Genomic DNA, 144,179 nt, shown 5'->3' with positions numbered 1-144,179 from the left:
GCAGGGCATTAGCAAGCCACTATGTAGGGCAAGCTGTAATCATCTCTGGCAACGGTAAAAGCAAAATGAGAAATGACACTTTCCAACTCAGCAAAGAAAGGGGGAGAGAAAAGAACTGAAAAGGAGGGAAAATGGAGGGGAGTGGGATCCCAGGTTGCCCCCCCTACAACCACTTGCCCCCTTTGCCGGCGGGCACAGCTGTCACTTCAGACTAGGCTTGGGGAGGAGGAAACCTCAGAGGCCCCCAGCTCCTCCGTCTTCCTTCTCACTTTCTTTCCTTTGCTAACACAGTTGCTGCTCTCGCAAGCTTCCCTTTTCCCTGCTTGCACTTCTACACAACTGTCCTCCTCTGATCTCGGGCTGTTGTAACGTGGCCTCCTATGGTAGGCAAACAAAGGCACCGGCACCACAATAATATATATATAACACAACGATAGCAGAATGGCAGCCTCTTATTTCGTGGCGGCTGCTCTTTGCGGCCCAGAGCAACTCCGCAAATGGTGTCAGGCTGATATCTTTCCAGGTCAAGCCAGGGGAGCTTGTGTTGGGATGTGAATAGATGCAAGATGACGACATATTTATCCTTTTCCCCCTAAGATTTGTAAATTCAGCAGATGGAAGCTCAGATAGGCCAGTTTTAGCCTAAGTAATCTAGGACAGTGTTTTTCAACCTTTTTTGGGCAAAGGCACACTTCTTTCATGAAACAAATCACGAGACACACCACCATTAGAAAATGTTAAAAAAATTAACTCTGTGCCTATATTGACTATATATAAAGTAATTCTCCCACGGCACACCAGGCAACATCTCGCGGCACACTAGTGTGCCGCGGAACAGTGGTTGAAAAACACTGATCTAGGATGCTTTGAGGCAGACTGGCTTTTCCTGCTATTTCCCGTTTCTCCTCCTTTAAATAATAATCACACAAAGAGTCTTGTAAAAGGTAAAAGTAACATTTACTCAGAATACTTGTTGAGGAGGAACAGATACAGCAGCTTTGTTCAGGCAAGCTTAAAATGGTACTTCAGTTACAAAGACAATTTTAAGTCTAGCTAAAATGTAGCCTGAGCACAGAGCTCAGACTTAGCAGATGTTCTCACATTGCTGGCAGAGCAGAAGAGGTGGGGAAATGAAGAGGTTGTGCCCTTGCAGGTAAGAGAATAGACAGCTACTCCCTCTCCTGATCAGGGCGCAATGGGAGTGTCTCTCTCAGAGTTCTCTCTAGCAAACTTACAGGGAAACTCTGTGAACTGCATCTCCTATCATGTGCCTCTTTAGCTGTTATGTACAGTGGTACCTCAGGTTAAGAACTTAATTCATTCTGGAGGTCCGTTCTTAACCTGAAACTGTTCTTAACCTGAGGTACCTCTTTAGCTAATGGGGCCTCCCGCTGCTGCTGTGCAATTTCTGTTCTCATCCTGAAGCAAAGTTCTTAACCCGAGGTACTGTTTCTGGGTTAGCGGAGTCTGTAACCTGAAGCATCTGTAACCCGAGGTACCACTGTACTGAGCTGAATCCTAGAACAATAGGATCCAGAATGCAGCCGTCTGATAGATCCGCAGGAGCCACCAAATCCAGCTTCAGGTGGAAGTGAATCAGCACCCTGATTGGCCTGCAGGAGCAGCCAATCAGGCTTCTGGAGGAAGTGAATCCCCAACCTGATTGGCTTACAGGAGCAGCCTGTAATTAGCCAATCATGCAGGGCCCATTGTGTAAATAATGTATATATAGCTAGACGTTTTGGGGAAAGTTTCATTCATTGCTACTATGAGCTGAATAAAGAGCATGAAATTCACTCTCTGAGTATATTTCACTAGCAAAACATGAACTGCTGGATTGACCGCACATTAAATACCCCACATCTTGTTTTTCTCAGAAGCAGGGGGGTGGGATGCCAGCTATGACCTCATCTCTTTTCAGGATGTCGGGTTAGCGAGGTTCAATTCCTCTGTGTTGTGTTTGGATCCAGCCCAGTGTTTGGATCCAGGGCTGAATCAAGACTTTGGGAGGCCCTGAGCACTGAAAATGCTATAACATCCCCTTCCATATGTAATTCAAAATCAAAACAATACTGAACTGTGAAATAAAATTTTAAAAACCTCAGATTTGTTGCAATACATGACAGGATCCTTGCATTGTTTTGATCTGCGTTAGTAGGACAACCCCTGGCTTGGAGGGGGATAGATAATAGAGCAGAATAATGGGGGGGGAGATTGGGTAGAGTATGTTTGGCTAGGATAGGGCATGGCTGCCAAGTTCTCCCTTTTTTAAAGGGAAATTCATTCATGCTGAATAGGCTTCCTCGCGAGAAAAGGGAAAACTTTCTGGATGTAAAGCTATGGGATAGGGTAAGGAAGTCTAACAAAGTTATGATTTCCCCCTGGTGGCTATTTAAATGCTTAAAAAATAATAATCAAAAATCACTTTTTAAAAAACCTCTCTTTTTTATGCCCCTGCTTTTCTGGTGCCCTCTGTACATGCTTAGCCTGCCTATTGGGCAATCCAGCCCTGCTTGGCACAGTAGCCCAGGACATACAAAAGAGAGAGGGTCTCTTGGGTTTGTGACAGACTGGTTGGTCCACTGGCTTTTTGCATGGCTGTTTCTTGAAAACTGCCCAAGCACCACTGCTGACCTGAGAAACCCCATTCACAGGTGACCTGAGAAACCCCATTCACACAGAAGCCCTGGTTCAGGGGGGTATATTCTGAATGAAACATACCAAGACGCAGAGGCCACTTGCTTCAGCTTGAACCCATCCCCACAATGAGAGGTCCCAGGTCCTGACTATTTGCTGGCTTAATCTTTACCTTTGCAGTGTCCAGGCAAAACACCTCCACATGTAGGTCCTAGTCCCGACTAGGAATCCGAGCTCCCACAAGGTCCTAGTGCCTGTTATCTATTGCTTCCCACTTCCACCTTAAGGATTTCCAAAGGCATTTGGAGCAGAGATCTGTAGAAATCGGCCTGCAATTTTGCAAAGTAGCTGAAGATTAATGGAATCTGGCAGGATAATGGTGCTATTCATATAAAGCATCATTTAATTTCATGGCACCAGACTGGCATGCGTAGATTTCTCACCCTCTTCACTTTTGTTCCAAAGAGGGCCATTTGAAAAAAATTCAACACTAGGTTTGACATTTATGGGTTAATAAATAGCAGCCGTATAATTCTGCATCCAGGTTGAATCCCACATAACTGTAATTATCAGTGAAATATGAGCACTATTTATAAGCAACCTGAGACTCTCTCCAAAATGATGTTTACTTTTGTCCCTGAAAAAGAATGGGAACGCCAGAATGTAGAGAGAGCAAATAGTGCCAATGAAAGTCAAATAATTTATCATCAGAAAATCGTCAAGCAATCAAATATACTAACATTATGACGGTGATCTCCCAACATCACTTTCCTCCTAGCTCACTTAAATTCTAGGACTTTATTTGAAGAAGCTTTAGAAGTTGATGGGTGAGAGCCTGGCCTACAACTTCTGGTGTCCTTCCAGAGCCCTTCAGTTTATATACCAAGTTAACTTTCAGGAATATCTTATATGACCTTTACTGCATTTAACTTCACGAATCAGTGAGAGGGTGGTCACATCTGCATGATGGATTAAGAGCCATTCCCTTTCTCCCAGAGCTAGGAAATCTCCAGCGGGGGTTTCTTCGGCCAAAACTAAAATGCACAAAATTATTTGGGAAAAACTGAATGGAAATTGAACTGCTGCAGGTCCAGAATATCAGTGTGTCCTATTGAAGGCAGCTACATACAGAAAGGGGGATGCAGGTGGCGCTGCGGTATAAACCACAGAGCCTAGGGCTTGCCAATCAGAAGGTCGGCAGTTCGAATCCCTGCGATGGGGTGAGCTCCCGTTGTTCGGTCGCAGCTCCTGCCCACCTAGCAGTTCAAAAGCATGTCAGAGTGCAAGTAGATAAACAGGTACCGCTCTGGTGGGAAGGTAAACAGCGTTTCTGTGCGCTGCTCTGGCTCACCAGAAGCGGCTTAGTCATGCTGGCCACATGATCCGGAAGCTGTCTGTGGACAAACGTCGGCTCCCTCGGCCTATAGAGCGAGATGAGCGCCGCAACTCTAGAGTCATTCGCGACTGGACCTAACAGTCAAGGGTACCTTTACTTTTACCTTTACATCCAGAAAGGACAGGACTCTTGCATGTTTAATAGTTCCTTCCCTGATGAGTCACACCAAATAAAATCCATTTTCCTACCCAACCATTAAAGGCAGAGGAGCTACACCTGGCTACCCTCATCCTATTACTCCCATTTTACAGATGGCAAGCTAAGGCTGGAAGACAGCAACTTGCCTCCAGGCACGAAATTCTAAATCAGTGACTCCTGAACTTTTCCGAGTGCCCCTCTGATGGGTGACCTTTGTTTCGAAAAGCGTGGTCAAAATTAAAGGGTTCAGGAACTCAGACCAGGCCAAATTTCATGAAATCATACATGGGCTTTGCTAAAACAAAACTCTACAAGAGAGGAAAAACTCCAAATAATTACACAGATTAATATAGCTCAGATGGTAAGACAACAAGAAGCACTAATTTATCTAGATGCTGACCTCCTGGCAATCCAGCTTTTATGGGAACTTAGACCATGGGCGTTCGAACACCTCTCCCACCCAATTATCTTGTGACACTGGCCTTGAAGCCTTAACGGGAGGCAACTGGATGTAAGCTCATTGTTTTTGAGGCTAGAACCCAATCCCATAAACCAGTCTTAAAGAGGCAATATCACCCCAGCCACCTCATAAATTCATCCCTGGTGCCCTATACCTCTAAAAGCATTATTCAAAATAGCAGTTTGCACAACCCATGAAGGAAGAGAACAGCGCAATGCAATTCAAAACAGTAACGATTAATTGCACATTTATTCAAAATCCAATTAAAACTATTCTGTTTAATTAATCCAACAAAACTGATGAACTGGATCCAGCGATACCAGCTTTTCAGATAGTCATTTACACTGCCAGTGCCCCCTGCCACCCCCTTGCCTCTTAGTGTACCACTATGTAATCCTACTATCTCCCAGCGGGCACTACCTCCCACTTTGGGAACCACTCTTCTAAATAAACCATGATTCAGTAACAGAGGGAAGGACAGAAGCAGGGTTGCCAGACCTCTAGGACTGACATGAAGTTTCCAGGTTTGACCCATTCCAGGACTTGAATCTCCAGGTGGGTGAGAGAGGAGGAGGAGGAGGAGGAGGAGGAGGAGGAAGAGGCTGTGCTTGCAGCTTGCAAGCTACAGCCCAGCAGCAGCTGATTGCAAATTATAACAGACACCCTGGCAGATCTGCTCTCCTCTGTCCCCCTTCCCAATTAACCTCCTTCTCCAAGGACCACTTCCATTGGATCACCAGGGGACACTCCTAGATCTCAGGTTTGGGCCCAGAAATCTCAGGGTCTGTGATGCTCCTGGCCGACGACACATGTCGGAAGTGGCATTTCAAAGTTCCCATCAACCTCTCGATCAACTTTCCTTTTATTAGGCATTGGATGAAGCCCATGCATTTTGCAATAGCTGCTTCTAAGCTCAGCATATTTTTGCTTTCACAGTTTCGTTTTTGTGACTGCTTGTTGCTAGTGATAGTGTCTATAGAAAAATAAAATTCACACCTTTTCTGGTCTGGAAAGCTGGCTCCAAATCAAATTCACCTCCAGGTGAATTATGTCCAGCGATGGTTCCTGGAGCTTTAAGAAATTTGTGGTGAAGAGAGATAGAGCTGATGCTCCCTTTCCAAACCCAGGAATCTGGGCACCCTCTGTCCTACCTAACAGCAGAGGGCAGCACTGTGCAGAAATGAACAGGTAGTCTGCCTTGGCCAACCAGGCGTGTTCCAGATGTTTTGCACTACGACTCCCATCGTCCCCAGCCAGCATAACTGTCAGAATATCATGCAATAAACAACAGTGGCCAACCAGGTGCCCCAGAGGGGACAGAGGTGGTTAGTTTACAGGCCCAATTCAAAATGCTGGTTTTGACCTATAAAACCTTAAATGGCTCAGAATTGCAATACCTCAAGGACCACCTCTCTCCATATGAACCTCCCCAGACCATGAAATCATCCTCCAAGACCCTTCTTCATGTCTGGAGGGTGGCAACATGTAAACGGGCCTTCTCTGCAGTGGCTCCCCGTTTTGGAATGTTCTCCCCAGGGAGGTTCTCCTGGCACCTTCCTTATGGAACTTTAGGCATATGGCAAAAAAGTTCCTCTTTTAACCAGACCTTTGGCTGATAGACATGCAATGCCCTTTTAAGTGTGTTGTGGGAGGGCGGTTATTAGTTCGTTTTTGTTCTTATTTTTATTATAAACTCTCTTGCATTTTTCATGTTGTGATTTCATGTTGTGAACCACCCTGAGATCTACAGATGAAGGGTGGTATACCTGGCTGTAGCCATCAAGTAAATAAATAAAAAATACTAAACTTAAAGTAGAAAAAAACTAGCCTATCAAAGCTCGGAGCTTGCCCCTTTCTACACATCGCTGCTACTGCTGCATGAACTGCGCTTCTCTCTCTCTCTCAAATTATTGTTTAGATCTCACTATAAATACATTGCCATATGTTAATCATGACAGTGGTGATTATGATTATTCTTCCTGCGCCTTTGCCACTGTGTACAGCTCATATATATATGTAAGATTCCCTTCCTCCTGACCTTTCTCACTCAACTTGAATGAGGAGATATATCCGTTCTGAAGATATATCTGTGCAGGTTTTTTCCCCCACCTCTCAATTTGTTTCCATTTAAAAATTAGCTAATTGCTAATAAAAGAATAATAATAATAATTGACCTTTAAAAAGATAGTACCGAGTTATTGGCTTCAAACGTTAACTTTGGTGCGGGAGGATAGAGATGGGGAAAGAAAAGAAAGGTTCCCTGCCTTGCTCTTGGTACTTCTGGGTGTCTTTGACAGAATAGCCGTAGCACTTGCAGCTTCACTCAGGTGCTCTCAGGGCGGTGAGTGGAGTTGGGGGAGGAGGTGGGAGGTGCTTTGGTCCAAACCTGGGAACCAGGAGTTCTCTTTCCTTCTGTGCAACAGATGTCTTGGGAGACCCCGGAGACAGAAGTCGCTTGGCTCTACTCAAGCATCATTTTCACCCACTGTAAAATGGGGTCTTTGCGAAAGAGGTTGCCAAGTCGGAATGCATTTCTTGTAAAAGTTCTAGGGAAGAATGGATTTTAAAATACCGTAATGAAAAGTTACAGGGAAGTAACTCAGGCCACATTGACACTGCACATTTAAATACCTTCCAACATGACGCGGAGGAAAATTGGGACACACGTCTTTCGGGGCCATGCTCCCACTTTTCTTTCTTGTTGGAATTGTCTGAATTTCTGCCTTCAATGTTTCGCATTTTAAAAACTCCCATCAATCACTCTTCTCAAGAAACTCTGAATCATATCTATGGGAAGAGACTAGGAAGTCCTCTTATAGTCTTCTTGTCCAGGAGGGTCCAATATTCAGTTTGGGTGGATGGTGTTAGGCCAAAAATTAAGCTGCCAACTTAATATTTGGTTCACTACATGGGTGTTGTCGTTTAGTCGTGTCCGACTCTTCGTAACCCCATGAACCATAGCAGGCCAGGCACTCCTGTCTTCCACTGCCTCCCTCCCGCAGTTTGGTCAAACTCATGTTCGTAGCTTCGAGAACACTGTCCAACCATCTTGTCTTCTGCCGTCCCCTTCTCCTTCTGCCCTCAATCTTTCCCAACATCAGGGCCTTTTTCAGGGAGTCTTCTCTTCCTGTGGCCAAAGTTTTGCGTATAGTTTGCTGGGGATAGAGAGGAGGCTGATTGGTCTATAACTCGCTGGATTCGATGTGGGACTGTTTTTGTATCTTGGGATGATTATCGCCACTGCCCACCCTTTGGGGAAGAGACGTGTAGAGTCAATGAGAGAGAAAAGTTTCGCCAGCAGTGGAGCCCACCACCCAGCGTTGGTCTTCAAGAACTCTGCTGGGATATATAGTTGTGTAGGGTTTACTCCTAGCCTTTTCTTCTCCTAAAGATCTCCTGCAAGGCAGCAGAGGTTTAGGATCAGAATAGTCCTTTTCCTGGATGTGCTACCTTCCCAGGTGGACAAGCACCATCTGCCCCTCACTTCCCAGTCAGATGGGTAGGGTATTACAGTTGTACCTTGGAAGTCAAATGGAATCCATTCCGAAAGTCCGTTTGACTGCCAAAATGTTTGAAAACTGAAGTGCATCTTCTGATTGGCTGCAGGAAGCTCCTGCAGCCAATCGGAAGCTGTGGAAGCCCCATTGGACGTTTGGCTTCCAAAAGTCTTTCGAAAACTGGAACACTCACTTCCGGGTTTCGATTGTCCGGGAGCTGACTTGTTCGGGAGCCAAGGCATTCGAGATCCAAGGTATGACTGTATTATCATTATCATTAAATAAAACACATTTAATAAAAGAGCAGGGAACATCCACCCAAAACAGGCAACACTCCCACAACCAAACAATAAAAAGCACCTCAATTAAGAAATATACATTGGGAGGAGCAGACTGCTCAGCAGGTGCCAAGGGGGCTATCTTGAGGGTGCCACATTGAGCACCCTAGATGTAGATAATTAGTTTCATCCAAAAATCTCTCACAACTAAACAAAAACAAAAAAGTAGTAATGTTTTGAATGAGCCTGTCAAAAAGGTGTTTAAACCTAGTTTGTTGCAGAGGATGGATCAAATATTACAACCGGCCCATTGAGTGCTTAATAGTCTGGATTATTTTGCACTTGGGTTCCAGTGACTCAGACAGAATGATGTCACAAGAGACGGAAAAGAAGATTTCGTGCTGACAGCCTTCCTGGTATAGAAATCTGTGCAAAGGTCTCTGAAATGCACTGTGCTTTGGGCTCCTGGAAATGCTGTTTGGATCTCTCTCCCGAAACCCCCCTTGTGTCTCCCTGTTTGACAGAAGAGGGACGTCTCTGATGAGGGTGCCTGGGGATGGCAGCTGTTCTGGAAGCCGCTAGTCCACAGGTGGGCAACTGAACAGAATAATAGCCCTGGATAGGGAAATCAGTCCTCAGAGGGGAGAAATAATGGAGTGTGGACCACTATCATAATTAACGCTAATGATCTCTGAGGAGTCAGTGCATATATAAAACATGATGTTGTTCCTGAGCTCTAAAACACTCCAAGCAGTGGAGACGTTGGTCCCGCAGAGGAGAGTTCAGTACTGCAGCATTCAGGAGGGATGCAAGCGATCTATTCTCAGATCAATAGGTTGAGAAATGCATTCCTCCTCTGGAGGGACTTCCAGGGCTGTTATGCTGATAAACAGCCATCGTTTTGAGGGGGGGGGCACTCCTTGCATGGATTGCTGTGGAATTGCTCTCTAGGGAGAGAGAAAAGTCTAAAAGTCAACAGATTGGGAGCTGAAATGAGTGCACCTCCCAGAGTGATCAGACTCTCCAAAATGGGATGACTGTGAGGGAGTCTGCTGTGACCCAGCCTCCTTCTGCATTGATTTAGGGTGGCCATGGCAGTTCTCTGCATACCTTATGCTGCTCACAGCTTGGTGGGTTCCCCCCACCCCTCTTTTCCAGTGTTGGCACAGCAACGGAAGATGAGAATTAACAAATACAATAAGAAACCACATCTGGAAACCAAGCTTTATGAGGAATAGTTGAAGGAGCTGGGTATGTTTATCCTGGAGAAGGGAAGACTGAGAGGTGATAGAATGTTGTTGTTGTTTAGTCATTTAGTCGTGTCCGACTCTTCGTGACCCCATGGGCCAGAGCACGCCAGGCACTCCTGTCTTCCATTGCCTCCCGCAGTTTGGTCAAACTCATGTTGGTAGCTTCGATAACACTGTCCAACCACCTCGTCCTCTGTCGTCCCCTTCTCCTTGTGCCCTCCATCTTTCCCAACATCAGGGTCTTTTCCAGGGAGTCTTCTCTTCTCGTGAGGTGGCCAAAGTATTAGAGCCTCAGCTTCAGGAACTGTCCTTCCAGTGAGCACTGAGGGATGATTTCCTTCAGAATGGAGAGATTTAATTTAAGATGGATAGTTGATGGAATATCCATCTTCAAATATCTGAAGGCTGCTACATGGAAGATGGAGCAAGCTTGCTTTCTCCTGCTCTGGAGGACAGGACCTGAACCAATGGATTCAAATGACAAGAAAGGAGATTCCAAGTAAACATCAGGAAGAACTTTCTGATGGTAAGAGCTGTTTGACAGAGGAATGGGCTTCCTTGGAAGATGGTGGACTTTCCTTCATTGGAGGTTTCCAAACAGAGACTGGAGAGTCATCGGTCAGAGATTCCTGTTTTGCAGCAGTTGGACTCGGTGAACCTTGGTTCCCTCTCTACAATTCTATGAACAGTAACAAATCTTCTCCCCACCTGGAAATACACATATAGAAAAACTTAAAAGTAATTGGGTTAATAAATCAAATCACTTTGTCAAACACAAGTGTCATACCATCAATCCCCATCTTGGTAGCCTATATGCTTGTTCCTTTGCTGCCACGTAGGAAATAAATTTGTACCAATCTGAATAAAAAATGTCTGTCCATTTTATGAGTTGTTAGTTTATCCAGCAACATCAAAGTTGTGGTAGCCAGTTCTCAAACATCTCTGTATTCAACATTTTCCAATATTTGGGCGATGGTTAGCCTTGCTGCAGTCATTAAGTTGGTGATTAGACCCTTTGTGTGATGAAGTGAGACTCTTACGTACGATTTAGGGCAGACTGTCCCATACATATGAGTTTTGTGCAGCATCTATCCACACAGTGCCATCAGGGCCGTCTCGAGCAGGTCTCGAGCGCCACCGGGACTGCACCTAGAGCCGGGCCTGAGTGTCATGCTCATCAAAACACCATCCTGTATCTCCTATATCTTGCCATTTCTGCAGGGATTTTGTTACTTATCAAATTTTCCAGGGAAACAATAAATCTGGGTTAAATGGGAATATGAGACACTGTTTTGATGAGCAGCACAGAGTACAAGATAAACTGCCATGTGGAGGAGCCTTGGGTGTTCTGCTTTTACAGTGGGTGAGCCTCTCTTTGAAATGTTGGCTGGCCTCAGTCCAGTTTAAAGATGGAGGAGGAGGAGGGAAACCTGCAGGGTTCTTGAAGTTGCCCATCAACAGTCACAAAGATTGAGCAAACACACAGCTCACCTGGTCACTGTCTTCTGCACTAGGATGGGATATATTGCATTTCTGTTTAAATTAAGGTAATGTCTGTCAGCAGGAAACCACTCCTGCTGGTTGAGAGGGGGAGAAGGTTGAGGTTCAGAGTGAATCATGCAGTCATAGAACTGCAGAGCTGGAAGGTAACCCGAGGGCCATCTAGTCCAACCCCCTGCAAGCAGGAATCTCAATTCCATGACTTCCAAGCTCTACTTAAAACCTTCCAAGGAAGGAGAATCCACCACCTCTCGTGGGAGACTGTTCCACTGCTGGACTGTCAGAAAGTTCTTCCTGGTGTTCTCCTTTCTTTCTTTTTTCTACTATCCTATAAATATTCAACAATGTGTTTTCAGTACAGTTGGAATCCCTTTTGGATTGATTATTGGACTGCCTTGAGGACCCCTCTCCAACATGCAAACTTGCAAAAGGATATTGTGGAGTTGGAAAGAGTTCAGCAAAGGGCAACCCATCTGATCAAAGGAAAAGAGCGGCTCACCTATGAGGAAAGGTTGCCACACTTGGGACTTCTTGGTTTAGAGAAAAGACGCGTTAAAGGAGACATGCTAGAGGTTTATAAGATTATGCATGGCATGGAGAAAGTAGAAGGTTCACGGCAGATAAAAGAAAGGGCTTCTTCATGGAGCACATAGTTAAACGGTGCAACTTGCTCCCACAGGAGACAAGAATAGCCACCCACCTAGATGGCTTTAAAAGATTAGACAAATTTATGGAGGAGAGGGGTACCGATGGCTCTGCTCTGCCTCAACTGTTGGGGGCAGTGATACCTTTTATCATATGTGGTGGAACTGTAATGTAACTTTAAAAATCTGGGAAATGATATATAATGAAATGAAAAAAATGTTCAAAAATAACTTTTATTTTTTTTAAAAAAACCCAGAAGCTTTTCTATTAGGAATTATAGGTACCGGGATTCCAAAAGATCAGAGGAAATTGTTTATGTATGCTACAACGACCACCCAGATGTTACTAGTCCAGAGTTGGAAGGACGAGACAGCCCAGACCAGAGAAGAATGGCAAACCAAATTAATGGACTATGCTGAAAAATTAACAGGGAAGCTCAGGAATCAAGGAGACAAGAAATTAAAACGGGTGTGTGTTTATAATGTACATACAAAATCATTGTGAACAGGTTAAAACATTAGCAGGATTTTAAATACACTTGTAATGTAATTGATTATATAGATAACTTAGGATGATGAAAAATTGGAGAAGTATTGATACAGTATATGCAGTTGAAAATAGAATCAAAAGGATCCATGGAGGGGATGGGGGGAAGTCAAGAGATTTAGAGTAATCTTGTTATTTGAATTTCGTACTGTTTTTTGGTGTTATGTTTATTCTTTTGTTATCTCTTTTTAATTTTTGTGATCTCTTTTTATTCCTTTTGAAAATCAAATAAAAAGATTTATTGAAGAAGAAGAAGAAGAAGAAGAAGAAGAAGAAGAAGAAGAAGAAGAAGAAGAAGAAGAAGAAGAAGAAGAAGAAGAAGAAGAAGAACTACTGTTGGGGGCAGTAGTGCTTCTGAACACCAGATCTTGGAACCCACAGGAGGGGAGAGCAGTCCTGCACCCGGGTCTTTCTTGTGGAGGCATCTGGCTGGCCACTGTGAGAACAGGATGCTGGACATAGGTCTGATCCAGCAGGCTCTTCTTATATTCTTAAAAGCACTTCCAGGGCCACTAGAAAGGCAGGAGTTACCACTTCAGGCCTTTCATCATGGCCCCCTGTGAAAGGTTGCCTCAAAGGGCACAGGACCCACAGCCCATCTGGCTCTTGAAACCACTCCTCTCCCCTGTTGCTGTGCTGGCAGAGAGGGGCCTGTCTTGGCCTTGGCAGGTGGGAAATGTAGGACGCACACCCAGTCTAAGGCCACATGGCATTCTTGCAAGGAAACATGGCAGGCTAGATTGAAACTGCCATAAAAACAGAGGCAGTTGGCTATGTAACAGAAGGAGTGCCACAAAACCACAAGAGCCTGTGGATGTTTCAGAGGACAGCAAAAAATATCCTCCAGCAGCTGGAAAGGTGAGCATGACAAATACAGACTAGATTGGAACTGCCATTCAAGCATAGATGTGATCATTGGCAATGTAAGTGAAGGAATGCCACAAAACTAAGAGGGTTAGCCGCCCGGTGCTCTTTTCTGGGGGGACTCACAGGTACACAGAACCAGCACCGTTTTTCCTAGAAGAAAAGCACTGGAGTTAGCAAATGCTGTTGTTGTTGTTTAGTTGTTTAGTCGTGTCCGACTCTTCGTGACCCCATGGACCAGAGCACGCCAGGCACTCCTGTCTTGCACTGCCTCCCGTAGTTTGGTCAGACTCATGTTTGTAGCTTCGAGAACACTGTCCAACCATCTCATCCTCTGTCGTCCCCTTCTCCTTGTGCCCTCCATCCTTTAGAGGCAGCAAAATGACCCTCGGAGCCTATTGAGATCAAGAAGAAGGCACCTTCTTCCCTGTCCTCTTTTCGGCTCCTTTGAAACACATTCCTGTCTAGACAAGATGCCTAGAAAGTCGAGAGGATTTTAATCTGTTTTAGTATTCTAACTTCCGTACGTTATAAAGTAGAGCTGGTTTCTTTAAAATTGATTTCACCGCTTTTAGGTTTTCTCCTTTTTTGCAGTCAAGTGGTGTATAAATTTTATAAAATAAATGAGGTTCATAGAAGCAGCCACCCTCTCTCCGTCAACTATAGAGGAGGCTGAGAAAGATTTGGGGGGGGGGCGGTATCCCAGGGTGAGTGGGACCCAGGTGGCGCTGTGGTTAAACCACTGAGCCTAGGGCTTGCTGATCAGAAGGTCGGCGGTTCAAATCCCTGTGACGGAGTGAGCTCCCGTTGCTTGGTCCCAGCTCCTGCCAACCTAGCAGTTCGAAAGCACGTCAAAATGCAAGTAGATAAATAGGTACTGCTACAGCGGGAAGGTAAACTGCGTTTCCATGTGCTGCTCTGGTTTGCCAGAAGCGGCTTTGTCATGCTGGCCACATGACCTGGAAGCTATACGCCGGCTCCCTCGGCCAATAATGCGAGATGAGCGCGCAACCCCAGAGTCGGTCACGACTGGACCTAATGGTCAGGGGTCCCTTTACCCTTTACCTTTATCCCAGGGTGACCCCTTGCAAAATCCCCACACACACACACACACAGCGCTTTCGCTCCTGCTTTGCGCGCCCTGGCTGCAACGCTTCCCGCGTACCAAGCGCACTGTCGCGTCCTGTAGCACTCTTCTCAATTTGTCACTTCTCTTTTAAAGTTTTTCTGCAAATCGGCTTCCTGCCTCTTCCCCCCCCCACCCTCCTTCTCTCTCACCCCGCCTCCCGTCTCTCTCCGCGATGCCTCATCCGCGCCCCTCCGCCGGGCGTCCCCAGCGCGGCTGACTCCGCTCCTCTTCCAGCAACAGCCTCGCGTCGGATCCGAGCAGCAACAAGCGCCAAGGATGCGCTCCGGGATCGCCCTCTGGGCAGGCAGCCCGGCTCGCGAAGACAATTGACAAAGAAGACACCAGAGCCGGTAAGATCCGCTTCGCTTCCGATTCTGCTTCAGGTTTTGTTTCTCTTTCAATACCTCGCACCGAAGTAAAACTGGCTGGGAAACTCGGTCCCAACGGATCACGGACTCTCTTCCTGGCGCACGTGGTTCAGGACTGGCAAGATAATCTTTGGCCACTCTCGCTTGCTCAGTCCTAGGCACCCTGGTTTGCATACTCCGGAGTAAGCCCAGCAGCGCCGTTCAGGGAGGAGGCAGTGGCGGAGAGTTATTGGTCTTTATTTCATTTATCTCATGAAATTTATAGACCGCTTGATTCTTTTTTAAAAAAAAACTCAACGTAGTTTACAAAAAGAAGAAAGCAATAAAATCATAGGCAAAAGCAGTTAAAAACAACTATTAAAAATTCTAAGTCAGTGATAAAAAGCACATGCCAGTATGCTACCGTACATGGCTGGACAGGCTAGTCTAAACAAAAAGCAAATGTTTTTAGCAGGTGCCGAAAATGGTACGGTCAATAGGCAGGGAGTTCCAAAGGGCCGTTGCTACATTAAAATATTGATTTCTTACCAATGTGGAAGGAATATTATGTGGTGCCAGTAAGAGGGCCAGTTCTGCAGATCAAAGCTGTGGAGAAACACCCACAGCCCTAGTTATTACTCCCAATTTGAACTTTGGCTACAAGCAATAGCAGATTTCCTCTTCCCTTCCCCAAACCCAGAAATCACCTCCAAGTCACTGAAATTGCCTCCATCAGCTGGAAAATTTGGCCTTCACATTTCAAGCAGGCACAGTGGGAAAGATCTCACTACAGAAGAGGAGAAAGGGGGGGGGAGTCCCAGAGTTTCCCCTAGCTTTAGGCAGAAATCCTCCATTTTCCTGAGAGTAAACCCCATTGGATTTAATAGGATTTACTTCTGAATAGGCATGATGAGCCTTGCACCGCAAGTCCCTGTTCTCTGCTGTAACTAAGCATACCTATATCTAACTGAAAGTAGGGTTCCCTCCATTGTAAAAGCTGGTGCAAGAGCTTATTGTTTATCTGTTTTTCAAAATGATCGCTTAATGTAACAAAATCTCTGGATGGTTTACATCCTCCTTCCATTTTCCTCCCTTTCCTCCCTTGTCTCCCCTGATTGTAAGGTCTTTGGGGCAGGGATCTGCCCTGTTGCACTTCATAAAAGAGGCAGATTGATGACAATTCATCTTTCTACCATCACCATCATTGGTGCAACAGCAACTCTCTCCTAAACTGAAATAATCTTCATGAGTCAGACTCAACGGGACTTGTACATGCATGACTCAATTCGTCTATACAAGGTGTTTTTTTAATTCATTCATTCATTTATTTATACATAATATTTCTGTTCCACTCTTCTTGTGACCCTGCACCACTCAGAGCGGCTTACAACAATTTAAAATTTCAACACAATTGAAAATATTAAAATACATGTAATAACAACCTTAAAAATTAATTTGTTAAAAATCAGCAATGGCCTACATCAGAGGTTTTCAACCTTTTTGGGTCCACAGCTCTTTTAACCAACTACATTCTTTCTGCAGCACCCCTGTGGGGCTCAGGAGCCCAGTTAAGTCACCCCTTGCCTGCAGAGCTGGCGACCCCTCACCCCCTTTTCAAACACCCTCCCTTTTGGAGTGTTCCCTCAGCAGCAGCTGCCTCCTCCTTGGGAGTCCTCTGGGCAGCCGCAGCTGCTGCCCCTGGTCTCTGAGCTGCCCCCCCCCGTGCCCGAAAGAGAGGTGCCTCCTCACACTGCCCTACAGGAGCCTGGGAAGCACCCCCTGGCCAGCCCCAGAGGCACCATTCTCCTGGGGCGCTTGTAGCCAGGGCAGCTGCAACAAACAGCTGTGCAAGCCTTTGGGAAGCAGAGACGTGAAAGGGGACCAGAGGAGGAAGGGAAGGAAAGAGGGCCAGTGGCCAGTGTTACCCGCGGCACCCCTGGCCATCATTCAAGGCACCCCAGGGTGCCACAGCACACTGGTTGAAAACCACTAGCCCAGATCACAGGGAAAAAAATGCCTGCATATGTAAGTCGTAGCAGGCAAAAGTCTGCCATAATGAAAGATGCATTTTCTGGCTGGAGAAAGAAAGCCACTGAAAAGTGGGCTAGTGTGGAAATGCCAGGACATCATTTGGAACCCTAATTTTTGATGTGTAGTGACTGTGCACCGGTCCTATAAGGAGCGGTTGAAAGAGCTGACTGTGTTTAAGCCCAGAGAAGAGAAGAATCAGGGGAGACATGATTTCCTCCCCAAAGACCACGGGAAATGTAGTTTACCACTCACAGCTCTGCAGTTCCCAGCACCCTCACAAACAGCTGTTCTCAGGATTATTTGTGGGAAGTCATGTGCTTCAAATGTGTGGTGTGTCTATCACGATGGTGATCTTTAAATGTCTGTGTGATAGGGTTGTCACGCAGGAGACAGGCCAAGCGTGTTATCTGCTGTTTCAGAGGGCCAAAGAATGGAAATTGAAGATTTTGGCTAAAGGTTAGGAGAGGCTTCCTGCTGCTAAGAGATCCTGGGCAGCGGGAGCAGCCAGCCTCCAGAGGCATCCTGCTCTCCTTGGCTGGAGGCATTTGAGCAGAGGGCTAGACTAGGTCATCTGCCAGGGTTACTGTTATTGCAAGATCCTGCCTTGAGCAAAAGGGCTGGGCTGCCAGGGTCTCTTCCAACTCTGACAATCTATGACTCTGCATTTGTTCCTTGGCAAGGAGAAATTCCCCCTGTGTCTGCTCAGGGGCACTTGGTGCATTCTGGAGTTGAATGCTGGCACTGAGCACAGGCACTGGGGGACCTGAGCCGTGGCACAAATTAACCTCTTCCTTTGGCACTTCGGCAACCTGGCAGAAAACAAGCAAGGATATCTTGCCACTCCAGATGCTTCAAAAGGAACAGCAACTGCAAGGAAGAGGAAGAGAAGGAGCAAAAGGAGGTGGGAGAGAAGCAAATTTGACAAGTGGCCCCTAGAGATTGTATGCATACGAGCTTGGAGAGTTTGAATTGCTTCATATCATATGGCTGTCCTTTTCAGGCTTTCTGGGCCAGACACCTTTCTTTTTCAAGAGATTCCTGAATGTTGCAGTTCATTCTTGAGCATGTTCCAGGGCAGAAGCTGTCAGAAAGCAGATTTTGAGTCTACCGGGTAGATCACTGGGCGATCTGCAGTAGATCGGCAAGCCTTTCTGATTCCAAACATGTTAACAAAATTGAATAATATTGCACATAGACAAATAATTGCCTGTTTTTCAGCCCCCTGTAAAATAGGAGCATTACCTGGTTGTCTTTGGCAAGATCTTTGTTCAACTCTGCTGCCTGCTTTGAGGTTAGCAACCCTTATAATTTAAGAATTCAGATGTTGATCTGTTCTTGTCTATACAGACCAGCCAATGCTGGATTTACGTACAGTGGTACCTCTACTCACGAATTTAATGCGTTCCAAACGCACATTCGTAAGTTGAAAAAAATTGTAAGTCGAATCCCATAGGAATGCATTGGGGGGAAAATTCGTAAGTAGAAGCAACCCTATCTAAAAATTCGTAAGTAGAAAAAATCCTATCTAAACCGCATCCAAGATGGCGGATGGAGCTCCGTTTGTAAGTAGAAACATTCGTAAGTAGAGTTATTCGTACGTAGAGGTACCACTGTATAAGCTAAACAAACTATAGCTTAGGGCCCCACTCTTTTGGGGGGGGCAAAAAATTTAAAGGGAAAAAAATAACTGGATGTACATTTCTAAAATATAAGATAAAATACATATTTTGTTATGTGCAAATGGCTTTAGATACCTATTAGGTCCATAAATTACCATATAGCATATATTCAACACACAAAAACAGTGACAATTTGTTGTTGACAAAGGACAGCTGGACATATAAAGGGCCCCATGACCTTCAGTAGCTTAGGGCCTCCTCAAACCTAAATTCGGCCCTGAGACCAGCCCATTGTGTGGCTCATTCTGGTCCCTGATACTGAGCCAGCATTTTGTATCTGACTCTTGTCTGGTAGACCATGAGAGTTCTAGGAAAAAGGAAGGAAGAAGTTCCCACCGCAAGCTTGAGGTCTGTCCACCACAGTTGCAGGTGCCTCTTGGTCCTCACCATCCCCACCACAAATGCAGCACAGTTCCTGCAACGTGCCCATTGCTTCATGTTGCACAGAGAAAACCAGGAGTGGTGGGCAAGTTGCCTTTCAAGGAAGCTCTGCCACCATTCCTGAGTTTCTCATTGATCCTCTTCCCTGGTGCACTCCTTGAAACCTTTCTTCTTTTTTTAAATTTTAAAAAATAAACTTTATTGAAATAAAAATAAAAATACACTATCATAAACACATACACTCTCAAGAAACAATGGTATAAATAATATAGAAATAATAACATACAAAATCATATATAATGAAATAATAATGGAAATATAATATAAGATTTAATCTCATACAACATCAAACTTAATTCAAACTTAAATACTAATAATACTTATAATCATAAAGAAATTAAAGATAGAAGAGAAAGAAAAAAAAGTAACAAGAATCCTACATTCAAATACTCATTCATACTCATAATATAGAACACATAAGGAAAGGGGGGAGGAGAGAGAAAAAAGAGGGGGGGAAACAAAACATTTCTTTGGTGATCCCTCATAACCGAGTAACAATGAGTCCATAAGTGGCTGTGGAGACCAATTCTGGATCCACACGTCCTTCCACAGTGGGGACAGATGTTTCCGGGTGGGAGTTGATCACGGTGTGGATTTGCCAAGCGTGCCTTCCTCTTAGCACGTTTCTCCCTTGCGCCCTGAGTTCGAGTGTCTTCAAAGCCCATGACACCTTTGGGAAAGAATGTTCTTTGAAAACCATTGGCATGCAGCACCCTGGGTCTGGTCTACATGGACAACAGAGAGCCCAAGGTTAGAATTAATGGAGGTGGTAGCATGGACTGTGCCACCTCAGGCTGCAAGTGGGAAATCAGGCTGTTGGAAATGATTTGCTATAGTACAAAAACAACAAGTAGAAAATTAGCAGCAGGAAAAGGCAGAAGTAGAAGCTGATGTTTTCTCTTTATAGTGAGTTTTTGTTTTTGTTTTATGTAGCATTCAGAAATGACATTTCCCACCCACCGTCTACAGCGATGCAGTTCATTCCATCGTCTCTGCTTTCGCACCTGTGAATGCAGGCTGGGCCTAAATGGTTGTGATCAGAATGGGGTGCACAGACTTCAGGCTTGCGGGATCTATATTTTGCTAGAATCCTAAAGTCCATCAACCATCGCCAGGGTTGGGTGGGTGCAGGGCAGTTGGTGATGGCAAATACGGCGGCTCAAGTGAAGGAGGTAATACTCAACATATCCTTATTTGAGTTCCTAGCACCAATTTCAGAATCAGGACTGAGATTACAGAACGGAGACCCGCTCCCCCCCCCAAGCATTCTTGGGGCACTTGCCACATGGCCTATGTCTTCAGGCAACTCCAGCTATTTAATGAGCACAATTATCTCACACTTACCAGTGCTCCCTGTCCATTTCCTTACTGCAAAAAAGTCTGATCTTTTAGGGGAGCGGGTTTGTTTCGCAAGACCTCCCGATCAATTATAATTGTGCAACCTGACTTTGTCTGTGTGTGATGGACCCCCACCCCAAAAGCAACATCAGTCTGGAAAAACCCTTTGTTTCAGGAGCCTTATTTGGGACTCGGGGAGGAAAGAGTTTTGTTGCCACGGTTGCCATTGGCAAACACTTCTGAATCATATACTATTGTAGATCTACCTTCTGACTGACTCTGCCTTCCAGCATCCTGCAAGTAGGATCGTAGATCATAGAATCATAGAACTGTAGAGCTGGAAGGGACCCTGAGGATCGCAACCCCCAGAAATGCAGGAATATGCAGCTGTCCCATGTGGGGATCAATCCTGCAACCTTGGCATTATGAGCACCACACTCTAACCAACTGAGCTATGTAGCATCATCCCCATGCTGTAAGCTGGGGAACTGGTACTTTGCCAAAGGCCACCTAGGAAAGATTAGGGTTGGTCCTCTTCATTAGTCATGTTTCTTAATGCTGTTTTGAGATATTTTTGGTGGTGTTTTAAAGGTAAAGGGACCCCTGACCATTAGGTCCAGTCGTGGACAACTCTGGGGTTGCAGTGCTCATCTCGCTTTACTGGCTGAGGGATCCGGCGTACAGCTTCCGGGTCATGTGGCCAGCATGACTAAGCCGCTTCTGGTGAACCAGAGCAGCAAACGGAAACGCCATTTACCTTCCCACCGGAGTGGTACCTATTTATCTACTTGCACTTTGACATGCTTTCGAACTGCCAGGTGGGCAGGAGCAGGGACCGAGCAATGGGAGCTCGCCCCATCATGGGGATTTGAACCACCGACCTTCTGATCAGCAAGCCCTAGGCTCTGTGGTTTAACCCACAGCGCCACCCGCGTCCCAGTGGTGGTGTTTTAGATGGTCTTAAATTGCATTTCCATGTAGGTTTGACATACAAAGATGCAAATCTGGCTTACCCCAAGCCAGATTGTCAGTCACTGACCATTTGTGTAAGAGCATGAATTAGAGTCGGCTGGATCAGGCCAGTGGCCCATCTAGGTCAGCATCCTCAACCAGGTGCCTATAGGAAACCCAATACTGTAGCAGGATCCTTTCCCTTCCTGTGGTTTCCAGCATCTGGTATTCAGAAGCATTGCTGCCTCTGACTGTGGAGGCAGAGCTTAACCATCCTGGATCTAGCGGCCACCCATCGCCCTCTGCAGATCTCCAGGGTTTCAAGCAGAGGGTCTCTCGCAGCCCTGTCACCAGAGGCAGATTTAGGAGAGCGCAAACGGTTTGGTCGCACTGGGCGCAGAGCCTTGGTACTGCCTCAGGGAGCGCCACTACTATTATTTAGAATGGAGAGCAAGAGACAGATTTTTGGCATTACACGGGGTGGCCCTGAAATTGCAGGCCCCAAGTGATGTCCCTGGGAATTGAACCCAGGACCTTCTGCATGTGAAGAAGATGCTCTAACCCCCTGAGCTACGCACCTTCCCTTGCATGTGGCTTGGGAAGAGGTTTTCTTGAAAAGTGGCATACACTTTTATTGTTGTTGTTGTTTAGTCGTTTAGTCGTGTCCGACTCTTCGTGACCCCATGGACCAGAGCACGCCAGGCACTCCTGTCTTCCACTGCCTCCCGCAGTTTGGTCAAACTCATGTTCGTAGCTTCGAGAACACTGTCCAACCATCTCGTCCTCTGTCGTCCCCTTCATGGATCAATGCCTTGTCGTGGCGAAGGGGCTTGAATAACTCAGAGTAGCTATGAGCTATGCCATGCAGGGCCACCCAAGATGGACAGGTCATAGTGGAGAGTTTTGACTAAACGTGATCCACCTGGAGAAGGAACTGGCAAGCCACTCCAGTATCCCTGCCAAGAAAACTCCATGGACAAAGACAACACTTTTATTAAAGTAATAGAAATAAATGAGATCATGAATGGGGCAAGGTGAACTGGGGAAATGATGTTTTGATCCTCAGACACACATCGGGGGGGACGGGACTTTTTTTTCCCCTCGCTGTGCTTCCCTTTCGGGAAAGGATGTGTGACACAGCCTTTGGCCTATAAATAGTCCCTTTGCGTGTTACTCATTCACAATCTCATCTTCTTCCTCTTCTCTGTTTCTTTCTTCTGGCCTCCCACACACTGTTCTCTCCTTCCCACAGTTTGCCGCGCTCTTTCTCTGGCTGCAGGCCCCGCCGTGATTATTTTGCTAGCAAAACTCTCACTGCTGCTTCCTCCCCAGCGACGATGTTTCACCCACGTGTTTCCTCTCCCTTTCGCTTCCCTTGATCACAGACAAAAAAGGAAAAGGACGGTGCCGGCTGGCCTGCGGGGAAGAGTGGGGGGAGACAAAGCCTTGCTAGTTAGCCTCTGGATGCATTGTGCACAGAGAGTCCCTACACATGCTCAGAGGCACTCTACTCTCCACAGTTGCTTCATGCTTTTCAAGGCTGCACCCTGGGCTTGGGAATAGGTTCTGGGGCTGAACCCTCACAAGCAAGACAGTTAGCAAGTCAGAGTTTGCGCATCACAGTTAGAGTGCCGGGCTTGGACCTGGGAGAGTCCAGAGTTCGAATCCCCCACTCGGGCCTGAAGCTCACTGGGTGACCTGGGAAGTCAGTCAACTGCCTGTCTCTCAGCCTAATTTACATTGCGAGGCTGTTGTGCAGATTAAATTAGGAGGGGGAACAACCATGTACACAACTTGGGCTCCTCGGAGAAAAGGGGGGGCATAAATGCAACAAACAAACAAACAAACAAATCACAATAAAGAAGACACTATTAATAAGTCTCTAAAACTAGCCACCAAATCTTTCAATTTGGGGAATCTGTTGATTTTGGCTTCTCTCGGTTTCACACTTTCCCGTTATCCACATTTCAGCATCGGTTAGTGATTTCCTTTCTTACTTTTTTTTTTAAGTCCTCATGAAAATTCATCATCATCTTAGTGCAAATTTCTCTTAATATGTGCATTTTTGCAAGGAATTCCCCTGAATAGAATGCATTTTGGGATGTTATTTTTTGCATCTCTATGCATGCCTTACCCCAGGCATCCCCAAACTTCGGCCCTCCAGATGTTTTGGACTACAATTCCCATCATCCCTGACCACTGGTCCTGTTAGCTAGGGATCATGGGAGTTGTAGGCCAAAACATCTGGAGGGCCGCAGTTTGGGGATGCCTGCCTTACCCTAACATGCATATTTTTTGCACACTTTGATTGGCTGGAGAAACACATTGCAAAAAATAAAAGTGGAGAAGTGCAAAATTCGATGGAGATTTGCTTGTTGTGCAATTCGGTAGATCTGAATGGGGGGCTAATGGGAGCTGTATTCCCAAAATATCTGCAGGGCACCAGGTTGGGGAAGGTTGCTTTTGCCTGCTGGGCAGCCTCCCCAGGGGTAGTTCCAATCTTTATTACCAAATTTCTCAGCATGCCGTGCTTGAATCCTGCTGGATTATTATGATGTTGACTGTCTGGCCCCGAAGCGCCCTCTCCGATTGCATGGAGCCCGGACAGCCCCATGGTTTTCCACGGATCTGAGGGCAATGAAACAATCGCTGAGACGGCTAGAGCGCCAGTGGCGGATAACTCATTCTGAAGCTGACCGGACATGGGTTAGAGCTCAGTGTCGAGCCTACCAAGTGGCGGTAGCGACGGCGAAGAAGACTTTCTTCACCGCCTTTATTGCATCTGCAGAAAACAGCAGCAGGAGACTCTTTCAGGTGGTTCGCAATTTAGCGGAACCACCTGCTCCATCGGGGCCCAGCACGGGCCCCATGATCTCCTGCAATGATTTTGCAAAGTTTTTTGCAGATAAAGTCGCTCAGATTCGGGAAGAGGTAAACTCCACCGTGGGAGCAGGGCCGGGGCGAGGGAGTGCTAGTCCTGTCTAGTCACATTGTGTGGGATCAATTTCAATCTGTTACCTCCGAGGATGTGGACAGGCTGATTGGACGAGTGAAACCAACCACCTGTCTCCTTGACCCTTGCCCATCCTGGCTTATAATAGCTAGCTGGGAAGGGCTGGGCGATGGGCTTTGCGGAGTGGTGAATGCTTCTCTCTGTGAGGGAGCCTTCCCACACCTGCTGAAAGAGGCGGTTATTAAACCGCTTCTTAAAAAAAACATTTTTAGATGCGGCCAATATGGCCAACTATCGCCCAGTCTCAAATCTTCCATTCTTGGGCAAGATGATTGAGCGAGTGGTTGCTGAACAACTCCAGGCACGCCTGGAAGAAGTGGACCATTTGGATCCCTTCCAGTTGGGATTCAGGCCTCATTATGGGACTGAAACTGCCTTGGTCACACTGGTCGATGATCTCCAGCGGGCTAGGGACAAAGGTGAGAGCTGTTTCCTAGTTCTGCTGGATCTCTCAGCAGCTGTTGACACCATCAACCATAACACCCTTCTGGACTGTCTAGAGGGATTGGGAGCTGGGGGCACTGTCATACAGTGGTTCCGCTCCTTCCTCCTGGGCCGTGTTCAGAAAGTGGGGGGGGGTGAGTGCTCAGACCCCTGGGCTCTCACTTGTGGGTTGCCTCAGAGTTCTGTCCTCTCCCCCATGCTTTTTAACATCTATATGCAGCCGCTGGGAGAGATCATCAGGGGGTTTGGGCTGGGTGTTCACCAGTATGCGGATGATACCCAGCTCTACCTCTCTTTCAAATCAGAACCAGTGAAGGCGGTGAAGGTCCTGTGTGAGTGCCTGGAGGCGGTTGGAGGATGGATGGCGGCTAACAGATTGAGGTTGAATCCTGCCAAGTACTGTTTGTGGGGGACAGGAGACGGGCAGGTGTGGAGGACTCCCTGGTCCTGAAAAGGGTAACTGTGCCCCTGAAGGGCGGGGTATAAATTATTATTATTATTATTATTATTATTATTATTATTATTTTACTTAACAACCCAATAGTGCAGCAAGAGAACAATAAATAATAAAAGAAATAAATGGGTTGGCATCCATCTGTCTGAGGAGACAATGCCTTCGGGGATGAATTTAAACCATTGAAAGGTTGCAGAGCCTGCTGTGGCTGTAGAAACCGATATGGGAGAGACATGTTTTGTTGCAGCCGAGGCAGATGAAGGCATCCGGTTGAGTTGATGCAGATGCATGACAGAGTTTCTTCTCTCTGCGATTCCTCCCAGCGGCCATTCCTCCTCCGGCCACTGCTATGGATGCATGAACTGACTGACTGTCTCTGGGCACAGCGGTCATCTGCAAGAGATTCCCACATGGCAAGGTTGATGTCACCAATCTTCATGTCAGATCTGCAAATATTTATGTAACCCAGAGTTGGCCTACCAATGGGCCTGGTGCTGGAAACCAGCTCGTAATAATAATAATAATAATAATAATAATTATTATTATTATTATTATTATTATTATTTTATTAATTTTAATAATGAGTTTGACCAAACTGCGGGAGGCAGTGCAAGACAGGAGTGCCTGGCGTGCTATGGTCCATGGGGTCACGAAGAGTCGGACACGACTAAACGACTAAACAACAAAATAATAATTTAAAAAAATTTATACCCAGCCCATCTGGCTGGGTTTCCCCAGCATGTCCTTGGGGATCCTGCCATCTTCCATTCTGTGGACATGTCCAAGGTCCAAGTCTTCACAGACATTGCTGAGACAGGAGTGAAAAAGTGGGGACACACCAATATAAATAAAGACGCCCATATTTCCCGAGCTGGTGTGGATGGTGAATGTTGAGCGTCTAAGTCTGAAGCATAATAACGTCCCATCAGATGACACAAATGCATTCTGGATCCTCCTCCCCTCTGGAGACACACAGTTTATGTGTGATTTCCCCCCCACACACACACAAAATAGCCAAAGTCTGTAAGTTCTTATACCACACAGAGACACGTTTTCCCATTCTGGGCTATTGAAATCCTAGCTGCAGCCAACACCCATGTCAAAAGCAAATTCTTAGGTGTTGAATTTATTGTTGCATTTTTACTGCCAGAGAACGGGAGAGGTGATTGTGGGATTTCATGCCTTGGGTCCCCAAACGACTTGGGTGGCCTTGAGTCCTATATACCCTGACATTTGGGGTAGTGGGCGCACCAATTGCTGTTGCCCTTTAGGCAGCAACATGCTTTTACATGGTTTCCCATTGCTGGGCTACCGAAATCCTGGCTGCAGCTAACATCCACGTCAAAAGCTCTTTAGAGTGGGGAGCTCTCATGTTGTGTCCATGTCTTCAGCTGTACAGGTGGTTGACTTAGTTTAGAATATTTCTTGATATACTTGAGACCAGAATAATGAATCTTGCTGGTTTTGATGATAAGGCTCCTTTGCAAAAATACCCCTTTGCTTCGCTTTCTGCTGCCTCAAAGCCCATAACAAGACGTTCCATCAGGATAACGGATGGACAGCAACTCTGCGTCCCCAGACCATGTAAACAAGTTGTATAGCTCCCAGCCTTTTGCTGTTTTATTAGTTGTGGGGAACTTTGGCATTGACCTCTGTTGGGAAGACTCAGGTTTATTAAAGTGCCTTCTCTCTGCTGCTCCTTTCATTATTATTTTTTAAGCTCAGTTCTGCTGATGGAATGCTCACAGGCATAGATACATGTGGGGGGGCACGCCTAAGAGTTTGTCTGTGGGGACATTCCCACTGCTTAGAGGCTGCTCCCCACCCCCTCCAGCTCAGGTCAATAGTTTTAATGGAGGTGAACATTTTTTGAGACTAGCTTTTCTGTTTGCCAATATCTTCGCGGGCTTTCAGAGTTATAATGGGTCACTCTCAAAGGTGTGTAATTGGTACCAATGAGTTGTTTAAAAAGGGGGTGGGGTGGAGTGGGGAGAAAGCATGTCTCTCCACTTCTTTCTCTCCTCTTTGATTCCCTGCAAAAGTCACTTGGGGTTTTGCACCTTTTCACTAGAGCAGGGTCGGCAACCTGTGGCCCTAGGGCAGGCATAGGCAAACTCGGCCCTCCAGATGTTTTGGGACTACAATTCCCATCATCCTTGACCACTGCTCCTGTTAGCTAGGGATCATGAGAGTTGTAGTCCCAAAATATCTGGAGGGCCGAGTTTGCCTATGCCTGTCCTAGGAGTATAGACAGCCCCATGGAGAAATTTCAACCGCCCTTGGAAAATAATCCATACAAACCTCTGGAAGGAGCAGTGCATCTCTGCGGCAGAGGAAGAGGGGGGAAACAGAGAGTGAATGGGAGTGGCCCCACCCACTTCTGGCTTTGGCCCCACCCACAGTTAGCATGCAGCTCCTGGCAGATGTCCAGCAACCTCTATTGTAAAGACAAAAGTCAACTTCATTGCTCAGCCAACTGTTGTCTCTAGCCTCTCTCCTCCTCCTCCTCCTCCTCCTCCTCCTCCTCCTCCTCCTCCTCCTCCTCCTCCTCCTCCTCATCCTCCTCCTTTGGATCTCAGGGCAGTTCACAACATAAAGTTACAATATAAAAAGCACAAAATATGTGGTGAAAATAAGAACAAAGACAAACCAATAACCCCCTCCCGCAGACCTATTTAAAAGGCCATAGAATGCTAATCAGCTGGACACCTGGTTGAAGAGAAACTTTTTCACCTGGCGCCTAAAGATATGTAATGAAGGCGCCAAGTGAGCATCCCTGGGAGAGCATCCTGCAAACAGGGAGCCACCACAGAAAAGGCCAATTCCTAGGCTGCCACTCTCCAGACCGCTCATGGGGGAGGCGCTCAAAAGGGCTGCAGGGGATGATTGCAGGGTCAGTTCCTATAGGGAGAGGCGGTCCTTGAGGTATTGCTCTCCTGAACTCTTCAGGGCTTTGAAGGTCAAAACCAGCACTTTGAATTGGGCCCAGGAACTAATCGGCAGCCAATGCAGTCGGGCCAGAATTGGCATTATGTGCTTAAACCCTCTTGCCCTGGCTGCTGAATTCTGCACCACCTGAAGTTTCCGAACCGTCTTCAGAGGCAACCCTATGTATAACGCATTGCAGGAATCTATAGGTTGCCCCTGCAAGTTCTCCCCACCCCAGCACTGAGGGCTCAAGGTAAGACAGTTGGCAACCTTATTCAAGTTTCATGCTGCTGTAAAAGGACGCAGGCGAGGTGTGATAGACTCAGCAGGAAGAAAATATGCACAACCAATTCTAATCAGGTCCCTTTGCTGCCTGCCGCACAGCGGAAGAGGAACGTATCAACTATCACCAGAAGATTATGGAAAATGTCAGTCCAAGGCTCTAATCCTCCAGCCAATTCCTCTGAAAGCAGCCTGCCGACTTTGCTGGAACTACTCCAGAGTAAAGCGTCTGGAGACACACACCCGCCCCGGCCCTAAATGTTTGACATGCTTTTGTTGCAAAGGTTAAATATACACAGCATTGTCTAAAGATTAGGAAGAAGTGGCTTTTGTAAACTGTTGTTCTCGCAAAGGGCTGGCCTCAGGAAGCAGAGATGCCTTGCGTCCTTCTCCCTGAAGCCCCGTTCACACAAAGCAGCCTCTGTCGTTTGGCAAGGAAAAGTTGTTGCATTTCAAAGCAAACGGGGTGAAGATGTTTAAGGGGCCATCCAGCCAGGACCGTTAGTGAGCATTGGGGTCTTTTTTGGGAGATGTTCAGCCTCAGAACGTTAAGGTTGCGCACGCGGCATCTCTTGCAATCCATGTCTGCTTCGCAGCTTCCCCTCCCCATAAATACAAATATTCAGAACGCATAGGTTTCAATTTTTTATTTACTTCGTTTATAAAATTTATACAGTGGTACCTCTGGTTACGAGGGACCCAGGTGGCGCTGTGGGTTAAACCACTGAGCCTAGGGCTTGCTGATCAAAAGGTCGGCAGTTCAAATCCCTGTGACGGGGTGAGCTCCCGTTGCTTGGTCCCAGCTCCTGCCAACCTAGCAGTTCGAAAGCACGTCAAAATGCAAGTAGATAAATAGGAACCACTACAGCGGGAAGGTAAACAGTGTTTCCATGTGCTGCTCTGGTTTGCCAGAAGTGGCTTTGTCATGCTGGCCACATGACCTGGAAGCTATACGCCAGCTCTCTTGGCCAATAATGCGAGATGAGCGCGCAACCCCAGAGTCGGTCACGACTGGACCTAATGGTCAGGGGTCCCTTTACCTTTACCTTTACCTCTGGTTACGAACTTAATTCATTCCAGAGGTCCGTTCTTAAGCTGAAACAGTTCTTATCCTGAGGCGCTCTTTCACTAATGGGGCTTCCCGCTGTGCGCACACCTCTGACACACAATTTCCGTTCGCATCCTGGGGCAGAGTTCGCGACCAGGAGCAGCTACTTCTGGGTTAGCGGAGCTCATAGCCTGAAGCGTTCGTAACCAGAGGTACCACTGTATTCCGCTTGATTGTAAGAAAAGGGAAAAACCTCAAAGTGGTTTACGAAAAGAAGAAAACAATAAAATCAAGCAATTTAAACAGTGAAAAATATCAAAACACGCAACAAACTGCAAACACACCAGCATTCCAGATATCTGGGTAGGCTTGTCTAAACAAAAAAATGCTTTTAGCAGCTTCCGGAAAAAGCACAGTGAATAATAATATTATTATTATTATTATTATTATTATTTATACCCTACCCTCCCCAGCCAAGGCCGGGCTCAGAGCGGCTAACACCAAATATAAAACAACTAGTTAAAATACAACTCAACAACAAGACTAAATACATTAAAAAAAATAATGCAGCCTCATTGTTGTTGTTGTTTAGTCGTTTAGTCGTGTCCGACTGTTTAGTCGTTTAGTCGTGTCCGCCTCATACAAAAGGGAAAAAGAAAGGGAAAATGGGGGAGGGGATCAGGTTGGCTCCAGGCCAAATGCCAGGCGGAACAACTCTGTCTTACAGGCCCTGCGGAAAGAAATCAGGTCCCGCAGGACAATGGTCTCAGGAGTCAGAGCATTCCACCAGGTCGGGGCCAGTGCTGAGAAGGCCCTGGTTCTAGTTGAGTCTAATCTGATTTCCTTTGGGCCCGGGACCTCTAAGGTGTTACTATTTATGGACCTTAAGGTCCTCCGCGGGGCATACTGGGAGAGACGGTCCCGTAAGTATGAGGGTCATAGGCCGTAAAGTGAAGGCACCTATTTGATGTCAATAGGCACTTTCGTTGTATTGCAGTTTGGTTACAAGTTGCTTTGGGTTGCCTTGGGCAAGATAAAGCGACTAGCAAATTTAATAAATAAATAGATAATTCCGTACTAGGGCTGCCTGATCTTGTGCCGACTTAAGCTTGCTTCTTGGTGGTGCAGCCACTCCCACATACTTCCTGTTAGTGCCGTTTCGGTGGAAACGAGTGAAGGTTTAGCATGTAGATTATATCTTTTATGCTTTAAAAACAACAACAGGTGATGGAGCAGAAGGTTCCCTGGGTCCCCGTGGGACTCTGGCACTAGGAGAGCTGGCTTCCTCACTGTTGCCGCTGGATTGGTTGGCATTTACGGAGCTGGCTAGAGGTTGCGTGGCAATCTGTCAGGATTTCTGGAGCTGCAATGCCTGCCTTGCAGGGGGTTGGACTAGATGTCCTTTGGGGATCCCTTCCAAATTGACAATCCTATGATTCTACAGAAAACAGGAGGGGGTGGGTGCCTTTTGCAACACTCAATTGACACAATAAGAGTGCATCCGTGGCGGATTCGTCCTGGACCATCCTCACATCTTTCTGCTCCCACATCATTGTCATCTGGAGGGGAGTGCGTGCTCTATAGCTCAACAAAACAACAACAACAGGACATTTGCAGTATTAAATGTTGCACGATTTCAGCAGGACATGCACTGATTGGAAACCAAGCAGTAGGGCCACCCCAAAGCTTTTGCAGGTGCAAATAATATTGAAAGGGGGTTCGTTTATTACTGCCCTGAGCAAACAAAAACAAAAAACAGATGAACAATGAAAAGGACTTCCAGTGGGGCCCTTTCTCAGGTTAAGCCCCACTAAATTTGCTGAAGCTCACTTAGAGGGAAAATGCAGAATATTGCAGCAGACCTTTTCCTTTGCCTTTACAGATGATGATCTTAATCTGCCACATTTCGCAGCCTGGATATCTCCCCCGCTCTCTCTCTCTAAAAAAAGTGTTCACGTCAATGGCCTGCCTGTCACCCATTCTCATTTTCGGACGCCAGTGTGAATGTGTCAGTTTACAAAGCGTTTCTCCGACACGAGGCTTGCCACTTCCCAAATAAGGGAAGTGTGAAAAGCTAACGTGGAAAGTTTGAAGCATCCTCTGGTTCTCATGCTGTAAATGAGCGGGTTTTGTTTCCTTCTGCTTCATATTTTGTAACCTTTTCTCCGTGAGGCATTAACATATGAAAAAAGATGGTTAAATATTTGTTTGTAAGGCAGAAGGAACCCCTAGGCTCCCGTGATCTTCTTGATCTCAAATTAAACTGTAGGTTAGGGAAACAATGCTTCTGTCACAAAATACTGTTTTGTGTTTTGGAGGGGTCAGTTTGGATGATACCTGAGGGTCCCTTCCAGGCCTGCTGCTGAGACAGCCAAACCAGTTCTTTTATTAAGGGAATGGGGTTGCACAAGATGACGCTCACAGTCCCTTCCAACTCTACAATTCTATGATTCTGTGAATGGCTTTGGCAGACAGAGACCTGCCTTGCTCTGTGTCAGACTCATTTGCCGTGCCGAAAGGACCTCCCCCGGGTGGAAGCCTGGACAGTGTGGATGGAGGTCCTGGGCTGCCCAAATGACTAGATACCCTTCTCAGCCTCGTTGATGGGTCCAAATAATAATAATAATAATAATAATTTATTATTTATACCCCGCCCATCTGGCCGGGTTCCCCCAGCCACTCTGGGCGGCTTCCAAAAAAACAGAAATTCTAAAATACAGAAATCCATCAAACATTAAAAGCTTCCCTAAACAGGGCTGCCTTGAGATGCCTTCTAAAGTTCTGGTAATTGTTGTTCTCTTTGACCTCTAGTGGGAGGGCATTCCACAGGGTGGGTGCCACTACCGAGAAGGCCCTCTGCCTGGTTCCCTGTAACTTGGCTTCTCGTAATGAGGGAACCGCCAGAAGGCCCTCGGAGCTGGACCTCAGTGTCCGGGCAGAACGATGGGGGTGGAGACGCTCCTTCAGGTATACCGGACCGAGGCCGTTTAGGGCTTTAAAGGTCAACACCAACACTTTGAATTGTGCTCGGAAACGTACTGGGAGCCAATGTAGGTCTTTTAGGACCGGTGTTATGTGATCTCGGCGGCCGCTCCCAGTCACCAGTCTAGCTGCCGCATTCTGGATTAGTTGTAGTTTCCGGGTCACCTTCAAAGGTAGCCCCACGTAGAGCGCATTGCAGTAGTCCAAGCGGGAGATAACTAGAGCATGCACCACTCTGGAGAGACAGTCACTGGGCAGGTAGGGACTCAGCCTGCGTACCAGATGGAGCTGATAAACAGCTGCCCTGGACACGGAGTTGACCTGTGCCTCCATGGACAGCTGTGAGTCTAAAATGACTCCCAGGCTGCGCACCTGGTCTTTCAGGGGCACAGTTACCCCATTCAGGACCAGGGAGTCCTCCACACCCGCCCGCCTCCTGTCCCCCACAAACAGTACTTCTGTCTTGTCAGGATTCAATCTCAATCTGTTAGCCGCCATCCATCCTCCAACCGCCTCCAAGCACTCACACAGGACCTTCACCGCCTTCACTGGTTCTGATTTAAAAGAGAGGTAGAGCTGGGTATCATCAGCATACTGATGGACACCCAGCCCAAACCCCCTGATGATCTCTCCCAGCGGCTGCATATAGATGTTAAAAAGCATGGGGGAGAGGACAGAACCCTGAGGCACCCCACAAGTGAGCGCCCAGGGGTCTGAACACTCATCCCCCACCACCACTTTCTGAACACGGCCCAGGAGGAAGGAGCGGAACCACTGCATGACAGTGCCCCCAGCTCCCAAGCCCTCTAGACGGTCCAGAAGGATGTTATGGTCGATGGTGTCAAAAGCCGCTGAGAGATCCAGCAGAACAAGGAAACAGCTCTTACCTTTGTCCCTAGCCCGCCGGAGATCATCGACCAGTGCGACCAAGGCAGTTTCAGTCCCATGATGAGGCCTGAATCCTGACTGGAAGGGATCCAAATGGTCCGCTTCTTCCAGGCGTGCCTGGAGTTGTTCCGCAACCACTCGCTCAATCACCTTGCCCAAGAATGGAAGATTTGAGACTGGGCGATAGTTGGCCATATTGGCCGGATCTAAAGATGGTTTTTTAAGAAGCGGTTTAATAACCGCCTCTTTCAGCGGGTCTGGGAAGGCTCCCTCATGGAGAGAAGCATTTACCAACCCGCAAAGCCCATCGCCCAGCCCTTCCTGGCTAGCTTTTATAAGCCAGGATGGGCAAGGATCAAGGAGACAGGTGGTTGGTTTCATTCGTCTAAGCAGCCTGTCCACATCCTCGGAGGTAACAGATTGAAACTGATCCCACAAAACTTGACTAGACAGGACTCTAGCACTCCCCCGCCCCGGCCCTGCTCCCACGGTGGAGTCTACCTCTTCCCGAATCTGAGCGACTTTATCTGCAAAAAACTTTGCAAAATCATTGCAGGAGATCATGTGGCCCGTACTGGGCCCGGATGGAGCAGGTGGTTCCGCTAAATTGCGAACCACCTGGAAGAGTCTCCTGCTGCTGTTTTCTGCAGATGCGATGGAGACGGTGAAGAAGGTCCTCTTCGCCGTCGCCATTGCCACTTGGTAGGCTCGAAGTTGAGCTCTAGCCCGTGTCCGGTCTGATTCAAAATGAGTTTTCCGCCACCGGCGCTCTAGCCGTCTCAACGACTGTTTCATTGCCCTCAGCGCCGGGGAAAACCACGGGGCTGTCCGGGCTCCATGCAATCTGAGAGGGCGCTTCGGAGCCAGACAGTCAATAGCGCTGGTTAACTCCGCATTCCAGCGGGCCACCAGGGAATCAGCTGAAAGGCCATCGACATGGGATAAAACATCCCCTACCACTCTTTGGAAGCCAATTGGATCCATTAAGTAGCGGGGGCGGACCATCTGAATCGGTCCCACCTCCCTGCAGAGGGGAAGGGTTGCGGAGAAGTCCAGATGCACCAGAAAGTGATCTGACCATGGCACTTCTTTTGTTTCGCTTTTACTTAATGTCAGATCACCAACATCCATAGAGGTAAACACCAAGTCCAAGGCATGTCCGCGGCTATGAGTTGGGCCAGACTTATTCAGGGACAGCCCCATGGTGGCCATGCTTTCCACGAAGTCCCGAGCGGCTCCTTGTAAGGTCGTGTCGGCATGGATGTTAAAATCCCCTAAGACAACCAAGCTAGGTGTCTCCAGGAGCACATCCGACACGACCTGAAGCAGCTCGGGCAGGGAATCCTTGGTGCAGCGGGGAGGTCGGTACACCAAAAGGAATCCTGTACTGCCTCTATTGCCCAACTTCCAGAACATGCACTCAGAGAACTGGGTCTTCCCAATAGGACGCCTGGTGCAAACTAATGACTTCCTAAAAATCACTGCAACCCCCCCTCCCCGCCCAGATGGCCTGGGTTGCTGTGCATAAGAGAAACCTGGTGGGCAAGCAGCGCCAAGAACGGGCCCATCGGCTTCCTCCAACCAGGTCTCTGTCACACATGCCAGGTCAAATCCTCCATCCACAATCAGGTCGTGAATGGCGGTGGTCTTATTCATCATCGACCTGGCATTGCACAGCAGCACCTTCAGGTCATGTGGGTATCCCTTGCCTATTCCAATATCCGTCCGGTCAGGACCAGACCTGGAGGCAGGGATAGTCCTCAGACAACGACTAAGTCTGCCTCCTCGGTAATGACATGGTCTGGTCTTAGCGTAACTCCTCCTCCTACCCGTGACCACTGAGATCGGTTGTTCCAGTGCACACCCCCCTGTGGGATCTGCCCCAGCCATTTTGCTTGCTGGGACCCCCTCCCGGGCAGCCCTGACCCCTCCCCTTAAAAACAAAATAAAACCTCTGTAAAAAACAGCAAAGAACTCAACAAAAGAAGAACACAAAAAAGACAATAAAACAATAAAACCAAAAACAATAAAAATTACAAATACACTAAAATTTAACAGATTCCCACACCCAACTAAAAATCCCTCCCACCTACCACCCCAAACACAATAAAACAATAAAACCAAAAACAATAAAAATTACAAATACACTAAAATTTAACAGATTCCCACCCCCAACTAAAAATCCCTCCCACCTACCACCCCAAAGAAGATAAAAACATAAAAAATTCTTTTAAAAGCATTTTAAAAAGAACTCTGTGCTGTTTCAAGTTCCCCTGGGCAGCACCAGCAGCAGAGCGGCGGCAGCAGTCCTTTATGAGGCCTTCCAGGCCCCGCCCTAGACCAGGTGGAAGGAGGCAGGGACAGGGCCTGTGGGCACTCACAGCAGGAGAGAGTCCTGGGCAGCACCAGCAGCAGAGCAGCGGCAGCAGTCCTTTATGAGGCCTTCCAGGCCCCGCCCTAGACCAGGTAGAAGGAGGCAGGGACAGGGCCTGTGGGCACTCACAGCAGGAGAGAGTCCTGGGCAGCACCAGCAGCAGAGCAGCGGCAGCAGTCCTTTATGAGGCCTTCCAGGCCCCGCCCTAGACCAGGTGGAAGGAGGCAGGGACAGGGCCTGTGGGCACTCACAGCAGGAGAGAGTCCTGGGCAGCACCAGCAGCAGAGCAGCGGCAGCAGTCCTTTATGAGGCCTTCCAGGCCCCGCCCTAGACCAGGTGGAAGGAGGCAGGGACAGGGCCTGTGGGCACTCACAGCAGGAGAGAGTCCTGGGCAGCACCAGCAGCAGAGCAGCGGCAGCAGTCCTTTATGAGGCCTTCCAGGCCCCGCCCTAGACCAGGTGGAAGGAGGCAGGGACAGGGCCTGTGGGCACTCACAGCAGGAGAGAGTCCTGGGCAGCACCAGCAGCAGAGCAGCGGCAGCAGTCCTTTATGAGGCCTTCCAGGCCCCGCCCTAGACCAGGTGGAGAGAGGTAGGGACAGGGCCTGTGGGCACTCACAGCAGGAAGAGTCCTGGGCAGCACCAGCAGCAGAGCAGCGGCAGCAGTCCTTTATGAGGCCTTCCAGGCCCCGCCCTAGACCAGGTGGAAGGAGGCAGGGACAGGGCCTGTGGGCACTCACAGCAGGAGAGAGTCCTGGGCAGCACCAGCAGCAGAGCAGCGGCAGCAGTCCTTTATGAGGCCTTCCAGGCCCCGCCCTAGACCAGGTGGAAGGAGGCAGGGACAGGGCCTGTGGGCACTCACAGCAGGAGAGAGTCCTGGGCAGCACCAGCAGCAGAGCAGCGGCAGCAGTCCTTTATGAGGCCTTCCAGGCCCCGCCCTAGACCAGGTGGAGAGAGGTAGGGACAGGGCCTGTGGGCACTCACAGCAGGAAGAGTCCTGGGCAGCACCAGCAGCAGAGCAGCGGCAGCAGTCCTTTATGAGGCCTTCCAGGCCCCGCCCTAGACCAGGTGGAGAGAGGTAGGGACAGGGCCTGTGGGCACTCACAGCAGGAAGAGTCCTGGGCAGCAGGAAGAGTCCTGGGCAGTCCAAAGGAAAGCAGAACATGATGTTTGGCACCAGCTGGGCTGCAGGAGTGGCCGGAAGGAGGCATGCAAGGCGCCTCCCAACCGCCTTAGGGACTCCACTCTGGTTTTGTGGAGAATTTACTCCTGAGCCTTTTCTTCTCCCAAAGATGTTCCATGAGGCAGTGGAGGTTTAGGACCAGAGGTTTCCTTCTCCTAGATGGGCTCCCTTCATAGCTGCCAAGTTTTCCCTTTTCTCACGAGGAAGCCTATTCAGCATAAGGGAATTTCCCTTAAAAAAAGGGAGAACTTGGCAGCTATGGCTCCCTTCCCAGGTGGATGAGAACACCTGCCCCTTACTTCCCCCTTTACAGCAGTGGGTAATACAGCAGTTGCTAATTCCCTCTATAGAGTGGGTGAGGGGTGCAGACCGCACTGTGGTCTAAATCTCTTGGGATCAGAAGGTCGGCGGTTCGAATCCCCGTGACGAAGTGAGCTCCCATTGCTCAGTCCCAGCTCCTGCCAACCTAGCAGTTCAAAAGCACACAAGTGCAAGTAGATAAATAGGTACTGCTGCAGTGGGAAGGTAAACCATCACGGTATTCTGTTGCACCAGAAGTGGTTTAGTCCTACTGGCCACATGACCCGGAAAGCTGTCTGTGGACAAACATCAACTCCCTCGGCTTGAAAGCGAGATGAGCGCCACAACCCCATAGTCATCTTTGAGTGGACTTAACTGTCCAGGGGTCCTTTGCCTGTCCAGGGGTCCTTTGCCTTTACCTTTTTTACCAAGTAATAGTAATAACAGTTGTATTAATAGTAGCAATAGTAGTTGATTTTTCAATGGTTTTATGGCTTGGCCCTCCTCCCATAGACTTCAAGTATCACTTTCCTGTGAATTTTCAACCCTCTTTCCCCCATATCAGGCAGTCGCCTGTTCTATCTTTCCGTCCACATACTGAGTTATCCATTATTTCTGCCAGCCTTGCTGTGGTAGGAGAGGAATCTGAATGAAGCCATCTCAGTTAGAGAAACCCAGTGGCGGTTGCATAAAACAAGGGAATCAAAATCCAAATGTCCGGAAGAAAGCAAAATAACTAGGTATTAAAGCAACTAGGCTATTCGCTGCTGGCAAACAGCGGGGAGATATTGGCAGGGATAGAGCTGCATGCTAAATATGCCAGGGAGGCTGAGAGGGAACCTTCTGCCTCTTGCTCAGTCACCCAGCTGGGTGGGGAGAGGAGGACACAGAGGTTGGGGTGCAACTCAGCCTGAGTAAGTAAGTAAGGGCTAACAGATTCCCCCCCCAAGCCAGAAAAGCAGAGTTCCCCCCAATAGAATATTAAAAGCCAAATATCATCCTGTGCTGAGGCTTAGTATGAGCAGCTGGCCAGAGACGCTTCCTTGCATCATATGCAATGAAATCCAATGTGATCGGCTTCTTTACTCCCTGCTTTTTGCACCGTTATTATTATTGTGATGCAGCAGCTAAAAAAGCCAATGCAATTCTGGGCTGCATCAATAGGAGTATAGCATCTAGATCGAGGGAAGTAATAGTACCACTGTATTCTGCTCTGGTCAGACCTCACCTGCAGTACTGTGTCCAGTTCTGGGCACCACAGTTCAAGAAGGATACTGACAAGCTGGAACGTGTCCAGAAGAGGGCAACCCAAATGGTCAAAGGCCTGGAAACGATGCCTTATGAGGAACGGCTTAGGGAGCTGGGTATGTTTAGCCTGGAGAAGAGAAGGTTAAGGGGTGATATGATAGCCATGTTCAAATATATGAAAGGATGTCATATGGAGGAGGGAGAAATATTGTTTTCTGCTGCTCCAGAGAAGCGGACACGGAGCAATGGATTCAAACTTCAAGAAAGAAGATTCCACCTAAACATTAGGAAGAACTTCCTGACAGTAAGAGCTGTTTGGCAGTGGAATTTGCTACCAAGGAGTGTGGTGGAGTCTCTTTCTTTGGAGGTCTTTAAGCAGAGGCTTGACAGGCATATGTCAAGAATGCTTTGATGGTGTTTCCTGCTTGGCAGGGGGTTGGACTGAATGGCCCTTGTGGTCTCTTCCAACTCTATGATTCTATGATTGTTATTCTTTTTAGAAGACATCTGAAGGCAGCCCTGTTTAGGGAGGCTTTTAATGTTCAAGAAATTAGTATATTTTAATGTTTCTGTTGGAAGCCGCCCACAGTGGCTGGGGAAACCCAGCCAGATGGGCGGGATATAAATTATTATTATTATTATTATTATTATTATTATTATTATTATTATTATTATTAACCCCAGTCCTGCTGATAACTTCATCCAGTGCCATTATGGCTGTACTTTGCTGACATGCAGCCAACCGGATCCCAGGAGTGGGATTGGACAGAGGAGTGTTGGTGCAGCTGCAAAGCTTGAAACACACATATGTGTCTGGTTCTGATCAGCATCAGATGTGGGTCACCATACGGCCGCAATGATAAGATATGGAGGAGCACCTCGCCACATTCTCTATGCTTCCTCCAGTTTCCCCTTGAGTGAAGGGTGGGGAGCGCTCGTACTTCCTCAGAGCCCCAGGAGAGCAGCTGGGACAATTGCAACAGAAATTCACCAGAACTGCTGTTCAGCCATCCCAGGTCCTCAATACATACTACTCAGGATTGCGCCCCTGGGAGATCACGCAGAGGTTTGACTTCACCCCCAGAGGCGCACTCCATTACCTCTCGAGACAGACAGATGCCAAACAAGCAACTAAGTGCCTACCTCCCCTGCTCCAAAAAGCCCCTAACATGGTAACTTTTCCTCCTAGGACAGTTTCTCCTCCAGGCCCCAGATAATTTGGGCCCTTTAAAATCCATCTGGAATACTGGTCATCTTCACCTTTCAGGGCTTTTCCGATTTTGGCTGCTTTAACAAGGCTGCCTTTTTATCCGAGAGGAAGTCTTCTGTGTTCTCCTGAAAGCAGATCCATTTATTTATGCTTGCCATTTTTATCCTACCTTTCCTCCAAGGAGTCCACAATGGCTTACAAGGTTTCCCTCCACCTCTGATTTCATCTTCACAAGAACCCTGCTCCAAGTTCACCTAGTGAGCTTCACAACTGAGTGGGAATTTGAACCCAGAGCTCCCTGGTATTGAACTGACACCGCGACACCACAGATAGGCTTGGATTGGCCAGCATGGCGTAGTTGTTAGTGTGTCAGACCAGGGTTCAAATCCCCCACATGGCCACGAAGCTCTCACCGGGTGACCTTGGGGGTCAGTCACTGCCTTTCAGCCTAACCTACCTCACAGGGTTCTGTGTATTCAGGGAGGAGGAGGAGGAGGAGGAGGAGGAGGAGGAGGAGGAGGAGGAGGAGGAGGAGGAGAGGAGGAGGAGAACCATGCAAGCCACGTTTCACTCCTTGAATAAAAAGATGGGATAGAAATGCTTCATGGCAGAGTGTGGACTTGATTTATTATATTTCTATGTGCTTTTCATTCAAATGAATTGCACAGCAGCTTACAAAAAATAAATAAAAATAACATCATAGAATTGTAGAACTGGAAGTGACCTTGAGGGTCATCTAGTCCAACCCCCTGCAAGGCAGGAATATGCAGTTGTCCCAGGCAGGGATCGAACCTGCAACCTTGGCGTTATCAGCTTCATGCTCTTAGCAATTCATAAATATGGCATAAAGCATATGGACTAATTAACAAATCGTCAGTAAAACAATTACAATCTAAAAACGCTATTAACAAAGCAACTAAAAAAAAAAAGCCAAACAGCACAATTACAACAAAAGCCACATTATCACATTAACAAAGCACTACGGCATTCATAATCTATAAAACAATATTAACAACATCAACAAAACAGCAGCCAAAAAATTAACTAAGCACTGTTGAATTTTGCACACTCCCCACATTCCCATGACTCATAATCTTTCACTCTGTTCAGCTCATTAAAATGCACATACACAAAATGACCGTGGCAGCAGCATAGCTGCCAAGTTATCCCCTTTTTTAAGGGATTTTCCCTTATGCTGAATAGGCTTCCTCGCGAGAAAAGGGAAAACTTGGCAGCTATGGGCAGCAGCTCTATTCTGAAGGTGGGGCAGCGCAGGTGGAAGCAACTGCACCACCACCACCCAGTGGCAAACAGAGTCTCTCTCCCCTCATAGTTCTCCCTCTGGAAACAGTTGCCTTATGAAGGCTCCTAGGGCTGGAGGGTCAGCCAAGGCAGGTGGAAAAAGCCATTGCCTGATGGCCAGCATAAAGTCTTGCTCCCCTCGCCCAGATCTCCCAGATTGCAATCAGATACCCTAACCATTGTACCGCGCTTTCCCACACTGGCGTGTCTCCAACTGACAATTCTCACCTTGTTACTGATCACAGTAACTGGATTTATGTATTAGCTAAACAAGCTATAGCTTAGGGCCCCACTCTCTTGGGGGCACCAACAAAATTAAAGGGGGAAAAAAGACCCTGATGTACATTTCCAAAATATAAGATAAAAAACAAATAAAATAAAACCTACAGCGTGTATTTCACTATTAATATACTTCTTCTTAATTATATTTCAGTTCAACATTTACTTTGATAAAATACATATATTGTTATGTGCAAATGGCTTTAGATACCTATTAGGTCCATATATTACCATATAGCATATATTCAACACAAAAAACAGGGACAATTTGTCGTTGACAAAGGACAGCTGGACATATAAAGGGCCCCATTACCTTCAGTTGCTTAGGGCCTCATCACACCTTAATCTGGCCCTGATCTCAGGCAGAGGAATTGGGGTGAAAGATGGTCGTGAAAGAAGCCTTGGTTGAAAAGTAGAAGGACCCCAAAGTGTTAACCCAGTTACTGCAGAAGTGTGTCCACATGACACTTCTTGTTTGCGTTTTATGCTTGAAGTTTCAGTGCCTCTGCCCATCTTCTCTTCCACAATGACTTCATTAGCAGCAAGCTGCTAATTAAATTCCATATTTATGATTGGAAAATAAAACCATTGGACCCTTTGAAAATAGATTTTTACGACTCTGAGCTGTGGCAGCTGACTCAGCAATTAAGGATGTGGAAAGCTGGAAACTTAAAGGCTTCCATGAGGAAGATAAACAGAATGAGAAATGACAGGTGGATAGGCTTGTCGGAAATCCCACCTCATTTCTGGGCTGTGTTAATTTTTCAGCCAAAAACAAAAACACAAAACCATCGTGTTGTGTGTGAGCTTTCCTCAACACCCTGTGTGGCTCAAGACATCAATACCAGCTGCTTCTACGGAGGGCTTTTAGGGGTACCGTAGGTGTATTATTGCTATTCTAAGACAAAAAAACCCCTACAGAACTTGATATTGGACAGGACATTCAGCCTGTTGAGAATCTTGCACTGTTTGCAGGGAAAGGGCAAGTTTCTAGACCTCATGATTGCAACAATATGCAAACAATAATAATAATAATAATAATAATTTATTATTTATACCCCGCCCATCTGGCCGGGTTCCCCCAGCCACTCTGGGCGGCTTCCAAAAAAAACAGAAATTCTAAAATACAGAAATCCATCAAACATTAAAAGCTTCCCTAAACAGGGCTGCCTTGAGATGCCTTCTAAAGGTCTGGTAATTGTTCTCTTTGACCTCTAGTGGGAGGGCATTCCACAGGGTGGGTGCCACTACCGAGAAGGCCCTCTGCCTGGTTCCCTGTAACTTGGCTTCTCGTAATGAGGGAACCGCCAGAAGGCCCTCGGAGCTGGACCTCAGTGTCCGGGCAGAACGATGGGGGTGGAGACGCTCCTTCAGGTATACCGGACCGAGGCCGTTTAGGGCTTTAAAGGTCAACACCAACACTTTGAATTGTGCTCGGAAACGTACTGGGAGCCAATGTAGGTCTTTTAGGACCGGTGTTATGTGATCTCGGCGGCCGCTCCCAGTCACCAGTCTAGCTGCCGCATTCTGGATTAGTTGTAGTTTCCGGGTCACCTTCAAAGGTAGCCCCACGTAGAGCGCATTGCAGTAGTCCAAGCGAGAGATAACTAGACCATGCACCACTCTGGAGAGACAGTCAGTGGGCAGGTAGGGACTCAGCCTGCGTACCAGATGGAGCTGATAAACAGCTGCCCTGGACACGGAGTTGACCTGTGCCTCCATGGACAGCTGTGAGTCTAAAATGACTCCCAGGCTGCGCACCTGGTCTTTCAGGGGCACAGTTACCCCATTCAGAACCAGGGAGTCCTCCACACCCGCCCGCCTCCTGTCCCCCACAAACAGTACTTCTGTCTTGTCAGGATTCAATCTCAATCTGTTAGCCGCCATCCATCCTCCAACCGCCTCCAAGCACTCACACAGGACCTTCACCGCCTTCACTGGTTCTGATTTAAAAGAGAGGTAGAGCTGGGTATCATCAGCATACTGATGGACACCCAGCCCAAACCCCCTGATGATCTCTCCCAGTGGCTGCATATAGATGTTAAAAAGCATGGGGGAGAGGACAGAACCCTGAGGCACCCCACAAGTGAGCGCCCAGGGGTCTGAACACTCATCCCCCACCACCACTTTCTGAACACGGCCCAGGAGGAAGGAGCGGAACCACTGCATGACAGTGCCCCCAGCTCCCAAGCCCTCTAGACGGTCCAGAAGGATGTTATGGTCGATGGTGTCAAAAGCCGCTGAGAGATCCAGCAGAACAAGGAAACAGCTCTTACCTTTGTCCCTAGCCCGCCGGAGATCATCGACCAGTGCGACCAAGGCAGTTTCAGTCCCATGATGAGGCCTGAATCCTGACTGGAAGGGATCCAAATGGTCCGCTTCTTCCAGGCGTGGAAGTGTGTGGGTGATATCTGCTGTAATCTCAGAAGATGGATAAGATTTCGGGAGGTTGTAGGCAGGGCCTCAGTATCCTCCTTCATTGTGTACTCTTCCTCCTGATTAGCAAAGCCAAAATAATTATGTAAAACTATTATCAGTATCTGGAGTCAGCAATACTGTAAAAAAAAAACCCCACTGGTGTCAGTGAAGTTACTTCTTCATTCAATGAAACCTAAACAGTGCAGGCCTAGTGATCCTACCAACTCCTCTCAGTAGCTCTTGCCCCAATGAGGCAGTTGCGAGGACTGAAGGTCCCTGTCTTCCCACAGCTACATAAGTCCCCTCCTCTCCAGGGTTTCTTTCCAAGCAATCGGAGACTGTGTCTGTGTACAACCAATCTCTCTTCTGCTCTTTTCATGTCTCTGTTGATTCTGGGAGACCAGTGGGGAGGAGAGGCGGTCACAGCAGGAAGGGAAGATTCCCTGGCTTCTCCAGCAGTTTGCCTCCACTCTGCTTCTTGTCCCTCTTCCCACCAGCCTTTGCTTCTGCCTCTGAATCTGGACTGCTCTCTGCCCCAGCCTCTTCCAGCTCAACCCTGTTGCCTCTTCAGCTTATTATTATTATTATTAATTACTTATACCCCACCCATCTGGCTGGGTTTCCCTAGCCACTCTGGGCAGTTCCCAACAGAATATTAAAAACATGATAAAACATTAAAAACTTCCCTAAAGAGAGCTGCCTTCAGATGTCTTCTAAAAGTCAGATAGTTGTTTATTTCCTTGACATCTGATGGGAGGCACTTCCACAGGATGGGCGCCACTACCGAGAAGGCCTGGTTCCCTGTAACCTCATTTCTCACAGTGAGGGAACCGCCAGAAGGCCCTCGGAGCTGGACCTTAAGTGTCCGGGCAGAACGATGGGGGTGGACACGCTCCTTCAGGTATACTGGGCCGAAGCCATTTAGGGCTTTAAAGGTCAGCACCAACACTTTGAATTGTGCTTGGAAACGTACTGGGAGCCAATGTACGTCTTTCAGGACTGGTGTTATATGGTCCTGGCAGCCATTCCCAGTCACCAGTCTAGCTGCCGCATTCTGCATTAGAATCATAGAATCATAGAGTTGGAAGAGACCACAAGGGCCATCCAGTCCAACCCCCTGCCAAGCAGGAAACACCATCAAAGCATTCCTGACAGATGGCTGTCAAGCCTCTGCTTAAAGACCTCCAAAGAAAGAGACTCCACCACACTCCGTGGCAGAAAATTCCACTGTCGAACAGCTCTTACTGTCAGGAAGTTCTTCCTAATGTTTAGGTGGAATCTTCTTTCTTGTAGTTTGAATCCATTGCTCCGTGTCCGCTTCTCTGGAGCAGCAGAAAACAACCTTTCACCCTCCTCTATATGACATCCTTTAATATATTTGAACATGATTAGTTGTAGTTTCCGGGTCACCTTCAAAAGTAGCCCCACTTAGAGTGCATTGCAGTAGTCCAAGCGGGAGATAACTAGAGCATGCACCACTGTAGTAAGACAGTCTGTGGGCAGGTAGGGTCTCAGCCTGCGTACCAGATGGAGCTGATAGACAGCTGCCCTGGACACAGCTTCCGACACCTCCTCCTCCCAGTCTTCTCTCTCTGATCACTCTTCGTCATCCCACCACCAATCCCCTGACTCTGAGCCTTCTTCCCCCTGGGGGTTCCTTTGGGGGTTCCCCAGATGGTTCCCCCCTCCACTCTCTGCATCCGGCCAGTCCATGGCAGCCGTATACAAATGCAGAATCAATTATGCAAAATAAGAGGGAAATGTGGACGTCGGCTTGATTTGTAGGAACTGAGCTTTCCATAGCACCAGTAGCATAGTGGTAAATTCAGAAGCGCAGAGTTCCTTCACAGCCACCGTGAAGCCACACATCCCCCTAAGATTATACAAGAATCATAATAAGGGATGCATTGCAGTGATCGATGCAGATCGATCTTCTACTATTTTCTATGCATTTCCATGGGCAAATGATTTTGGTGTGCTCCAATATCTTATCTCAGGGTGACTTAGGTTGTCTTTTCCTTGAAGTTCCATTGCATGTAAGAGAACCTGCACTTTGTGAACTGAAGCACTTTGTGTTCCTAAATGCTTAGCTTCAGACCATATTGTGGACTCCCCTCACTTGGAGGTTTTTGAATGGAGGTTGGATGGACGTCAGTCATGCAATGCTTTAGCTGAGATTCCTGCATTGCAAGGAGTTGGACTAGAGGACCCTTGGGGGTCCCTTCACCATTCTATATAGTACAACTCCTTGACCTTCTTCCTTTGTGACTTCTCCAGAGTGATCCTAGGAGCCCATCCTCAGTGGCTGGCTCCACTCACGCCTTCTCAGTGGCTAAAAGGCTCTCCTTACAGTCTGATTGGGCAGTTCGGGGACTCTGGAGATGGGGACTCTGCTGCAGAAATAGCACTGGGTCTTCAATCCCTTCACCCTCCACCCACAATCCTGAACCACAACACCTCTGCTTAGCACAGAATTTGGATTATTTTTGCACAGTTTTGGGGGTACAGTGGTACCTCAGGTTAAGAACTTAATTCGTTCTGGAGGTCTGTTCTTAATTTGAAACTGTTCTTAACCTGAGGCACCACTTTAGCTAATAGGGCCTCCCACTGCTGCTACGCCGCCGCCGCACAATTTCTGTTCTCATCCTGAAGCAAAGTTCTTAACTCAAGGTACTATTTCTGGGAGTCTGTAACCTGAAGCGTCTGTAACCCGAGGTACCACTGTAGTTTGTTTCATTATAACACCGAACCCATGCTCGCAATTTCTCATTATGGAGGATAGGATGGTTCTTCTTTGTCCCTGACTACAATTCTACGATTCTGTGAATATGGCTAAAATGGAGGCAAAGCTTATGAGTTTCATGAAGGGCACTCCAAATGATCAAGCACCAATTCCTGAACATTTAGACAGTGATACGTTGCTTTCTTGCTGTCTCAGTGGGGATGGGTGAATTTGTCAATTTCCATTCTCTCATATTCTCATTTTTTCCCAAACCTAAAATTATCCACATTTCTGCAGCAATTTGCCATGGGGAAAAAATCCTGGCAAACATTCACGAGTGTTTTTGTGTGACTTTCTCCTAATAAACACAATTTTGCACGCCGTTTTGACTAAGATACACATTTTTGCAATGCAGCTTTCCCTAAACTAATGCAGTTTTTTATGCTCCTTTCATTAATGTGTGTACGATTTCCCCTAATTTCTGTAGACAGCTCCTGGAAAACTGCATTCAGAGAAATGTGGATTTCAAATGATGTCCGTGCTTCAGTTTGTGTGTTGCTTTAGTAGTTTTGAAACAGATAGTTTTGCCTTTAAATGCAAACTGAATCAAATTCCTCCCCCATCGCACCCCTCTGGCAAATATCAGGGGAGGGGGTGTGCAGTTGATGGTCTGGGGGGTCAATCTTCCAGGTGCTGCTCCCCTCCCCTATTAACCCCCCCCCTTCTAGGTGGCAAGGACATTTTCTGGCTCCCAGATAAAACTTCCTTTCTGGTTTTCCCCTTATAAGAGGAACCACGCTGCATTGCTGCGAGCTTCTCTCTGCCTCTGAACAGAGAAGGGGGAAGCAATGCTGGCCCCTGCCCCCCCCCCCCACGTTCTAAATATAGGCACCAGGTTTGCAAAGGCCAGCAATGGGTGGGTGGCTGGTTCCGGAAGCACGTTGCACCGTTCCACAGCAGCAACGCTTTCAGGGGTGCAAGCCGATCAAAGGGAAGGAGCCTAGCTCTGCGAGGCCAAGATGGTGGGACAAAACAAGAGCGGCTCTGCTGCTGAGCAGCGGAACAAGGTGCTGGTTTGAAAAGCTCCGAAAGCAAAGCCTTTCTCTTGGACTGCTCTCCGGCAACAAGAAGTGTCTCCCTGCAAGGTTCTAAGGTAGGCCCTTACATTGACTCAGCTCCTAAGTGGGTTTCTGCAGAATCTCTGGAACTTTAGAAAAGGAGTCTGGCTGCCTCTTCTCCCTGCCCTTCCAGGCGCTGCTGGACTCCAACTCCCAGCAGCCTCAGCATGGCCAATGGTCAAGGCTGATGAGAGAACACCCAGCCTCCCTTCCTTGTCTCTGCAAGACCTACAGGTGTGCAGCATCTACAGGAATGCCTTGTGACGCATTCGCTGACTTATTTTGTGGCACTGCCTTGGAGGGCCCTCCTCTGTTATCTGAAGTTAGGAGGGTGGTGACCACGGAGGGAGAACCTCTCCCATTATGGTGCCCCATCCATGCAATGTCCTCCCCGGAGTAGGAGGGATGCGGGAGGAAATTTGAGCCAGTTCTCAGTTCAAACCGAATTTAGCAAATTCACTTCTCAAAGCAATATGGGAACTGAAGCACAACTGTCCCTCAAAATTCGCACTCATCCGAAATTTGCTGTGCTGTTCTCCAGCCAAAGGATGTTTACAAAAATCAGGGGGAGGTGTGCAAGTATATATATGCATTATATTAGGAGAATGCATTATATTCGGAGAAATTGCTTTTAAAAATGTGTGTACTAGTGATCCCCAAAAAGTGTTCATTTGGGTAAATTTGCACTAAAATGCTGAAGAATTTTCATGATAACGTTTTCTTCTTCAATTTTTTTTAAAGAAGTAAACCACTTTGAGAAGTTGGGAATAAATAACCCAGAGAAGGACCCTCTGGGTGTATGAAGTTTATACTCTGTATGCACAATTGTGCTTTTTAAAGGTTCTTTCCACAATGTTGCTGAATGTACACAGGAGATGGAGCCAGCGGGCATTATCCTGCTCTCTAACCGCCCCCCTCCAAGAAAAATCCATGCATACACACACACATTCAGTCCAACCCAATATAGTACTGTGGTACCTCAGGTTACAAACACTTCGGGTCACAGACTCCACTAACCCGGAAGTAGTACCTCGGTTTAAGAACTCTGCCCCAGGATGAGAACAGAAATCGTGTGGCGGCAGCAGGAGGCCCCATTAGCTAAAGTGGTACCTCAGGTTAAGAACAGTTTCAGGTTAAGAATGGACCTCCGGAACGAATTAAGTTTGTAACCAGAGGTACCACTGTACCCGCACATTATAGTGTCAATTAAGGATTTAATTTGGTCTGCAAAGTGACCCCCAGAATTGCACTTCCTGGACTAACAGGTGGATTAGAACACACACACACAGGCTATGTATGCAACATGCATTTAGAGTGCATTTAAAGCAGATGGCTCCCCTCCAAAGAATTGTGGGAACTGTAGTTTACTCCCACAGAGCTACAATTCCCAACACAACAAAATACAGTTCTCAGGCAGATCTTAATACAGCAAAGACCCTTATTAAACAGAGGATTATAGATAAAGAAAGACAGAAGGATTTGAGTAAAGTACCTCACTTTCTAATTGAGGAGGAAAGGAGATACTTGGCCCGCCCAGCCAGATATTTATTCCACCTGGAAATACCCTCTCATAGAAGAGCATTCACTTTGGCCCGTAACCGCATAATGCCTTCAGCAGTTCTCCAAGGGAAGTACAAATGGATCCCTTTATGTGAGAGATGCTGCCTGTGCGGATCAGGAGAAGTGGAATCTATTGGCCATATACTTCTGCGATGCTGCTTCTACGAGGAGGTGCGAGGCGAGCTTATCCACACTATACTGGCAGAGCTACCTGGACGCTCGGATAATTTCTATACAGAGTGGCTTCTCTCCGACGCTAACTCTAATGTGTCAGCGAAGGTTGCCAAATTCTGTGCTAGAGTCATAAAAATTCGGTCTAATCTAACTAGCAGTGTTCAAATATCTTCAGAACATCTTCAGGAATAGCTAAAGAGGATCCAGTGATATTAATTGCTGTAGTCTACTTCCCTAAGTAGTAACACTCCTTTTAATCAGTTTTCTTTTAAACAATTGTTAAAACCTATATTTATTGCCTATTTTTAGATTATTACTGTTTTTCTTTTATTGTTTTATGTATTGCATATTTATGTGTGCTGGTCAAGAACCGTAATCAATCAATCAATCAATCCAGTTCTCAGGATTCTTTGGGTGGGGAGTAACACATCTTAAATGTCATCCTTCGGTTTCACACCTCTTTTAATTTTGAAGTACAATCCTCAGCTCAAAAGTTGCAATCATTTTTTTGCAAATTTCAGGATGAAATTGTGTGCCAAAAATGTAAAATTCTGTGTGGATTTTTTTTTTTAAAAAAATGAAATTCTCTGAATGGTGCAGAAATGGGGATGGGGTGGACTTAGGAAGAAACTCTTGAAAATGACACAGACCCCAGATAGGCGGATCCATCCCACTTTCTGTGCTGCCCTCCCACAAAACCAAGGTTGGGCGCAAATCAGCCCCAAAGATGAACCTGACCATCCTGACATTTGACCCAAAGTCAGGACAGAGAAACAAACCAAGCGCTGCAGCTGCTTGCCTTTTTTTGACTGTCTTTTCAGCAACAGGGCCGGGAAAGTGGCAACAGAGGATACGCTGGAGGCCAATGCAGTGTTCAAAACAGAAAAGAAAAGAAAAAAGTCCAGCTACTTGGAAGCGTTTGCCTTCTGTTGCCTCTGTAATCATTGTCCTCCCCCCCACCCTCATCATTATGCGTAACAACACGGAGAGTGTGTAGATTAAAGCCTTTATTAAATGGCAAGCTTTCATCTCCTTGCTCGCGACTTCTGAAATCCCTTTAAATAGATGCACTAAATTCCCGTGGTAAATTATTAAAATTATTGCGCCATTACTTTGATTTGCATGCTCATAGCTAACACTAATCCTGAGGATGCCAAGATCCATCTCAGGACCCTCATTCTCTTTTTATTTCCGCCCTTGGTTTTTTGTGGCTTTGGTTGTTGGTTTGCTTTTTGCTTGTTTGTGTTTTCTCTTGTTGGATTCCTCCTCCCTTGGCCCACCCCATCCCCAGGTTCTGATTCCCGATTCTTTCCGTTTCCCCCATCCTTTTACATTTGGATGCTCAAAGCTACTTGCTTCAAGCAGGATGAATCTCAGGGGGGGCAAGAATGTGCCTCAAAGCAGCATCATATATATGTCCATCCCTTGGGAACCTCCCCCTGGCCCCACCTCTCCATGCCACACTGAAGGGCTTTTGCTTGGTTGGCATCTGTCCTTGGACTATGTTAGCGCATCTTCCTTGAATGGATGGAGGCAGGGCCGGCTCTACATAGACCCCCGGTGGCGCAGTGCACCACGGCGGGGGGCTGGTAAGCTGGGCGCCGGCCTGGAAAGGAGGGCGCCGCGCGGCGAAGCCGGGCGGAAACCAATTGCGCCCTACGAGGGCGGGGCGGGTGGCGGAGCGATCTCTGCCCCTCATCACCAGGGCGCGCGATCTGCTCAAGACGCCCCTGGATGGAGGATGGAGAGATGCATGTGCAGAAACCTCTGGCTTCCATGTGGCTGGAATGCAGCTCACTGCGCAGAGGAAACTGCACACAGGTGAGCATCACATCCAAAACTCTGCTCACTTATGCTTAAGGGTGGCATCCATTGGGAATAGTGCACCTTTGCGGTGATGTCAAACCATTGGAAGGTTGCAGCACCTGCTGTGGCTGTAGAGGCTGATATGGGAGGGGAGAGACATGTTTTGTTGCAGCTGGGGCAGATGCACCACAGCATTTCTTCTCTCCACACTCCTCCCAGCGATCATTCCTCCCAGTACGTTTCCGAGCACAATTCAAAGTGTTGGTGCTGACCTAGAAAGCCCTAAATGGCCTCAGTCCAGTATACCTGAAGGAGCGTCTCCACCTCCATCATTCTGCCCGGACACTGAGGTCCAGCTCCGAGGGCCTTCTGGCGGTTCCCTCCCTGCGAGAAGTGAGGTTACAGGGAACCAGGCACAGCGTCTTCTCGGTGGTGGCACCCGCCCTGTGGAATGCCCTCCCATCCGATGTCAAGGAAATAAACAACTATCTGACTTTTAGAAGACATCTGAAGGCAGCCCTGTTTAGGGAAGTTTTTAATGTTTGATGTTTTATTGTGCTTTTAATTCTGTTGGGAGCCACCCAGAGTGGCTAGGGAAACCCAGCCAGATGGGTGGGGTATAAATTATTATTATTATTATTATTATTATTATTATTATTATTATTATTATTATTATTCCTCTGGTCACTGCTATGGATGCACAGCCTCACTGTCTATCTCCAGGCATGCAGTCATCTGCAAGAAATTCCTATGTGGCAGGGCTGATTCACATCATGGCTGCAGAAATCTTTGTAACACAGAGTTGGTCTGCCAACTGCCTGGTGCCAGAAGCCAGCTCCCCATAGAGCACGTTCTTGGGGATCCTGCCATCTTCCATTCTGTGGACATGACCAAGCCAGTGTAGACGTCACTGAGACAGGAGTGTGAACATGCTAGCAATGAGGGCTTGGGGGAGCACATCTTTTTTTTTGAGACTTTGTCTTTCCATGTGATGCCCAAAATCTTCCTGACGCAGCGCACACGGAAGTCATTGAGGCATCACTCCTGGTGGTTGTAAGTTGTCCATGACTCCCTACCATAAAGCAGTGCACTCAACACACAAGCCTGGTAGACCTTCATCATGGTATGGGTGGGTCATTAGCATCATCACATTCTCCCAGACCTTTTTGGAGAGGCGAGCCATTGCCATAGCTGCCTTGCAAATCCACTTGTCCAGCTCAGCATCGATGGAGAGGTGGACAAAATTGTCTACCACCTCAACCATAGCCAGTGATGACTTGAGGAGTGTAGGCAGCTTCCTGACCCAGGACGAGCCTCTGTAGAGCTTCCTTGGGGTGCGCTTTCCAGGCCACCTCATCTTCAAGCAACATCTCTCGGATAAGGATCTGCCACACTTTTGTCTTGGTGTGGAGATGTGCCAGGTTGAAGGACCCCTGTCAATCCTCAAATGAAAGCATGCACTGTCTTCAGTCAAGCTGAAGGCATCTGAGAGTACCAGGGAGACAAAGATGCCAAAGAGAGCTGGGGATGGAACACAGCTCTGTTTCACACCACTCTTTTCTCTTTTCTTTTTTGGAAAATATTTTTTATTTGGTTTTACAAGCGTAAAGTTAGAACCACACCAAAGAGATATCCACATTCAGAAATTTCTCTGAATCTCTAGACTTCCTCCCATCCCCTCCATGGGTCTTATTGTCAATGTTTTCAATTCATATTATTTCATATTCCATATTTTGTATCTGTCCATATTGTCCATAATAATTGCTACATTACAAGCGTTATTGAAATCCTGCTAATGTTTCCATCTGCTCATAGTGGTCTCCTAAATAAGTTATAATTCCCCCCCCCCATTCTTTCTTAAGGCTTTTGTCCTCTTGGTTCCTGAGTTTTCCAGTCGGTTTTGCCATCTCGGCATAGTCCATCAGCTTGGTTTGCCATTCCTCTCTGGTCGGGACTTTGTCTTCTTTCCATCTCTGAGCTAGTAAGATCTGTGCAGCTGTTGCTGCATACATAAAAAGTCTTTTCTGGTTGAAATATACTCAGAGTCGAGAGTGAATTTCATGCTCTTTATTCAGCTCATAGTCATCAAGGAGAAGAAGAGAAGAATGGCTCTTTTCCCAAAACCATCTGCTTATATACATTATTTACACAATGGGCCTTGCGTGATTGGCTACTTCAGGGTTACAACTGTGGGCCAATCAGGTTGTGGATTGACTTCTGCCTGCAGCCTGATTGGCTGCTCCTACAGGCCAATCAGGTTGCAGATTCACTTCTACCAGCCACCTGATTGGCTACTCCTGCAGGCCAATCAGGTTGCGGATTCACTTCTACCTGGAGTTGGATTGGGTAGCTCCTGTGGACCAATCAGACTGCTGATTCTGAATCCTATTGTTCTAGGATTCAGCTCAGTACATAACACTGGTCCTTCGGGGTATCGGTACTTACAATTCCTAATAAAAAAGCTTCTGCCTTTTAAAAATAGAAGTTATTTGAAACATTTTTTTCAATTCTTTATATATCGTTTCCCAGAATGCTTATATAACTTTACATGATCACCACATATGATAAAAGGTACCTTCTTTTCCTTTACATTTCCAGCAGGTATTTGTACTTGTCTTATATAGTCATACCTCTGGTTACGTTCGCTGCGGGTTGCGTACATCACGGGATACGAACGGGCCAAACCCAGAAGTAACAGAACGGGTTACTTCCAGGTTTGGCGATTCGCGCATGCGCAGAAGCGCCAAATCGCGTGGCAAGCATGCACAGATTCACCTCTTCAGGTTGCACACTGCTCAGGTTGTGAATGGGGCTCCTGAACGGATTCTGTTTGCATCCAGAGGTACCACTGTACACCACACCACTCTTTATAAGAAAGGCTTCTGTGGATGAGCCATCATACTAGACAGCGCCACACATGTTCTTGTGGAAAGACACTTTTGCTAGTAGTAGTAGTATCATTGTCATCATCATCACCACCATCATTGCTATTTACCTGCCCTCACCCTAAGGTCTCAGGGTGGGTTATGGTATTAAAACACAATATTCAAACAGTTTAAATCACTGAAATAAAGTGGTTCCTAAAAATATACATCTTAAGTGTTCAAAACCAGGGTAAAGAGGTGCAACTCCAGCATTCGCCAAATGCCGTACAGTGAAGGTGCCAGAAGGAGTTCCACAGCTTAGGGGCTGCACCCCACCCCCACCCGAGGTTCAGAGAGCAGTGAAAACAGACTTTTAGGGCTTTAGACACCAGCGTGAGCAGCTTGAACTGGGCCTGGAAACGAACTGGCAACCAACACAGCTGTTTTAAAGCAGGAGTCATATTAAATCTTAAACAGATCTAAGGGCTTCTGCGTTCTGGAGCAGTGGAACTTTCCGTGTCATCTTCCAAGGCAGCCTTGCGCATTGCCATAATCTAGGCTGGAGGTCACCAGAGCATGGAGGACAGGGGCCAAGTCATTGGTGCACAAAAAGGGGCCACAGCTGGGGGGAAAGTTGCCCACAGACCAATTGCAGACACCTCTGGTCCTGCCTTGAAGAACCCTGTGTGCATGTGAGTGGACGCTCCTTGCTGATGCTCTCAAGCTTGTGCATGTGTGAACTGGTGTAGAGCCCATGCGCACCCACCTGCCTTGACCATAGAGTGCAAATTACTGGATGTCACTCTGTTGAACTCAGGTTCACCCCTAAGGCCAAGGCCACTCCACATATGATGTGTTTGTTGCAATATGTTTCTGAATCTGCTGCATAGCTGCTAAGTCTCCCGTATTCCCCGGGAAACCCCCGTTTTTCCAGCTGTCCCCAGCCGGGGGAAAAACGGAATTTTTTTTGTTTTTCCCCGGTTTATTATGGCGCGACGGCCCTTTTGTAACTGGACAGAGCATGCTCAGAAGCGACTTTTGATGCTGCTTTGCCCAGTTCCAAAATGGCCGCAGCGCGACTTCAGGTGCGGCGGCCATTTTGGAACAGGGCAGAGCAGCATCAAATGTAGCTTCTGAGCATGCTCCGCCCAGTTCCAAAATGGCGGCAGCGCTACTTCCGGTCTGCTACTTCCGGTCCAATCCCTTATTTCTCAGGCCAGAACTTTGCAGCTATGACCTGCTGGAAACCACAGGAGGGGAGAATTTCTCTTGTGTTCAGATCCTCCTTGCTGGTTTACCCCTGGGGCATCTGCTTGGCTGCTGTGAGAACAGTATGCTGCACTAGATGGGCCTGATCCTGCTGGCTCTTCTGATGTTCTTATTAGGAATTAGGAGGCAAATATATAGTTTTGTGGACTACAGTGGTACCAAACTTATTCCGTTCTCGGAGTCAGTTCAACTCCTGAAACCGTTCAGAAACCAATCAGAAGCCGCGTCAGATATTCGGCTTCCAAAAAACGTTTGCAAACTGGAACACTTGTGGCGTTCGGGAGCCGATTTGTTCGGCAACTAAGCCATTTGAGAACCAAGGTACTGTATGACTGTATTTCTTAATGATATGTTTTCCTTGTTGATTATTTAGATTTTGTTATATTTTGTAACTAGTGAATTATGTAACTTTCTTTCCCCATTTTGTGAACCGCCTGGAGCACAGTTTGTTGAGGAAAGGTGTCATGCAAATAAATGATGAGGATGACTCCCATTTGGGAATGGTAGGATTTCCAGCAATAAAGTTGGGGCCTATTCCATACCTTTCAACATTCCACATGAAGATAGGGACCTTTTATTCTAAAGCAAGTGACGGTGTGACCACATTTGGAATACTGGGTGCATTCCAGTTGCCTCGCCTCGAAATGAATGTTGCACAGTTGGCAAAGATTCAGAAAAGGGCAACCAAAACGAGAAAGGGGATGGAGGAAAGGCTGAAGCATTTGGGAATTTATAGTTTAGAGAAAAGGGAACTTAGAGGCAACATGATAGAAGTTTGCAAAGGTATGCAAAGCATGTGGAAATCAGATAGAGAAAAGTTTCTCTCCCTCTCTCATAACACTAGAACAGGGGTCAGCAAACTTTTTCAGCTCTGCTTTTCTCCTCTGGTTCCGTTGCTGTTAAAAGTGCTACCGTTTTTGAATGTTTTGTTTTTTTAAAAAAAATGTCTCTCTGCAAGAACCACAAGCGATGATGCAAGGCTGGCAAATTTTGCTAGGTGCGTTCACACTTGTGTCACATGTTGAATGTGGAAGCAGATGTCCACATTGGCAAAGGCCATGTTTGCCACCACCTCCATTTTTCAGATACTTATCAAGTTGTCAGTGAGGGTCAGCGCTGCCACTGTTCCATATGCTGCTAGTGCTCTTTGGGGCTCCGCCAGAGCTGTCTGCAAACTCAACCAATGCACCAATTCCTAAACTTTATTTAGTGTTTTCATTCGCTATTCTGATTCACCAACATTCGGGAGCCCTCCATTTTTCTTCTGGGTTTTAAATGCGGCTCCTTCTGCATTCCAATGCAGCTGTACTGAAGATACAACTTGGCTGCCAAGATAGCTAGCTGGAGAGTTTGTGTCATGCCACATATCTGGCGAGGCAGTTCTGGTGACATAGAGCAAGCTCAAACCTACAACAGAATCTGTTCCGGAAGTCCGTTCAACTTCCAAAACATTCAAAAACCGAAGTGTGGCTTCTGATTGGCAGCTCCTGCAGCCAATTGGAAGCCGCGGAAGCCCCATCAGACGTTCAGCTTCCAAAAATAGTTTGCAAACCGGAACAGTCACTTCCGGGTTTGCGGCATTTGGGAGCCAAAACATTTGAGAACTAAGCTGTTCCAAAACCAAGGTACTACTGCAGTTTGCTATTTAGCAACATTTCCCCTTCTCCCTTGCCATTCGGTGCAGCAGCACTGGAGTGCAGAAGGAGCTGTGTTTGATGTAGTTGCACCAGAGCGCTGAAGAAGCTACACCCAAACTCCAATCAAAGCCTGACGCTGTTTAAAAATAGATTAGAAACTGAAAGTGTACTTACATTATTGTTTAGCTCGAAAAGCGTAAGTAACATCCTGATCGAAAATGCATTTACTTTGAAGTAAGTCAATCTTTGCTAAATCCAGAGGCTACAAATCTATCTAGTCTCATTAGGGACATGAGTGGGTGAGCCAGGAATATAAGACAACATTGTTATTCTTTTCTTTTCTTTTTAAAAAGGTGATGTACACATCTTTCTTATTTTTTAAAACATGAATCATTGATTTTGGAGAGACTCAGGACATGCTGTACCAGTTCTTTCTGGGCACACCTGGTTGAAATGCACAGAAGCTGTGCAATGACATTCTAGGAACTCGTTTGCAGCTCCTGTACAATTCCATGTGTTTTGCACAGGAGTTCTTCCCCGGGGGGGGGGGATTTCTGCCCTGCAGCTGCAATCCAAAACATCCTTAAGCAGAAGGAGGGCTCAGAGAAGGAGCCATATCTGCTTGACAGAGTGCATTCTCTGCACTGTTTCCTCTGGGTTTGGGGAGGCTCCTGAATGAGGGAAACCTTGCAAGAGGTCTGCCCTAAGACTAGGAAACAGCAGGAACCAGGATAAGTTTGGTAGCTGTGTTTATTTACCAAACACACAGTTTAGCACCAAATTGAAACAAACGGCAATTGGGTTTTCCGTGGATCGCTGTTTGTTCCGATTCAGCACTAAAGATCAGGTTTCCCTGGAGAAAGCAGAAGGGCAAAGGCAAAACTGCTCAGACCCATGAACGGCACAAGCAGAAAGCCGTTGGGACCCCTGCTTTCTAGGCACAAGACAAGCCCTAAGTGGACCCTCCAGAGGCAGAGGCAGCCTATCTGTAAATACCTGGCACTGGGTGCGAGCAAGTTAAGACCATTGCCTTCATACCTCTCCTGTGAAACAAGATGTTGGTTTAGATGATGGAGTTTTGATCTGATCTGCCAGGGCTGCTCCGACTACAGTTGTGGAGCTGCTCCCTGCTTTGTTTAACAAGGCTCAAAACTGAGGAAAGTTAAGCAGTTATTAGACGTGGATAATTATTCCAGGGAGGGTGCAAGCAAGCTCTTAGTGGGTTGGTTAAGTTGACGGGTGCTGCAGCAAAACTGTTTGCTGGTGGCATTGCATAGAATTAAAGGTTTCAGATCATTGCCCAAACCCTCTTTTTTAAAACAAACAAACACAAAATATCAACTAAAAAAGTATTAAATTAGCTTGTGGTATCATTTCCTGCCCTTCTTCTGTCTTCATCAGTCAGCTTCATTAGCATTTTACCACATTGGGGTGGTTTCCTGTGGAGGCGGATCTTCGCTTTATAACTCCAGATAATTTACAGGGAGATATGAAATACTTTTGCTGTTCTCTTTAATAAGGCCGAGAGCAAATTCTCACCGGCATCTCTTAGGTATATGTGTTTGGGCAATTCTCCCAGCTAATGATATAAAGCATTCATATTTATTAGGTGTGGAGTCAATAGAATTAAATTCCATGCCAAGATCTATACAGGAACATCTCCAATTTGGCTTTCTGGTTGTTAAATCACGGCCGTGAACCCGCCATGTAGTCCTCTCTATGGCCACATAAGCGCTTTTATGCAGAGTTTTTGCTGTGACCTACAGCCCTCTCCTTTTCAATTTTGCTGGCCTGTGAGCTGCCTGTGGGAGAGGCAATGGTGAAATTGCACTGGAGCTTTTCCACCCCATTTTCTGTTTTTTTAATACAGCAGGCCCAAAAGTGACGCAGGGGTTACGTTCCAAGGGTCTGCACAGGGCCGGATTTAGGTTTGGTGAGGCCCTAAGCTACTGAAGGTCATGGGGCCCTTTATATGTCCAGCTGTCCTTTGTCGACAGCAAATCGTCGCTGTTTTTTGTGTTGAATATATGCTATATGGTCATTGATGGACCTAATAGGTATCTAAAACCATTTGCACATGTTGCCCTGCAAGCAGTCCATGCAGAATATAGGCACCCTATATATAGAAAGGAGCAAACCAGTGATATTTTTGGGAGCAGGCTAGCGGGTGGGGCTCGTAACTTACATCATAGAAGCCTACACAACACAAAACACTGTTGATGTGTGTAGGTTTCGCTTTGTTTCTTTTTAATCTTATATTTTGGAAATGTATATCCAGGGTTTTTTCCTTTAAATTTTTTGGGGGTTTCCAAGAAAGTGGGGCCCTAAGCTATAGCTTGTTTAGCTTATACGTAAATCTGGCACTGGGTCTGCACTTGTGCAAAGCCAGGAAGACTTCTGCAACTGCCCTGCTCACGTGTGTTTGACCATCTCTGCCTTACTGGACTCTGGGGAGGTCGTGTAAGGTCTCTCCCACAAGAAGCAAGGTGGGGGGGCCTCAAAAACTCTTACCCTGCTAGGTTTTGCTGCCACAGAAAGAGTTTTAAGCCCTCTGTCTTGCCTACTGGGCTTTTTAAAGGTTGTGTGAGATCTCATGGGGCCTTCATGAGATCTCGTGAGATCTTGGATGACACCTTCCAACTGTCATCCCCCACCCCTAATTCTCCATTTCTTTATTTCCCCACCACCCACGGAAAAGCTGCATTTGCATAAGTAAATGTGGTCTAAACCACTGAAGCTCTTGAGCTTGCCGATCGGAAGGTCAGCCGTTCAAATCCCGTTGCTCTGTCCCTGCTCCTGCCAACCTAGCAGTTCGAAAGCACACCAATGCAAGTAGATAAATAGGTACTGCTGTGGCAGGAAAGGAAACGGTGTTTCTGTGCTCTCTGGTTTCCGTCACGGCGTCCCATTGCGCCAGAAGCAGTTTAGTCCTGCTGGCCACATGACCTGGAAAGCTGTCTGTGGACAAATGCTGGCTCCCTCTTCCTGAAAGCAAGATGAGTGCCGCAACCACATAGGTGCCTAGATTGGACTTCACCATCCAGGGTCCTTTACCTACTGTATCGTTGCCCACACCCCAACGATACAGCAAGATATTCCAGGGGTTGTTCTGCTTTCTTGGGGCTCGGCTTCCTTGGAATGAAGGTCAATGGAGAACATGGTTTCATTAGGATACATGGTTTTATTTACACATCTGTACAACCTCAGCTTAGGATGGAGGTGCTCAAAGCATTAATACCCCAAGAGAAAGAAGGTTCTTTTTATCATATGTGGTGGTCTTGTAGTAAGATTAAAGCATACTGGGAAACGATATACAATGAAATGAAAAATAAAATTGTTGTTGTTGTTTAGTCGTATCCGACTCTTCGTGACCCCATGGACCATAGCACGCCAGGCACTCCTGTCTTCAAATGTTATACAAATAACATTTGTATAAAAACCAGAAACCTTTCTCTTGGGAATTATAGAGATTGTTGTTGTTTAGTCGTGTCCGACTCTTCGTGACCCCATGGACCATAGCACGCCAGGCACTCCTGTCTTGCACTGCCTCCCGCAGTTTGGTCAAACTCATGTTCGTAGCTTCGAGAACACTGTCCAACCATCTTGTCATTATAGGGATAGAACTACCTAAATTGTATACAAATTTATTCATGTATGCGACTATAGTGGCAAGAATGTTACTTGCCTGAAAATGGAAAGAAGAAGTCCCAGCAAAGGAGGAATGGATACAAAAACCTGTGGAATATGCATAAATTGCGAATAAGAAATCAAGATAACAAACTTTTTATTAAAGAATGGAAATGGTTATGGAATATTTACAAACCAACTGTAAACATGTAAGAACATTGGCAGGATTATTGTAATGACCTGCAGTTTTATAAGAGTATATATTTAAAGGAGATGAATAAATGAGCAAATTAAGTTAATTTGGATTTGCAGAAGATATTAAAAATAAATTTAAGGAACCACAGAAAGAGGGGGAAGGAAGTCAAGTTTTAAAATGTCAAAATGACTGTAAAATCAGTGAAATGTATATATCTGAAAAGTATTCTTTAAAAACCTTTTTTTCAAAGAGAGATCTTGCTTCTCCATTTGGTTTCCAGGGAAGCCTCCAACTCACAGATTTGGGTCCAGCACAGAGCAAGGCACACCTCTGTGTCTCTATCTTCCTGTGCTGCCCAAAACTCAGACACACGATTCTCTCATGCACAGCCCTGTTTGGCCTATTGTTCTACACATCCTAGTATGGTGAGGCATCCTGACGTATATTGTATATTGATGTATATTGCGCTCTAGGAGGCTTCGTTTGATCGGAATCAAGTATACCCTTTTTGAGTTAAAGCAAAATAACATCGCTTCTGGTAAATGAGGCACCAGAGCTGCGAGAGGGCCGTGAAAATTTGTGTCCCTGGCTTTCCAGACTCATCTGCTATACAAATCCAAAGGGGCACATTGGTTGCCAGAGGTGAAACATATTGGCATGATTTTCACCTCTCTCACCCCACTATGTGCAACCTCCAGCAAGGAACCCTTCATTTTTAAGCAGTGAAACCTCCCACAGATTCAGTCACTCACAATGACTGCCCTTAGAAGCTGTGGTTCTCCTCTGTCTTTAAACTGGGAGACCTCGAGTTTTAAAACAACAACTATTCTTTGGGTCTCTTGATGCATGTTGTTGTTGTTGTTGTTCTTGTTGTTATTGTTGTTGTTGTTAATACCCCACCCATCTGGTTGGGTTTCCCCAGCCACTCTGGGCGGCTTCCAACAAAAGATTAAAAATACTGTACATGAAAACATCAGTCATTGAAAACGTCCCTAAACAGGGCTGCCCTCAGAAGTCTTCTAAACGTCAGATAGTTGATTATTTCTTTGACATCTGGTGGGAGGGCGTATCCCTGATTCTTCACATTTCTCGAAGTGAAGTATTTGGTCTGACTTGGACCATGTGGCTGCCTGGAGTGTAGAGTGCTCTCCCTCTGCTTCAACACACAGGCACACATTCTATGGAATGCAGTTGCCCTTTGCTCCTGAAAAAGAAAAACTAGAGTTCTAGCTGCAAGCCGGTTTGTTCAAGCAGAAGCACATGTGCATTTGGCGTAATCTGCAAGGATGTTAGTCCCTATGAGAGATGCAGTGGGGGCAAAATTGCTCCGCTGAGCAAACAAACGGAGGGTCTGTCTCATCCCTGCAGTGGAGAACTTTGAAATCATAGGCACCCAATAGCTGAATTAGACAAGGCTGATCCTCAAAAAAAGGGCTAAGCATCGTGTGTGTGTGTGTGTGTGTATGTGTGTGTGTGTGAAATGTCATTAAGCAAGCAAACCCTTTCTGGTTATCTTCTTTTAAGACATGCATATGACATACCCCTCCCCCCCCCAATTTTTGAGTCAGGCCACGTCGATGACTTCACACCTGTGGTTTGCAACCGACGCTGAGACGTTTCCATGACACTCGAGTAGTTTTCGCAAGGTGTCGCGTTGTACCTTAAGTGGCACTCAAATCAGAGGCTATAGAATATAGAATACTGCCGGAGAGCAAATGTGCTGAAATTGAAATGTGTTAGGAGCTTTTTGAATATCTTCTTGCAGCCTTGCTTGAAGTGAAGACAGCTTCCTTTCACCCAAGGAAGGAAGGAAGGAAGGAAGGAAGGAAGGAAGGAAGGAAGGAAGGAAGGAAGGAAGGAAGGAAGGAAGGAAGGAAACTTGCAGTACAAGGGATCCAACTGGATACAAGGGATACAAGGGAAATAATAGCACCAAAAATCAGTTTAGTCACATGAATGTAACACCATAAATGTTAAAGCAGCAGAGGGCCCAGCAATTCTGGATCCTTATCAATAAAGGAAAATTAAAATTAAAAACATGTTTCCTCAAACCAATCTTTCTTCGCTTCACCTCTCACCACTTGTCTGTGTTGTGTAAGACGTTCAGGCAAGGCTATCCATTATCTATGCCTTTGAGGTTTTTTTTTTTTGTTATTGGTCATTACTGTTTGACAAACGACAAGTGTGTTTTTATACAAAAGACCTGACAGACAGAACATCTATCTAAAAGGAACTAGCCCACCTGCCCCCTGAAATATAGACCCTTACTCCTGGTATAGTAGAAAAAAATATGAAAAGCAATTTAAAAATATCAAAATCCACCAAAATTTCTAGGGTTGTCAAAAACTTACTAGAGTCATCAACAGTATTAAAATAATACTCCAGCCTCCTCTCTCCCAATTAACCTCCATCTCCAAGGCTAAGTGATGGGAGGGAGTGCAGAGGAGGAATCACAAGGGGCTTCCCTTAGGTGTCAGGTTCGGTCCCTGAAATCTCAGGTCTTGGGATGCTCGTGACTTGGCAACCCTAGCAATGGTGGATATTTTTGGAGGGCTTTTGGGGTGAGAATGTGGCAGCCGAGGTGCACCCTCGTGCTTGCTGGTGAGGCTGAGATAAATCTCCAGCCCTAGTTCACATGGAGTAGCAGCAGTAAGTAACTGTTGCGTTTCATCAATCTTTGAAAATTGTGAGCTTCGGTAGTCTTGTTAACCTTTTACACATGAACCTTAGGGGAGTAATTTTAAACATTTCATAGAATCATAGAGTTGGAAGAGACCACAAGGGGCATCCAGTCCAACCCCCTGCCAAGCAGGAAACACCATCAAAGCATTCTTGACATATGGCTGTCAAGCCTCTGCTTAAAGACCTCCAAAGAAGGAGACTCCACCACACTCCTTGGCAGCAAATTCCACTGCCGAACAGCTCTTACTGTCAGGAAGTTCTTCCTAATGTTTAGGTGGAATCTTCTTTCTTGAAGTTTGAATCCATTGCTCCGTGTCTGCTTCTCTGGAGCAACAGAAAACAATCTTTCTTCCTCCTCCATATGACATCCTTTCATATATTTGAACATGGCTATCATATCACCCCTTAACCTTCTCTTCTCCAGGCTAAACATACCCAGCTCCCTAAGCCATTCCTCATAAGGCATCGTTTCCAGGCCTTTGACCATTTTGGTTGCCCTCTTCTGGACACGTTCCAGCTTGTCAGTATCCTTCTTGAACTGTGGTGCCCAGAACTGGACACAGTACTCCAGGGGAGGTCTGACCAGAGCAGAATACAGTGGTATTCTGTACAATACAGTGGTATTTCTGTACAATGTTTTAAAGAAATGTATAAGTATTTATGGTGCATCATATGAATTTATACAAATTTATTACTTAAGAAAGAGTCCGCCCCCTGAGGAAACCATTCCTGTGAAACGGGGAAGAAGCTAGCCGCCCGTCGGATGAGATAAGAACGCATGGGAAGAGATATGAACGTGTGATACATCGTAGCACTTTATTGTTGTTGTTGTTTAGTCGTTTAGTCGTGTCCGACTCTTCGTGACCCCATGGACCATAGCACGCCAGGCACTCCTGTCTTGCACTGCCTCCCGCAGTTTGGTCAAACTCATGTTCGTAGCTTCGAGAACACTGTCCAACAATCTTGTCCTCTGTCGTCCCCTTCTCCTAGTGCCCTCAATCTTTCCCAACATCAGGGTCTTTTCCAAGGATTCTTCTCTTCTCATGAGGTGGCCAAAGTATTGGAGCCTCAGCTTCACGATCTGTACTTCCAGGGAGCACTCAGGGCTGATTTCCTTAAGAATGGATAGGTTTGATCTTCTTGCAGTCCATGGGACTCTCAAGAGTCTCCTCCAGCACCATAATTCAAAAGCATCAATTCTTCGGCGATCAGCCTTCTTTATGGTCCAGCTCTCACTTCCATACATCACTACTGGGAAAACCATAGCTTTAACTATACGGACCTTTGTCGGCAAGGTGATGTCTCTGCTTTTTAAGATGCTGTCTAGGTTTGTCATTGCTTTTCTCCAAAGAAGCAGGCGTCTTTTAATTTCGTGACTGCTGTCACCATCTGCAGTGATCAAGGAGCCCAAGAAAGTAAAATCTCTTTACTTTATAAAGCACTTTATTATCGGACTTGATTATCGGACTTGATTATTGCACTTTATACTGGACTTTTAAGACTTCGAGCATGAGATTTTGTACACATTTTTGAATCTCTTTGTATATGGGAAAGTTGTTGGTGCATATACATTTAAATATTTGCACTTCACGGTTGTTTACCTTTTCATTGTTTTGCTACCGGTAGTTCACATGGAAGCAGAGTAACCTTTCCTGATAAAATTCATGCGCGCCTTCCGTTGATGCATTTTTACCAACAGGGTAAACTTGTCCATCCTCTTCCTCTCACCGTCGCTTTCTAGGGAATAGAATCAGAAATGGAAGACCCCAGTATGGAGACCCTGAAGGATGAGGTGGATGCCCTCTGGGAGAACGTCGAGTGCAATCGCCACATGTTGACCCGCTACATCAATCCAGCCAAGCTGACCCCTTACTTGCGCCAGTGTAAAGTCATCGATGAGCAAGATGAGGACGAGGTGCTCAACTCGCCAATGCTGCTCTCCAAAATCAATCGAGCAGGTACAACCAGGTGCCCACAGCTACGCTGATTCAGACGTTTACAATGGCACCAGTCTTCTGTCAGAACATTTGTACCAAATTCAGGGTTCCTGGTAGGGTTACAGCAAGTGAAAAGCTGTCTCTGGAACAGGACCACTTGATTCTTTGTCGTCAAGGGTTCTCCTTGGGATAGGGTGTTGACCATTGAAAACCAGAAAAAGTCATTGTCAAAACTATCTGCAATTCTAAATGGATAGGAAGTGGTTGAAGACGCAGTGACTTTATTCAGGGTACATTGGGAAAGATATTTAGTGTTTTGGGAACTGTAAATTGCATGTTGGGGAAAGGTAGGTTTCTATTTCTAAACAGGACACCCCGAAACTTGTTGAGCTTTTTTTTAGACAAATCCCAGAGCTGTTGAGCTATTTTTTACAAAGACACCAAAAAACCCACAATTTTTTAATTGACTTGCCTAAGATCCAGGACAAACACTGCCTTTCGAACACCAATTTCGTCTTTGAAATCCAGACGTATAGCAGCCCTAGGAAAGGTGCTTTAGATATAGAAGGAGATACGGATATCCATTTCAAACTTTCTGGGCCACTTTTGTACACCCTCTTCAAATTATATTGGAAAGTTAATGAAACCAGAGTTCTCCTCCCTCGTCTCATCAAGATGTCCTGTGTCTTGGTCTCCCTCTAGGTCGGCTGCTGGACATCCTCCACACGAAAGGAGAGAGGGGCTATGTGGTTTTCCTAGAAAGTCTAGAATTTTACTACCCAGAACTGTACAAACTGGTGACAGGGAAGGAGCCGACACGCCGATTTTCCACCATTGTTGGTAAGTTAGATTCAGCCTTACCAGGGCTCAGTGGGGGAAGCAGAATCATTGCAAGGGAAATCGTGAATAAAAAGGTCTGCACGAGCTTTCCCGGTTCTTACGCAGAGCACCGATGGGGCCAAGGCTGGCAAAGTGGGGATGAGGATCAGAGGAGCAGGACAATCAGGTGGGGAAGTTGTGTGGTCGGTGGTCCCTCCAGATGTTTCTCAACTACAATTCCCATCATCCTTGACCATTGGCCAGGCTGGCTGGGGCTGATGGGTGTTGGAGTCCAGTGACATCTAGGTATCCAAAGCCCTGCCCTGCTGAATCAATCCAAGGGTCCTTCTCTCACCAAGCATCCTGCACCCCCCAGCCTGGGGTCATTGGGCTTTGATTCTCCAAATAAACCCAGTTAAACTTTGGAACTCCCTCCCACAGGAGACAGTGATGGCCACCAACTTGGATGGCTTTAGAAGAGGACTAGACAAATTCATGCAGGAGAGGGCTACCCATGGCTACTAACCATGGTGGCAATGTTCTGCCTCCATGGTCGCAGGCAGTAATGCTTCTGAATACCAGTTGCTGGAAACCTCTTGGGCTGGGATCCTGCTTATGGGTTTCCCACAGGCATCTGGATGGCCACTGTGAGTAGAGGATGCCAGACTAGATGAGCCACTGGCCTGATCCAGCAGGCTCCTCTTAGATTCTTCTGTTTTGTTTGGACCAGGGGACCCTGGTTCTCTCTTCACCACCTCGACCCATGCTCTGCTACTCACTTGCGGCAATGTAACCCTGTCGAGCCACGTAGCCCTGGTACCCTGTTTCCTTCTCCTTTCCATTTCAGTAGAAGAGGGTCATGAAGGCCTCACCCATTTCCTGATGAATGAGATCATTAAGCTGCAGCAGCAGGTCAAGACCAAGGATGCCCAGCGCTGCGAGCTCCTGGCCAAATCCCGCCAGCTGGAAGATGAGCGGAAGCAGCTCAAGCTCAACCTGAAGGAGCTGCTGACCTTCCAGGAGAGGTACAACAAGATGAAAGAGGAAAGGAGCAACTACAACGATGAGCTCGTCAAGGTGAAGGATGAAAACTACAACCTGGCGATGAGGTATGCCCAGCTGAGCGAAGAGAAAAACATGGCGGTGATGAGAAGCCGGGACCTCCAGCTTGAGGTGAGAGAGGCGCTCAGGCATTTCGGGAAGAGAAGCGGGGCTGTTTTGACTCCATATCTGGCTGCAAATACCTGCTTTGCCTATTTGAGAAATGGAGACCCTGTGGCCCTCCAGATGTTGTTGGACTCCAACACCCGTCAGCCCCATCAGTCATAGCCAAAAAGTCAGAGATGATGGGAAATGAAGTCCAACCTGGAGGGCACTGCATTAGCTACCTCTGATCTATGCTGATCTATGTCAGGGACTGGACTGAGGAGGAATGGTGGGGACCACCCCCACCACTCCTCCTGCACCTTCCCGAGAAGAGGAGGACAGTACGGATTTAGAACAGTGGTTTGCAGAGGGTCATAGTTCAGAGGCTGCAGAGGGGAGAAGCTGTGAAATATTGGGAGAGCAGCAGGAAGAAGAAGCACCAGGGGAGAGACAGCTGACAGATTCGGTGTCCTTGGAAAGCATTCCTGACCCCCCCCCCTCCCAGAACTTGGCAGGCCTTGAAAGTAGGGGAATAGAAAGCTCAGAGGCAGAAAGCGCAGATCAGCCGGTGCAGGGGTGACGTAGAATCAGAGAGACCGCATTCTTTCGTGTCTCTCTGTGAATATTGAATAAACTACTTGGTAAGAACTCTTCTTGGTTATCTGCTTCTTGGCATCCTACAATGGGAGGGATAGGATTCCCTGAACCCTGACTCCTTGGTAGCAAATTCCACTGCTGAACAGCAGAACCATGAGAGCTGTAGCTTGTTAAAGGTGCTGGGAATTGTTAGGAAGCTCCTACCCACCATTCCCAATGTACCCTAGCTAAAACCTTGTGGGTGTGCCCTTACACTGGTTTATGAATCATTCTCTCTCAAAGGTCCCATGTCAGGGCCAGCCCTACGGTCAGGCTGGGTGGCGCAGGGCACCACGGCGCCGGCCCACCAGGAGGGCGCCGTGAGCTGCGCCCGCTGGCGGCCCAGTCCGCCGGTCCGCCGTGCAGCTGCGCCCACGGCAACCGCACTGTGCCTGCCCACCCACCGCGCAGCAGCGCCTGTGGTAGCCGTGCTGCACGCCCCGCCCGCCCACCCACTGCACTGGGAAACGGGGCGGGGGGGTGCTGGAGGGGAAATGGGGTGGGGGGCGCCGGAGGGATCTGTCGCTCCACGGCGCCAGGGGCGCTTAAGACGGCCCTGACCCATGTTTTGTTAGGAAATCTAGTGATCTCCAACTGAGAAGTACCAGCACTCTCACAAAACTACAGTTCCCAGGATTCTTTTGGGGGGAAATAACAGCAGTTAAAATGGTATAAAACAGAAACACATTCCGGGTATTAATAAACCCTAAGTCCAAAAGCTAAATGAATCTGATGTCTAAAGGCAGGGCTTGTCATTGGCTGTGCACACCATTCACCAGGGTGGAGTCTTGTTTTAGGGGAGGAGCCTTTATTTGATGTTTCTTTGCTTATTTCCCTCTCTCATACACAAACTGGTAGATTGACCAGCTGAAGCACTGGTTGAACAAAGTGGAAGAGGAGTGTAAGCTCGAGAGAAATCAGTCCCTGAAGCTCAAGAACGACATTGAAAACCGACCAAAGAGGGAACAAATCTTTGAACTGGAGCGAGAAAATGAGATGTTGAAGACCAAGATCCAGGAGTTACAGTCCATAATTCAGGTGAGCAAGGATTAATTTCTGGCTCATGGCTGGTTATTTTTATTAAATTTATATACCGCCCTTCATCTAAAGATCACAGGGTGGTTTACATCGTAAAAATACATATTGAAAACACAAAAGACCTATCATAACAACAGCAACAACCAACAGTCCCCTCCCACAAACACATTTAAAAGGTTGTTTTAATAGTTCTGGTTACAGGTAGGTAGCCGTGTTGGTCTGGATCGAAGTAAAATAAAAAAATTCCTTCAGTAGCACCTTAAAGACCAACTAAGTTTTTATTTTGGTATGAGCTTTCGTGTGCATGCACACTTCTTCAGATACAGTGAAATGGAAGTTTCCAGGCACTTCTCTTCATCTACCCCTTCTCTACATAAGTGCCTGGAAACTTCCATTTCACTGTATCTGAAGAAGTGTGCATGCACACGAAAGCTCATACCAAAATAAAAACTTAGTTGGTCTTTAAGGTGCTACTGAAGGAGTTGTTTTAATAGATTGTTTAACCAGCCCAAGTCAAGGTTCAGCCCAGACACTGAGATCCTGGTGGTTCCCTCACTGTGAAAAGTGAAGCCACAGGGAACTAGAGAGAGGGCCTTCTTGGCAGTGGCACCCATCCTGTGGAAAACCCCTCCACCCCCCCCCCACCAGATGCCAAGGAGATAAAGAACTACACAAATTTTAGAAGACACCTGAAGGCAGCCCTGTACTGGGAAGTTTTTTTATGTTTGACCTTTTATTGTGTTTTTATAGGTGTTGAAAGCCACCCAGCCAGATGGGAGGGGTACAGATAATAAAGTTGTTATCATTATTATTTATTAAACAGTAAAATAAAATTTAAAAATAAAAAATTAAGCAAAACGTAGATTTACTGCAGCACATTGCAGGATTCAATTTGTTCGCATTACAGTGGTACCTTGCAAGACGAAATTAATTCGTTCCACGAGTCATTTCTTATCGCGAAAATTTCATCTTGCGAAGCACGGTTTCCCATAGGAATGCATTTAAATTTAATTAATGCGTTCCTATGGGCAAAAAAAAAAGGCGCACAAAAGGCGCCAACTCACCTGCCACGCCGGAAGGTTTAAAGGCTCTGGGGAGGGGGAAGCAGGAGGAGGGCCAGGGAGAGGCTCCCTCCTTCCCCATCAGCCGGACCCTCGCGCCCAACCAGACAGACAGCCCGTTCTCACGCAGGCAGGCAGGCAGGCTGTCTGGTTGGCCTCTCCTGTTCGCGCTCTCCCATTCGCGCACAGCTCTCCTGTGCACGGCGGCTTAAGGTGAGAGTGAAGGGGGATCCGGCTGCTGCTCGGCTGTCGGCAGCCGTTTCGGTGCGGCGCCGGCAATCACCAATCGCCATGTCCCTGTGGAAGCCGGGCGATGGCGGCAGTGGAAGCGCGAGGTGGGCAGGCTCCCCGGAGGAGGCTTGGTCTGACTTTCTCCTCCTCGCGGTGCCCCTGCCCTGCTTCGTCTTGCGAAATTTTCTATGGCGCGTCCATAGAAAACTTCGTCTAGCGAGTCTGCCAAAAAATCGCAAAACGTTTTTGTCTTGCAATTTTTTCGTTGCGCGAGGCGTTCGCCTAGCGAGGTACCACTGCATTTCAATCTGCATTAGTATGATTCCCCTGGTTTTGGGTGGGGATAAGCAAGTAATAAGGAGAGAAGAGCAAAATGGGGAAAGAATTTTCATTGGAGTGCAAGAAACTCTTAACAAAGTTCTGATTTTTCCCGTGATGACATCAATGCTCTGTTGTTGTTTTTAATATCAAATGTCAAATTCTTTTTTTTCTTTCTAAATGTTCTTCTTCAGTGTAGCTGCTTTGCTCGTGCCCTAGGCATGTGCTTAGCCTGCCTCTCGGGTAACCCAGCAACCCTTTGGCTCATTCATTTTCAGCACATTCCACCTTCCATCTCAAACGACCCTCCCTGTATTCCCTTCTGCCATCTTCCCGGGAGATGCATTGCAACTAATAATTTGGAAGAGTGAGAGCGTTAATCAGTTAATCAGCATGACTAACTTGAGCTTAATCACAAGCTGGAAACAAAGCAGTGGAGAAATAAAGTTGTAATTAATTGGAGCCAGACAGATTGGCTCACGCAGGAGTGCAGTAGAAAAACAACTACACAGAGATATTCACGTCCCCCTTGAACTCGGCGGGACTTAATTTTTTTTGGGGGGGGAAGAAGTGCGTAGGATGAAGAGTTCTGTGGGGTTTGGATCTGAGATCTCATAGCAGAGCAGTGTATGGCTGTGTCAGGGACTTTTAAAAAGTGAATACTTTTTATTCTTTGCTTGTCACGTATCTGGACCTTTCAACTCCCAGTTTATGAGATTATTTTTGGACACCTGATGAGAGAGAGGGAAAGAGTTGCGAAGTCGGCAGCAGGGATGGTGACTTCAGGCATGGATTTTGGGGGACTGTTCGCAGCGTAATTTTCCAGAAACGTGGAGGAGAGGGCTGTGGGTGGCTACTAGCCGTGATTTTTATGCTCTGCCTCCAGTCAGAGGCAGCGATGCTTCTGAATCCCAGTTGCTGGAAACTGAAGGGGTGGAGAGTTGCTCTCGTCCTCATATCCTGCTTGCAGATTTCCCATATTGGGCATCTGTTTGGGCCACGGTGAGAACAGGATGCTGGACTAGATGGGCCACTGGCCTGATTCAGCCGCCTCTCCTCAAATGGCTCTGCATGAAAACCTCTCTGCTTGTGCTTTCAAGCCCTGCCCTGTGGGACAAAGGACACTTTTTTGTTGTTGACATTTTATTAATTTTCCAAAAAATAACAAAAATAAAAGCAAGAACAACACAAAATCAAAAACCATATTCTTTTTGATCGACTTCCCTCCCCCCTCCTCTTGGTTCCATTATATTGAACTTATTCATGCACGTCCATAAAACCTTATATTTTTAACAATCCAATTTTAAAACCTAAGGGACAAAGGACACATTTGAGGGCTTATCCGCATGTTGCCTCCAGGATAGAAATAATGCAGCCCTCATACCCGGTGTGGCCATTTTAAATCAATCTAATAAATAAATGCACACCCCACAACCTTCTGCATAAATACCTTTAGAGCAAAGGTAAAGGGACCCCTGGCCATTAGGTCCAGTCGTGACCGACTCTGGGGTTGCGCGCTCATCTCGCATTATTGGCCGAGGGAGCCGGCGTATAGCTTCCGGGTCATGTGGCCAGCAGGACAAAGCCGCTTCTGGCGAACCAGAGCAGCACATGGAAACACTGTTTACCTTCCCGCTGTAGTGGTTCCTATTTATCTACTTGCATTTTGACGTGCTTTCGAACTGCTAGGTTGGCAGGAGCTGGGACCAAGCGACGGGAGTTCACCCCGTCACAGGGATTCGAACCGCCGACCTTCTGATCAGCAAGCCCTAGGCTCAGCGGTTTAACCACAGCACCACCTGGGTCCCTACCTTTAGAGTAGCTAACCAAATTTGACCGTGTGAGCAATGGCGCATCGTCGTCACGTATCATTGTTCCAAGGAGCATTCTTGGGGGGGGGGGAATGGCACATGTCCTTCCATGGGGTGGACACAGTTTGTCCTCCAGAAGCCCCTTATGGGTGATGCTAGCCTACTTTGGGAAAGGCCACACTGCAAAACATTGGTGGGGGCAGCCCAGAAAGGTGAAGCAGTGAGTAACTGAACCCATCTTTTGCCCCTCCCCAAACCCTGTTTGGCAGAAAGTTTGAAAAGTTGGAGCTTTCTGCCCATCTCTGTTTATCACACGGATGTACCCCAACGCTTTAGGGCCATAGTCCAGTGGAAGAGCATCTGCTGTGACCCCAAATGGTCCCATCTGCAACCCCCCAGGGTAGGGCTGGGAGATACCGGCTGCCTGAAACCCTGGAGAGTTTCTGCCAATCCGTGCAAACCATACTGAGCTAGATGCAGGAAGGGTCTGAACTCAGTAGAATGCACCTGCCGGTGTCTCTTCAATTATAGACTCCTGCAGGCTTTTCTCTAATGCATTCTGGGCTGCTACATCTCCACCACCTCTGTGATTATATGTACCCTGCAATCACCTGTCCTGGCATCTGAAGACGGATGTGTTGGTAAACGGCCTGTAAAATTTTCTCCTTAAAAAACAGAAAATCTCATAATGCTTAATAGCAGGTTTAATCTCGCAGCAGCTGCTGGTGCTGCTCCTCTTCCTGCCACGCTGAGATTTTACTTCTAGCCTGAAGAGCGTGTTGAAATCTGAAGAAAAGGAGCGCATGGGTGCAGGCTCCCAGCAAGCTTTTTAAAAAACCCATTCCTCCCAAAGGCAAAGATGTGACAGTGGCTTTAGCTGGCAGGGACAAGTGCCTGGGCTGAGTGGAGCTTATGCTTTCTGAACATAGAGCATGATGTGTATCTCTCGCTGGGATTGCATGTGCACAGAGACCCCCTGGGGAAAGGGGTGGAGGGTTGGAGAACGCAGGAATCCTTAGGATGGTGCATTTTGCGTCACTCGTGTCATGCGCATCCATGAAAGGGGGCTGGGAGAGCTTAGGCAGAGTCCACCGGACAGTGCGCATTTCTAGATGCCCTCCAGATAGGATGCAGGCTAAAATATATCAAATGCTATGTTATAAAATCTAGCATGGAAAAGCAATATTTACCCCCCTTAAAAGAAGCCTTTGCCCTGTGAGATTGGCACGGTGTTTCTTTGTTTGTTTTTCCTGAAGGTGCCTCATATCTAAAGAAAGACCTGCCTTTCTTTTTCTCCCTGTGATCTGTTTCTCTTCTTTCCCTTCCCCTGATCCCTCCACCCACCATTGGCCTCTATTTACGCCTTTTGCACAAATGTCTTTCAGGCTGGGAAGCCCAGCTTGCCGGATTCAGACAAAGCCATTTTGGATATTCTAGAACACGACCGCAAAGAGGCCCTGGAGGATCGACAGGAGTTGGTCAACAAAATCTTTAATCTTCAGGAAGAGATCCGCCATGCGGAGGACCTCCGAGATAAGGTGAGGTGGGAAGCAAGAGGCGCTCAGAACGGAAGCAGGAAGCTTAATCTAGATCTACCGGTTCGGGGTAGGAGGTGTTGCGCATTCAGCAAAGTGCCCAATGGCATTTTTAAGGCCAGGGCAAGATTTCCATTCCTGTGCACCCTCTTCACATCAAAACCAGAACTGTGGGTGAGCTGAAAAGAATTATCATTGCCCTCACTTGGCAACTCTTTTGCACAAAGCCAGCTGCTGTGTGCTGTCACACGCGGTTCCCTCTTCCCCCTCACTAGCTGTTGTTGTTGTTGTTGTTTAGTCGTTTAGTTGTGTCCGACTCTTCGTGACCCCATGGACCATAGCACGCCAGGCACTCCTGTCTTCCACTGCCTCCCAGGGTTTGGACAAACTCATGTTCGTAGCTTCGAGAACACTGTCCAACCATCTTGTCCTCTGTCGTCCCCTTCTCCTAGTGCCCTCAATCTTTCCCAACATCAGGGTCTTTTCCAGGGAGTCTTCTCTTCTCATGAGGTGGCCAAAGTATTGGAGCCTCAGCTTCACGATCTGTCCTTCCAGTGAGCACTCAGGGCTGATTTCCTTCAGAATGGATAGGTTTGATCTTCTTGCAGTCTATGGGACTCTCAAGAGTCTCCTCCAGGACTCTCAAGAGTCTCCTCCAGCACCATGTTTTACTGTGTTAGGCTGCAGGCAAAGGATCGCCAGCCTGGCTTTCTGTCCTCACTAAGCCCCTGAGCATAAGACCATCAGGCTATTTGCCTTTCATCTTGAAAAGATGCTTAATTATTCCACAAGCAACATATAACATTTTATCTTGTTGGTTATCCAGCAATGTGGTACTCATTTTACACACTGTGCAGAGGATGCCCCAGTTATGCAGACAACAACAACAACAACAACAACAACAACAACAACATTGACCACCTCTTCTAATGGAGGGACGGTCTGCAACGAGGCCTTGTGAACAGATTTCAGAGAAATACCATGGCCATGGGACTCAGTACAGGGGTCCCTTGGTTCTCAAACTTAATCCATTCCGGAAGTCTGTTCCAAAACCAAAGCGTTCCAAAACCAAGGCACGCTTTCCCATAGAAAGCAATGCAAAATGGATTAACCCATTTCAGACTTTTAAAAACAATCCATAAAACAGCAATTTAACATGGATTTTACTATCTAACGAGACCATTGATCCATAAAATGAAAGCAATCAACAATGTACTGCAGTCACACAATCAATCAATAAGTAACTGAACTGAACTGGGTTCTACACAGTCACACAAACAAAAGAAAAAAGCCACAAAAACACAAAATAAATAGCAAAAACAGACAGACCTCAGCGTAACACTCAAATTGTCAGCTCAAAATGGAAGCGTAACACGCAAAACAGAGCATGTTCAGCTTCCGAACAAAGTTCGCAAACCAGAACAGTTACTTCTGGGTTTGCAATGTTTGGGTTCAAAGTTGATGGAGTATCAAGGCGTCTGAGAACCAAGGTACCACTGCACCCTCAAACCCTCATGCCTTGCTGCCAGCTGGCGCCCTGACATGCGGAGATCAGCAGGGGTTCCCCGCTTTGGAGAAGGCTAGACCTTCATCGATCGCCTTGGTGCCTTGTGTTTGTTTATTGATTGATTCCTTTGTAGTACCTCGAGGAGAAACAAGAACTGGAGTTGAAGTGCTCCACTCTGGGGAAGGACTGCGAAATGTACAAGCATCGGATGAACACGGTGATGATTCAGCTGGAAGAAGTGGAGAAGGAGAGAGACCAGGTACTTGGAACCACAAGAGCTGGGGAGGGAGGGAAGGAGGGTGAGAGAGAAGTCAGGGAAGGAATCGGTGTGAGAGTCGAGCAGAGAGTTCTTGTGTGTCGAGGCTTACCAGAAATTCCCTTAAAATAACTCACAACAAAACACGAAAATTTAGGTTTGGTTTTTGGCATTAATTTAGGCCACAACTTTATTTAAATACAAATTTTAATCTGAGTGTTGGCTTAGGCTTTTGGTTAACCATTCCTTCTTCCCTAAGAAGGACTATCTCCATCTGTCCACTGTGGACAGGACTCAACTCATCTGTCCACTTGGGACAGGACTCAATCATCTGTCCACTTAGGACAGGACTCACATCATCTGCCCTCTTGGGGCAGGACTCACTTCATCTGTCCACTTGGGACAGGACTCAATCATCTGTCCACTTAGGACAGGACTCACATCATCTGCCCTCTTGGGACAGGACTCACCACTGTCTGCTTGGACAGTACCAGCTCCGACTTCCTAAAGGGAAGTCAAGTGAACACCCCTGGGAGAGGAGATAGCTGAGGCCAGGCATTCACTCCTCTCTGTTTCCAAGAATGTACCCCAAGGCTCGTACTCTTATAATTGGCCCCTCCATCCCCGCCTATGGCGGGGTTGTAAGGACAAGAGCGTAAGCCCCGGGATTCCTTTAACGGATTACTTCTATGTGGAGCAACAAAGGTGGGGGGTAGGCATCTGGATGCCACACCCCTCTTCCAACTGATTCAACAACCAAAAGCCTAACCGCCAATCAAGCGGTTTACAGGAACTTTTGCAGCTCCCGTTGGTTGTGGGGAAGAGGGAGGCGAAACATTTTGTGGAATGATGCCTCCCTGTCAGGCGTGGAGTATCCTCTCCTCCCCCGGGTAGCCTCAGGGTCAAGAAGAACAAACAGTTCATATTTTATGGCTTTTTATTCAGTCATCAGGTTGCATGCCAAAAGATTCATGTCTCCATGCATAGGAGACGTTGGCTACTCTGAGTCCCTCCTCTTCCATCTCCCACAACATTCTGAAAAATTCACATCCCTCCGCATTCTCTGTTCTTGAATGCGGAGGGACCTGTGACCCTTTGGACTAGGAGGGTCTCCCACACTCTCCAGGGAGGTCTCTGCGGTCTGCTCTCTAACTTCCCCCTCCTCCTCCTCCACTATCCCGTAACTAGGCATTTCCTCCTTCAGCTGTACATCATCCCTGTCTCCCTCTCCTCCTGAAACTGCTGGAGACAGGGAGGGCAAAACTTCCCACTCCTCCTCTTCTGAGAGGAGCCGATCAGACCGAGGGCTCATTTCCCATTCCTCTTGTTCAGTCCAGTCCCTGACATCCCCCTTCTTTATCTTTCCTTGTTGGCACCGTCAGTTCTCACCACTGCTGCTCTGTGCCGCATCCCATATATCCACTGTGACGTGTGTCTTAGTTACATCCTGGTTGGACTATTGTAATGTGCTCTACGTGGGACTGCCTTTGAAAAGTGTTTAGAAGTTTCAGCTGGTCCAAAGTGTTGCAGCCAGACTGCTGACTGAGGCTGGTCACAGGGAGCATGTTATTCACCTGTTAAAGCAACTTCAACAGCTCCTCTTCTGCTTCTGGGCTCAATTCAAAGTGCTTGTTCTGGTCTATAAAGCCCTGTCTCTTGAGCCCAGGCCACCTGAAAGATTGTATCTCTTTATACGAACCTTCCTGGGTGCTAACATGCTCCGGCAAGCACCTTCTCTCAGTCCCATCAACATCCAAGGCGCAAGTCCCAAGAGGGAGCCTTTTCTCTGGCTGCTCCCAGCTTGTGGAATTCCCTCCCAAGAGAGGCCAGCCTGGCTCCTTCTCTGTCATCCTTCTGCTGGCAAGCTAAGACCTTCCCGCTCAGGCCTTTGGAAACTTAAGGTGTGGGTGATTCCAACCGACTGGGCTGCTGTCAGGGCAAACTGGATGTTAATACTGGTTTTAAATGTGTTTTGATGCATTTTAACTTTGGTTTTTAATTTAATACAAACTACTGCTTTGCCTTTTATACCGGTAATGATGTCTCGGAATCTTGTAAGCTGCCTTGAATCCCAGTTTGGGAGAAAGGCAGGATAGGAATACATTAAAATAAAAAATAAATATCCTGTGTACCATGGGTGGGAAATCTCAGGCCTGGGGGCCAAAAGCAGCTAATCTATCTGGCCCTTGGGACTCTCCCTAGGCCACACCCTCTCCCCCCAAGCCATGCCCCCTCTCATTGGCCCTGGAGTGGTTTTTCCTGGCTGGGATGTGCCTTTAAACTGTGACAACGCTTCTCACTTAACCTGTTGGAGAGACACAGGCAAGTAGAAATCTCGGGCCTTTGTGTGGCTAGAAGTTGGCATTCTTGCACAAAGGGGTCACCTGACTTTCTTTGCTTTCAAAGGCGTTCCATACGCGGGATGAGGCACAAGCCCAGTATTCCCAGTGTTTGATTGAGAAGGATAAGTACCGGAAGCAGATCCGGGAGCTTGAGGAAAAGAATGATGAACTCCGAATCGAGGTGGTCCGGAAGGAAGCCTGCATCTTTAACCTGGAATGCAAACTTAGGCGTCTCTCTAAGGACAACTTCTTTGATCAGGTAGAGCCAGTGGAGGTTCTTCCTCTGTTTCCTTGCTCTGGGTCACATCACACATTGATATTTTTTTGGGGGGGAGGGGGGTGTTTACAGCCAATATTTGTTTAAGTACGCAGTGAGAATCCTAACGTGCAAATGCAGCATCCATGCACCTGCAACCATCAGGAATCCTTCCCGGGGTCCTAGGTCCAGAATATCCTCCAAGCAGGATGGCACTGACCAAAAATGGGCAGGACTAGGAGAGGGCTCTGGGAACATCTTGAATCGAACCTAGGACTTCATGATCCACATATTTGGAACTCTCCTTCCTTGGAGGTTTTGAATGGCAGCGGTTGGATGGCCATCTGCTAGGGATGATTTAGTTGAGATTCCTGCATTGCAGGGGGGTTGGACTAGATAGAAATATAGAAATAGAAATACTTTATTGTCACTGTACCACTTGTTTACAGTGAGATCAAATGAGCCCCCCACCCCACAATCTCTCAGTCCTTGTTACACTCTGTGTGCTGTCGTACGACCACCAACCCCGAACGTCAGCTGCAATGTTGCTGTCTTCCATTCAGCAGCCTCACGGCCCGTGAGTAGAAACTGTTGGTGTGGCTTATCATGCTTCTATATCTCCTGTCTGAGGGCAGGAGATTAAAAGGTGCTGGCCAAGGTGTGAGTCATCCCTGAGAATGTTCCTCGCTCTTCTAGTGGACTCAGGGGACAGCCCACGATATCCTGTGCTGTCTTCACCAGCCTCCGTAGGGACTCTCAGGGTCCCTTTTGACTCTACAATTCTATGATGCTATTATCCATGACATTTGACTCTACTCTCTGGGGCTGGTGGGAGCTGGAGTGGAATAACATCTGGAGGGCCACAGGCTCCTCACCCCTGCACTGGAGGAATTATTTTGAAGTGCAGTATTAGAATGCTAGAATCCTAGAGCCCAAAGGGACCTTGGAGGTCGATTATTCCACCTCCCTGCTCAGTACAAGATACTGCAGATGCAGGATGCAACCACCACATCCCAGATGGTGGCTAGCCTCTGCCTAAATCCCATTGGCTCCTGGGACAACCACTTCCACAGCTGTTACCATTGGGAAGTTTCTCCTAATGGTCTCCTACTGGCAACTTTAACCGTGTCTACACAGAATTGAGTCCTATCGAATTCAAAGAGGCTTCCTCCCAGGTATGTGAGGTTAGGACTGCAACTCTAATTAGGGAGCCACATTGAGCTCGCCGGTCACTTCCTTTTGTTTGCTTCCAGAGCTTACCAAGGAATCTGCCCCTCACTGTGATTTCTCGAGCTCCCAGCCCCAGGATCAACGGCCAGGAGGCAGACGATTCCTCGACCTCTGAGGAGTCGCCAGACGACAGCAAGTTCTTCCTGCCCAATCAGCCTCGAATCCGAAGGATGAACTTGAAGGGAATACAAGTATGTTCCAACACAAGGCAAAATTCTCAGAGGCCGAAGGTCATGATTTAAGACCTTTAAGATCATAGCTGCCAAGTCTCCCGTTTTCCCCGGGAAATCCGCGTTTTCCCAGCTGTTCCTAGCTGAAAAAACAGATTTTTTTGTTTCCCCCCCCCCCGGTTTATTCTGGCGCAGCGTCCATTTTGGAACTGGGCGGAGCATGCTCAGAAGCGACTTTTGATGCTGCTCTGCCCAGTTCCAAAATGGCTGCAGTGCGACTTCTGGCACGGCGGCCATCTTGGAACTGGGCAAAGCAGCATCAAAAGTCATTTCTGAGTATGCTCCGCCCAGTTCCAAAATGGCGGCAGCGCTACTTCCGGTCTGCTATTTCCGGCCCGGTCCCTTATTTCTCTGACAGCAACTTGGCAGGTATGTAAGATGCCCTTGGTCAACTTACCGGTAGTACTCTGCAAAGGTTTCAGACAACAATTCCCAACAGCCCCAGCTGGCTGGTTGAAACTGGTGGTAGTAGTCCAAAACATCTGAAGGGCACCAGCTTGGGGAAGGCAATACTGGGGCATGTTCTGCAGAGAATCATCTTGAGGGTAGGGAAGCATGGATGCCATGATATTGATAATATCCTGCCTTTTGGATGGAGAATGCAGGAAGTGCAGATAGAGTGCCCAGGGCTTTTTTTCAGCTGGAACTCACCATAACTCAGTTCCAGCACTTTTCAGGTGGGCGCCATTGCCATTATAAAAGAACAAGGGAGGAATTCATAGTGAGTTTCAGCATCTCTTATACCAATGAGCATACATGGATCAAACCTACAAACAACTGTCAGTATGGTGCAGTTGGGCCAACTCTGTGGAGAGCCATATTTTAGGAGCAGGAAATCCATTCCTCTGTTGCATTCTGTGGAATGCAGTGTTTCTCTGGCTTCTTGATAGTTGAAACGGCAAAAAAAAGAAGAAAGAAAGAAAGAAAAGCTGGAAAATTGGGGTGATCCTTTAAGCTCCAGCGCAAATGGAAAAGCTGATAGACAGCAGAAGGCTGATGGGAAAGTTCCCATTGGGTGGAAAGAATAATAGGGAGAAGACAGCCAAGATCCAGAGGAAAATTAGCTACCTAATTCAGAGTTAAATTAAACCTTGTCTTTTTTACTCATTCAAGTGTACAGGGAAACGTGCTTGAAGTCCTTGATTCTGCTTGATTGACTGAATCTTCTGCCACTGTGGGAAACTGCAAAAAGTTTCACTAAGACAAATTTAGCCACAGTTGGGGGGGGGGGAGACTGGGCTTTTTTTAGATTTAGGGTTCCATTTAAAACATTGCCAGGATTTACCATAATCTGCTAGCCTAGTCCAGTTTGGAGATCTCTACCCGCCCACCCCATGCCTTGATGATCTCATTAGCACACATCCTACCCAAGAGGTTTTCAAAGGGGCTATGGCTTGGATATCATGGTTTAAGGCACTCATTTACTTCATTGGTTTGCACTCCATTTTCTCTCGAGACAGACGAATGCCAACAACAACTGTATTAATAATAATTTATAATAATAATTTATTGTTTATACCCAGCCCATTCAGTTGGGTTTGCCCAGCCACTCTGGGCAGCTCCCAACAGAATATTAAAACATGATAAAGCATCAAACATTAAAAACTTCCCTAAACAGGGCTGCCTTCAGATGTCTTCTAAAAGTCAGATAGTTGTTTATTTCCTTGACATGTGGTGGGAGGGCGTTCCACAGGGCGGGCGCCACCACCGAGAAGGCCCTGTGCCTGGTTCCCTGTAACCTCGCTTCTCGCAGTGAGGGAACCGCCAGAAGGCCCTTGGAGGTGGACCTCAGTGTCCAGGCAGAACAATGGGGGTGGAGACGCTCCTTCATGTATCCTGGGATGAGGCCATTTAGGGCTTTAAAGGTCAGAACCAACACTTTGAACTGTGCTTGGAAACGTACTGGGAGCCAATGTAGGTCTTTCAGGACCGGTGTTATGTGGTCTCGGTGACCACTCCCAGTCACCAGTCTAGCTGCCAAATTCTGGATTAGTTGTAGTTTCCAGGTCACCTTCAAAGGCAACCCCATGTAGAGTACATTGCAGTAGTATTAATACATTTGTGCATTGCCTTTCCAAACATTTGTTCCAAACCACTTAACATGAAAATGTAAAGTCCATCTCCGGACCATTGTCCATTGTTTCTTGGCAACAGTGATCACAGCTTTAATGCCTTAGAACTTTGGCGGTCCTGTTTACTTATTGTGGTTTAAATCCATTCATGGGCTGTTAGGAACTGGTGGGTCTGCATGTGGCTGCCCCAAGTGGTGAACCACAAAACAGCAGGCAGGAGCCTTCTGGACTGATCCTGACCACACAGGCTTGCCATTGGATCCTTCTGGGCAGGAAGGTATAAAAGAGGGAGTCCTGTTCCAGTTGAGCCTTGCGTGAGCAAAGAGATCATCCTGAGCATTGCATGTTCCTGAAATTAAGAACCTAAGGAGAGCCCTAAATTAAGGATCTAAGGAGAGCCCTAGTGACTCAGGCCAATGGCCCATCGAGTGCAGCATCCTGTTCTCACAGAGGCCAACCAGGGAGCAGAACATGAGCACAAGAGCAACTCTCCCCTCCTGGTATTCGGCCGCATCACTGCCTCCGACCGTGGAGGCAGATCATAGCCATCTTGGCTCCAATTCATCAATAGGCTTCCTCTCCATGAATTTGTCCAATCCTCTTTTAAAGACATCCATTATTGGTTGTCCTTTGGCTCTGCCTTGATCATTGCTTCTGGCTACTGACCCGTCTCATGGCTCACAGCTTCTGACTCATTTCTGACTGCTGCCCATAGCCCATGGGTCAGTCCTTCATGAATTTGTTAGATCCATTTGCAAGCCAATGACCTCCACCCGTGGTCGTGTTCTCCATGAGATAACTGTGTGTGAGCTTCCTTTTGACAGCTATTCTCTCTCCCCTTTCCCACCATGCTCATAATTTTTATAAGCCCTCCGTTTGTGGAACTGACGGAATATTGTTCTCTAACATTCACGTGAACTCAATCTTAGTCAGTTTCACAAAGCACAGGAGCTGCAGTGCGGTTGATCCTTATGCTTCTCTGCCCCCCCCCCCAAAAAAATTATAGAATTTCCCCTTGGCATTGATAAAGCCTGAAAGGTGTTTCTTTTCATGAGCAATCCTAGCTTGTGTCCTGAGTTCAGTTTCATTTCTGTCCTTTTCCAGCTGCCAAGAGCGAAATCCCCCGTCGGTATGAGCAGAGCACCAGATTATCAAGGTCAGAGAAAGAACTTCCCTGCCTCGTCCGTCTTCCCTGTTAATGCTCAAGCTGTTTCCCTTGTTCTAACTAACGTTTCCAGCCAAGCAAGCACGAAACTTGCTCCCAAAAGATAAGAGCTGCAATGTGTGTATATATATATATTTGTGTGTGTATATATATATATATCCCTCCCTGATAGCAAACACTTTTTGAGAATCGTTTAAAACAGACCGGCATTTGACTCAGGTCTGCTTTCTGTCACTCTGGAGCTGAAACATTCCTACACAGAAGCAAGACAGGTGTCGAGCCCAGGGGAGAACCCCAATGAGACCCCCGTCCTTAAACAAACACTTGGATAAGAGGAATTAGTGTAGCTTTTTAGACAGATGGATGTCCACCTGTATATCCAGTATTTGGGTGTGATTAAGCAAACATTCTAAGGGATGCAGTTGGCACTGTGATCTAAACCACAGAGCCTAGGGCTTGCCGAACAGAAGGTCAGCGGTTTGAATCCCCGCGACGGGGTGAGCTCCCGTTGCTCGGTCCCAGCTCCTGCCAACCTAGCAGTTCAAAAGCACATCAAAGTGCAAGTAGATAAATAGGTACCGCTACAGCGGGAAGGTAAACAGTGTTTCCGTGTGCTGCTCTGGTTCGTCAGAAGCGGCTTAGTCATGCTGGCCACATGACCTGGAAGCTGTACGCCGGCTCCCTTGGCCAGTAAAGCGAGATGAGTGCTGCAACCCCAGAGTCGTCCGCGACTGGACCTAATGGTCAGGGGGCCCTTTACCTTTAAGCAAACATTTGTCCTGAAAAAAGAAGTTGTTGAATTCATGTTGATTGTTTGGGGGTGGGAGAAGGAGCACTTTAAGAAATGGATTTGCGAGAGTGAAACATCTGCGCCCAAAGAGGTGCATATGTTTCTGCTTAGGGCAGCCTTCCAAACCTGGGACCCTCCAAATGTTGCTGTCCTACATTCCCCATCTTCCCTGGCCATTGGGCACGCTTGCCGGGGCTGATGGGAGTTGGAGTCCAGTGACCAATGGTGGGCACTAGGCTGCGGAAGACTGGCTTTGATCCATTCCTCCAGCCCTGAAGTTTTAGAACGGAGAGGAAGGTGGTGGGGAAAGTTCAGGAAGTGAGGGAGATTTTTTGCACCACGGAACAGAGAAAAATAATAACGGCAGCACCGCGAGGGGTTGGGGCTGCTGCCGTGAACCAAACGAGAGCAATAATCGCATGTGATAGAAATCTTGTTTGCACAGAATTATTTCCACCGAAGCGGGCCTTAATGCCAATATCTCGCGTCTCTCTCATCCTCCCTGACTTCCTCCGCTTTTGTCATTTGTGAGCCCAGCAGTTCGAGGACACGACGAAGACAAGGGTGAGGCCAGCAGCAGCAGCCACGCAGACACCAATTCCTCTAATCCCATTTCCATCAGCAACTCGGTGGGCAGCTGCGAAGTTGGCAAAATCGTAAGGAGCTTGTGGGGGCAGCGCTTCCGTGACCTTCCCCCTATAATGTGGTGGCTTTCTGCTCCGGCGACGATTCCAACCCCTACGAAAAAGGGAGGCCTCGCCAGCCAGCAACCTTAATCCTCCTAACATATTTCCTATATTAGAACTTTATTAACCTTTCCTCTTAAAATGCATCCCGCCGCTGGGTTATGTTTATTTAAAGCTATTTCACCGGGCTCTCGCTGTCTCGTAGCTTAGTTTTAAAACTTAGCAGCGGGGGGAGAGAAGCGGGGATCCTTACCTCACTGCATTGCAATTGCTTTTTTTACTTTATTCTTAGTAAAACATTTCAGATTCCTCGCAGTTCCTCACGCCCTTCATGTTTGTAAGGCAAAGCTGGGTCAGGAATGTGTGCAGATGTCTTCCCATTGTCTCTCAGGGCAGACATCCCATTAGGCACAATGCGATCAGCGGCACAGCAGGTTGGCAGTTAGTGGCGGAGGGAATTGGTCAGAGAGAACAAAGGCGCCTTGCTGGTGGTTTGTAGGAAATGCTGTCCCCGGTAAATGAAAAAGGATGCCTTCCCTCTATAGCTGGAGTAGCAAAACATGAATTATACTGCCTGGGTTCGGATGCCCAGCCTGGTCCTCTCCCAGCTTCAGCTCCTGCCATCTCCAACCACTGGCTGTGCTGGAGTACATCTGGTGGAGGATAGTACAGTGGTACCTTGGTTTAAGAACAGCTTAGTTTATGAACAACTTGGATTAAGAACGCTCCAAACCCAGAAGTAGGTGTTTTGGTTTGTGAACTTTGCCTTGGAAGCAGAACGCTTCCTGTTGAGTGCGTTCCATTTGTCAGTTGAGTCCCCCGCTGCTATGGGAAAGCACGCCTTGGTTTAGGAACGCTTTGGTTTAAGAACAAACTTCCGAAACGGATTAAGTTCGTAAACCAAGGTACCACTGTACTGGGCTCAAGAGCTGGGCTTGAGTCTTCTGCAGCTCAAGACTCCAATTCTTTAAGGACCACTTCTTCTCCTATGAACCAACCCAGATCCTGTGACGGTCACCACAGGCCCTTTTTCATGTGCCTTCTCCACGAGGGATCTGGAAGCGTGGCAACATGAAAACAGGACTTTTTTTGTTGTGGCTCCCTGCTTGTGGAATGCTCTCCCCAGGAAGCTCGCCTGGTGCCATCATTATATACTGTTAGGTGCCTAGCAAAAACGTTCGTTTTTAACCAGGCTGGTTTTAATGGAGGTTTCAATGGAGACACATTTGTTGTGTGCTTAAAATATTGCAAGTCACTTTGAGTTGCCGTGGCAAAACCTAATAATAATAATAATAATAATAATAATAAATATACCTGAGGGAGTGTCTCCACCTCCATCGTTCTGCCCAGACACTGAAGTCCAGCTCCGAGGGTCTTCTGGCAGTTCCCTCACTGCGAGAAGTGAAGTTACAGGGAACCAGGCAGAGAGCCTTCTTGGTAGTGGCACCCTCCCTGTGGAATGCCCTCCCATCAGATGTCAAAGAAATAAAAAACTATCTGACTTTTAGAAGACATCTGAAGGCAGCCCTGTTTAAGGAAGTTTTTAACGTCTGATCTTTTATTGTGTTTTTAATATCGAAGCCGCCCAGAGTGGCTGGGGAGGCCCGGTCAGATGGGCAGGGTATAAGTTGTTGTTATTGTTGTGGTTGTGGTTGTTGTTGTTGTTGTTCTGAATGATGATGCTAGTAAATAAAATCCATGAGAGGTCAATGGGAAATAGCACAGTGTTGATCTCTATGCTTTGGCGGTTTGAGAATATTCAGTATAATTATTATTATTATTATTATTATTATTATTATTATTATTATTATTATTTTATTTATACCCCGCCCTGCCCAGTCAAGACTGGGCTCAGGGCGGCTAACAACAAATAATATCAACACAAATATAAAAGAAACAATTCAGTTAAAACACAGATTAATACAATGTTAAAATTCAATTTTAAAATTAAAAATCTACGAATAAGATAAAACCATTATGAAATAAAACCTTAGGGGAGGGTAACCGTGAGGGTCAGACTGCGTCAGTACGAAGGCCAAATGGAACAGCTCTGTCTTGCAGGCCCTACGAAAAGATGACAAATCCCACAGGGCCCTAGTCTCCTGGGACAGCGTTCCACCAGGTCGGGGCCAGTACTGAGAAGGCCCTGGTCCTGGTCGAGGCCAGCCTAGCCACCTTGTGACTTGGGATCTCCAATATGTTATTATTTGTAGACCTTAATGTCCTCTGTGGGTATGCCAAATATATATAGAAAACTCAACACCTCAGAACTGAACTGAGCATTCTTACAGCTAGGTTGCAATCACATTTGCCTGCCAGTAAATGCCCTCGAATTCACTGAGGCTGGTCTCTGAGCAGGTGTTCATAGGCTTGCCCTGTTGATGTTTTGCTTTTGCCTTTTGGGACGCAGCAAACCCTACGGAACCGCAACCCCAGTGTCATGTCCACAACCCCAGAGCCCCCAGGAAACGACTCCATCCTCCGGCGTTCCAAAGAAGATGCCCCGCACAGGTAAGTGCTGCTGTGCCTGTTAGGCTGGGCTTTCCAACCCAGTGCCCAGGGGCACCATCCGACATGCCTGCCGAGGTGCTCCCCAGCAACCTCTCAATCTTTTGCTTTGCAATTGAGGGTTAATTTGTTCAAATTCTCTTTTAAAGCTTGGTGTCCGTCACTGCATCATGCAGAGGTGGGTTCCATAGATTAACGATGTGCTTCATGAAGGAGCGATTTCTTTTATCTGTCCTGAACCTCCCAAGATTTAAGCTTCTTCGGACGCCCATGAGTTCTAGCATTATGAGGGAAAGGGAAAAAAACTTTCCTCTATCTACTTAATCATTTTATGAGCTTCTATCACGTCACCCCTCGCTCACCTTTTGTCCCGAACGCCAAAAGCTTTTTGCTCCATCACCTTGAACGTGTTGGTTATCGGAGGGAGCTGAATAGCAGTTGCTAGTTTGTGGCCACAAGCACTCAACTCTTCACACACACACACACGGTTGCTTTTTCTCTCACAGCAGAAAAGTTAGCATTTTTGTTTCCCTGGGGAGGAAAACACCCACTTGGGGTGAAATTTTAAGTAGGAAAGCAGCCCCTGTGGAAAGTGTTTGCGATCCCTGCTGGCTCCTCTTCCACTTTCAGTTCCAGCCCCCAGAGGCATCCTTTCCTTTTAAATCGTTGGGGGAATGATACGCATAACTGCACATCATGTCCAGTGTGGTCCTCAGTGAGCTGGGAGCAGGTGCCGGTCAGCGGAGGACGTCCTTCTCCTACTTCTCTGAGACCACGGCTGTCTTTTTATACTGCTTCTAGGTGCTGAGTTAGTGAAAGACGCACACATACACACCCTGGGGGGGAAGCTTGTATGGAATTGTCAGAACGCTTTAGATTGCATCCGACAAGGTGATCAGGGCAACTCTGTTTTGCCTCTGCTTCTGAGGTCCCTGGAAATTCTTTCCTGAGATGGGAGCTTTGCCACCGGTGAACTGGTGACATTTTGCCTGCGTCGTGGAATAAAGGAACCCACAGACACGCAGAGAGCGCCTGGATATGAGGGTAGACGTTCTCTGTGTGTGCAGCAGTTTCCCACAATGCTTCAAAGGGAAGAAGTGAACGGGCAAGAGCCAGCCGAACTAGTTCAAGGTTTCTGGGGGAAACCAGGGTCCTCCTCCCATAGGAAACCGCCTGACTTGCCCCCACCCCGTGCCAGTGATTCATTCCTCCTCCGCAGATCTCCTCCTCCTCCTCCTCCTCCTCCTCCTCCTCCTCCTCCTCCTCCTCCTCCTCCTCCTCCTCCTCCTCCTCCTCCAGATGTTAACCTGGGCTAGCTGAAAGATCACATCTCCCTATACAGATTTGCCTGGGTTCTAAGATCCCACCTCTCAGTTCCAGCAATATCAAAGGCATGGTTGGTGGGGACATGACAGTCATACAGACAGACAGACAGACAGACAGACATTGGGGGGGGGGTTGTGCCCATATTGTTGACTTTCCTCTGTCCGGGCAAACGGTACTTTAATTGCTAGTTTTAAATGTGTCTGAATGTATTTCAATTACTGCTTTTAACTCGTTTATTTTTATGACTTTATATTGTCTAATGATGTTTTTAAATGTTGGGAGCTGCAATGAATCCAAACTTGGGAGAAGGGTGGGATACAAATATATAATAATAATAATAATAATAATAATAATAATAATAATAATACTGACAGTGTTCTTGAAACTACGAACATTAGTTTGACCAAGCTGCAGGAGGCAGTGGAAGACAGGAGTGCCTGGCGTGCTCTGGTCCATGGGGTCGGACACGAAGAGTTGGACACGACTAAACGACTAAACAACAACAACAAATACTAATGATAATACTGATGGTGATAACGACATCCTCTTAGACCTTGGCATCTACTGGCCCTTTCATCAGCCACTTCAGGCAGTTAGCAAAGCTAGACTCCTTTCCACTGCACACTTTCTTCTGCTAGCTGAGTCCTTAAATGTGTAGAAAGTCATCAAAGGGAGAGCGGAATAATCTTTCTTCCTCACTTCCAGCCTCACCGAAGATGACAATGACAGTTTTGGCTGCGACGCTTTGGAGCTGGAAGGTAAGGACTTGCAGAAGGCTCTTGCCTCAAAAATCAGAGGCCCCAGTTATAGCAGCTGGTGGGGGGCAGTTTGTGACCAAATGGTCAGGAGTGGTGGGAGCTCCAATGGCTTCCAGAGCGTTCCAAGTTAGCTCCCCACACAACATTTTCTTCCATCTCTACAAACTAAGAGTATAACTAAGAGTATAACAAACTAAGAGCGATCACTTAACAGTGAATCCATAAGTGACTGTGGAGGCCAATTCTGGATCCACACGTCCTTCCACAGTGGGGACATATGTTTCCAGGTGGGAGTTGATCACGGTGAGGGTTTGCCAAGCGTGCCTTCCTCTTGGCACATTTCTCCCTTTTGTCCTGAGTTTGAGCGTCTTCAAAGCCCATGACACCTTTGGTAAAGGCTGTTCTCCAATTGGAGCATTCGCAGGCCAGTGTTTCCCAGTCGTGGGTTCTCACTCGCTGGATCATTACCTTGCACGTCCCTATGACCCTTGTGAGCGAAGCTGTCGGGAGTCTTGTACTCCCAGCAGGGTCACCCAAGGCGGTAAGGTCAAAGGGGAGGAGCTAGACAAAGAATGACCCAAGAAGTCCTCAACAGCAGAACAGGCAGAAGATATCAAGCAGTATGTTACAACAGGTGTGAAGGCAGATGAAGGCTGCAGCAGATAAGAATCTGCCGGTCATCGTGACTACTCATGCCATCGGAACAGAGCCTTACTGCAAAGACCATGTTTTGGTCAGCATGCACTGATCTACACAAATAAAACCAATGCACGCACAAGCATAGAGCTTTCTGCTCCTACAGTGGCCAACCAGGTCCCAGTGGGAAGCCTTCTGCTCCACCTAGAGCTGAGATCCATTTTAACCCTTCAGCTGGGGTCTGAAAGTGGGACGTTCTGCCCCCAAAGTAGCTCTGCCAGGGAGCGACAGGCTCTGTATACATAAAGGTAACGGTAAAGGGACCCCCTGACCATTAGGTCCAGTTGTGACCGACTCTGGGGTTGCGGCGCTGATCTCGCGTTATTGGCCGAGGGAGCTGGCATACAGCTTCCAGGTCATGTGGCCAGCATGACAAAGCCACTTCTGGCAAACCAGAGCAGTACACGGAAACGCCGTTTACCTTCCCGCTGTAGTGGTACCTATTTATCTACTTGCACTTTGACGTGCTTTCGAACTGCTAGGTTGGCAGGAGCTGGGACCGAGCAATGGGAGCTCACCCTGTCGCAGGGATTTGAACCGCTGACCTTCTGATCGACAAGCCCTAGGCTCAGTGGTTTAACCCACAGCACCACCCGCGTCCCTCTCCTATATTTACATGAGGGCAAAAGGGCAGGGCAAGGCCAAGAGGACCTTGGAAAGATGCTTGTGTTGGCATCCATGGTTTTATTTTGCTTTGGTGCTTGCTACTGGAACATGATTTTTTCCCCCTTCCTTTTCTTTTTCCTGCACCCCCTTTTCCAGACGACTTCCAGGACAGGCAATCTCATGGACCTTCCTCGCTGCCTTCCTCTTCGTCTTCCCACCACTCTGAGGGGCTGGATCTTGAGCAAGTCAACTCTATCTTCAGGAAATTCTCCCTGGAGAGGTACTTTGGAGAATGCGGGGTTTCTGCACCAGTTCATGCAATCAGCAAAACGAAAGCTTTCTTCTTGTCTCACTTCTTTCCCCTGGGGGAAAACTGCTCTTTAGTGCTCAACCGGAGCAGGTAGCAATTTGGGGGGTTTCCAGATTGCTGTTTGCTCTGATTTAGAGATTAAGAGTGGGTTTTCCCTGGGAAAGTGAGGAAAGGGGGGAACTGCTTGGTCCCGTATCTAGCAAGTGTGGGTCAAGAGGAAAACTATACTGGGTTAAAGCTGACTGAAAGTCCAGAGGTAGCATTATAATCAATTTACGATGGGGTGGAAAGTATATAGGCTAGGAAGGACTTGCTCACAAATTTATTGACAGCTGCACGAGTTATTATAGCTAGGAAGTGGAAGGGGCAAGCAGAATATAAAATGGAAGAATGGTATAAAGAGGTGTTGGATATAGCTATTAATGATAATTTAACATGTGCCATTAAGGTAAGATAGGGAATATGCAGGAGAAATGATTTTGAGGAGATATGGAGGGTGTTTGTAGAATTTGTACTGTTAAAAGCGGAAAGGGGGTCAAACCATCGCAAGAGGTGTTGAAATTTTGGGAGGTTGGGTAGTTACAATGGAATGGTCTCGGTGGTGGGGTGCACATTTTTATTCTTATTTATTTGTTATTATTACTTTGTCAAATAAATAATGATAGATAGATAGATAGATAGATAGATAGATAGATAGATAGATAGATGATAGATAGATGTGATGATAGATAGATAGATAGATGATAGATAGATAGATAGATAGATAGATAGATAGATAGATAGATAGATAGATAGATGATAGATAGATAAATGCCTGTTGTCTTTGTCCATGGAGTCCAGAGGACTAGATGGTTGGACAGTGTTCTCAAAGCTACGAACATGAGTTTGACCAAACTGCGGGAGGCAGTGGAAGACAGGAGTGCCTGGCGTGCTCTGGTCCAGGGGGTCACGAAGAGCCAGACACGACTAAACAACAAGATAGATAGATAGATAGATTAGATAGATAGATGATAGATAGATAGAGATAGATAGATGATAGATAGATAGATAGATAGATAGATAGATAGATAGATAGATAGATAGATAGATAGATAGATAGATAGAGATAGATGATAGATAGATAGATAGATAGATAGATAGATAGATAGATAGATAGATAGATAGATAGATAGATAGATAGATAGATAGATAGATAGATAGATAGATAACACAAACCATAAAAAAGAGGAAAACCAATCAGGACGAGCAGGAGTGTGGATGAGCCCTGAGTGACAAAACCTCCTCCGTGGATAAAGCCAGCTGTACAGCCTAACTTGCAGGGTTCAGCCTCGCCTTCTCCCTGCCATGCTAGATCTCCCAATGCAGGGAGAGTTCCTTTATTCAGGGAGGGTGTTGCATTTTTCTTCTGCAAGGAAGCATTCAGATATGCAACACCTTCCTGATCTTTCATAATACCATCCAGGATTGCATTTCTGGATGGCTCTGCTGATCCCGTACAGTGTGCTTTGAAGAGGGAGTATGAATGAGCATTTATGGACAGAAACGTTTGCAGAAATATCGCAAATGTTTAAACCTGAAATTCAGGCATCGCCACAACTCACACTATTAAATATATGGGGCGCTACTCTAAAATGATTCTCCTCGAAGAAAATGTTAATTTGGTTTCTAGTGGCTGCCAGACTTCCTATTGCACAGAAATGGAAGAACTTAAATGGTCTGTTTCTTGAATTGTGGCATATGAAACCTCACAATTGCTGAAAAGATAACCCACAAGATTTGTGCGATAAAAGGCAAAGAGCCAGTAGAACAATTTTATGTAATTTTGTGGGACTTTGTCTTATGTTTCAAATGATGACCTACACGACTCCTACAAGACCTTCACCCAAAAAAGAAATATGGTCCTCCTAAATTATATTATTCTATTTAATATACCTATCCAGAATTGTACTTACCATCGTTGTATAAGCATCTCTCTGATGACTTTCCACGTTCTTGTGTTGAAAAGTTAAAATATATACATAGCACCTGCCTTTCACCAGCAGGTCCCAGGGTGGGTTACAACAATTTAAATTGTTAGGCTCTGTGAACTATTTCCATCCCAGCTGGTTCTAATAAGAACTGCGACTTTTAAGAACTGGTTCCTAAGCTTGCATTTTTCCTTCTCCTTCCTCATTCCTTTTTCCTTACGTGACATTTCTTTTGGGGACCTTCTGACTACAGTTGCATGTGTGAGCTTGTGTTGGTTTGCATGTATGTATGGGGGGAGCCTGCCCCCGACTAGCTCAGGCCTTGGTAATGCTTTCATTTTGGACCCCCACCCCTGGCTTTAACCTGCTTTCGCTGCAAACGAAACCAGCCACCGCCTCCTTGCCCCTTGCCCCTCTGTCACGGGTGCCAAGTCCCCACTTTAAAATCCCAGGTGGCTTGGGAGAAGTCAAGGAGAGTGTTGCCTGTGTAGCCATTCCTTCCTTAGGCCCTTCCGCCCCTCGGTGACATCCGTCGGACGCCTGCACACCACGTACCATGCCGTCCAGCACTTCATGTTGAACGGAGACAGCCTGAGCTCGGAGATTACTCTGCTGGGGGGCAACGTCAAAGGAAACTTCATCAACTCTGTCAAGCTGGATTCCCCGGCGGAGAAAGCCGGCCTTCGCGAGGGGCTGCAGCTGCTTCTGGTGAGGGTTTGGCATCAGGGAAAAGGCTTGAGCATTGCAGCATCTCTGACCTCTGCCACCTGTCTATTTCCTGACTGACATCGGAAAACTTCCTTGTTTGTCCGTCTAGTCCAGCGTTCTTTCCCCCTAACGCTCCAGGGTGTTGAGTGGAGAAGGGTCTTTATGGACCCTTTCTTTTAACTGGACTTGGTTATGCTAGTACTAATTACTAATTAAAGGTAAAGGGGCCCCTGACCATCAGGTCCAGTCGTGTCCGACTCTGGGGTTGCGGCGCTCATCTCGCTCTATAGGTCGAGGGAGCCGGCCTTTGTCCACAGACAGCTTCCGGGTCATGTGGCCAGCATGACAAAGCTGCTTCTGGCGAACCAGAGCAGCGCACGGAAACGCCGTTTACGTTCCCTACCTATTTATCTACTTGCACTTTGATGTGCTTTCGAACTGCTAGGTGGGCAGGAGCTGGGACCGAGCAACGGGAGCTCACCCCATTGCAGGGATTCGAACCGCCGACCTTCTGATCAGCAAGCTCTAGGCTCTGTGGTTTAACCCACAGGGCCACCTGGGTCTAATTATGCTGTACTAATTGCTTGAAATCATTAGATGTCCATAGCGCATTGGGTTACTGCAATGTGCTCTGTGAGCTCTCTGTGGGCTTTTCCTTGCCCTTGATCCAAAACCCGCAGAGAGTGCAGAATGCTGCAGCGTGAATTGCTGAACAGGACTGAGACCCCATCAACATATCACACCTGTCCCCAAACTCCTGCACAGGTTGCCGACTTGCCAAAGCCCCTAACAACTTGGGGCCAATATGTCCGCAAGATTGGCTTTCCACTCAACCACTTTGATCTGCGGAACTGGCATTGGGTTTTGTTTTGTTTTAAAAAAAGTTATATTTTATTAAATTTTCAAAAATTCCACATACACATTCCAATACAGTGGTACCTCGGTTTAAGAACAATCCTGTTTACGAACGATTTGGTTTACGAACTCCACAAAACCGGAAGTAGTGTTGCACTTTGTGAACTTTACCCTGGTCTACAAACAGAAATCGAATGGTGGAAGGGCACCGGCAGTGGGAGGCCTCATTAGGGAAAGTGCAGCTTGGTTTAAGAACAGATTCGGTTTAAGAACGGACTTCAGGAAAGGATTAAGTTCCTAAACTGAGGTACCACTGTATGTAAATTTTTCTTTTGTTTTGTCATCTTCCCATCTCATTTTCCACAGTGCTTTCTTTATTTCTCCCCCTCGTTGCACCCTATCTTCTCTCTCTTGTGCCATGACAATAGTACAATAATCTCTATTTCCTTCTGTTGCTCATAGTTCAAATCCTGCTCGCGAATTCATCATACTCTAATATTTCTTTAAATGGTCCAAAAAAGGCTTCCATTCTCCCACAAATCAATCATCGTTAGCTTCTCTCATTTTAGCTGTTAGCTTTGCTGATTCCGCATAGTCCATCATTTATCCGTTCTAGAACTGGGATTGTTATGGGTGCTAAATAATATCCAATCTGCCCTTGGAAGAAGACTGTGGAGGCAGAGGGCAGCCATTGATAGCCATCTTCTCCTTGAATTCGTCCAATCTTTTAAAGCCATCCAAGTTGGTTGCCATCCTTGCCTCCTGTGGCAAGGAGTTCCATAGTTTAACTATGTGTCCTGAACTTTATTTTAACTCTCTGGAATCCTTGCCAGAAGCAAAAATGGGAGCATAGGGCTTGTCTCATTTCCTTGAAAGGTAGGTGTTCCTCACAGTCCTCCAGCTCCATTTATAGAACAGACACAGATCTCCAAACAGAGTTATCCATCCATCTAGCAATTGCTGCTATTTTATAATCATGGGGTTGCAGGCAGCAGAGGAGGGAGAGAGAGAGAAATGATCATCATGGCAACTGCTGGATAAGACAGGCTGCGTGTTCCAAATTGATGTTGGCTACATAATTTAATAGGTGAAATAATTGCCTCGGAGGAGCGAATAATGCTCTTCGCATTTTTCCAGGTGGAGGGATGCATCAAAGGGGAAAACACAAGCGCTCCCTTAGATACCTGCACAAAGGAAGAAGTTCATTGGACGATTCAGAGATGTAGTGGGCCAGTTGTTCTGCACTGCAAATCAAACCACGAAGGTAAGAGATGTCATGTTGCTCACTGCAAACTTTCAGACAAGTGAGTATATTTATAGACAGCATACGGGGCCAGTACAATAGGCAGTCAAGGATTGGCTACTGTTCTTTCATCCACCCCTGCCAGTTCCCTCAATTGACAGTAAATGCTGGCGATGCGGGTGTGTTAATGGAGACAAATATATTTTATGTCTTTGCCCTGAGAGCAAGGATTTGTGGCTGAGGGTTTGAGAAACCAAATTAGCAGTCTCTTTGTTCCCATGGTGCCAGTGAAAATCTAAATTTGATTTTGGGAGGGCTCGAGATTTTTGAAGGGTTTGCTTTGTCGACTGCCTTTTGCTAAGCTGGTGATCGCTAAAACAACAGAAAGGGCGACAGACCAGGCTTTGCGAGGCTGGCGTCCTCTCCAGCTGTTCCGAGGTCCATTTCATCCCCCTCGATTTTTCCTTCGCTTTGCTCCCAATTGAGTCGAGTTTTGTTTTTCATTTTGTTTGAGATATAAATACATAGAATAAGAGCAGTGCTATGACTTCCCTCGATCTGGGCATTATACTTCTGTTGACGCAGCCTAGAATAGCATGAGCTGTTTTTGCCGCTGCATCAGGCAGTAGACTCATTGGTTAGAGCATGGTGAAGATAATGCCAAGGTTGCAAGTTCAATCCCTGCATGGGACAGCTGCATATTCCTGCATTCCAATGCTACAGTTCTATGCTGTGCTAAGCCTGTGGTCTACTACGGTAAGTCCCCTAAATCCTTTTCGCATGTACTACTGGCAAGCCAGGTGTCACCCATCCTACATTTGTGCATCTCCCTATTCTTGTCTAAGTGTGCAACCTTGACATTCATTTTGTTAGTGGGCTAGTGCTTTTCCTGCTGCTCTGCAGCTCACATCACATCTTCAGTCCTAAGGCTGAATAGCAGCAAGCACATAACATATCTGAAGACCAACTCGGGGTTTATATACTGTGTCTTCATGGCCATGCCTCCTCTAGGAGACCAGCCCTCAGTTAAAGCGACAGCACCCTATTTCTCAAATGTGAGCTTAGCAAATGCTGGTTTGTTTCCCGCCATCCCTGGGACTGGTCTTCAGGAGCATCGCAATAGGGGGGCGGGGGGGCCCGGGCTCCACTCTGCAGGGGGAAGCACGGTGCCCCCCTCACCACCTCCACCGATGGCTGCTACTACCGTGGTGGTGGCGCGACCACCATCGTGGAGGCCCTGATGTTGCTGGCCCTGCCCCTCGCTTCTTCCTGGTGGGGCGAAGGCAAGGGGCGGGCCAGAGAGCAGCATCAGCGGCGGCCGCTGACGCCCCTCGCTTTGTGCTTCTTCCTGCTCAGGTGGAGCGGCGAGGGGCGTCAGCAAGGTATGGAGCGGGTTACCGGCTGTGCCGCTCTAGCATCGGGATCCTCGGATCCGGGCACTGGAGCACTGCCCCCCGTCAACCCGCTCCGTAGTGCGATGCATGTGTCAAGCATCATGACGCGTGATGCATGCGTGCGACGGACACCCCGCCCCCCGGTGGGGTACCTTCGGGTTTGCCGCCCCAGGCAGCCAGAAGGCTAGCAATGCCGCTGCTGGTCTTGAGGGGAAGTTGGGATGCCCAGAGATGCTTGAGTTCCTGGGAAACAGCTGTTGATATCTGATAACGGGTCTTCACACATTGCATTCAGAGAGTGCGCAATATGAGAGTCTGTGTACACAACAGTTGAGCGATCCACTCATAGTTATTTGCATGTAACACTCAACGAGTGTACAGTCTGCGTGCCTGTGTACATGATAGCTGAGCTATTCAACTCAGCAAGTGAACACTCTTTCACACAAGCGCTGGAACATGTGTAGAGACAGCTTCTACCATTTTCACTGTAACCGGTGAACAAGCTTATCATCAACAGGGTCCTATAGGATTCTTCATCCTCTGCATTCATTGCTGGAATGTTATGGATAGTAGGAGAGGATATATTGATTAAATATTTATCCTTCCTTCACTCATGCTAGTGAGTCGTGTAGCAGAGCCAATTCCCTTCAATACAGCAGGAAGCTAGTTTGCAGATTCGTTTGAATCTCTTTAGTTAAGCAATCCAGTCTGGCTTGCCCAGGCTGGATCATTCCTGATGTCCCCTTTGATCCCTCTTAAAAGAATAAAGACACAAGAGTCTTTCCTTAAAAGTAACAAGAAGTTTACTCACATTCAGTTCACAGTATGTTCCCTGAAGGCAGGCTTTAGCTAGTACAGTCATACCTCTAGTTGTGTTAGGTTCATGTTGCGGATTTTCGGGTTGTGAATGCGGCAAACCCGGAAGTGTATAATTCTGGGTTTTGCCGCACGCGCAGACTATGCACAGGAGCGCTCTATTGCGTCACGCGCACATGCAGAAGCGGTGCTCTACTTACGGACTTTTCGGGGTGCGAACGGCACCCCGGAACAGATCGTGTCCGTAAGTAGAGGTACCACTGTAGTTACAGAACATAGTGTGAGTTCATCCCTTATGGAGATTGAGCCCATGTGCTGCTGGCTGAGAGCCAGCAGACAGCAAAATACAGTAAGAGAACAGCATCAAGAGAAGAAAATGGCATCAAGAGAAAGATGGCTGTGTGACTCGGCTCTTTTATGAAGTCAGCCAGGGCCACGCCCATCTGCCTGGTCATATGCAGAGGGAGGATGCTCCAGACCAGTGGAACAGGAAGTTAAACTGGCTGGGGTAACAGCCCCCTGCCTGTGTCCACTCTAGGAAAACAAGGAATGTTGTATTTGACTGCTGCAATGGTTTACATCCCACATCCATGGGTCTTGAGCATGGGTAGGCAAACAAAGGCCCGCGGGCCGGATCAGACCCAATTGCCTTCTGGATCCGGCCTGTGGATAGTCCGGAAATCGCCGCATGGATCAGCAGCGCATGCGTTCTTTCCCTCTCCCTCACACGGCGGTGGCGCCTCCTCCCTCCCTCCTCCTGGCTTCTCCCCACCCTGCCTGGAGAAGGAAGGGTGCTGGGCTTTGTTGGTGCCAGCAGCAGCAGCAGCGCTCAAGTGGCCGCCATTATAAGCAGCCCCTCTCTGGAGCCCTTTCAGGCCCCGCTCACCATCCCTCCGCCGCTGCCGCCAGCCCCTGCTGCTCGCAAGACACAGGTAAGCAGCCACCGAGGCTCGTGGTGCTCTTGCATCATAATTTTTTTCCAAAATATAGTCCGGTCCCCCACAAGGTCTGAGGGACAGTGGACCGGCCCCCTGCTGAAAAAAGTTTGCTGACCCCTGGTCTTGAGATCCTTGATGTTCATATGCAAAAGCGTCTAAGTCTGGATTCTGGGCTGTGACCCCACTGAGTCAACAATCAATTGGGCCGGGACTTCAGTGGGTGGCTTATCCACACAGACACCACAATTTGTGTGATCACAACCATCCTCTTTTCTTCTTTTCCCCTTTTGACCCACTGCCATTTAAACAAGATATTTTGAAGAGTTACAGAAATACCACACAGCTGTCACCCAAAGAATCGGAACATCGCAGTAGTTGGCATATTGCAGAAAGCGCTTTAAAATAGCTCAGAAATCAATTTTTTAAACTCCACGGAACATGTACTTGGCCTCTGCCAGTGCAGGGGGTCAGGGGAATTCAGAAAGTGGATTTTCTCCCCGGGAAAGTATCCTCCCTCTTCCTCCCCCCCTCCCCTCCCAAACTCTCCCACTCCTCTCCTTTCATGTTTTCAAACATAAAAATGAATGTTAGACTTGGCAGGAGCAAAAAGCAAGAATCAGATTGTGCGAGGTGCCAATTAGAGTTAATTATGAAATGAGTGAGCCGCACTTTATACCGAACACATGCACACAAAGAAGAAATCACAGCACACTTTAAAAGGCGTAAACCTTCCGTTTTGTTTTATTTTTTACTTCCACTGACAGCACTCACATGAATAGCTGCCAGAAAACGGGGTCACGGTACCTGTTCTTTATGAGAGGGTCTCTTTATATAAATGCTGTATGCCAGCTGGAAAGATTTCTCCATGCCTTCTAGCTGCTAGGTTCAAAGTGGGCCGCCTAATGAACGAGTCCATAGCTCATTTGTGGAGTGACTGTTTTGCAGGCAGCAGGTCTCGGGTTCAATCCCCTCATCTCCAGGCATCAGGTGGCGGGGAGGTTAAGATATTTGTTTGCCTCAGACACTAGAGAGCTGCTCCACTGTCAGGGACGAGCAGGATGCTTGCGAGTGTGCGCTGGGGGAAGCGGGGATGGAGTCTGACTTGGAAGAGAGGGCAAGGGAGTTGTGGGGAACTGTGGCAGCCAGGAGGCAAGCAGAGGAAGCTTCAGAGCTGGAGGGGGGACAGGAGGGGGTCAAGAAGAAGAGGAGGAAGAGGCAGGGCAGGCAAATGAAGGGCCAGGGGCTTCCTCACCCTCTCAACTAGGGTAGCAGTTGGCTAGGCGCAGGGGTCAGCAAACTTTTTCAGCAGGGGGCCGGTCCACTGTCCCTCAGACCTTGTGGGGGACCGGACTATATTTTGGAAAAAAATATGAACAAATTCCTTTGTTGTTGTTGTTTAGTCGTTTAGTCGTGTCCGACTCTTTGTGACCCCCTGGACCATAGCACGCCAGGCACTCCTGTCTTGCACTGCCTCCCGCAGTTTGGTCAAACTCATGTTCGTAGCTTCGAGAACACTGTCCAACCATCTCGTCCTCTGTCGTCCCCTTCTCCTAGTGCCCTCAATCTTTCCCAACATCAGGGTCTTTTCCAAGGATTCTTCTCTTCTCATGAGGTGGCCAAAGTATTGGAGCCTCAGCTTCACGATCTGTCCTTCCAGGGAGCACTCAGGGCTGATTTCCTTAAGAATGGATAGGTTTGATCTTCTTGCAGTCCATGGGACTCTCAAGAGTCTCCTCCAGCACCATATTCCTATGCCCCACAAATAACCCAGAGATGCATTTTAAATAAAAGGACACATTCTACTCATGTAAAAACACCAGGCAGGCCCCATTAATAACCCAGAGATGCATTTCAAATAAAAGGACACATTCTACTCATATAAAAACATGCTGATTCCTGGACCATCCACGGGCTGGATTTAGAAGGTGATCGGGCCGCATCCGGCCCCCGGGCCTTAGTTTAGGGACCCCTGGGCTAGAGCATGGTGCTGATAACGCCAAGGTTGCAGGTTTTCATTGCGGAAATGTTGTGGATACTAGGAGAGGATATATTGATTTAATATTATCCTTCCTCATGCACGCTTGTGAGTCAGTAGCAGAGTACATTCCCCAATATATAGCAGGAAGCTAGTTGGTAGGTTTGTTTGAATCTCTTTACTTAAGCAATCCAATCTGGCTTTGTCCAGATTGGGTTATTCCTGGTAATTTCCCCTTTTTAAAAAATAAGAAGTTTACTCACATTCAGTTCACAGTATGTTCCCTTAAGGCAGGCTTAAGCTTGTAGTTACAGAAGAGAGTTTGAGTTCATACCGTATGGAAATGAGCCCATGTGCTGCTGGCTGAGAGCCAGCAGACAGCAAAATACATCATATCAGCATCAAAAGTAGAACAACAACCAGGGGAGATGGCTGTGTGACCGGCCCTTTTAAGGAGTCTCCCAGGGTCACTCCCATCTACCTGGTCACACGCAGGGGGAGAAAGCTCCAGACCAGTTGTGACAGGAAGTCCTCCTGGCTGGAGTAACACCCCCCTGCATGTCCACTCTGGGCAAACAGGAAGTGTTGTACTTGACTGCTTATGTTACATCCCACAATCTCCATATGCTACAGCTGCATATTCCTTCCTTGGCAGGGGTTGGACTAGATGATCCTCAGGATCCCTTCCAACTCTGCAATTCTACTGTATGATTCCTGCACCACTGTCTCCCAGAACCAAGAAGGGGTTGAAGAGGGAAGAACAGAGGCAGCTTCCATGCAGGTATAGTCTCCGGCTGCGGGTGCACAGCCCGTCAAGAGAAGGTACATAAACTGGTGGAGGGAGTGGCCCCCTGTTGCTGCAACTGCTCCAGCCCTGGGAATAGCTGCCTAGACACTAGACTGGTGAGGGTGGGTGCTTGGAGCTGGAGAAACGAGTGTAAGTGTCAGCTTTGACAAGAAAGAATTAGCTATCTGCCGGGTATATTCCTTTGGTTGTGGAGAGCCCTTGAGTCAAAGTGGGCAAGACTGGGCTTGCTGGATGAATACAGCTCTCATTCATGTCCTCTGTTGTGTCAAAAGTACACTTACAAGCTAGGAACAGGCATGTCCACCAGTCCTGCGTTTCTCAGCTACTCCTAGGTGTGCACCCAACGAGGCAGTTGCTGCAACAGAGAGGCCCCACCCCTGACCTCAGCTTATGCATCTCCCCCACCCGAGCTGCATGCAAGCAGGTGGAGACTACTCCTGGGTGTAACCTCTACTCCTCCCTCTTCAGTTCTCTCCTGGTCATGGGAAACAGTGGAGCAGGAAAGGTGGGGCAGGAGGAACAGGTGTCGAAGTCCTTGACTCTCCACCGGCCTGACCGATCTCTCCCACCTCCTGCACCTGCACTCCACTCTCCAATCCTGCAGCATCTCCTGCCTCTGACTCTTGTCTCCTGGCTTGCAGAGGCTCCACCAGATCACTGGTCCCTTCTTCCAAGTCATTCTCCAACCTGCCTTCTCCCAGTGCCCACACCTGAGTGTGCAGCCAGTCCCTGACACCTTACCTTCCAAGTTCCAGACTGCAGAATCCGGGACCGGCAGCCATTTGACACCGGAAGTTGCGTCGATGTAACTTCCGGTGTCGCTTTGCCCTTCTATGGGCACCCAAAATGGCTGCCGCCAGCTTTGAAAGTCGCTTGTACGCATGTCAGGAAGTGCGCCAACGCAACTTCCGGTGTCGCTCCGCCCATCTATGGGCACCAAAATGGCCGCCGCCAACACCGGAAGCCACGTCTATGTACTTCCGGACATGCATAGATGCGACTTTTGAAGCTGGCGGCAGCCATTTTTGGTGCCCATAGAAGGGCAAATCGGAAAGAAAAAAATGGCCGCCGGCAGGAGAAAATAACGGAGCAAAACGGGAAACGAAGTGATACGGGGGGGCCACCGGGAAAAGGTAAGTAAAAAAGGGATTTTCCCTGGGAAAACAGGAGACTTGGCAGCTATGCCTGACAACTCACCCTCAAGATCTCACCAGAAACTCTTGTCATTGCCAGGCCAGCTTCTTTTGGGCTTGCCTCCCCAGCCTCATGGGCAGGGCTCTGGGCCCAGATGCTCCCTCGGCTGCCTCTAGCTGCCTCAGGTTGCAGTTTCCCCATGGAGACCACTACTGGGTGAAGGAAGAGGAGTGGGTGTGGGCCCCAGCTGTCACCCTCAGCCACTGGCTTGGTCACACCGACCCCCAGCATCAACCGCACCCAGATCCAGGTGGGGGGCCTGCCTGACCCTGATGCAGCTCCTGTTGCCCCACATTGCTGGTAGGGCTGCAGAGAAGGCAGAAGGCAAAGGAGGGGCATGGCGTGTGTGTGTGCGCGCACGCACACCCACACCCCGTAACAAACTGTGGTTCTCAGGGGAGCCTTTTCTAATTTGCTTCTTTAAAAAATATATTTGGTTTTTCAAATTACAGTTTTTCAATCAAATATCCCATATATAACATAAAAAAAGACTCCAATGAATCTCCCAGACTTGCCTCCTCCCCTTTGTGGGTCGTATTGTTAGCCATTTCCTCCTGCATCTTTTTTAATAATCCAAATCTTTTACATCTCCATTAAATCCAAAATTCACCTTTAAACTACAAGTGTTATTCCAACCCTACTAACAATTTCAACTGTATATAATGGTTTTTAAGATAAATTTTCCTCATTCTTTATTGAAATTTTGGTCTTTCTGATTCTTCCGGTCATTTTTGCCATTTCGGCAGAATCCATCAACTTAATCTGCCATTCTTCTCTGGTCGGGACTTTATCATTTTTCCATCTCTGGGCCAAAAAAATCCCAGCAACCCTGGTGACGAACATAAATAGTCTTTACTGCTCCATTTTCTGATTCGCTTCAGGCGGCAATATGTCTTGGGCCAGCCTTGCTTGCAAGCGACACAGTCACCATCAGGTATAGTCGAGCCGTTTGACTAGGCTGAACCCAACTGGCAACTCCCCGCTGGGCCTGCATGGTCAGCTGAGCCCAGATCCTTCCTGCTGCAGGTTATCGGAAGCTGGTGTCCGAGATCGAGGAAGGCCTGGTCACATCTGGAGACTCCTTCTACATCCGCCTCAACCTGAGCATCACCAGCCAGCTGGACTGCTGCTCCCTGTCTGTGAAATGTGACGAGATCCTGCACGTCCTGGACACCATGTATTATGGCAAGTGCGAGTGGCTTTGTGCCAGAGTTGACCCCTTCACGGACAAGGATTTAGAATCAGGGACCATCCCCAATTACAGCAGGTGAGCACAAATCCCAATTTTCGCACTCAGTGCCATCTCTGGGTTTGAGGTCAGGATGTGGGCAAAGTGTCCTCTGGTGGCCCGTCTTGAATCCTGAGTGGGGCTGGGGGGCTGGTTGATCTGGGACAGAGAAGAGGGGGGGCAGATAGATGACCCAGGATCTTGTGGGCTGGGAAGGCGTCTGCCTAGGGTGGGAGAGCCCGAGGAAAGGGATGCTGGAGAGGGTTCCCTCTCATAAGAACAGGCTGCTGGATCAGGCCAATGGCTCATCTAGTCCAGCATCCTCTTCTCACCGTGGCCAACTAGATAGATGCCTGTGGGAAACCCACAAGTGTCAGGCTTCAGGGAATTGGCTTCCTCCCCCATAAGCAGAACAAAGGGAAATGAGTCTTCTTACCAGTTAGAAACTTTAATAATCACAGCAAGAGAACAAAGAATACATCTCATAGTAATGGCAGTGTTCCCAATTAAGGAACCCACCCTCTTTGGTCCCTATCAATTTACTTCACTTCTGCATCTCATAATCTGAGCTTGTACTCTCTGTGCTTTCTGTTCTACCACTTTCTGAGGCCTTCTCGACTTTGGGGTGGACAAAGGCTGTCAAGAGAATGTGAATCTTTTAACCCTCTGCCTTCCAGTGTTTCTTCTCTTAGCTGTTCACCATCCAGTATTCCCAGCTTCTGCCTTCTGAACTATGTCCCTCTGTGTCACATCTTGCTTGTGTCACATCTGCTGTGCCTTTGAACTGCATTCTGGCTCTGTGAGCCAGTGTGGTGTAGTGGTTAGGAGCAGTAGACTTGTAATCTGGTGAACCGGGTTCACTTCCCCGCTCCTCCACATGCAGCTACTGGGTGACTCTGAAGTCTTTCAGCCTCACTCACCTCACAGAGGGTTTGTTGTGGGGGAGGAAGGGAAAGGAAATTGTTAGCCGCTTTGAGACTCCTTAGGGTAATAATAAAGCAGGATATCAAATCCACCACCACCACCTCCTCCTCCTCCTCCTTCTTCTTCTTTCTCAACAAGCATTTCCACAGAAGCTACAACTTCCAGTTCTGCATTGAGTGGTTGCTGGGACAGCCCCTGTCTGGTGTTGATGGCCCCACCCTGTCTTACCTGTCGGTGCTTGCTGCATGCCAAAGGGGGCTGGGAATGGGGCTGCCATTTTGATTTCCCACAACGCTCTGGAGCACCCGGCATGGTGTCACTATGGGGCACTGGGGGAACTGAAGTGAAAGGCTTGGGGCAGGTTCCAGAGCTGGTTGGTCATAGGAAGCCAGGTGCTGATAAGAGGGCTGTCCGCGCTTGAGCGAGTGGAAGCAACACAGTGAAAATGGCTTGGCTGCCCCAATGGTGCAGTGGATTAAGGGAGCTGTTCTATGCAGTAGCTGCTTCGAAGATTCCTGCAAAATTGCTTCCAGAGACAGCTATGTATTGTCATGGTGATGCCCTGATTTAAGGGTGATTTTTATTATTGATTCCTTTGCCTCTGTGCGTGCACACATTTTTTTATAAAAAAAAACAAAACCCTCTGCTTTCATTGCCTGCTTTTTATCCTCAATTCTGGCTTTTATTTACTGTGTTTTATAGACATGGTGTTTTCGGTATTTGTATTGCAATTGTGGTTTGCTTAATATACTGTATCTTCGAGCTCGTTTGAGGTTTGCAAAAACCTTTGGCCACGAGCAATAAAAATCTTCTGAGAGGCCGGAGTTGTGGATCGCATTGTTTTTTTGCACAAGGTCCATTGTGTAACCCGTGATCACTCAAGTCTCTGCTGCCATTCAGAGTGGCCAAAGGAATGGGACTTGGAATGAGACAACTCTGTGTGTTTGCATCTGAAAATGCCATAAACAGGGAGCTAGGGATGGGATAAACATTTGGGTCTCATTTTAATGCAAAACCTACCTAATTCATGCTTCCCAAAGCAATACACAAACAGATACTTAGTTACCCTTTAAAATTTACGCACTTCTCTAAATTTTACAATGCAGTTATCCTGCCAGTTAATGAGTACAGTCTGTATATTACGTGGAAGTGAACACAAAAATGCATCTGTTAGTGTCTATCCTGTTTCATTTTTGCCTGTTTCGCCCATTCCTTCCTCCTTTTCATGGATTTTTTGAAATAATGCATGAAACGTTTGCATTTAACTTGCATGCATTATTTTATGCGTGCATAGCTTTCAATGCACCTTTTTGCAAAATTCGCATTCTGTACACAGTTTAACAGTAAAAGAACGTGTTTTCATGCGCACTTTCTGCTCAGCAAATCGGCATTGTGAAATCTGGAAAAGCGTGCAGTTCCATCAGGAGTTGCTTTCCAACCTGCCAACGGGTTCCAGGCTGTCAATTGGGGTGAGCCCACTGCAAAAAGCAGACCAGCTGAATCCCTCCTCCATCCCTATACGTTAGTGACAATAATCTTGATGGTTTGCAGAGCACAACAGCTCCTCCTAGTGAAACTGCAGCGCCTGATGAATAGAGGTAACAGGGATGAGATGGACAGTGCGTACGGTACACTCCGAACCCCTCGGGTGAGTAGCCGATTCCACATCCGCTTCAGCCTTAGAGTCTGAGCTGCTCTCTGCCACAGCCTCTTCCGGTTCACTAAACCCTGTCCCCTCTCCTGCTGCTGACACGTCCTCCTCACAACCTGCTCCTTCTTCCTCTGACCACTCATCATCACCCAACCACCAGTCCCCTGGCCCAGAGCCTTCTTCCTCTGGGGGTTTCCTAGAGGGTTCCCCAGCTGGTGCCTCCCACTCCTCCACATCCAGCCAGTCAGCAGTTGCCATCCGGGAAATTCTTCAGATCAAGGGGATCTCATCACGATGATAGAAGTTTTGAGCCCTGGGAGGGAGGGAGGGAGGGAGGGAGGAGAAGATCCACTCTAGAACAGGGCTTCCAATCTGCAGCGTTCAATTCAGAATGATACTAACAGTGGGGGTTTTTTTCTAAAAAATGTTTAGGGCTACTCTCATTTTCCTCCTCCTATTGAAATACTGCCCCTCAATGAAGCCAAACATAGATTCACAAAATGTTTAGGGGCATGCGTATTCCCAGGGGGGGAAAGCACTGGGTACTATGGTCAATGGTATCAAAAACTGAGGAGAGATCTATTGCTGGACTGCAACTCTCACCATTTCTGATCCTTAGCCATGCTGGCTTGGACTGATGGGGTTTGAGGTCCAGCAATACCCTGAAGGCCACAAGTTCCCTATACGTGACCTGCATTGCAGGGGGTTGGTCTAGATGAGCCTCGGGGTCCCTTCCAACTCTACATTTCTATGATTCTAGGACCTAGAGCTATCAGCAAAGGTGCATTGGACAGGCTTGATGATTCTTTCTCCAATGTTTCTCTTCCCTACCAGAATACACTGCAGCCGGAAGAGGTTATGCCACCAAGTGACCCCAAAGCCAGCCCTCGCCTCTCTCGGGCCAGTTTCCTTTTGGGTCAGATCTTACAGGTAGAAAAATAACTCTCCCAAAGTCTCTTTGTGCCAAATATGTTTTTAGCTGGCAAATGAAATAATAATAATAATAATAATAATAATTTATTTATACCCCACCCATCTGGCTGGGTTTCCCCAGCCACTCTGGGCGGCTCCCAATCAAATATTAAAAAGACGATACAGCATTAAACATTAAAAACTTCCCTAAGCAGGGATGCCTTCTGATGTCTTTAAAAAGTAGGATAGATCTGGTGGGAGGGCATTCCACAGGGCAGGGGCCACTACCGAGAAGGCCCTCTGCCTGGTCCACTGTAATCTCACTTCTTGTAATGAGGGAACTGCCAGAAGGCCCTCGGAGCTGGACCTCAGTGAACGATGGGGGTGGAGACGCTCCTTGAGGTATACAGGACTGAGGCCATTTAGGGCTTTAAAGGTAAGCACCAACACTTTGATTTGTGCTCAGAAACATACTGGGAGCCAATGCAGGTCTCTCAGAACTGGTGTTATATGATCCCAGAGGCCACTCCCAGTCACCAGTCTAGCTGCCACATTCTGGATTAATTGCAGTTTCTGCGTCACCTTCAAAGGTAGCCCCACGTAGAGCGCATTGCAGTAGTCCAAGTGGGAGATAACCAGAGTATGCACCACTCTGGCTAGACAGTCTGCAGGCAGGTAGGGTCTCAGCCTGCGTACCAGATGGAGATGATAGACAGCTGCGCTGGACACAGAATTAACCTTTGCCTCCATGGACAGCTGTGAGTCCAAAATGACTCCCAGGCTGCGCACCTGGTCCTTCAGGGGCACAGTTACCCCATTCAGGACCAAAGCCTGCCTTTTTCACTGCAGTTCCCTTGGCTTATGGCTCATTTTCTACAAGTCCCGTTTCCCCATTGTTGCCTACCAGAGAGACTCATGGGGCCAAGTTATGGGTGGGGGGTGCCTCTTTTTAAATGGGAACACAGGGTCCTGCGCTCTCAAACCAATGACCATAGCTGTCAAGTTTTCCCTTTTCTCGCGAGGAAGCCTATTCAGCATAAGGGAATTTCCCTTTTTAAAAGGGAGAACTTGACAGCTATGCCAATGACTCTGCCATTGGGGGGGGGGGTGCAAGTGCTTCCACTCTGTGCTTCCATCCTGGTTGTTCACCAAGCAACAAGTGGCCTGCCTTGGTGTCAGGAACCGTAATGCCAACAAAGCTTGCCTTGACAAGGGTCTCTGCTCTGCTCTCAGTTTGTAAGCAGGACCGAGAACAAATACAAGCGCATGAACAGCAACGAGCGCGTCCGCATCGTCACTTCGAAAGACACGCGGGTCAGGACAGAGGGGCACCCGGTGACAAAGGCCCTGCTGGACAGATTTGAAGGTACCAAGTTACGCAGCAGAGGCACTGGCATTCAATGATGCACCTGGGAACTTGGCAGGAAGAGAATTCCAAGGAGAGCAAAGATGGTTTGGGGTGGTCAGGAGAGGGAACATCCCTGACTCAGCCTCCTGAACAATTGCAACCAGGGAATCCTTATTGCAGACATCCTCAAACTGCAGTCCTCCAGATGTTTTGGCCTACAACTCCCACAATCCCTAGCTAACAGGACCAGTGGTAAGGGAAGATGGGAATTGTAGTCCAAAACATCTAGAGGGCTGAAGTTTGGGGGTGCCTACCTTATTGCCTTCCTGCTGGCTAGTGAGCACAGTGTTGCACACACCCCAGTTTCCAGGGTTCCTCTGCTTACCCAGGGTTTGGTTTTCTTGGAATGATGGACAGTGGAGACCATGGAATCTTTGGGATATTTGGCATTATTTGCACATATGTACAACCTGAATATAGGATAGAGCAGGGTGTCCTAAACTTGGGTCTCCAGCTGTTTTTGGAGTACAACGCCCATCATCCCTAGCTAGTAGGACCAGCAGTCAGGGATGCTTGGAACTGTAATCCATAAACTTGCTGGACACCAAGTTTGGGAAACCCTGGGATAGAGGGGATCACAGCATCAACTCTCCAGCAAAACTTGCTTCCCTGTTAGGATTCCAGCAAAGTCAAAACTTTTGGTCCAGCACAGAGCAGACCTGTCTCTTTCTCTCCAGCTTCCAGCATACCGAGACAGTGAAATCTAAAGGCACAGAAAACTACAGGGGCATTGGAGAAGTTTTATTATTGAACCCACATTAAAGATTTTCAGTAGCGAGGTGATAATTCAAGTGCTCTGTGGTGTTGAAACTTAGGGGCCTGGCTTCGGTGTCATTAAAGGCTTAGAAACTGTGCAGAATATAGGTAATAACCAACACACTTTAATGTAACAAACTGCAATTTGAGCAAGATTTTAATTTTTTGCACCATATTTAATAAGCAGTGGCTGTGCAAATCCATCATTTGACCTCTTCTGACACCCTGTTGCACATCTTGCACATCACACGCTTGTTTTCTAGCCAGACTGATAGGTTCTGTTGCACCCGTCACCACCAAGCCTTTTGTCTGGTGGGTACATTTCTCTGTGTTCTGACACCACCCATCCCACTCTAGGACTTTTCAGAGTGGCCCCCTGAGTGCACTTCTGGAGTTTAAATGCTCCCCTCTCTCCCCAGAGTTTGACTCAGTGAGCGAGATCAACAAGAGCTTCAGCCTGATCCCGTACAGCTCGGTGAGACCCATCCATTGTGACCGCCGGCGCCCTGTCCTCTTCACACCCACAATGCTCTCCAAGATCTTCATCCAGAAGCTTCTCAACTCAGGGGGGGCCCTGGAGTTCAATCTATGCAAGCCAGGTAATCTCAGCAGGGAGAGCATCTGCTGGGGGTGTTAAGTGCCTACCTGTCAGGTGACAGAGGAAACAACCCCCAAGGCAGGTTGCCAGGAACGGATAAGACAAGGAAAGACCTTACCATCTGCTTTTTATTCAATATTTACAGAGAGAGGCTTGGAATGCAGCCTCTTGGAATAATAACGTTGCCCCGAGTGACTCTCCACTCCCTTTTTCTCCCACTTCCTCATTCGTCATCTCTTCTATGGGTGGCGCTGAGGGCCCTTTGCTTCCGAGCCCTCTGCTCTACTACTTTCAAGACTCTCCAGATTCTGGGAGAGGGGAGGTCTGGAAGTAATAATAACAATAACAATAACAATAACAATAATTTATTATTTATACCCCGCCCATCTGGCCGGGTTCCCCCAGCCACTCTGGGCGGCTTCCAACAAAACATTAAAATACAGAAATCAAACATTAAAAGCTTCCCTAAACAGGGCTGCCTTGAGATGCCGTCTAAAGGTCAGGTAATTGTTGTTCTCCTTGACCTCTGGTGGGAGGGCATTCCACAGAGTGGGTGCCACTACTGAGAAGGCCCTCTGCCTGGTTCCCTGTAACTTGGCTTCTCGTAGCGAGGGAACCGCCAGAAGACCCTCGGCGCTGGACCTCAGTGTCCGGGCAGAACAGTGGGGGTGGAGATGCTCCTTCAGGTATACTGGACCGAGGCCGTTTAGGGCTTTAAAGGTCAACACCAACACTTTGAATTGTGCTCGGAAACGTACTGGAAGGCTTTCTAAAGACACTGTGTCCATCAGCTGTTGCCCTCCTAGTGGTTGTTCCTCCTCCTCCTCTCCCATTATTTCCCAGCTTTCCCCCTCATCTGCCTCTGAGCTGTGACCTCCCTCAAGCCCCTGTTGTAATTCTGAACTGTCTTCTTCTCCCCAGGGTCAGACTGGGGAGGCAGTCTCCACCATTCCTCCTCTGCCCAGTCCCTGGCACTACCTAACCCAGGCATAGGCAAACTCGGCCCTCCAGATGTTTTGGGACTACAACTCCCATCATCCCTGACCACTGGCCCTGTTAGCTAGGGATGATGGGAGTTGTAGTCCCAAAACATCTGGCGGGCCGAGTTTGCCTATGCCTGCCCTAACCTGTCAATACAGACCCACAACTTCCTTGCTTCAAACCAGACAAATCCAACATATTCTTTAGGCCACACTGAACACAGTAGGGATTTCTCTCCAAGTAAATGTGCATAGGATCATGCCCTAATCATGATTAAGGGACGCACACTGGCACCAGTGTCCTTGAATAAAGATTGGACAGATTCACGGCAGCTGGCCATTACAGCTAAACAGGGTGCCCCACGTTGAGAAGCAAGACACCTCTAGATCTGTTTTCACCCAACTGGTGCCCTCCAGAGTTTTGGACTACAACTCCCATCAGCTCCATGGCTGTGCTGCCTGGGGCTGATGGGAGTTGTAGTCCGATACAGATGCTGGGAACAAATAGTAGAAGTCAGCCATTGTCTGAAAGCAGTCTTTGTATAATTCCCAGAAGAATTTATTTGGCTGCTTCTGAGTTCTGGATTAGATGCACCTCCTTGGTCCGCTCCAACAAGCAAAGCACTCCTTGGGTTGTTAGACCCTTTTCATGCATATCCATTTGTTATATCTGTTGCAGATACTGCACACATTGTCAAAATACAGCCTTTCAAAGGTGTCTGACACTGCAAGGTGGGCTGGCAATTACACAGGCGCCAGCTATTCTCCTGTCCTGGCAGTCCCTGTGCATTTTCTTGAAACAGATCATGCTCAGGTTCAGCAGATTTAACTAGCTTGTGGATAAACACACAGCCAGCTATGTCCTCTGCCAGCTAAAGCCCAGGAGTTGTAAATCTGAGGATAATAACGAGAGCAAATCATTATCCCGCACCTTTTGTATGCTGCGTCCTATTCATCTCAGTACTTTGGGGTTTCTGAAGCATTGACTGTGGCTCAGTTTGGATTAAAGTCAAGTTTCAGACGTAGGAATGAGGCAAGTTGGATGTCCAAAGCCTCCATCTCATCATAAGGGCTTGTGTGGTGCACCAGGTGAAATGCCGGTCTTAGATGTGGGGATCTTTGATCTACATCCCCCCAACTCAGCTGCGAAGTCAACTGGATGGCCTTTAAAAGCCACTCAACCTAACCTACCTGAAAGGGTTGTTAAGAAGCTGGATTTACTATGAATGCGCTCCTCTTGACTATCGCACAGGGGAAACAAACCACAATTCCTGTCTTTGTTATCATTCTCTTCTCTTTCCTACTGAAATAAGTTCTGGAAAAGTGTGCCCAAGGGTCTGCCCCTTCTGAGCGTTCCCTCCAGTTTATCAAGGAGTTGTTGTAGTTGTTGTTGTTTAGTCGTTTAGTCGTGTCCGACTCTCCGTGACCCCATGGACCATAGCACGCCAGACACTCCTGTCTTGCACTGCCTCCCGCAGTTTGGTCAAACTCATGTTCGTAGCTTCGAGAACACTGTCCAACCATCTCGTCCTCTGTCGTCCCCTTCTCCTTGTGCCCTCCATCTTTCCCAACAGCAGGGTCTTTTCCAGGGAGTCTTCTCTTCTCATGAGGTGGCCAAAGTATTGGAGCCTCAGCTTCACAATCTGTCCTTCCAGGGAGCACTCAGGGCTGATTTCCTTAAGAATGGATAGGTTTGATCTTCTTGCAGTCCATGGGACTCTCAAGAGTCTCCTCCAGCACCATAATTCAAAAGCATCAATTCTTCGGCGCTCAGCCTTCTTTATGGTCCAGCTCTCACTTCCATACATCACTACTGGGAAAACCATAGTTTAACTATACGGACCTTTGTCGGCAAGGTGATGTCTCTGCTTTTTAAGATGCTGTCTAGGTTTGTCATTGCTTTTCTCCCAAGAAGCAGGCGTCTTTTAATTTCGTGACTGCTGTCACCATCTGCAGTGATCAAGGAGCCCAAGAAAGTAAAATCTCTCACTGCCTCCATTTCTTCCATTTCTGCCTCCATTTCTTCTTTCTTCAAGGAGTAGGGGAAGTGTTTTGAGGTCTTACGAAAGCAGAACGCTCTGGATTTGCCAAGGTGGCATCTGAAAGTAACCTGGTTTTGGTGACATTTGTGTAACTGTCTGTCTGTTAGCTGCTGTTGTTTGACGATGGTGAGGATTCTCCAAACCATGGTTGGAGATATTCCATGCTTACGGAGCAGACATTGCTACAAAGTTTGCCTTCGTCTGCCTTCTTTTCCAGATATCGTAACGAAAGAAGAATTCTGTAGGAGGCAAAAGACAGAAACAATAATCTATTCCCGCGAGAAGAATCCTCACACCCATGAATGCATTTTTACTGCAAATATTGACGCGGTCGCTGCCAAGGTAATTTGGGGTAGTCCTGGGTCACCCTTCCCCAATGTACTTTGCCCTGACCCTGGAGCAAGGAACCTTTTTTAAAAAATGCCAAGGTCCACATCCCTTGGGGGGGGGAGGGCATCCTATGAAATTGAATGTTGCAAGATTCAACTCGGATTAAAAAAAGTATTTTTCCATGCAGCACAGAGTTGAACTTTGGAAATCCCTCCCACAGGTAGACAGTGATGGCCACCAAGGTGTGTGGCATTATAAGAGGATTCATGGAGGAGGAGAGGGCTGTCAATGGCTACCAACCCTGTTGGCCTATGCTCTGCTTCCATAGTTGGAGGCAGCGATGCTTCTGAATACCAGTTGCTGGAAACCATGGGAGGGGAGAGTGTTGCTCTTGTGTTCGGGTCCTGCTTGTGTGTTTCCCGAGTTGACCTGTGCCTCCATGGACAGCTGCGAGTCTAAAATGACTCCCAGGCTGCGCACCTGGTCTTTCAGGGGCACAGTTACCCCATTCAGGACCAGGGAGTCCTCCACACCCGTCCGCCTCCTGTCCCCCACAAACAGTACTTCTGTCTTGTCAGGATTCAATCTCAATCTGTTAGCCGCCATCCATCCTCCAACCGCCCCCAGGAGGACTCCCCTGTCGCGAGTGCCTGCAGGTCCTGTCCCTGCCTCTCACCACCTGGCCTAGGGCGGGGCCTGGCAGGCCTCAAATAGGTCCCTGCCTCTCACCACCTGTCCCTGCCTCTCACCACCTGGCCTAGGGCGGGGCCTGGCAGGCCTCAAATAGGTCTGCTGCTTCCACTGCTGCTGCTGCCCAGGAGGACTCCCCTGTCGTGAGTGCCTGCAGGTCCTAAACGGCCTCGGTCCGGTATACCTGAAGGAGCGTCTCCACCCCCATCGTTCTGCCCGGACACTGAGGTCCAGCTCCGGGGGCCTTCTGGCGGTTCCCTCACTACGAGAAGCCAAGTTACAGGGAACCAGGCAGAGGGCCTTCTCGGTAGTGGCTCCCACCCTGTGGAATGCCCTCCCACTAGAGGTCAAAGAGAACAACAACTACCAGACCTTTAGAAGGCATCTCAAGGCAGCCCTGTTTAGGGAAGCTTTTAATGTTTGATGGATCTCTGTATTTTAATGTTTGATGGATTTCTGTGTTTTAGAATTTCTGTTTTGTTGGAAGCCGCCCAGAGTGGCTGGGGGAACCCGGCCAGATGGGCGGGGTATAAATAATAAATTATTATTATTATTATTATTAATGGGCAAATGGGCATCTGGTTGGCCACTGTGAGAACAAGATGCTGATCCAGCAGGCTCTTCTTTTGTTCTCCCCAGTTTAACTACAACTCCCATTAGCATCAACATAGGAGTTACCATCCAAAACAGCTGAAGGGACCCTACACTGGAGAAGGCAGGCCTACGATGTTGGGCAAGGCAGAGCATGTGCCTTTTCCATAATGCTGAAGGTCTTGTGGTGGGCTTTCCCAAACCGTGAGCCATTCCCAGTGCAGTGCTATTGGGTTCTGTTTCTTTTCATAGAATCACAGAGTTGGAAGAGACCACAAGGGCCATCCAGTCCAACCCCCTGCCAAGCAGGAAACACCATCAAAGCATTCTTGACATATGGCTGTCAAGCCTCTGCTTAAAGACCTCCAAAGAAGGAGACTCCACCACACTCCTTGGTAGCAAATTCCACTGCCGAACAGCTCTTACTGCCAGGAAGTTCTTCCTAATGTTTAGGTGGAATCTTCTTTCTTGAAGTTTGAATCCATTGCTCCGTGTCCGCTTCTCTGGAGCAGCAGAAAACAATCTTTCTCCCTCCTCCATATGGCATCCTTTCATATATTGGAACATGGCTGTCATATCACCCCTTAACCTTCTCTTCTCCAGGCTAAACATACCCAGCTCCCTAAGCCGTTCCTCATAAGGCATCGTTTCCAGGCCTTTGACCATTTTGGTTGCCCTCTTCTGGACACGTTCCAGCTTGTCAGTATCCTTCTTGAACTGTGGTGCCCAGAACTGGACACAGTTTTGGGAAAGGAAGGACAGGAACACTTAAGGTATCTTTGTAAGGGTGTGTGTGTGTGTAGAGCATTAAGGGTGGGGAACAAGCACTACTGCAAAGCAGAAGCAAGTTGAGTAGCTTCTCCCTCCCAGCAGCCTCCCCCCCCCCCAATTTCACCTGCCTCTGGTTAGAAATGTCCAGGTGCCCCAGTTCTCTCTCTGTTTTCTGAATCTCCCAACTGCCTTTTGCACACACACATTTTCCACCCTCCCACTAACTAGCGGTTTTCAGCTTTCCCAAACACTCTAATAGAAGGGTCACGAGTCTGTTTAGGCCTGTGAGCACATGGGGCGTGGCATGGGTGCTACCCACTCTGATCCCGTCTCACTCACTCCCCCAGATCACCCCTGCCCAAGAAGAAAAAGTGCCTGCACACAATCACAGTTCATTTTTCCAAGGGATCTGTGCATAAGTCAGGTCCAATAGAATTCATCTGAGCACTGGAAAGAATACAGAGCTGAAACGCTGTATGTTTTTCAAGAGGGGAGAGTAACCACTTCATTATTATTTTTTATTATTTATTATTTAAACCCCGCCCATCTAGCTGGGTTTCCCCCACCACTCTGGGCGGCTTCCAACAAATACAGTGGTACCTCTACTTACGAATGTTTCTACTTACGAATGGAGCTCCGTCTGCCATCTTGGATGTGGTTTAGATAGGATTTTTTCTACTTACGAATTTTTAGATAGGGTTGCTTCTACTTACAAATTTTTCCTCCCAATGCATTCCTATGGGATTTGACTTACAAATTTTTTCAACTTACAAATGTATGTTCGGAACGCATTAAATTTGTAAGTAGAGGTACCACTGTACCAAAATACATTAAAATATCACAGATTAAAAACTTCCCTAAACAGGGCTGCCTTTAGGCATGACCCTCATGACCAAGGAGGGGGGCTCAGAGACTTCAGGGGCACCAGCAAAAGACCTCAAGGGCACCATGGTGCCCACGGGCACCACATTGGCGAGCCCCCACTGTAATAGGTGTCCCAAGAGAGGGAGATAACAGAGGAGCTGTCCAACAGAGAGCAGAGATGTTGCTTCAGCACTGCTTAGACTTCAAGGGAGCCGCTTGGTAATGCTGTCTCACCCCTTCCTGGCCTGTCCTCAGGGCCATGATCCAGAGAACTTGAGGAATCAGGCATCTTCCTTGTGTGTAGGGCTCCGGAGACTTGTGCTCATGGTGCTGAAGGAGCATTGTGCCTGCGTACTCTGAATTTTCATTTGGACACCCCAACACTTCTGCCCCAGGAGACAACCATGGTAGACTGGGAGAGAGTCACAAGCAGGGGGAGGAACCCAGTTAGGGCAGGCATGTCAAACTTGCAGCCCTCCAGATGTTCTGGCCTACAACTCCCATGATCCCTAGCTAGCAGGACCAGTGGTTGGGGAAGATGGGAATTGTAGTCCAAAACATCTGGAGGGCCGCAAGTTTGACATGCCTGAGTTAGGGGGTCATTTTTCCTCCAAGCCTTACTCCATCCTCCCTCTGAGGAAGCTGGGTGGAATGGCTACTGAGAATTTTAGGCATATATTTTTCCAGGGCAATACTGGGCATGGTTAGTGAGAATGCTCCCCAACTGGGGTGGGAGTGGAAGAACACTTACCAGCTGTCCCTTTCGCATAAAAGTCAGCTGTCATCGTTTTCTCCCTCAGTTTCAGCTGCTGAACAGGTTGTAACTATTCTCCAGAGACAAAGAAGAGCATCAGGTTAAAAAACACACACAAAAACCATAGAAGAGGAATAATTACTGAAAATATGCATGACAGCAGACATTGCCATATGACTAAATAAACCACATCCAGTGCTAATCACAAATCAGGATAAACTCTTAGACCATGAAACAATTTAGCAGGCCCTGTGCTCTCTCGCTCCCTTCCCAACTGCCTCAAACTCCCACAGAATTTTGGGCACTGTCTCTTTTCAAAATCTCACAGACTAGATAACAGAAGAAGAAGAAGAAGAAGAAGAAGAAGAAGAAGAAGAAGAAGAAGAAGAAGAAGAAGAAGAAGAAGAAGAAGAAGAAGAAGAAGAATTGGGGCCTGCAACAGAATGTTGCAGCATAGCACTCCTGTGCAACGTTCCAGCCAGCTAGCCACGCCACCTTCCAGAATACTCCATTCCACTCCCACCCCAGATGGGGAGCATGCCCAGTTCCTGCTGGATCCTCCCCCTTAGGGGAAGAATGTTGTTGCAGTTCTGCCAATCTTGAGTTTCCTCCAAACCTGCTTCTACTCTCTTCTTGGGCCTTGGTGGTGCCCTTTTGTCCACATAAATACATGCTCATAGTTCACTATTTGCAGATATATATATTTTCCGGCATATAAGACGACTGGGCGTATAAGACGACCCCCAACTTTTCCAGTTAAAATATAGAGTTTGGGATATACTCGCCGTATAAGAAATACGACCCGGCGTATAAGACGACCCCTGACTTTTGAGAAGATTTTCCTGGGTTAAAAAGTAGTCTTATACGCAGGAAAATACAGTACTAGAGGCTTCACCCAACCGCTTCCCCTTCTCAAATATTCCATTGTATGAAGGTACTTGCCATTGTTCCCTGTCAGTTCCCTCCATCCCTGCTTTACCCAAACTTCTGCTGCTGTTTTAAACCACCCCTTTCCGCCAGTCAGTGTCCCTCCCCTCCCACACCCATCCCATCACCACTGGTGTTGTGCAACCTGCCTTTTCTTTTGCTCTTCTACCTCACCCTGATGTTGCTCTGGAAATCTTCCAGTGAGGTTTGCGCTCTGACTTCTTGCACATCTAGGATTGTGATGCTGCAATACAAATCCTTCAATGGAGGCTGTGTGATGACAGCCTTGCATTTTTATGTATATAGGAAGATATATACAATGGTGTGGGATCCTTCTCTTATTCTCTTTTCTGTCACTCTTTCCCTAGTTTGATACTGAAATGTACTTTTCTTCACAATTAATCTTTTCTCTTTCCATTCTTTGTCTTTTTTTCATGATCAGCTCTCCCTTCTCTCTTTCACTCTCCCCCCACTTTTTTTTTTCATTCCTTTGGTGCGTGATCCACCTTGACACAGCCAAGCACCCTTCAGTTCTCAAATTCACTTTTATGTTTCATTCGCTGGGTTTTCATGCACCTATATGGAAAAGATGGGAACCTGTTAAAGAGTGAAAACACACACACACACACACACACACACACACACACACACACAAAAATGAGGGCCCGAGCTGCAGAAAGAGACAACGATGTGTAGAACAAAGATTATAATGTCAAGCCCAAACAGATGGCATCAAATGCCGGGTGCTTGTTACACAGCAGGGAACAAACAGCTATACGAGAGTAGTGGAGGATTTTTCTTTTTCTTTTGAGAAGTAATTACAGAACATGTTGCAACTGAGCAAACATAGTTCAATTCTGTTGGTACGTTTGGTACATGCTACCTTCATTTTGACATAATCCCCGCCTTCAGATCAGTTAATTCTCCTTGGGAAAGGGGGTCTTTGCAGCAAGTTATCCTGTGGTGAGAGAAAGGATGGATTTTGTTGATGGACTGCCGAAATCTTTAGTGATGTAGCATCAACGTGGTGCTTTGTGGAGTGTTGGGGCCAGGGGTTGGGCTGAGCCACAGAACCGGCAACAGCCACTGACTGAGAGCACAGAAGAGCCTGCTGGATCAGGCCAGTGGCCCATCTCATTCTCTCAGTGGCTGAACAGTTGGCTATTGTGGGAAACCAGCACACAGGATTTGAGCACAAGAGCAACTCTCCTCTCCTGTGGTTTCAAGCAATTGTGCTTTGAGAGGTTCCCCATTCCTGGGTCCCCACAACGGCCTTGTGGTAAAGATGAGCTTGGCAAGATGTGGCTGCAAGGTGGGGGGGGGGGGTACCAGGCCTAAGGAGAAGCAAAGCAAGATGGGCAGAGTCATTTAAGAGAGCAGAGCTGGAAGAGCGAAAGTTGTAGGCAGAACTATCCAGGCTAAAGGACAAGAGGGGCAAGTCCTTGAACAACTTCAAAGGGAAGGTTGATGCATAAAGCCATTTGATCAGAAGGACAATCAGTAGAACGTGATTGGCCTGATCTGTTTGAGATTGTTACAAGCCCCAAGATGTGCGCACCAAATTCCTTTTCCTGACTTTGTGTTTACAGAACAAACATTGCCTGCTTGAAGCTGGGATCGGCTGCACAAAGGATTTAATCAAAGCCAGGATATATCCTATTGTTCTCTTTATTAAAGTCTCGGAAAAAAATATCAAGAAGTTCAGGTATGGTGCAATTCAATACCACATTCACAACGCACATGGTTCCACTTTCGCACCACATGTTTAAAGCAGTATCCGACCACTTGAAACTGTCATGGTTTCCCCCAGAGGCTTCTGGGAGCACCTTGATAAAGGTGCCGAGAGCCGTTCGGATAACCCACTAGTTTAGTCCCAGAGCTACAAGTCTCAGAGTGGTTTAACAGTTGGTCCTTCTTCACAGAGAACTCTGGGAAGTGTGCCCAAAACTGAGTGTAAAAAAAAATGCATGATACAAACAGCATTGCATTTGGGGAAGTTGGATTGCAAAATTGTGTCGTGCAAAATTCACATGAAAGTACTGGAAAATTTCCATGAGGATTTCTTTTTTTTAATTGAAACTGTGGGGAACGGAAGTGAAACTTGGAAAAAGGAGAAACTAAAAGGAACCCAAACTGACATATTTTTCCACCCTTAAGTGTCATACAGGTGCATTCATGAAAGTATCAGGCCTATACGCTTCCTAATACTTTGCTTTTTTGTGGGGGGGGGGGTTGGCTCAGGAGTGCGAAAAGAAGTTGGGGGATTTGTTCAAATGGAAAGAAAAAGAGGCCGTGTGCATATACATATGTCTTAAATGCATATCTCCTTTGGTTTCCTTGCATGGCACAGGAAGCTGCTCCCAAAGCCAGAGGTTGAGGATGAATTATTACGGACGTGCCGCCAGAATGAAAAAGAACTGGAGGGTTTGCCGTGCCTTTACGCCTCTTTGGAGGCCGACGCCTGGAGCAGCATTGAGGACCTCCTCCGGATCATCAAGGAAAAGGTTTGGGAAGAACAGCAGAAGACCATCTGGATTGACGAGGATCAGTTGTGAAGCCCAAACAGGGGGTGCGGACAACGAGGAACTAGCTGGTCGTTTCAGAGAGCTGCACTGGAGGCTCTGAGATGCCTCTGATGTAGAGCCCAACACCCTTGTTCCATCCTAAGCGGTGGCAGGGACTCTCGGCAACTGGCAGAAGGTGGAGCGTGAGAGAGGAATCAAAGGCTCTGAGCGCACAGTTCGGGCATCCCAGGTGCCTCTTTAGGATTTCGACCAGAATTGTGTCATTCAGAGCGGTTGGCACTTGCCTCTTCCGGAGCAGCCATTCCTGAAGGATGGAGATCTCAAAGAGAAGCTCATAGCAGTTGCTTATTGCTGCAGTTCTCAACATGGGAGACACACTAAGAGGGCTTCCGCAGTTGCTAGGAAGAACTGGCAACACCCCCTGCCACCTCCCTGCACTGGCATAGTCTCTTTGCAGAGGCCCCACCGCCGACCACAAATGAATGTATTCCACAGAAGAGGTTTCAGGCTGCTCAGCACTGATATTTCACTACAAAATACATAACCAGTTTCAGGTTTCAGTTTCAGGTTGCCACAACTTCCACCAAAGAACTTAAAATTCTTTGATCCCTAACCTCCTACTCCTGCCCCCCATGGCATCACAAGGTCCAGGTTTGGGAAAGGCTGTTTTGTGCTACTGCGTGAAATACCAGTACTTTGCATTTTTCAGGTTTCAGTTTTCAGAGTCATCAATCTTGGAAAAGCAGAAATATTTCACGCACTTCATCTCTGCCAATATTCACATTCCCCCACCCACCCACCCCTGTTCTGCATCATGGCTCCCCGCAGCAGGGGCTGCTGCGGCTTTGGCAGAATTCTCCCGCCCACCCCCTGGCTCCGACGATGCCTGCCGCCTCCTCTATAGATTAATAATATGTGTGACGCCACCCAGTGAGCATTACACCCCCCGTGGTCCCACCCAGTGAGAGATCACGAAGTGCTCGCTCAGCATCATCTCGGCATAGCCAATCAGCTGTGACTGTGCGATGACATCGCCAAGGTCCACAGAGAATAAGCCAATGCAAATGATTAGATGGGTGTTTTCCCAAGGAGTGTCGCAAGCTTGCTGCAAAGGAGAGGCCTTTTTCGGCGCTGCCAAAAACATTGATGAGAAACGGCGAGTGGTTTAGCTGGAGCTCTCCTGTTTAAACCAGCTGAAGTCCATAGTGAAGATATGCCAGGCATAGGCAAACTCGGCCCGCCAGGTGTTTTGGGACTACAACTCCCATCATCCCTGCCCACTGGTCCTGTTAGCTAGGGATGATGGGAGTTGTAGTCCCAAAACACCTGGAGGGCCGAGTTTGCCTATGCCTGAGATATGCCTTTTGCCTTAGGTCACATTCACATTGTAAGCGCTATGATTCCACTTTAAACTGCCATGGTGTGCCCCAAAGAATTCTGGGAGCTGTAGTCCATGAAGGATGATGAGAGTTGTTAGGAAATCGCCTATTCCCCTAAAATAACTACATTTCTCAGAGCAGTGTAACGGCCAATCCCTCTTCCCAGGAAAGTCTGGGAATTGTGGTTCTGGGAGGAGAAGAGGGGCCTCCTACTAAGTAACTTTCAGCACCCATAAGAAATGACAGCTTCCATGGTGGGAGCCATGAATGTTCAAAGTGATATCACAGCGCTTTGGCATGAATGTGGCCTTAGAAACCTTGGCTGTCTGTCGTATAAACAGAACGGCCCGCCAGGCCCTGCAGCCATGTGCTTCCATGTGCCTGTGCACCTCAATGGGGCTAAAATAAATTAAGGTTGCACAGCTGCGCCTGGCAGATTGTGCCCTCCGCTTTCAGTCACCGCGCACTCTTCCCATCCAGCCCTTTGAAGAATACAGATTGCCACGGGCTTTGGAGCTGGCAGCTAGAACAATTCCCCCACTTGAAAAAATCTTAAATTAAGCGGTGAGGTTTTCCACATGCCCATAGCAAGCTGCCTTGTCACTTGACATATTTTCTTCTATATAAACATTTATGAGCACATAAAAAATAACAGGCTCTTTCTTTCTCTCTCTCTCTCTCTCTCTCTTAATAAATTGCACCATTGAAAATGCTGCACTTTTTAGTCCTTCCGCTGATTGCAACAGGCTGTGAGCTGAGAGGGAAAGATGCAAGGAACTCCAAAATAACTCAGATGTGGTTTTGGTAAAGTTGGTACCTGCACTGAAGAGGAAGGAAACCTTGAAGGTTATTTATAAATGTATAACTGGTTAGAGGGTAGAGCTGGTTAGAGCATGGTGCTGATAACGCCAAGGTTACAGGTTCCATCCCCATATGGAGCAGCTGCATATTCCTGCATTGCAGGGGGTTGGACTAGATGATCCTCAGGATCCCTTCCAACTCTACAATTCAGGTGTGTGTGTGTGTGTGTGCGTTGTGTGTGTATAGATGATGATAGATAGATAGATAGATAGATAGATACATACATACATACATACATACATACATACATACATACATACAGATAGATGATGATAGATAGAAAGATAGAAAGATAGATAGATAGATAGATAGATAGATAGATAGATAGATAGATAGATAGATAGATATGGTCACAAGGTCGTCAGTTCGAATCTGCACAATGGGGTGAGCTCCTGTTGCTCTGTCCCAGCTCAGTGCAAGTAGATAAATAGGTACTGCTGTGGCAGGAAGGTAAACGGCGTTTCCGTGCGCTCTGGTTTCTGTCACGGTGTCCCGTTGCACCAGACGTGGTTTAGTCCTGCTGGCCACATGACCCAGAAATCTGTCTGTGGACAAAGGCCGGCTCCCTTGGCCTGAAAGCGAGATGAGCGCCACAACCCCATAGTCGCCTTTGCCTGGACTTTACTGTCCAGGGGTCCTTTACCTTTACACACACACACACACACACAAAAGGAAGAAAGAAAGAAAGGTAAATGATGCTTTGTGCTGGCAAGGTGAGATTCAGCATCTACAGTGATAAAAACAAACAAATTAGACGGCTTATCTTTACCAATCTGCTTTGGCCAGCTAATATATATAAATGATTTTGTATTATATAAAGCCAGGATTGTGCAGTTCAGCACGTAAGGGATTTGTCGCTTGTAAGAATTTCCCACAAACTTTATATCACAGTATTTGATTTTCCTCTGGTGCCAGCCTGCTGGCTGGAGGCTAGCCCTTCAATCTTTTTTCTTCTTCTTTCTCCCCTTCTCTATTTGCTATAGCAGAGAGCATAACTTGGGGGGGAGGAAAGTGAGAATGTTTCTTCTCCCTCCTACCAAGTTAAAATGGAGATTAGCCCCAGTGATTGTAAATGCATCGACAGCCGACTTAGATATTTCTCTGAGCAGATTCTGCTGATCTGTATTCATGGCTTCGGGTTGCCATCACGGGCCACATGATCAATCTACCTTACACACATCGGGTAGACTAATCATGGAGCTGCAGGAATGCAGAATGTTTGTATCATGCGGCCCAGCAGACCAGGCCAAGCTGCTACTTGAAAATTAGGATTCTTAAGCAGCGCAATTTATTATTCCATTCCGTGGAAGCTCAAGAGAGAGCAGATGAAGCTAACTGTAGGAGTGGAAGCACTGACTACATTTTCAGCTGCCGGGGACTAAAGATCTTCTGGGTCAAGGTTGCCCACAAAGCAGGAATAATTTTCTTTGGCTCCACCAAATTTTAAGTGAGATGAAGTTGTCAAAATGCCTTCAGATGTCTTCTAAATGTCTGGTAGTTGTTTATTTCATTGACATCTGATGGGAGGGCATTCCACAGGGCGGGTGCCACCACCGAGAAGGCCCTCTGCCTGGTTCCCTGTAGCTTTGCTTCTCGCAGTGAGGGAACCACCAGTCCTTAACAGAGTGTCCCCAATACTCAGATCTGAGGACTCATTATCTGGATCCCCAGCAATAGCACTTAGTAATGGCTCCCCTTTAAGGAAAACACTGTTTCTTTTTACGGCTGCAGATTATGACGCAACATACAGAACCACCCTATTTGTTAAAACAGGAGAAGCAAAAGCTGTCGATTGCACCTGAAGATCACACAGGTTGCAATAAATTTATTGCCCCATTTTTAGTGAGGGAATGTGTACAAATAGGTTTTTTTTACGATAATGTACTCTGTACGTAATGCTTAATTTTCTTTAGTGATGCATGCATTAGTATGAGTGTATGCATTAGGCCTGATTGGCCAAAGAGCAATAAACTAGTCATTCATTCATTAAAAAAATTAAGCAAAAATACGGGGGGGGGGAGGTAGTGTGGATGAGCATGCTTGCTCTGCCCCATTCATGGAGGTCAACGATTGGCAATGGGGAGCCTTCTGTACTTGTGTATCCTATGCATATTAGAACTCACCACAAGTAAAGAAGACTTAATGATCCTGAAGATTGTCCTGCATGCGCTGGAGTGCAATAGGGACCGGGGTGGAGCTAGCATGCTCATCCCCACTCTGCTCCCAATATCTTTAATGTAACTTTATCATAATGCCTGAAAACAGGTCCTGCCTGTTAGATGGATCTTCGAGAGTTTTCATGCCTCCCAGGACACCCAGGGCCAGTGCTTGGAATGAATGTTTCTGAACTAGTTTTTTTTTTTACTACCTCTGAAAGCAGTTCCCATAATTGCCAGGCCCATTCAGTTCATTTGGGGGTACAACTTTAAAAAAAATTCTAGTTCATCTTCACATTTGTTCCAACCCTGCCTCTCCCCATAGGATTCTGGAGACCTGGGACTCATCTACATTGGCTAAGAAAAAGCACTTCATATGTGTTGTTATAACATTGTGACACCAGATGGCACTGTGGCATTCGGTTTTTGCCCACCCGGTTTCTCATACAAAGTTTACAACGTGTTTAACTGAAATACTTCTTTGGTGTGTCTAGATCCAGCCCTGGACTCCTAGGTTTCATTAAAAAAGGGGGGGGAGTTAGCCAATTGAACATCTATAAAGAAAATTAGAAAGTAAAGTGTGGGGTGATTTTAAGGCTTATTAGGCAGAGACTGAGGTGCTGCTGTTGCTAAGGGCTCTTAAGTTGCTAAGCAATCCGGCAAGAAGGAATGTGAGGCATTTCCTGTATCATCCCTGCTGAAGAGATTTCCTGGCACTAATGAAACAGAGTGAGCCTTTTCTAGTAGGGAAATACAGTTTCTGACATTCTGTCTGCCGGGCATCTTTTTACTTGTCTGTGGCCCATTTTACACAGCACAACAGCTTGTAACATTCAGAAAGCTGAATTGTTATTATTATTTTGCCAAGGATGAATTTTTTATGAACTAAAAAGTTCACCTGGGTGAATTTTAACTAAACTGGTTTGTTCTGTAAAGGACAGCCTTGGACAGAAAGTAGTTCCCCTTTGGAAAAGATGGATTTGAACTGGTTCCTTTAAAAAAATGAATAAAATGAAATTCCTAAGCACAGTCTAGCATCCACAAAGAAACTTGTCTGATTGGTAAGATCCATTTGACTCTGCTGTAGTGACTTGCTACAGAGATAAGTTATGGCAACCCAAAGGCAGCTTTTTTAGTGTTGGTTGTGGGATGAAAGTTTAGTCAATCAGTTGTTAAACTTAAAAACTAATCAAGACACTAAATCCTTTAATTGGACGGCAATTATGGGAGAAAATGTTCAGCAGCTTTTGTATCCACAGAGGGGTTTTTTAAGGTAGTTTCAAATTTTGACTTTTTGGTATTCATATAGCTTCAGAACTGAGTGAAATGGATGTGGGTTTTGCACTGTTCCCCCCAACGCTCCACATGTTAAACACAGGAGATTTGCAGATTTGGAAGCCGACTACTTCAAAACCCAAGTCCCGAGCAACTTCTATTAAGTGATTATTGACTCTGAAGTAGGTGTCACATCGATCTCACTGCTCTTTGAAACCAAAGAATGAGTTATGCCTTAAGGCTGCACCATTTTTTTTAAAACTGCTCCTGATGCAGCTTTTACAACAGGGTTGGGAACATAGCTGTCAACTTTTCCCTTTTTTAATGGAAATTCCCTTATTCTGAATAGGATTCCTCGTGAGAAAAGGGAAAAGTTGACAGCTATGGTTGGGAAGCCTGGTGCCTTTTAGATGCTGGTGTACTATAATTCCCAGCATCCCTGACTGTTGATCATGTTGGGCTGGGACTGATGGGGGGTTTCCAGCCCTGCTTTGCAAAGCAAAAGGTAATAGTTTCTGTTTCTTTATTGCCCACCTTAACAGCACCAACGAAGTATGAGGGTAAAAAGGTAAAGGGACCCCTGACCATTAGGTCCAGTCATGACCAACTCTGGGGTTGCGGCGCTCATCTCGCATTATTGGCCGAGGGAGCCGGCGTTTAGCTTCCAGGTCATGTGGCCAGCATGACAAAGCCGCTTCTGGCGAACCAGAGCAGCACACGGAAACGCCGTTTACCTTCCTGCTGTAGCAGTTCCTATTTATCTACTTGCATTTTGACGTGCTTTCGAACTGCTAGGTTGGCAGGAGCTGGGACCAAGCAACAGGAGCTCACCCTGTCAAAGGGATTCGAACCGCTGACCTTCTGATCAGCAAGCCCTAGGCTCAGTGGTTTAACCCACAGCGCCACCTGGGTCCCTCCTCTAAGCTCCTAACAATAATCTTTTCCATCTTCTCAAAAGGGCCAACTTCACTAATAAACTGGACCTAGGGCTCTTGTATGTTGCTCCAGATTTTTCATTCTTCTTAAATTGCCCTCCCCTGTAGAGTATCCCAGGAAGGTAGCTCCATCAATCAAGGTTATGGCAGAGCACATGCTTTGCTTGGAGAAGATCCCATGATCAGTCCCAAATAACTCCAGCTAAAGGATCAGGTGGCTAGTGGTGCTGTGGAAAAGGAGGACCTGCTTAAGAAGAATAGAATCACAGAATTGTAGGTTCTGTTGCCGCCGAGACCATATGACACCTGTCCTGAAATACCTACATTGGCTCCCAGTACGTTTCTGAGCACAATTCAAAGTTTTGGTGCTCAACGGCCCTTGCCCAGTATCCTGGAAGGAGCATCTCCACCCCCATCATTCTGCACGGACAATAAGGTCCAGTGCTGAGGGCCTTCTGGTGCTTCCCTCCCTGCGAGAAGTGAAGTTACAGCAAACCAGGCAGAGGGCCTTCTCGGTAGTGGCGCCCGCCCTGTGGAACACAGATGTCAAGGAAATAAACAACTATCTGACTTTTAGAAGACATCTGAAGGCAGCCCTGTTCAGGGAAGTTTTTAATGTTTGATGTTTTATCGTGTTTTTAATATTTTGTTGGGACCCACCCAGAGTGGCTGGGGAAACCCAGCCAAATGGGTGGGGTATAAATAATAAATTGTTGTTGTTGTTAAACATGAGGGTCATCTTGTCCAACCCCCTGCAATGCAGGAATCTCAGACAGAAGGCTATCCAACCTCTGCTTAAAACCTCTAAGGAAGGAGATTCCACAACCTCCTGAGGGAAACTGCTCCACTGTCGAACAGCTCTTAATATCAGAAAGTACTTCCTGATGTTGAGTCGGAATCTCCATTCTTGTAACTTGAAGCCATTGGTTCAAGTCCTTGCCCCTTCTTCTCTGTGACGGCCCTTGAGATACTTGAAGATGGCTATCATATCTCCTCTTAGTCTCTTCCAGGCTAAACATACCCAACTCCCTCAACTGCTCCTCATAAGGCTTGGTTTCCAGAACTTGGTAAACTGCTGACAGTCAAAGTGGACAATATGTCAGACTTCAGGGAATCCGATCCCTCCCATAGAAGGTGGTCAAGTATGAGATAAACAAGGAGAGTTCTTACCAAGTTTTTTTATCCAATATTCACAGAGAGAGGCTTCGAAAATGTGCCTCTTGTAATAATGGCATTGCTCCAAGTGAAAACCCACATCCTCTGTTTCTCCCATTATATGTCATTCCTACGGGGGCTGACCTGTGCCTTCTGCCTCTGAGCTCTCTGCTCTCCTACTTTCAATGCCCGTCGGGTTCTGGGAGAGAGTGGGGTCTGGCACGCTTTCTGAAGACACTGAGTCTGTCAGCTGTCTCTCCCCCTGGTTCTTCTTCTTCCTCCTGCTCCTCTCCCAATATTCCCCACTGTTGTCAATCTATACTGTCTTCCTCTTCTCTGGAAAGTTCAAGAGGAGGGGGTGGTGGTCTCCACCATTCCTCCTCGGATGTCCAGTCCCTGACACAATAGTGGACTAGAGCATAAGGTCTGGTTCAGTGAAAGGCAGCTTCAGGAGTTCCGGGGTTATTTTCTGCATTAACACCAGACCTCTTGATTAAGAAGAATTCTGCTGGATCAGGCCAATGGCCCATCTAGCCCAGCATCCTGTTCTCACAGTGGCCAACCAGATGCCTCAGTGGGAAACCAGCAAGCAGGATCCAAGCACGAGAGCCCTCTCCCCTCCCATGGCTTCCAGCAACTGCTATTCAGAAGCATTGCTGTCTTTGATTGTGGAAGCAGAGCATAACCCTCAGGGCTAGTAGACCTTGATAGCCTTATCATCAATGAATTTCTCAAGTCCTCTTTTAAAGCCATTCAAGTTGGTGGCTATTACTGCCTCCTGTAGGCATGAGTTCCATAGTTTAATTCTTCATCCATTCTGGCGCAGTAGGCAAGATGTGTCATTGGAAAAATGAGATAACGGTTTATTTTGCCTCCAAAAATGGTAATGCTATGCATATTATGATCATAATGTGCACATTATTGACTCACAACATTAGGGGGGAAATACAACCCAGGACCCATCTAGTAGTATACCGGTAATTATTGTTCCAAAACTCTACAAGCTTATTCCAGTCAGTGATAAAAGATTCAATTTCTACATTATGATTTCTCACTCCGACTTCCAGTGTCTCCAATTTGGCATCAATTTCTTGGCCAAGAAGAGTGACAGGGGTTTACCATAGCCAGGACCCTGGAAAGAGGAGATATCCCTGGCAAGTAAGGACAGACAGAATTCAGGCAGTGGCTTTCGGCCCTCTAAGTGCCACATCTGCAGTCCGGGAACAATAATACCAACCTAATTTACAAGCTTGTTTTAAAGATTGCTGTGCCGATGTTTGTGCAGGGCACTGAATGCTCGAAAGCATTTTATAAGTGCCGTAGATTATTACTCCAGAGCTCATAAGTGCTTTTAATGTCACTTCTTAAAACAGCTTCAGAGAATAAACACAGCAACCCTGAGGCGTCCTGGTTTGGCTTCAGGTTTGAGCTTTTTAAGACCCTGACTCTGAATTCAGTTTGTAACAACTAAGAATACAGGCACAGCCAAGTCTTCTTTTCTAAGTTCACCTTGCCTGTCATGGTTATCTCTCTTTTCCTGCTGGAGAAACCCTCTGATGTTCAGATCACACACAGCCCTTTCAGGGTGGCTTACATCCACCATTAGTTGACACAGAAAAGTTTAAAAAACGAAGTGAGAAATAATTCAGCCTCATATAACCAGCATGCTTAACTCTAATTAATGCACAGACGGGTTAAGACCATAGAGTAAGCTGACCTGCCAGTCTTAGCTAGGTCACACCCACTCACCTTGGGAGGAAGGAAGGGTTACCAAAGCCTTTTGCTCTTTCTCTTTCCACCATGTCAACTGATGAGTAAGGATGTCTGAGCTGGGCTGGATTTTCCAAGCTTAGACCATGTGGCTTAAGCAAACCATCTTTGCATTTCTATACAACATTTGAAATTAAATTGTACTGCCTGTCTTTTCTTGCTGCTGTATGGGAAAGCACAGGAAACTGACCTTTGAAGAGTTTGTAAGTAAACGACTTTTAACTTACCAAACATGTGGTCTCTTTGTATTCTAAGGGGAAATGGGAACCTTAAAGAAACTTAAAGGGGAAATTTTTAAAGGTTTAACAGTCTACATTTCCACACTTTACTTTGATGCATATTTTGTGGTTTTAAATCTCTGTTGGGGCTCTCTCACCAAAGAGTACTTGCCCCAAACCTGGATCTTGGCATCCAGGATATTCTCCTTTTGTTCTTTAACCAAAATTACAAGTACCAAATACCAACAGAAAGTTCCCTATAAAACCATATGGTGAGTGACGGAAAAGCCATCTGAGTGCAAATCTCTGTCCCAGAGTGACTGCTTCATCAAAAGTCATCTGGCAACTTAGAACAAACAGCTGTGTTGATATTATTCTAAACAGTGGAAGTGTGCACAGGTAGGAGATAGATAGAAATCACTCTCCATCAAAGTGGAGGCTCATCCTCAGCCAAGTCAGAGCCAAACCTGAGCAGCCAGAGAGGGAGCATTACCAGGGAGCTCCTATAGTCACCATGGGAGGAGGAGGGAACTGGTGCACCGCTGAAAAAGATGACAAAGGATTGCACAGATTTGCGTGCGCTGATTTATATTTCTAGATGCACATTAGGAATGATCATTGTGGTTTTAATAGCTATACATCCAGTGCTTTTTTCTGAGGGTACGCATACCCCTAAACGTTTTCTGAATCTAAGTTTGGCCTCATTGAGGGGCAGCATTTCAATATGAGTAGGGAAATGAGAGTACCCCAAAACATTTTTTAAGGAAAAAAGCACTGAATACATCTCATCATTAGGTTTGTCAGGTCAGGAGCATCTCAGACCCTCGGGCCCAGCCCAGTTCTTTTCCTTCATCTGCACTCCTTCCCACCACTAAGCCCTGGAGACGGAGGTTAATTGGGAGAGGGGAGGCAGGAGGGGAGGAAGGCAGACTCCCCCCACCTCAAGATTCTATGCAATAATTTGAAGCTGGCTCCTGCCAGGCTGAAGGTTGCAAGCTGCATGTGGTTTTGTTAACAAAAAAAATTAAGGCACTCATGCCCACCTGGGGATTCAAAGCCTTTCCTTGCCACCTGAGGGAGCCAGGCATATCTGGAGACTTCAGGTCAACCATGGAGTTCTGCCAACACCATTCATCATAGTGGGAAAGATGGAGATCAGTGCACCTACTGCCCAGGTGCAAACTGCGAATGAGTCACTCCAAGGCTCTCCCTCCTTAGGATTATTTATCGTCAATCAGAGGACTCTTATTTGTGGCCACCCTAGGCTGTTGACTCAATATTCAAAGCATCATCGTGGCTGAAAACTAATGTGTTGCTAGCCAGGATCAAAGGGGAAGCATCAGGCCAAAATGAGTGGAAAGGAAACGGGAAGAGACACAGCCAAGATGGCGGGAGAGTGCAGGTGAGGCCAGTCTAGAACCGTTGTCCAGGCCATAGCTGCCAAGTTTTCCCTTTTCTCGCGAGGAAGCCTATTCAGCATAAGGGAAAATCCCTTTAAAAAAGGGATAACTTGGCAGCTATGGTCCAGGCAATGCCTCTCACCTGACCTGGAAGAATTTATAGCCTAGGTCAGGCATAGGCAACCTTGGCTCTCCAGATGTTTTGGAACTACAACTCCCATGATCCCTGGCCACTGGCCCTGTTAGCTAGGGATCATGGGAGTTGTAGTTCCAAAACATCTGGAGAGACAAGGTTGCCTATGCCTGGCCTAGGTTGATGAGGGAGAACTTTTGGACCCATTTCTGTGGTAGTGGAGTTGGGATGGGTTTTCCACGCTGATATGTCTTCTTCTTCTTTAGCATGCTCCATGCTGGCCGTGAGACCCCCCCAGAGCTGACTTCATGGTCATTCCATCTCTAATAACCTTGGGAGACTGAGCCATCATTTCAAAGTCAGCCTCCCTCCAGCTAATGGCATCTTTTTGCCAGCCTCTCTTCCTTCCTTTTTCGACGCAGAAGCCAGCCGTGCTTCCCTGGCCCCCAGAGCCATTGGGAGGTCCTGCTCATTATCAGATTGCTCGTTATTAATCAAAGCAGCCACAATGAGACAGAGGAAGCTGAAATGCGGCACGGCTGCTGCTTCGTTTGTTCCCATCGATTTTCCCATCACTGTTTATTACCAGTATTTACTTTGCAAGCCTCCAAAAATAAGCCGCACAGCATGATGGGGCACATTCCCTGAATTCCTCTGCTAAATGGCCTGTGCACTGGCTTATTTCCACAGTGATAAGAGCAGCCGGCTGGGATCATGAGCTTTGTGCGTATGAGGCAAAACATCCTGCTGTTTTTGTGTTAAAAAAAGGCTTCTATTAAGCAACAGTTACTCAGAGCTGATAACGCAGAACTTGGCGGCAGCATCAGTAAGCCTCTTGCATGTCTTGATTCTGCAGAAAAGGCGTTGGGTGTGGCACCGGTCACATGATGCGTTTTCCAGAAACCTTATTTTTTGAAAACCAAGTTTCTAGTCCTCAGGACTCTGGGGACATGCTTCAGTGTTCTGCATAGCTCCTTGTTCCTCCTCATGACTATCAAAACCAGAGTAATGCAAAATAGTGAATATTACTGCAATATGCAAAATGGATAACTTATGAGCATGTGCTTAATTTACATGATTTATTTAAAATTATGAATCATTCCCCTTAACATTTTGCACAGGATACACACGTCCCTGGCTATGTTTCCAAGGTGTTTGGTAACCGATAGGGCTGTTTCATAATTAAAGACGTCTTAGTAGATCAATAATATGAGTTTCAGTCAATTCATCTGGACTTGCAAATACTGGTACATTTCTGACTTGCCTTCTGTGTTTCTGTATGAACGTGCTGGAAGTTAATGGTAAATTAAGCTTTATTCTTTTCTTTTTTCTTCAGATTTTTTTAGTCGTTTCAGAATATAAAAATGCAATGGTAAGAAAGAATAACAATAGAGAACATTTCAGTAGGAATTACGATCATTACTTACAATCCGGTTCAATATTATCTATAAATTTCATCAAATAGCTCTGGTCTTGTTGCAGGTATTAGCCCACATTGGTCAACCATATTTGGTCATTTCTGGTCATAGGTTTCATAAAAATATGCCATGGGATGGCTCCATCTGTAGTGCATGATGCTCTTAACCTCAGGGCTGTTGGTTTGAGGCCCACGTTGGGTAAAATATTCCTGCATTGCAGGGGGTTGGACTAGATAACCCTCAGGGTCCCTTCCAATTCTACAATTGTATCTTGACATTTGTCCCATCCAGATCCCTTTCTCAATGCTCTTAGTTTATGCATTGGGTTTTTTTTTCCATTAGCACCATATTCCATGGTATCATTGTTGGAAAAGTTACAGGTAGGTAGCCGTGTTGGTCTGCCGTAGTCAAAACAAAATAAAAAAATTCCTTCCAGTAAAAAAATCCCCACCTTCAGAGGGTGGGGAGGGGTATTACTCAGAAGGGTGGTTGGAATGGGTGATTGGCTGATAGGTGTGGTAGACCTGTTGACGACTGCAATTGGTCTTACAGGAAAAAGCAAGGGGTGAGATGGCTAAAAACAGCTTTATCGTGTATAATGAGATAATAATCCAATGTCTCTATTCAGACCAGGTCTCTCCATGGTTTTAAGTTTGGTAATAAGTTGCAATTCAGCAATTTCTCTTTCCAGTCTATTTCTGAAATTCTTTTGTAATAAGACAGCTACTTTGAGATCTTGTATAGAATCTCAGTCTATCAGCCAATCACCCATTCCCACCACCCTCCCACTATATATAAGGGTCTGGTGACTTCTGTTTCAGTGTATGTGAAGAAGTGTACATGCACATGAAAGCTCATATCAATGACAAACTTAAAGGTAAAGGGACCCCTGACCATTAGGTCCAGTCGTGACCGACTCTGGGGTTGCGCGCTCATCTCGCATTATTGGCTGAGGGAGCCAGCGTATAGCTTCCAGGTCATGTGGCCAGCATGACAAAGCCGCTTCTGGCAAACCAGAGCAGCACATGGAAACGCCGTTTACCTTCCCGCTGTAGCGGTTCCTATTTATCTACTTGCATTTTTACGTGCTTTCAAACTGCTAGGTTGGCAGGAGCTGGGACCAAGCAACGGGAGCTCACCCCGTCACAGGGATTCAAACCGCCGACCTTCTGATCAGCAAGCCCTAGGCTCAGTCGTTTAACCACAGCACCACCTGGGTCCCTAATGACAAACTTAGTTGGTCTCTAAGACGCGGGTGGCACTGTGGGTTAAACCACAGAGCCTAGGGCTTGCTGATCAGAAGGTCGGCGGTTTGAATCCCTGCAACAGCTTGAGCTCCCGTTGTTCGGTCCCTGCTCCTGCCAACCTAGCAGTTCAAAAGCATGAAGTGCAAGTAGATAATAGGTACCAGTCCGGCAGGAAGGTAAACAGCATTTCCGTGCGCTGCTCTGGTTCGCCAGAAGCGGCTTAATCATGCTGGCCACATGACCCTGAAGCGAAAAGTTCTCATTCCCCACAATTGCTGCAACACAATGGTGAAAGCATATGATTAATTCTATGGAGGATGTTGGGAGTATTTTATGTTTATAGCATTATATCTTATTCTAGCAGAAACAGATTTCAAATGGGTATTTTACTCCTTGTAGCATTCCACAAATCATCATTTATCCATAGTTGAAGATCCTGTTCCCAAATAATTTTATTACTTATGAATACATTTGTGCTGAGTCTTTTCATGCACTCTGGCTGCTCCTAAGGGTCTTTTCTAATGTGAGGTTTGTTGGCTGGCAAGGAAAAATAGGTTTTAAAAATTCCTGGGTTCCAAGGTCCAAGTACTTTTTGGAGAGAGAAAACAGATATTTAAAATCACAAAACATGCAGCAAAGTAAAGCAAGGAAATTTAGGCCATTAAACCTTTAAAATATGTCCTACTGATTTCCTTCCGAAGTTCCTGTCTTGCCTTAGCATAGAGAAAGATCACATGTTTGGGAAGCTCAAAATGGTTTGCTTACAAACTCTCCAAAGGTCAGATTTATGTGCTTTTCCATACAGCAGTCAGAAAACACAGGCAGTAAAACTTGGCTTCGTTACACTGGTGAAAGTTCCTAAATTATTGGTAGAGGAACACAAGAAAGGGTGGTTAGAGCCATGCGGTCTGAGCTTCAGCAACCAGCTCCAAGATCCCCACAACTGAGTTTCTCAGGTAAACTGAAGGGTGAGCAAAGACCTTGATTATCTTCTACCCCAGGCAGGGAGGAATGACCTAGCTAAGCCTAGCAGGACAGTTTACTCTGTGGCATTAACCCCTTCGTGCATTAATTAGACTTAAGCATGTTGGTTATCCCACAAGGTTATTCTCCTTATGTAGCTTTTCCTGTATGTCTTCTGAATTTGATCCCATTAGGATTCTGTGCTTTAGCATGATATGCCCATTGGGGTTAACTCAGGTCAGAACTAAAGGTCTGGCAACCCTACCGTCATCCCTGACCACAGGTCATACTGGCTACAGCCTATGAGAGTCCAAGTCTAACAGCGTATGGAGCCCCATCCCTGATGTAGATCATGGGTAGGCAAACTAAGACCCGGTAGCCAGATCCGGCCCAATCACCTTCTAAATCCGGCCCACAGACGGTCCAGGAATCAGTGTGTTTTTACATCAGTAGAATGTGTCCTTTTATTTAAAATGCATCTCTGGGTTATTTGTGGGGCATAGGAATTTTTTTATATATTTTTTCCAAAATACAGTCCTGCCTCCCACAAGGTCTGAGGGACAGTGGACCTGCTGAAAAAGATTGCTGACCCCTGCTGTAGATAAGCAACAAGGACGAGTCATCCTCCGGGAGCATCCAGAGGCACGGGGACCTAGAGAGAAATCCTGCAACATTGTCCACATGACATCCACATGACCTGTGAAACCGCCGTCTCAAGAGGTGATGATGGCGAACAGGATTGCCGAGTTCAGAGGATGATTGAGAACACACAGAAGAGGCAGGAATATCAATAGCTATTAAGTAAGGTGGTCTGGGAATGCACGTCCATAATGAGTATTTGGCGGCTCGCTGGCGGTCAATAATAGGGAGCAGACTATTAAGTGACTCCATCTGGAACTAACTACCATCGGGAACATTAACAGGGGCTGTGCAAACCATTGGCCTGAGCAAATAAGGCTCGCTTTTTCTTCTGAACCAGCTGAAGTCAAATCCAACCAGATTCCTTGGGGTTTGTTTGTTTTTTCCTCAAACTCCCATAACTTTTGTCCTTGGGCTGTACCGAATAATAGTTTTCTTGCTGGTTTTCAGGAGTAGCAGGATGGATAATTGAGCAAATGTGCCACATGACCTGGAAGCTATACGCCGGCTCCCTTGGCCAATAATGCGAGATGAGCGCGCAACCCCAGAGTCGGTCACGACTGGACCTAATGGTCAGGGGTCCCTTTACCTTTTTACCATAGGGCACCAGGCCAGAAGGGGTTAACTGAAAGCTAAGTTGATCCCATCAGCAGAGCCAATTCTGGGGTCACCATGTGCTGGAAGGAAGGCTGGGAAAGACCCGTCTGAGGCCTTCATGTTGTAAATGTGTTTTACAAGTGCAAGCTTTGTGACTGATGGGAGGAAAGAATGGAAGGGGGTGCACACACACACACACACACACACACACACACACACCAGCAGTGATGGATGGGGCCAGAACCAAGTTTGAAAAGCTGGAGAAGGCACAATTCAATGGTATCGATCAGAGACTGGAAGCATTAAATATCTTTGTTAATCTGGCACTGGTTTCATTCATACTTTATTGTTATTATTACTAGGGCCCATAATTTATTGCAGTTGGCTTGGAACGCTGACAACTGGTTCACTCTCTCTCTCTCTCTCTCTCTCTCTCTCTCTCTCTCTCTCTCTTCCTCAAGATTTTTTTGTCCTGTGCTCTTTTCTCTTTCTGCATTTAAAGCAACGGGAAAGGAAAATAAAGAGACTTGTTGAGGTTTGGGTCTTGGGAGTGTGTGTGTGGTTTCCTTTGGAAGGATCCTAGCTCCCCCTACTGCTGAAAACAGCCCACACCTTGCATCCCAGACGACACTGAAGTCACAGAAATGTAGGCAATACATATGGAGGACTTGGGTTTAAAAAAGCCAGGGTTGGTGGATCCTTCTGCACGGCTTAGTCTGGAGGTGCCATCCTTTGTTCACACAGTTTTGGCCGGGCAGGGAGCGCTTACAAGAAGGGTCTGCAGTGTTCCAGCTAAAAACCTCCATGCATGTTTACTGCTTCATGCTGAGCACATTTCTGGATGGTTTCATTCATGCTTATGCATCATTTGATTCTGTCTGCTTGATGACTGGTAGCTGTGAGCCATCTGACACATTGTAGAGAACGAGGGGACTCTGTTTGCTGCAGCTGGGAAAAGGTCATAATGCTGCACATTTAGGAATTTTGTCTAGATGCCATCTTGGGGCCCGGGGATCCTCCCCTCTAAATCTGCGCTTTTATTTTTGCAAGAATGGCTTCTGTAGAAAAAGAAGTCCCTCTGCAAAGTTAATGTCTCTAGCCAGTCTGTTAAGTATCAGCTTTGTTATGCTAAGCTTGGAGCAAAGTGTTCCATAGGAACTATTAGCTGAAGATCCTGCTCCTGGCTGGAGGTGATGCCATTAATGAGTGGTCCTAAAAAACAATCTGAGGAGCACATTGCTAAAAGCATTAAGACCATCCAGAACTTATTTAAAGACATTAAGTTTAGGGATACAGTTGGGCCCTTGAATAGAAAAGGAGGGTAAGGACTCCTTACTAAGGAGATTTCAGAGAAGCTGGATGAATTATTTGCATCCGTCTTCACAGCAGAAGTCATAGGGTAGATCCATGGCTGTCTTGAATGTCTTGGAGGAAAGATAGAATGTGAATGTCATGGATAAATAATAAACAACACATCAGGAAGTGGGCTTTGCTAAACAATGCTTTCTGGTGCAATACAGTGGAATCCTAACCATGTCTACCCAGGTACAATGAGTCTTACTCCTAGGCAGGGGCAGATCTTGGTAATAAGGCACCCAGAATGAGGGCAATATTTTGTGCTCCCCCCCCTAAATATTTCTTATTTTTACAATAATTCCTTTTGGTACAGTTGCTTTTTAATGAATCTTCTCAGTAGGTACCTGTGGAAATATGTTGTTGTTGTTTAGTCGTGTCCGACTCTTCGTGACCCCATGGACCAGAGCACGCCAGGCACTCCTGTCTTCCACTGCCTCCAGTAGTTTGGTCAAACTCATGTTGGTAGCTTTGAGAACACTGTCCAACCATCTCATCCTCTGTCGTCTCCTTCTCCTTGTGCCCTCCATCTTTCCCAACATCAGGGTCTTTTCCAGGGAGTCTTCTCTTCTCATGAGGTGGCCAAAGTATTGGAGCCTCAGCTTCAGGATCTGTCCTTCCAGTGAGCACTCAGGGCTGATTTCCTTCAGAATGGATAGGTTTGATCTTCTTGCAGTCCATGGGACTCTCAAGAGTCTCCTCCAGCACCATAATTCAAAAGCATCCATTCTTCGGCGATCAGCCTTCTTGATGGTCCAGCTCTCACTTCCATACATCACTACTGAGAAAACCATAGCTTTAACTATACGGACCTTTGTCGGCAAGGTGATGTCTCTGCTTTTTAAGATGCTGTCTAGGTTTGTCATTGCTTTTCTCCCAAGAAGCAGGCGTCTTTTAATTTCGTGACCTCTGTCACCATCTGCAGTGATCATGGAACCCAAGAAAGTAAAATCTCTCACTGCCTCCATTTCTTCCCCTTCTAGAAATAGAAATATAGGTGGGTATTTATTATTATTATTATTATTATTATTATTATTATTATTATGCACCCCCTTGGCTCTGCGCCCTATGCAGGGGAACTGCCCACAACACCCTAAATGCAGCGCTGTCCTAGGTAAGTGTGGTTTGGATGTCAGCCTTAGTTTTTTCTATGTGCAGGGAGCAGTGAGAACCGTGGCTCTTCATCTGTAGTCTGAAGTGGTAGAGTCCAGATTTCTCTGCACCACACACACATCTCATTTTGCCATTGCACTCTGCATAATGTGTAGATCACCCCTGAATGCATGAACCAGCTCAATTGAAAAGCCTTTCAAGGGAGGCAATATGGAAATTCTACCTGCGCTATTAGCTCCATGGCGGCCTATCTGGCTGCACAAGTCGCCATGGATGCGGCAGTGATAAATGTGTAAATCAGTCCTAGGGAAACCTGTGAAAGCTAGTCTGAAGAGAAAATGGCAAAATGAAAAGAAAAAACCCAAACAAACATAAAATAAAAAGAAATGTTTGCAGCACAATACTGCCTCCATTTCTCTGAAAATCTCAATGCCTGTGCACACCAGAATACAAACAATCCCACCCCCTTAATATTGTCTGATACTTAAAAACCCAATTCCTATTGTCTCCCATCTGCTATTAAGCCCTATTTAAAGGACCTTGAGTTCAGCAGCACATCCTTGAAGCTTAAAGCGGAAGACGTGGATCTTGCTGTTATTCGTGGGTACTGTGGCTCGAACGATGCAATGCTCCTTTTCTCTAAACGCCAAAGCACAGGGTCTCATGTATCAGGTCGAGCCCTGTTGCCTTCCGGTGGGAAGGAATGAACTGCAATCTGTTTGACGATGAGGGTGGTGAGAGAACCCAGCCGCTGGGGGGCCCCACTCCAGTGGCAAGTTGCTCTGACTGCGGCGCAGACTCCGAGGATGGGGCTTTATAGAGCATAGGGGAGATTGGGATAGCCCAATCTTGCAGCCAGCTGCTGAAATGCTGGTAGCACAGCCCCCTTGAAGCATGTAGCCCAACCTGACTGGCTTGCAGTGGGAAACAGATCTCCAGTGATGAAGAAGAGTTAAGAACTGGGCTGCTACTTCTGGGAGCCTCGGTTTGAAGCACATACCCTCAGAACCTTACAAGCTGCCATAAGACCCATGGAGGCTCTGGGGAGGGGATCCAATTGACCCACACTTTCTAGGCATGAGTCAGGGAGAATCCTGGATTTACAGAAGCCGTCCCAGTTTCTGATTTGATCCCAGAATGTCCCACTTTTCCTCGGGACGTCCTTAATTTTCATTGGGTAAATTTTGGAGGGTATGGAGTTATCTGACCCCTGAGCCACCTGAAGGCAGCCCTTTATAGGGAAGTTTTTAAATGTTTAATGTTTTGTTATGTTTTTAATATATGGAGGAAGCTGCTGAGAGTGGCTGGGGCAACCCAGTCAGAAGGGTGGGGTATAAATAGTAAAATTGTTGCTATTGTTATTGTTATTAGATAGAACATCCCTATTTTCATTGGAGAAATGTTGGAGGGTATGAGATGAGAGCATGTTTGCTCTGATTGAGCACTAATGAGCAGGGGAAATGTCAATGAGCCCCCTCTCTCCGTAAGGAACGGAGGCTGGGAGGTTGTGGCCTGCTGATAGCAAAGCTCTCGCACATCCTCTTGTCGGATACTTGAGGATACAGCCTGAAACATCCCTTCACACTTCTTGAGCTCCCCCCCTTAATCATTCCATCTGCTTTCCCTCTAGCTGGTAAATATCTATTTCATGTCCAATCTTGAAAGCTCAGTGATAAAATATGAGGCTGCATTCAATGATCTAATCATAATATGTCAGTATTTTTGGTGCATAAAATTGAGCTGATTGGACGCCAGGATGATGGAGTGTGATAGTACCAGAATCCTTTGAGTGCCTCTCCCCCTCCCCCGTCCTTTCTGTTTCTTTTGCAGAGCCATGTATTTCTCCAGATCCTTTTTTTTCTCATTAATGTTGCCAGCATTGAGGTTACAAAGAAGCAGCTGGAGCCTTGGGGGGGGAGGGGCAAATCGAGTGACCAGCATAGTTCCTGAAGAGCAACATTATTTTAAAGCAGGTGGACGTCTTCCCTGCCACCAGCACTGTTTCCATGGGAAAGACTGAACTTGGCCCATCAAGGTCACCCGTTAGACTGAAGGACCAAGCTGCCTGAGCAGGTTAAAGAAAGCCTGAGCTGCAGAGCTTGTCCCTCAGTCTAAGAGCAACCCTGCCTTTGCTGTCAGGACACTGCTTGTGGAGTGAGGGGGCAGGGGCCACACAGCCTACCCATCAGACTCCCATAGCGAGTCTGATGCTCCCAGGCGCAGACGAGGACACTGTCAGGAGTATGGGCAGGAGTCAGGCTCTGGGGCCTGTAGTGCTTTGCAGGACTGGGGCCTGCCTCAGCTTGTGCTGGAGAAGCAAGGAGTGGACACTCAGGTGAGGCCTCAGCTTGTGCTGGAGAAGCAAGGAGTGACCACTCAGGTGAGGCCACTTCATACCTCACTGCACCTGGTGGCAGGAGCTGGGAGGGATAAAAGCTCAGCATTTCCCTTCAGCTCTTTGCCACAGCAACGCTATCCCTGCCTGGTTGCCTCTGGCCTCTTGCTCCTTGGACCCTTGCCTTGCTGACGCCTTGCTCCTTGGACCCTCGCCTTTGCCGACGCCTTGATCCTTGACCCTTGGGCCTTTGCCTTGCCGACGCCTTGCTCCTTGACTCCCAGACCTTCGCCTCTGCCTTGCTCCTTGACCCTGCGATTGCCTGCTGCTGGACCTGTTCCTGCTTCTACACCACCATCTTGCCCTGGTCCTGACGTCCTCAGCCAGGGCTTCAACTGCTCGCCGACCGGACCATGACAGACACGGCCTCATCGCCTGTGCTGATGTAGGATTGTGGCCACAACACACCATTAAAGCTCTGCGATACCGCTTTAAACTGTCATGGCTTCCAAAGAGGTCCTGCAAAGATGGCATGAAGGCTGGCAACATCAACCCTGCCGTGTGGGAATCCCTTGCGGACGACTGTAGCGCCTGGAGACAGTCAGGTTGTGCATCCACAGCAGTGACCAGTGGAGGAATGACCGCTGGGAGGAGCGCAGAGAAGAAACATGCCATGATGCACCTGCAGCAGCACAACTGGACACCTTCATCTGCCCCAGCTGCAACAAAACATGTCTCTCCCATCTTGGTCTCAACAGCCACAGCAGGAGTCACATCCATCCAACAGCTTGACTTCACCCCAAAGGCGCACTCCTCCATTGTCTTCCAAGACAGACGGATGCCAACTTCCCCCCAGGAATTCTGGGAGGTGATTCTTGAACCCCTCTGAGAATAGTCCAAATGGTTTGGCAACTCTTGTCTTTGCCCTACCAAGCCCTTAATCTTTGACACTGCATTGGCCACAACCCCTAAACTGACCCAGAGGTTCCCTATGCCAGTTCTGCACCTGTGTGTGGTGACATGTTTGCCCGTAGGCTTGCTTTGAGTATCCGTATCCTTCAGCCAAAAGTCTCCCACAATAGGTTGCGTATACTTAGACAGTCCCTGTCCACAGACTTACCATCTGAAAACCATGATTCAAAAGGAAAAGGCAACAGAGAGGGGAGTGGGGAGTGGGAAGCAAGCTCAGGCACCAATTCCTAAAGTTAAATAGTCGGTCTTCTAAGAACCAGGTGGCCTGGAGGCAGATCAGGAGCTGAAGGTGCCCTGAATGGCTACTTGGCTGTGATTCTTGCATTACAGACGGTTGAACTAGACAACCCTTTCCTGCCCAAAATCAGTTCAGTGCATTGGCAAAATGTTTTTTGCAGGCACAACAGCAAGCTGGGTCCAATGAGCAACATGCCCTCTTGGGTCCGATTTTATAGGAATGGGGCAGACATGACCTCAGAGTGACAAGCTAGGCTGTCTTTTAGACCAGGCAAGCAAATTCCTTCTGGAGGGCTGGACCTAAGCTGTCTGTTCGCACCTGCGTTTGCATTTCTGCGACCTTGGCAGTGACAGAGGCTGCTCTGAACCAGGCTGAGTGGCCGTCTCCTCTTGGGAAGATGGGCCAGGGTGGGCCAGGATTGGGATCCAGGCTGGCACAACAGTGGGTGCAGAACATCTGGGTGACGCGAGACAGGGCAGGGCAGAGCACTGGTGGGACATGCAGCTGGATCGGACTTTCAGGGATCGGACTCCTCATCTGTAACTCTCTCCTGCGTTATCCGCTCTGTCTCGAAGCTGAAGCCTGAAGTTGCCTGTCCCAACTCAATGGGTCATCAACGGGTAACTCTTCCAACTGCTCCCACCACTCACCCTGGTCCGACCAGCCCCTCCATTACGACATACAATGCTCACTGGAGCAACCTGCTGGAATGACGGCTGCAACAGCAAAGGTGTGCTTCTTCCTGCTCACCTGCTGAGAAGAAGAGCGGAAAGGCCACCAGAAGCTGGCCTCGAGATGACCTTCGCTTGGAGCTCGCTCAGTTTCCGTTTGCCCAACCCCTCTGGCCATACACCATCTTCCACAGGTCTCCCCTCCTCCCCCTTCCCCAGGTTATAAATTAAAAGTCAATCTCATTAAAATCACCAGTAATCATTCCCCACGCCAGAGCGCCTAACAACCTGGTGAGGGGGGACCCCAGCTGCCTTCCGTCGCTGTAATTCAATCAGACTCAGCGGCTCTTGTTCTCAAACTGCTTGAGCTGCACTTTCTGTCCAAATTTATGGTGCCGGTAGCGTCCAAAGGCTGAGTTACAGCTTTTTTGAGGGGGAAGCGTTGGGTGGAGGGGCTGCATTATTCTGCATCTAATCCCTGCCTTCTGACAGGCGTGGAGGGGAGGAGGAGGGACCCTCTTGTAATACAGGTGCCGTGTGCATTGTCCCCCAGCTTTTATGCCAACAGATAGAAAGCCTTAGGGAATCAGGAAGCTGTCAGCACAATGTTACAAGGAAACAACAAGATCGCCGAGGCATGGGGAAATAAATAAAAGCTGTAAATAATGGGAAATCCAATGGGCCGGTGCAGAAATGGGACTAGCCCCTCTAGCCAGCAGTCTGCATTTGCTGCCTCGCTGCCTTGCGCACCTCTGCTCCATCCAAGGCATTTTCCTCCAAGCTTTTTCTGCCACCGTGTGGTGTCACCGTTTTATTTGCGCACCGTGCTGCCCTCGGGGAGGTGAGGCCAGACCAAGACATTTTGGTGCCTGAGGCAAGCCACAAAATGGCACCCCCCCACCCTCACCGGGGAAGAAGGTGAAGAAAGATCTACCTCGGGAACTAGGGCAGGATAAAGATCTACATCAGGAACAAGGGCGGGAGGAGACAAGCAGCGCCTGCTATTGGCCAAGAGGCTGCTGTAGAGGCAGTATTTGGGGGGTGAACTGCGGAGGAGCAGCGGTGGAGCATTTTCCCGCACTGCCCAGGGCGGGCGGGG

The 144,179-nt window shown here is 47.3% G+C and overlaps 1 protein-coding gene across 2 annotated transcripts; it reads left to right on the top strand.

Moving 5' to 3' along the window:
- Nucleotides 1-47,113: 47,113 nt before the first annotated feature.
- On the top strand, nucleotides 47,114-121,061 carry CARD11 (caspase recruitment domain family member 11). 2 transcript variants are annotated; one of them, XM_060282543.1, is made up of 24 exons: nucleotides 47,114-47,353; nucleotides 64,875-65,091; nucleotides 65,773-65,910; nucleotides 66,737-67,062; nucleotides 68,530-68,709; nucleotides 73,516-73,668; nucleotides 75,306-75,431; nucleotides 77,835-78,029; nucleotides 79,280-79,447; nucleotides 82,663-82,714; nucleotides 84,051-84,169; nucleotides 86,610-86,710; nucleotides 88,739-88,791; nucleotides 90,250-90,373; nucleotides 92,877-93,078; nucleotides 95,071-95,197; nucleotides 103,328-103,568; nucleotides 106,005-106,101; nucleotides 106,939-107,034; nucleotides 108,250-108,382; nucleotides 109,600-109,779; nucleotides 113,018-113,142; nucleotides 119,317-119,432; nucleotides 120,078-121,061. In XM_060282543.1, the coding sequence occupies exons 2-24, from the start codon at nucleotides 64,890-64,892 to the stop codon at nucleotides 120,280-120,282; spliced, it is 3,459 nt and encodes a 1,152-aa protein (XP_060138526.1). In that variant the 5' UTR covers nucleotides 47,114-47,353; nucleotides 64,875-64,889; the 3' UTR covers nucleotides 120,283-121,061. The 2 variants fall into 2 exon arrangements, with proteins under 2 accessions (XP_060138526.1, XP_060138527.1); XM_060282544.1 differs by having other exon boundaries at nucleotides 66,740-67,062; nucleotides 120,078-121,060.
- The last annotated feature ends 23,118 nt before the right edge of the window (nucleotides 121,062-144,179 follow it).

This window comes from Zootoca vivipara, chromosome 14 (assembly GCF_963506605.1).
Source record: "Zootoca vivipara chromosome 14, rZooViv1.1, whole genome shotgun sequence".
NCBI classification, from domain to species: domain Eukaryota; kingdom Metazoa; phylum Chordata; class Lepidosauria; order Squamata; family Lacertidae; genus Zootoca; species Zootoca vivipara.
The sequence above is the reverse complement of the archived record's forward strand: the minus strand, read 5'-3'. Positions and strand labels throughout refer to the sequence as shown.

Bases quoted from the DNA above. Each gene is read 5' to 3' on its own strand.
- CARD11 (XM_060282543.1), top strand. From the start codon at position 64,890: ATGGAAGACCCCAGTATGGAGACCCTGAAGGATGAGGTGGATGCCCTC. The intron at 95,198-103,327 runs GTAAGAGATGTC...TTCCTGCTGCAG, and splicing joins CTGCAAATCAAACCACGAAG to GTTATCGGAAGCTGGTGTCC. The intron at 107,035-108,249 runs GTAGAAAAATAA...CTCTGCTCTCAG, and splicing joins TTTTGGGTCAGATCTTACAG to TTTGTAAGCAGGACCGAGAA.